The sequence below is a fragment of the Plecotus auritus genome (genome assembly GCF_963455305.1).
Source record: "Plecotus auritus genome assembly, chromosome: 1".
In the NCBI taxonomy this organism is placed as follows: Eukaryota; Metazoa; Chordata; class Mammalia; order Chiroptera; family Vespertilionidae; genus Plecotus; species Plecotus auritus.
This window is the reverse complement of record NC_137770.1, coordinates 62,887,517-63,002,050: the sequence shown is the minus strand read 5'-3', so window position 1 is coordinate 63,002,050 and position 114,534 is coordinate 62,887,517. Positions and strand designations below refer to the sequence as shown.

At 44.7% G+C, this 114,534-nt stretch overlaps 1 protein-coding gene across 1 annotated transcript; it reads left to right on the top strand.

Moving 5' to 3' along the window:
- Positions 1-48,577: 48,577 nt before the first annotated feature.
- Positions 48,578-111,552, top strand: GLDN (gliomedin). Its single transcript, XM_080672801.1, has 10 exons — positions 48,578-48,952; positions 76,782-76,833; positions 85,897-85,914; positions 86,279-86,386; positions 99,823-99,960; positions 102,281-102,418; positions 104,966-105,049; positions 105,147-105,272; positions 106,430-106,580; positions 108,040-111,552. The coding sequence occupies exons 1-10, from the start codon at positions 48,590-48,592 to the stop codon at positions 108,515-108,517; spliced, it is 1,656 nt and encodes a 551-aa protein (XP_080528927.1). The 5' UTR covers positions 48,578-48,589; the 3' UTR covers positions 108,518-111,552.
- Positions 111,553-114,534: the final 2,982 nt, after the last annotated feature.

Genomic DNA, 114,534 nt, shown 5'->3' with positions numbered 1-114,534 from the left:
ATGGTTTTCAGTGGGTGGTGAGATTATATGAAATGTTTATTTTCTTTACATTTTCTGCAGTTTACAAACAATACTTTCTTAGTTAAATTTTTTGTTTGCTTTTAAGAAAGAAAACTCAGTGATTGGAGTTATCATTTTAGAAATCTTCTCAGAGAATCCTCCTAAGTCCTGAAATTCCCAGTGACATGGCAACGTCTCTCATCATCTTTCAAGAGACAATTCCCAGAAAAATATTCAAAAAATTTTAATCCTCACCTGAAGATATTTTTTCCATTGCTTTTTAGAGAGAATAGAAGGGAGGGAGGGAGAGAAACACTAATGAGAGAGACACACAAATCAGTTGCCTCCCGTACGAGCCCCACCGAGGATCAAACATGCAACCCAACTTTATGTCCTTGACCGGGAATTGAACCCAAGACCCTTTGGTGTGTGGGCTGATGCTCTAATCACTTAGCCACACTGAGCAGGGCCAAATTTCTAAAATTTATTTATTTTTAAAGTTTTTTATTGTTTAAAATATTCCATATAGTATTATATATGTCTCCTTTTCCCCCCATTGACCTCTCCCAGGCTACCCCCACCTCCCAGCACATCCCCTAGTGTCCATGTCCATTGGTTATGCTTATCTGCATACATACAAGTCCTTTGGTTGATCTCTTACCTCACCCCTGCACCCTCCCCTTCTTTCCCTCTGAAGTTTGACCGTCTGTTCGATGCTTCTCTGTCTCTGTATCTATTTTTGTTCATTAGTTTATGTTGTTCATTATATTCCACAAATGAGTGAAATCATGTGATATTCTTTCTCTGACTGGCTAATTTCACTTAGCATAATGCTCTCCATGTCCATCCATGCTGTTGTGAATGGTAAGAGTTCTTTCTTTTTTATAGTAGTGTAGTATTCCATCGTGTAGATGTACCATAGTTTTTTAATCTGTTCATCTGCTGATGGGCACTTAGGCTGTTTCCAAATCTTAGCTATTGTAAATTGTGCTGCTATGAACATAGGGGTGCATATGTCCTTTCTGACTGGTGTATCTGATTTCTTGGGATATATTCCTAGAAGTGGCATTTACTGGGTCAAATGGCAGTTTCATTTTTAATTTTTCGAGGAAACTCCATACTGTTTTCCACAGTGGCTGCACCAGTCTGCATTCCCACCAGCAGTGCAATTCCTTTTTCTCCACATCCTCTCCAGCACTTGCCATTTGTTGATTTGTTGATGATAGCCATTTTTGACAGGTGTGAGATGGTATCTCATTGTCATTTTGATTTGCATCTCTTATATGATTAATGACTTTGAGCATGTTTTCATGTCTCTTGGCCTTCTGTATGCCCTCTTTAGAAAAGTGTCTATTTAGGGCCTTTGCCCATTTTTTGATTGGATTGTTTCTCTTCTTTTTGTTAAGATGTATGAGTTCCCTATAAATTTTGGAGATTAGGCCCTTATCAGATATAACATTGGCAAATATGTTCTCTCATGCAGTGGGCTTTTTTGTTGTTTTAGTGGTGGTTTCTTTTGCTGTACAGAAGCTTTTTATTTTGATGTAGTCCCATTTGTTTATTTTCTCCTTAGTTTCCATTGTCCTAGGAGCTGTATCGGTAAAGATATTGCTATGACATATGTCTGCTCTTTTGCTGTCTATGGATTCTTCTAAGATTTTTATGGTTTCCCGTCTTACGGTTAAGTCCTTTATCCATTTTGAGTTTGTTTTTGTGTATGGTGTAAGTTGGTGGTCTAGTTTCATTTTTTTGCATGTATCTGTTCAATTTTCCCAACACCATTTATTGAAGAGACTGTCTTGACTCCATTGTATGCTCTTGCCTCCTTTGTCAAATATTAATTGAGCATAATGGCTTGGGTCGATTTCTAGATTCTCTGTTCTGTTTCATTGGTCTCTATGTCTGTTCTTATGCCAGTACCAGGAAGTTTTGAGAACAGTGGCTTTGTAATATAGCTTGGTATCTGGTATTGTGATCCCTTCAACTTTGTTCTTCTTTCTCAAGATTGCTGCAGCTATTCAGGGTCTTTTTTTGGAGAGTTAGTTCTAGGTCTGTGAAATATGCTGTTGGTATCTTAATGGGGATTGCATTAAATCTATAGATTACTTTGGGTAGTATGGACATTTTAATGATGTTGATTCTACCAATCCATGAACACAGTATATTCTTCCATTTGTTTACGTCTTTATCTCTTTTTTCAATGTCCTGTAGTTTTCCGAGTACAGGTCTTTTACCTCCTTAGTTAAGTTTATTCCTAGGTATCTTAATTTTTTATTATTTTTTTTTTTTGGTGCAATGGTAAATGGGATTGTTTTTTTGGTTTCTCTTTCTGTGAATTTATTATTGGTGTATAAAAAAGCCATAGATTTCTGGGTGTTAATTTTGTACCCTGCTACATTGCCAAATTAATTTACTAAGTCTAGTAGTTTTTTGATGGAGTCTTTAGGGTTTTCTATGTACGATATAATGTTATCTGGGAATAGTGACAGTTTTACTTCTTTTCCAATTTGGATGCCTTCTATTTCTTCTTCTTGTCTAATCGCAATGGCTAGCACTCCCAGTACTATGTCGAACAGGAGTGGTGAGAGTGGGCATCCCTGTCTTGTTCCTGTTCTTAGGGGAAATGGTTTTAGTTTTTGCCCATTGAGTATGATCTTGGCTGTAGGTTTGTCATATAAGGCTTTTATTATGTTGAGGTATGATCCCTCTATTCCCAATTTGCTGAGAGTTTTTATCAAGAAAGGGTGTTGGATTTTGTCAAATGCTTTTTCTGTATCAATTGATGTGACTATATGATTTTTATCTCTCAGTTTGTTTATGTGATGTATCACGTGTATTGATTTGCGGATATTGTACTATCCTTGCATCCCTGGAATAAATCCCACTTGGTCATGGTGTATGATCTTTCTAATGTAATGCTGGATCCGATTTGTTAGGATTTCGTTGAGGATTTTAGCATCTATGTTCATCAGGGATATTGGCCTATAATTCTTTTTCTTTGTAGTGTCTTTATCTGGTTTTGGGATTAGGATAATGCTGGCTTCATAGAAAGAGCTTGGAAGTGTTCCTTCCTCTTGATTTTTTGGAATAGTCTGAGGAGGATAGGTTTTAGTTCTTCTTTGAATGTTTGGTAAAACTCCTCTGTGAAGCTGTGTGGTCCAGGGCATTTGTTTGCTGGAAGTTTTTTGATTACTTCTTCAATTTCTTCCATAGTTATAGGCCTATTCAGATTTTTTTATTCTTTCCAATTGAGTTTTGGAAGGTCATATTTTTCTAGGAACATGTCCACTTCTTCTAGGTTGACCAGTTTGTTGGAATAGAGTTGCTCTTGGCTTTTTTTTTTTTTTTTTACAATCCTTTGTATTTCGGTGGGGTCTGTTGTTATTTCGCCTCTATCATTTCTGATTTTGTTTATTTGGGTCCTCTCTCTTTGCTTCTTGGTGAGCCTGGCTAGCAGTTCATCAATCTTGTTTATCCTTTCAAAGAACCAGCTCTTGGTTTCATTGATCTTTTATATTGGTTTTTTTTTTGGTCTCTATGTTATTTATTTCCACTATGATCTTTATTATTTCCTTCCTTCTGCTCACTCTGGCCTTTTCTTGTTGCTTTCTAATTATTTAAGTTGTAGAGTTAGATAATTACTAATTTTTCTTGTTTTTTGAGGTAGGCCTGTAATGCTATGAACTTGCCTCTCAGGACTGCTTTCACTGTGTCCCATAGATTTTGGATTATTATGTTGTCATTGTCATTTTTTTTCCAAGATGTTTTTTATTTCTTCTTTGATCTCTTTGGTAACCCAATCATTGTTTAATAATATGCTATTTAGCTTCCAAGTGTTTGAATTTTTGGGATTGTTTTTATTGTAGTTTATTTCTAATATTATGCCATTGTGGTCTGAGAAGATGCTTGTTATGATTTCAATCTTCTTGAATTTGAAGAGACTTTGCCTGTGTCCCAAGATGTGGCCTATCTTTGAAAACATGCCATGTGCACTTGAGAAGAATGTATATTCTGTAGCTTTGGGGTGAAATGTTCTGAAGATGTCAATTAAATTCATCTGATCTAATGAGTCATTTATGATTGCTGGTTTTTTGCTGATTTTTTGCCTAGAGGATTTATCTAGTGATGTCAATGGGATATTAAAGTCCCCTTCTATGATTATATTTCTGTTCATCTCTGCCTTGATAACTTCCAGAAGTTTTTATTTTTATTTTTATGTATTTGGGTGCTCCTGTATTGAGTGCATATATGTTTACCAGAGTTATATCCTCTTGTTGTATCGATCCCTTTAGTATTATGAAGTGGCCTTCCTTATCTCTTGTTATGGCCTTTACTTTGAGGTCTATTTTGTGAGATGTAAGTATTGCCACCCCAGCTTTTTTTTTTTTTCATTTCCACTTGCCTGGAAAATACTTTTTCATCCTTTCACTTTCAGTCAGTGTGGGTCCCTTGTTTTGAGGTGGGGCTCTTGTAGACAGCATATATATGTGTCATGTTTTCTTATCCATTCAGCCACTCTATGTCTTTTGATTGGAGCATTTAGTCCATTTATGTTTAACATTATTATTGATAGGTACTTGTTTGTAGCAATTTTCATTCTTTATGCCTGTGTTCCTTCTTCTCTTTCTATTTCTTCTTTTTACAACAGCCCCTTTAGCATATTTTGCATTGCTGGCTTGGTAGTGATAAACTCCCTTAGCCTTTTTTTGTCTGCGAAGCTCCTGATTTCCCCTTCAATTTTGAATGATAACCTTGCTGGATAGAATATTCTTGAATTCCCTTGTGTTGTATCACTTTGTATACTTCATTCCATTCCCTTCTGGCCTGATGTGTTTCTGTTGAGAAATCATTTGATAATCTAATGGGAGATCCTTTATAGGTAACTCTCTGTCTCTTTCAGCCTTTAAGATTCTCTCTTTGTTGTTAATGTTTGCCATTGTAATTTCAATGTGTCTTGGTGTGGGTCTTTTTGGGTTCATCTTTTTTGGGACTCTTGGTGCTTGTGTGATTTTTTTCTTCCCCAAATCAGGGAAGTTTTCTGTCATTATTTCTTCAAATGGGTTTTCTAATCCTTGCTCCTCTTCTTGTTCTTCTGGCACCCCTATTATACATATGTTAATTTGTTTCATGTTGTCCCAAGTTCCCTTAGGCGCTCCTCCTGCTTTCTAACTTTTTTCTCCAATTGCTGTTCAGATTGGGTGTGTTTCTCTGCCCTATCTTCTAACTCACTAATTCGCTCCTCTGCTTCTGCTAGTCTAATGTTGAAACCTTCCATAGTGTTTTTTTTTTGTAGCTATATCATTATTGATTTCCTCTTGATTCTTACATAAGTTGTTGATTTTCTCACCCATCCAGTTTATGAATTGTATGACCATTATGCTGAATTTTTTCCTGACATATCACATGCCTCCATTTCATTTAGTTCCCTTTCTGGCGCTTCCTTCTTTTCTTTCCTTTGAGGGTTTGTAGCAATTTTCTTTGTCTCCCCATTTTTGCTATCACTGAAGGGTCCAGGTGCCAAGTTGCTCAGGGCAAGTGGCTGAAGTGAAGGGCTTTCTAGGAGGGTCACATACCCCGAGAGTCATGGGAAAACCCAGGTGCTGGGATGTGTGGGTCCTGGGGCCAAAGCAGCGAGTCAGTGGGGGAGGAGAGCATGCTCTGGAACTAACAGGAGCCTGAAGCTGAGGAGGCCAGAGTCTCGGTGTCCATGGGTCTGTAGCTGTAGTGGCAGGTCTTTGGCTGGAGTGCCTATAGAGTCCCAGGTGGTGTCTGAGGCCAGTCTGGGTGGTGGTGAGGCTGAGCTCCTAGTCACAGCATCTCTCCCCTTCAAGGTGATATGGTTTCTGTGCCTGTGCCAGCTTCCTGGGAATGCTTGCAGTGGTAGCAGGGGCTCTCCATCTAAGAGATCCTGGTCCACTAGCCCCCAAAAGTCCTGCAGGATCTAACTGTCCCTCCCCCCCATACACACACAACACACACATCCACACACTCCCCTTTCGCTCCCTCCCTACTTCCCACCCTCTCCCTCACTACTGTCCAGCCAGCCACCATCTTCTGATCTAAAATTTATTTTTTAAAAGATGCATGATCAGAAACTCTACAAGATGAGCTTTAGGATTGCATTTCAAAATAGTTTATGACCTCCCAAGTGGCTTCTCCTTTTCTTTTCAATGTAGGACATCATCCATGAGTATCAACTCTGTCTAGGGCATTACAGAAGAATGTGATTTGGGAAGATTCCTGAGAATATAATTGTAAGGGTAGGACCTTATCATGTGACTAGGAGAAACCTGGGAGCAGGGAAGAATGGAGAAAATAGTCATGCAGTTAGGATTGTCTCAAAATCAAATTCAGACAATACACGAAACACAAGGTGCTGCTCATGGCCCTATACTGCTGTCTTCACATTCCCACGCTGACAACTCTTCCCATGTTCCCCACATACTCTCTACTTGCTTGCTGCTGGGCTTTCATTCATTCATCGATCCAGCTTTTACTGAACACCTAGTGTGTGGTTTTCACTGTGCTTTGACTCTGAGTGACAGAAATGGATATGACAGGTCCCTGCCCTAAAAAGCCTATGAGCCAAGAGGAGAGGGAGCTATGCCACGGCTGGCAAAGAGGCCTGTGCAAAGTTTTAGGGAGCAGAGAGCCCTCCAATTCTGCCTGGGGGAAGAGGATGAGGAGGAAACAAGGCAAAGGGGTCACAAAGGAGGGGAACTTGCATTATTTTACCAGGTACACTGGGGAGGGAGCAATGAGAAAGGAGCTGGGGTGGGGAGCCAGAGAGGAAAGCGAGGAAGCCATATTGAGAGCAGGGCTCAGGAATGATGAAGGAAGTTACCAGGGACCTATTTTGCCACAGTGTTAAGTGGAAGATTGAGCCCCATTGACCTAGGTCATGAGGGGGGTTAAGGTGGTAGGCAAAATTCTAAGATGGACCCCAAGATTCCAGCCTTCTGCTGCACATGCCTATATAATTCCCTCCCCTCAAGAGTGAGCAGGAATATGATATAATTTCACTGCTGTGATTTTTACCTTGTATGGCACAAGGGAGTTGACTTTGAGTTAATTAAAAGGGATATTATACTGGGTGGGCCTGAACTAATCAGGTGAATCATATAAAAGGTTCCAGGCCTTCAAAATAATATTGAATATAAAATCTAATTGAAAAAAAATAAAATTTTTTAAAGGTTCCAGGCCTTCCCAGAAGGCATAATGCTTCCAAGCCACAGAGATGCTCTTCGTGCCCTTGAAGAAATAATCTGCCATGTTGTGGAGAGGGCCATGTGACAGGGAATGGCTGAATTATGTCAACCAGTGAGCTTGAAAGGAACCCCAAGACTCAGGTGAGTTTGAGGCCCTGGTCAACACCTTGATTTCAATCCACTGAGATCTTCTCTGGGCAGAGGTCCCAGGTAATTCATACCTGGACTCTGGTAATACATTTATGTTGTTTGAAGTCATTAAATTTGTGGTACTTTGTCACATGCAAAAGAAAACTGATACAGGGAGTAAAGAAGGGAATAAATACTAAAACAGAGGTGGAGGTCAGGTCTGAAGCCCTGTGAGAAGCTGGAGTCACTTGGTGAGAGGTGATGAAACACAAAGTCAAGCAGAGAAGTCCTACTTCCTTCTAAGATTCCCCATGGCAGATTTTAAGGATTTCCTGCGCAGGAGTGCTCAGGGGAGAGTGGTGCTGGCTGCAGCTCTGTGACTTCTCTTGTTCAATACATGATTGGTGGAGAGAACAGAATTCATACAGAGGTGAAATTTACACCTTTGGGAGGCATCAGCAATATCACAGACTTCGCTTTCTTCCCTGAAACTTGGCAAGATTTTTTTCCTGAAATTTATTTGTTTCCTAGAACTTTCTTTCATATTGTTACTCGCTACCAACAAGAGCACAGAAACAAACTCTCTCATTTTGTGGTGCATTCTTGATTCTTTCAGAATATTGAAAAAATAAAAGGGTAGTCAGTTTATTTTTCCTTCAAAAGGGCCAATATTTGGTTTTTCTTTCTTTTTTTTTTCTCTTTTAAATATTTTTGGAAGGGTCACACCAGTTTCTTTTGAACTGGTGAATAATTTCAACATTTGAATCATTTTTAAAGGGTTCAGACGGACAAGTTTCTTAACATTGGAAATAATTAAAGGTTATATAATATGCACAGGAAGGACAAATTGCTTTAAAAAGAAAACCCTCCATCTCTTTTTCTTCTACATTGTAAATCTCCACTAGAAATAATAAAACATTTTTAGCTAGCCTTCAGTTGGTTATTCAGGTTGATTTGCTCTGTATTTTAGTTGTAATTCCTGTTTGGTCCTCAGAGGAGGTGAGTGTAACATCTACCCACTCTGCCGGATCCCAATAAAACATTTTTAAAATTTTAATATGTTTTTATTGATTTTAGAGAGAGAGGAAGGAAGAGAAAAATAGAAACATCAATGGGAGACATCAATCTGCTGCCTCCCACATGCCCTCCACTGGGGATCAAGCCTGAAACCCAGGAATCAAACTGGTGAACTCTTGGTGCATGGGTCAATACTCAACCACTGAGCCACACTGGCCAGGCACCAATAAAACATTTTAAGAACAAAGTTATCTTTACATAAAATTTCAAAGAGCTAGTAGATTGTACAATAGAATATTGTGTCTATTTTGGGAGAAAAGCATGGCACAGTGCTACTGCCATGTCAGCATGTGGAAGCAATTACAGACATATAAAAGATAATTAACAATACAAGATGATTGGCATGAGGAGTCCAGACAATCAAAGATGTAATTGCAGCCAAAACTGGTTTGGCTCAGTGGATAGAGCGTCAGCCTGTGGACTGAGGGGTCCCAGGTTCGATTCGGTCAAGGGCACGTAACTTGGTTGCGGGCACATCCCCAGTAGGAGGTGTGCAGGGGGCAGCTGATCGATGTTTCTCTCTTATCGATGTTTCTAACTCTCTATCCCTCTTCCTTCATCTCTGTAAAAAATCAATAAAATAAAAAAAAAAAGATATAATTGCAGAGGAGGGAGAAGTTGCCTATAGCCCACAAGGCTTGAGCCCAATTTTGAAAGAAGAGTGATTTCCCATTAGTGGTTATGACTGAGAAGGGGATGGCTGACCTGGGGCAGGAAAACTTTGGGAAGGTTGAAAGAGTCTGGATGTATTTGTGGAGCAATAAGCAAACCAGTTGGGTTGAAGGTGGGATTCACAGCAGGAAGTAGGGGAGATATTTGGAAAAGCAAGCAGCTGTGAAAAGTTTTGTTACTGAGTCTAGACCTCTCCTATATGCGATGGAAAGCCACTGGAGTCTTTGGGATCCAGCAAAAGCAAAGGTTTCTTGAAGACCCGTGGTCAATTTTGTTTATTTGGATTGATGGGCATTTATGGCAAAAGTGATAAGGACCCAGCCAGAGCAGTGGCAGCGGGAAAGGAGAGAAGACGATGGCATTCAAAATATAATATGCAGAATACACAAAAGGATGTGGTGCTTTTCTATGGGATCTATTCACATCAAAATCTTCAAAGGTTTTTGGCTGGAACCTTGCTTGTTTAGTGGGAACAAGTCGTCTAGGTAAACTTCCTTTGCAGAGAAATAAGATCATATGTGGGCTTTGACATTTTTACTGAATTAGCTCATGATTAATTGAGAACTTCAGAAATTAAAAATTAGTCACATCTGGAACCAAGGAGCACCCTGAGAAATGTGTGTAATTAGCTCTAATGCTGGTCTCACTTTCTCCCTGCCATTTTGACATTGTTCTCGCCTTCACTCCTCAGCAGTCATGAATCCGAGCAGTCACCCTCTCACTGATACATGGAGCCTTGAAGTGAAAGAGTGAAGACAAGGTAAGAACTAGCATCTATTGAGCACCAACAATGTACCAGGAACTCTGCTAGAAACTAATAAATGTACCTGGTACAGACAGGTCTCAATAAATGTTCATTTTCCTTCTCCCTGCTATTAAATTAGAAAGATGGCATGAGATGGTGAGAGAAGATGAGCCATAAGGGAAGCTGGCAAGGAGAGTCAGTTTCTGTTTTTTTTTTGTTGTTGTTTTGTTTTTGTTTTTTTTTTTTGTTTGTTTGTTTGTTTTAACTTTTTAGAGAAGAGGATAAGCACTTGCTTGACTTATACTCCAAGGGGATGCAGATCTAGAGAACCTGGATCTGGCTTCCCAGTGAACTCCTTCCTCCTCTCCCAGGAGCCCCAGATGCCACTGTCCATGGTAGGGTTTCTCCTCGCAACACTCAGGAGGTCTGGGTTCTAGTGTGTGTTTAGCTTGTTAAGTCCTAGAGACAATTTTGGCACCCTTGAGTCTTAGTCTTTTTGTTTACCATACAGGAATCACAAAGCTTATCACTGAGGCTTGCTGGATTGGCATGGGGATGGTAGGACACAGAGCACCCTTGCTGGCGCCTGGCATCTACTTGTGCTAGCTAAATGTCTGACCCCTATACTTCCAATGTTTATCTGCTTTTCCAGATCCAACACTCCAGCATTACAGGATTATCTCCATGGCAGGTGGCCTCAGTGTCTGCTCCTGTGACTTTTCAAAAATATCACTTCCTGTCTTTTTCCACTTTAAGGGCTACTCTGGACACTCCCCATGACTTCATTTCCCTTTTGATTCTGGAGCTCTAAACCATACTGTTTACTAACACTATGTTTAATAGGTGAGAAGATTATTATATGGAATAATCTTGACATTTTGTAGAGTGTGAAAAACTAAAAGTAGCACTTCATATAATACTTTTTAGAAGTACTTTGCTGTTGGTTCTCCTCAGAGGAGAGAGAGAGGCAATTAAAAATGTTTTCTAGAAAGGCAAATCCCCAGAATCAGGCTGGGAAATGTTCTCTAACAACGCATTGTGGTTCTGGGGCACACGAGAGGCCTTGAGTATGCCTTCAAGCTTAGATCCTAAATTTCTAATCCAAATTTTTATTTCACTGAATTGTGAGCTCCTTCAGGGCAGGGACCATGTTTTAGCCATTTTTGTATCCCCAGGATATAGCACATGGGAGCATTCAATGCATCTTTGTTGAGTGAACATCTATATAGATATCTAACCAAAATAAGGCAGAAAACTTGGATCCATAGACCCCTGGAACCTGGCACCACCAGACCAGGAGATATGAGGTTCCAAAATATAGGTTCTATCAGTGGTCTTCTGGTAGTAAGGCCTAGGGTATCACCAGCCAAAATATATGGATTCCAAGTGTGTTGCTAGACTTTAAGCTCCAGCCAAATGGAGGAAGCACACTGTACTCTCTCTCCTACTGATTACAACTAAACACTGAACAAAATAGCTAAAAAAGGGGGGGACTAATTGAGGACTCTGAAAAATAAACAAAAGCAGGTGGATTGGGAAGAGAAATCAATCATATGAATGACCAATATGATGGCAGTGACTTTCCTAGAATTTTTCTCCTGGCTTTGATCCAAGGGCGAGCTGAGTCATGAAACTGCACACCAGTCATAGACACAACTGCAAGAAGCAGCCCATATTTCTGTGCAGATGACCTAGAGATGGTGCCCCTGTAAGCCAGGGAGTGTGGGTGGGGAAATCCTTCTTCTTTTTCCTCATTAATTTTTCTCTCAGTTCAGCTTCAAGGCCAGATGCAGCCCCAAGACTGTACTGCCACCACCATGGCAGCAGCTGGGACATCTTAAATCCCTGAGAGAAACCCATACCTCTGGATAGAGAAACCTAGAAAAGGCCTTCTGCTATGTGAAGAGTATGAAGAGAGGCATTTTTCCTCTTTCTCTTGCTAATTTTCCCTGAGGACCAGCTCAGTGTCATGGAACTTTGCAACATCATCAGTAATTATAACTCTGAGAGACCCCCATATTTCTAGCCAGGAGACAAGAGGAAGGGTATCCTAGGAGCCAAATAATATGAAGGGAACTGCAGAGGAAAGAATGGGAGAAAGGCATTCCATGTATGAACCAGTGTAATTTCTGGGCTGACCTCCAAGCCGTGCACATTCAGAACACATGCAAAGCTTTTGAAACTTGAACTGACAATGAAACAACTGCTTATAGAAAGTGAGACAGAACTAGCAGTCTGAACTTAACTGGTTTGCTTGCATGTTTAAACAAAACATGAATATGCTCTGATTTTCACAGGACCCAGTGTCTCCTAACATTTCATTAAAAATGCCCAGGATAGAATGTAAAATTATCTAACAGGACAAGAACCAAGAAAATCAGACCAATTCTCAAGAGGTAAGATAAGACAATATTGGGATTACTAGAAAAAAATATTTTAAAGCATCCATTATAACCATTCTTCAAGGTCAATACTCTTGAAATAAATGGAAAGATAGAAGGTCTCAGTAGAGGAGTAATAGAAACTACTTTTTAAAAAACAAATGGAAATTTTAGAACTGAGAAATTTTAAAATCAGTGAATGGTTTCAACAACAGAATTCACATGACAGAGGGAAGAATTAGTAGACTGGAGGACAGATCAATGGAAATTATGCTGTCTGAAGAACACAGAGAAAAATGTTTGAAAAAAAAAAAATGAAGAGAGCCCCAGGGATCTGTGGAACAATATCAAATGGTCTAACATTCACATCACAGTAGTTCATAATGGAGAGTAGAAAGATTTATATAGGAAAAAATAATTTGAAAAAAATAGTGGCTGAAGACTTCCTGAATTTGGTGAAAGACATAGATTTACAGATTCAAATAGCTTAGTAAACCTCAAGATAAACATAAAGAAAACTGAACTGAACATTCTACCATTTCCTATCATCTTATCCCCTAAGCTCTCCTTCGCTTACCTGCTTGGACCTGAAGACATCTAAGTTTTACCTGGTCATGACTCTCAACTAACTGATTCTAGTGTGACACCCAGGAAAAAACAGTTCCCTGCCTGGGCCTCAGTTCCTCATCTGGAAAAGCTCAGGATTGAATTAGATGGTCTTCTAATTCCTGTCTAGCTCTAAAATAGCACCTATTAGCAGTTACTATGTGGACTTTTTCTGTTCAAGGAGAACATTATTATTTTTTAAAAATATATTTTATTGATTTTTTACAGAGAGGAAGGGAGAGGGATAGAGAGTTAGAAACATCAATGAGAGAGAAGCATCAATGAGCTGCCTCCTGCACACCTTCCACTGGGGATGTGCCCGCAACCAGGATACATGCTCTTGACCGGAATCGAACCTGGGACCTTTCAGTCCGCAGGCTGATGCTCTATCCACTGAGCCAAACCGGTTAGGGCAAGGAGAACATTATTTATCAAAACTTAATGTTATGAGCCCTGACTGGTTTGGCTCAGTGGATAGAGCGTCGGCCTGCGGACTGAAGGGTCCCTGGTTCAATTCCGGTCAAGGGCATGTACCTTGGTTGTGGGCACATCCCCAGTGGGAGGTGTGCAGGAGGCAGCTGATTGATGTTTCTCTCTCATCAATGTTTCTAACTCTCTATCCCTCTCTCTTCCTCTGTGTAAAAAAATCAATAAAATATATTTAAAAATAAAACTTAATGCATATGAAACAAGAAACCACTTTTCTACCAAGAGTCAGAATACATTATTTCTCCTTTATTTGTAAACACAATAATAATTGCTACTTGTATAGCTCTTTACAATTAATAGAGCAGTTTTCATTGAATGCATTGTATCATTTTATCCTCCAATCATCATCCTCTCAGGTAGGTGATAGCTCCTGTTTCCTGAGAGGAAACAGTCTGAGAGAAGTTGAGAGTTTTACCACAGACCACCCAGCACTAAGCTGGAGAAAGCACCAACTCTTTGGACTTATAATTTTGTCCTCCTTTCCTTCCACCAAGATCCAGAGACCCTAGGCAGTGCCGGAGCCAAGCTCTGAGCAGCAGTTACTGGGCAAGGGACTCTATGTTCAAAGAGCAGGCTGCAGTAGATTAGATTCTCTCAACCCATTTGTCCCAAGAGGAACACAGTGTTGAGTTGCTACAAGATACTCTGTCCCTCTCCCATTCCCTTATTTGCCCCTAGCCAGTGTGCTTAGCATGGAGAGGCTCTCTGGTATTAGACACAGAAAGTTCTCCAGCCCCACACCCTGCATATGATAGATCTTTTGAAAATGTCTTTTCTCCCCGCCTCCAGCCACCTGTGAATGTACTTGGCTTCAAGTCAAGTAGGCTTGGAAATTGATGGTTGCTTCAGGTTTTGCCATTGAGGGGCCTTGAAGGGCTTTGCTGCTTGGCCCCACATCTGCTTCCACTTGGCTCTCTTTTCTGCCAAGGAATTGCTGTTCCCTCCTATTCTTGCACATTCATTCAGCCTCCACTCTGCGTTGATGTGTCCTGAGGTCATCCTTCCCTCCCTACATGAGCCATTTTCAGCTCTTTTATTCACACAATGTCTCTTCATTTTTAAGGAAAATACAAAGTAGTCTTTTTGAGTGTGATAATTCTGAATCATTGCATACTGTCATTAGAACAAAAAGAAGTCAAAAGGTGGGTGGGTTCATATTATCTAGCAAGGGAATAGGCCTGTTTTTCTCTTAATGACTCATTCAACTTGAATCAAAGCTGAGTATTCTTGGCCATGGAACAGGAGGCTGTGGGTGGAAGGAACAGAGTGTAGGCACCACCTAAGCTGTGGCCATGGGCTTGAACCCCAGGAGCCATGTCCATGTGGCAGGGAGTGTGTAGGATGGACTGAGTAAAGAGAGTGGTAGCATGGTGCCATGTGAAGCCACTGCTCATCTCTGGACCTGTTTTCCCCTCTGTAAAACCCTCCAAAGGATCCCACAAGAATGGGTTAGGATAGGGGTACACAATCTCACTATTTTTCTGAATTGTGCTTTCCTACTTGGGCATTGGAACTCTGATTCAGGAAATCAGGTTCAGCCCTTACCTGGTTTAGGTACCTAGAAAGGCATAGAAAAGAGGCTTAGGTGTCAGACACACCTAGGTTTGGATTCTGCTTATGCCACTTCCTGGCTATGTGACCTTGGAATAAGTGCTTAATCTCTCTGAGTCTGTTTTCTCATCTGTAAAAAGAAAATAGCAGTACTTATCCTGATAAGGTCATTATGAGAGTAATGTAACTTCTGCAAAGTGACTAGCACACCTGCCCCAATCGTATCCTGGACTTCCCTGACTCACAGGATGTGTAGGACAGTGGACAGGAAGGGTGGGTGGTCTTAGATAGTCATTTAGTCTCCTCAGTTTCTTCTTCCATAAAATAAGGATAATGTGCTTTGCAAGAGGGTTGTGAGAGCTACAGATGATGTAGTAAGGAGTCCAGTATAGCACCTGGGACACTGTGGGTCCTCTAGTGGTGCTGCTAGTCAATTTGAGGTTCTAATTACTTACTTTTGAGGTCACTGTCAGGGACCAGTGGCCCTAGAAAGGGGTCCTCAGATAAGAGAAAATGTTGAAGCCCGGAGGCTGGGCCAAAGCAGGAGACACCAGCAAATTTTGAGCCAGAGAAGGTGGGACTAGATCAGCTTGCAGGCTATGGCCAGTACCCAGAGGTGTGGGGCAGGGTTCTCAGGCAGGGCATGGTGCCTGGCAAGAGACTCACTCCCAGGGCCAAAGGGGCTGCTCCACACAACCATGGACTTGGGTTCAGGCAGTCTCCTGGATGGGTTCACAGGCCTCATTCACAGTGCTACCAGGCAGGGCTCTGCAGAGACCTAGAAATAATGAAGCAACACCCTGGACAGCAGCTCTCAGGGACCTCATCATTGTAGAGAATCCACAAGCATAAAAACATTTCTTTTAGGGAAGAAGGACCTTTTGTCTTTTTTCTAGTAGAAAAAAAGATCAGTTGGGAGCTGCATAGGGAGCTGAAGTGGAGGAGGTAAGAAGAGGGAGGGGTAAAGGAGAGTAAGTCCAGACAAGGAAGTAAAGGGTACAGCAGGGCAGTTGGAGAAGAGGGAAAAGTAGGGTGTTGCCATTGAGCAGCTTCAGGAGCCTTCCTTAGTTCAGAGACAGGCTCCACAAGTTCTTATTAACTTCCTGTAGAGATGAGAAGTTATCTGTGCTCCTCCCAGAAGCTTCTAATTTCCAATCAAGATGATTTTCCCATTCATTCAGTTTAGTTGTAAAGCTGGCATTTTCTAATTTTGCACACAAAAGAAATTAATGTAGGTGTCAAAAGAACTCCATTTTGGCCATCTTAAGTCCATATCACCTCTAGTTAAATCTTCCTATTTCTGTAAGTACTTGCAAGTGAAGGCTTCCTATTAATTGTATATCTGCAGAAGTATTAATGGGGACTGGAGCTGGGAGTTTTCAGCTTTGGAGGTATGAATTCCCATGTTAATATTAGTTTTATTTTGAGATCTGCAGAATTTAAATAGATTTCTAGGGATATTGTGTAGTGTGTTGAAATGTGCTGCTTATGAGTTGAGCTCCAAAGGGCTGTCACCTCCCAAGTCACTTCATCCCTCTTACATGTCTTGGTTTCCCTCCCAGCTATCTAATACAACTGCTTTACTTTTATGCTCTAGGACATATTAGACTCTCAAGAGAACATAATTTACTTATCACAACAGCTAGCCATAAAGGGGCATAGGGTCTCAAAGGATAAGCTTTGATTTTGTTTACCCCAGGTAATATACTTTGGTTATCCTAATATATAAAAACTCAGGGTCTGTAAGGACCGACCGAAGGCACGACCAAACACCGGAAGTCAGTCCTGCAGTCAGTGCTGGGTTGCCATTGTGACCCAGCACTGACTGCCAAGGGGGCTGTGGATCAGGCCTGGAGAAAGGCCAGGAGAGAGAGGCAGGGTCTGATCCACAGCCTCCATGGCAGCTATTGATCAGCCATTGCCTCTCTCTTTCTCTCTGGGCTTCACCAGCAGCTGCACCTGTCTTTCTCTCTGGGCCTCAAAGGGGGCTGCTGATCAGCCCCACCTTTCTGATCAGGCCTGGAGATAGGCCCAGAGATGCTGACTGGCATAGAAGTCGACCAGTCAGAACCAAATCTGGGTGAGCTGTAAGGAGCCAATGGCTGCCTATAGGAGGTGAAGCTTTTGATGCTGACTGGCATAGAAACAGACCAATCAGAACCAAATCTGGGTGAACTGTGAGGAGCCAATGGCTATCTAGAAGGCAGAGCTTTTGACGCTGACTGGCATAGAAACTGACCAATCAAAACCAAATTGACCAGCAGGGGAGGATAGTTGGGGGTGAGATCAGGCCAGCAGGGGAGAGCAGTTAGGGGTGATCAGACAGGCAGAGGCAATTAGGGGCAATCAGGCCAGTAGGGGAGGGCCATTGGGGGTGAGATAAGGCCAGCAGAGGAGGGAAGTTGGGGGTAAGATCAGGCCAGCAGGGGAGGGCAGTTGGGGGTGAGATCGGGCCGGCAGGGGAGGGCAGTTGGGGATGAGATCAGACTGGCAGGGGTGATTAGGCAGGCAGGCAGAGAGGTTAGGGGTGATCAGGTAGGCAGGCAGATGAGCAGTTAGGAGCCAGCAGTTCCAGATTGCGAGCGGGATGTCCAACTGCCAGTTTAGGCCCAATCCCTGTTGGACATCCCCCAAGTGGTCCCCAATTGGAGAGGGTGCAGGCTGGGCTGAGGGAACCCCCCCTCCATGCACGAATTTTGTGCACTGGGCCACTAGTCTAATATATAAAGATGGGATACTAATTTACCCTAAAAGACTCAGAGGAATAATATCCTTTCCTCTTAGAGAAACAAACAAACAAACAAAACAGCTTAGAGGGTTCCTGAGTCTGATAGCACACTGTCACAATTTGATTTGATATTTTTTATTAATGGCCCAGCCTCTGATGTCTTCTTAAAAAATCAAATTGACCCAATCCAATTTAGCAGAACCCAGAAGGGAAACAAACTGTAAAGTCTCTAAAGAATTATCTAAAGCTCCTGTTCTGGGACATCTTAATTATAAACTTTCTAATTTATTTTACATGAAAATGAAGGAAATACTTTAGCAGTTTCTACTCAGAAGCATAGAGTTCATTATAGGCCTACAGAATATTATAGTCAATAATTAGATTCAGTAGCCAAAGGGCTCCCTCTGTGGATGAGGGTCATCTTTGCTACAGCCACATTGTGTAAACCAACAGAAAAGATAGTTATGGGATCTCCTTTATGTTCCTCATTCTGTTGAATCTCCACCAAATTCTTATCATACTTCTATCAGCCAACTGGCTCTTGCCTTCTGTGTCTAATATTACTTTAACTTGGTGTAACATTCTTAAACCAGCAACTTTGCTACCTTCTTTGCAGATTGAAGACATCCACAATTGTGTGTTGCCTACTAACCACCTTCTTGTTCCTAGGAATGGTTTATAGGAAACTCCTATTGATAATGCTGACTTTATTTGGTTTACAGATGGCACTTTAGAGATGAACAGGAATATGACCAAGCTGGATATGCAATAACTTCCATGGTGGACATCATTGAAGGTTCATATTTACCTGAATAAAATCTGTCCAACATGCTGAATTAATTGTTTTAACTTGGGCTTGTCAATTGACCAAAAGTTAAATAGCCAATATTTGCACTGATAGTAGCTGTGTGGTTGCTGTAGTTCACAGACTTTCGAATAATGTGGAAGCAGCAAGGCTTCTTAATTTTCTCAGGGGAGCCCTTAAGAATGGAAAATAACTTGCAGAATTATTACATGTCGTACAACGTTTAAACAATTGGCAATTATCAAAATTCCAGAACATTCTAAAGCTGTCACCAAGAAAGCAGCAGGAAATTATTTAGCTGACACTGTAGCTAGACAGGCAACATTAAACAACCAAATTATCCAGACTTGAGAATGCTGCTTGCTTCCTGTTAAATCAATAAGACTCTCTTTATAGTTCCAATGGACAGTGCTGAAGAAAAGAGGATATGGCAACAAAAAGGGGGAAACTTTTTCCCAGACAAACATATATGGTTTGGACCCAATCAGAAAATAATTTTATCTATAGGGCTTAATTACCTATACTTTAACATGTACATGAGCTAGTATATTGGGGTCCTGAAAAGATTATTTCATGGAGTAAACAATATTACTGGAAACCTTCTACTCTAGGTCATAAAGTATATAGCAGATGTTCTAGCTTTCCAAAATATAACCATGGAAAATCATTGCACAGGTCCCAAGGACATTTCTACTTCCTTTAGATACATTTGAGGTATGGTAATTGGATTTTATCCAAATGCCACCATCTCAAGGATACAAATACAGGGTGTCCCCAAAACATGTATATGTACTTTAATAGCAGATAGCTCAATTGATGTTTCTTTCTTTTCAGCCAGACTAAGATTTGAACAAAGGAAATTCATCCTAAAATGCGACTGGAAATTTGAAAACACAGTTGAAGTACAAACGCTGCCTTTATAATTATTCAAAATGTGTATACCTGGCCAGCATGGCTCAGTGGTTGAGCATCAGCCTATGAACTGATTTCCAGTGAGGGCATATGCCAGGGTTGCAGGCTCAATCCCCAGTAGGGGACATGCAGGAGGCAGCTGATCAATGATTTTCTCTCATCATTGATGTTTCTATCTCTCTCTCACTCTTCCTTCCTCTCTGATATCAATTAAAAAATATACAACAAACAAAGTGTGTATACATTTGTGGGGGGGGACACCCTATATGTGTTAGTTATGATCGGTATATTTTCTTATTTGCAGGAGAGCAACAACTTGAACAATAGGTAAATTATTATTGGAAAAAAATAATTCCCAATTGGGGAATTCCCCCTGAGTTATAGTAACTGAGGAACTCATTTCACTGGGCAAATAATACAACCCATTTGTAATATTTGGCCTATTCTACAGTATTTTCATTGTGCCTATCACCCCAGTTCTCTGGATTGGTGGAACATACAAATGGTACAACTTAAAACACAACTCAATAAATTTTCAGAAGCTATTAATCTTCCCTGGCCAAAAGCTTGACCTGAGCTATAGTGTTCCTTAACCTGAAATCTACTTCTTTTGGTGAACATAGCCTTTCTCCACATGAAATAGTCACCAGCCACCCTATGAATCTGGATGGAGGAGCATATGAGGAGAAAATCAACTTTGTTAAAAGGAGACATTCTACATTATTGTCGAGGGCGTATTAACTAGCTTGAAGAGATTGATAAATTTATAACCAATTCGTTTCACGGTGTGCTCATGAGAAACAAAGATTTCAAAGACCATGACTTATAGCCAAGAGATTTGGTCTAATGGAAAAGACATAAATAAAAGACTCTCTCCAACCTTATTAGAGGGGACCTTCCCAGATATTACTAATCCATGTGCAGCCAAACTTAAAGGAGTTAACTCATGAATTCACATTTCTCATTTTTAAATGGCATCTAACTGCAAATGGACATCTACTCCTGATTCTGACACTTGCCTCTGTCTACAGTGGACATCAAAGACTTCTTGAAGAAGCCGCCCATATCAGAGATAGACAGTTCTCCCAAGAGAAGGCCTGTATACCTACAAATTGATGTTGAACTTTAAAAAATTGGTTTGATTGTCTTTACCTGCCTGCTAATTATATTGGTCATAATAATAGTAATACTTGTTCTTTGGGTTTTTCTCAAACTTTGTATATATAACCCAACTATTAATAATGGCTGAAGGTGTATAAGATAACTTTTGTATTATCAATAACACTCTTATGGTTTCTCTTTTGAAATTTAGAAGGAATATTATTGCAAAAGGAAGAAAGGAATGTGTGTGTTTTTAAGGGAAAGTAAAAGGGAGTAGTTTGTCCTAATAAGTTGGTTATTTCTGAATGAGTAAAAAGAGTAAGAGTAAGAAGAACAGGGAAGTTGTGGAAGGTTAGTGGGAAAGGAATATTGAGAAAGGAACTTTATGTATAAATGTTAGAACCCAGTTGTGGGAATGTGCTTATTCCCTAACCCAACTAACTATATTCAGATAGAAGCTGAAGTGCCTATAAAAATATGGTTCTCTATAACTGCTGCCAAGGCACAAGAAATTTACCTACAAAACTCTGGAATTTTAGATGGTAATTATACACCATCCTGTTCCAGCCTTGGCCCCAAATAAACCTTCAAGTTACAGCTTCCAATTGCACAACCAGCAGGAATCAGATTATAAATGGCATTTGAGTGCCACCAATGAGAAGTAGATGGGCCATAGAAAATGGGAACCCATCTCATAATTGTGAAAACTGAAGAGGTGTGTGTTGTGCCCTCAAACTATAAGTAAATGCTATACTAAATACAAAATACAGAAAAGTGAGACAAATAATAAAACTTGGATCATGATAGCTTATAGGTTAGAAATTATCCAGAGTGTTTTCCTTAATGAAGGCCTATAAGACCTGACTTCCTCCCATTTACCTGCTTTTCACTTTTGAGAAAAATTTGGCCTTGACTTCCATCTAAGGTTACAGTCTTGCCCTATCAGCAGTGGTCCATTGTTCAGCGGGACAAATGCTGACACTAAGATTTTCTAGGATTGAGCCTTCCTAGCACTGAATAAATCTTAAAGTTGCAGTTGTTTCCATCCTAAATCCAAAAGATCAGGACACACACACACACACACACACACACACACACACACACACTTATTTATTTATTTATTTGTTTGTTTGTTTGTTTTTTATTTTTGTTAATCCTTACCTGAGGATATTTTTCCCATTGATTGTTAGAGTAGAGGAGATGGAGGAAGAGGGAGAGAAAGAGAGAGAAGCATCGATGTGAGAGAGACACATGGATTGGTTGCCTTCCTGAACATGCCCTAACTGGCCGGAGATGGAACCTGCAACCCAGGTACGTGCCCTTGCCCAGGAATCAAACCCCCGACCCTTTGGTGCACAGGCCAATGCTCTAATCTCTGAGAAATGCCAGCCAGGGCTGGACACTCATGTATTTTTAAAATAGCTGTTTTGTAATAATCTCATACATTATATGGGGCTTTCAAGTTGGTGGTAAATTGTCATAATTTTTATTATTTTAAAATAATGGGTATGAGGATCAGAAAACTATGGTACATCTACACAATGGAATACTATGCTGCCATAAAAAAGAAGGAATTACTACCATTTGTAGACACCTGGATGGAATTAGAGAACATTATGCTAAGTGAAATAAGCCAGTCAATGAAAGAAAAATACCACATGATCTCACTCATTTAGGGATAATGAAAAACATTATAAACTGATGAACCAAAAGATAGTTACAGAGGCAGTAAAGCATCAAACAGAGTGTCTAATTACAGCGGTAAGGTTAGGGAGAGATGGGGGAAATAAGAGATCAACTGAAGGACTTGTATGCATGCATATAAGAGTAACCAACGGATGCAAAACATTGGGGGGTGAGGGCAAGTATGGGAGTGGGGTGGGGGGGGCAATGGTAAGATATGTACACATATAATACCTTAATAAAAAATTTGAAAAAAAAATAATAAAATAAAATAATGGGTATGAGGCAACTATATGGGAATGTCAATATTCATTCCCACCACCCTTTTATTAGAAACGGCCCAGTTTAAAGCTATATTCTCCAGCCTCTCTTGTAGCTCGGATGACCATGTGACTAAGTTCTAACCAATAAGATATGAGCAGAAGTGTCATATCATCCAGGCAGCCTTCCTAAAGAAACTAGATATTTTGCACCTTTTTCCTCTACTTTATGCTGGCTGAATGATGTAAGATGCTGGAAAGTTGGCAGCCATAGTGGACCATGAGGTGCTGTGCTAAGAAGGGTGGAGAAGCAAGAGAGAAGGAGCGTGGGTCCCTGATACCTGGAGTCAACTATGCTAGCCCTGGGCTATCTTGTGTTAGACTTTTTTGTCATGAGAGAGAAATAATTTCTTTTAAACTACTGTTATTTTAGTTTTTCTGCCATATGTAACCAAACCTAATTTTAATTGATAAAATATGCACCTATTTTATGTAAGACCCTGTGCTAGATGCTGCAGGAGATTCAAAGGTGTATACAATTTCGACACACAAAGACTTGGACAAAAAGGTTCTGTCTGGGTATGAAGGAAATGCTAAGAAAGGTTTGGGTTGGCAGGTACGTGTGGACATGAAGAGGAGTTATGAGAGATGAGGCCAGGGAATATGATGGAAGGAGCTTGAACACCAGGCTAACGAGGATGGACTTGATCCTGTGACAAACACAGAGCAGATAGCCTTGCCCCAAATTTACCAATGAAGAAACTTGGGCCTCAGCTGGTTACGGGACTTTTCCAAGGTCACCCAGCCAGGGAATGGCAGAGCCAATCTCAATTCTCCTAACACTTGGCCCAGTGCCATTCCATAATTTGGTACTGCCTTTGAGAGAATCTGGGTCAGAAAGAGTAAGAATGAATGTTTTGCACTTTGGCATAACCAGGAAACAAGACTGCACCCCCTGCCCCAACATTCCCCCATACCTCTAGGCTGAAGTTTCAAGGGGTTCTAGAAGTTGAGGATCCAGTTGTACCTTTAGGTTAGAAGATACTTCCTGGACCTCTGCTATAGTGGCCAGGATGCTGCTTTGCTATGTCATAAGGACCCATATGTGAGATACAGTACTGGCTACTCTGCATATCTAATTTACTTCCCTCAACAGCCTAACAGGAAAGTCATACACCACCCCTATTTTACAATTAAAATGAAGAAACTGAGGCTCTAAGAACTGAAGCCACCTACCCAAAGTCACTCAGTTGATGGCAAACTTGAGGCACAAAGCCATGTTTATTTGATCCATTCCAATGTCTTCCCAACCCTGCCAAAGCATGGAGCAGTCTCTTGCTCCTGCTCAGACTCCTAGGACTTACCTAGTTTGATGGGTTGACCAGTGTCAAGGATCTCCTGTGAGATGGCAGCTGTGTGCATCCCACATGCAGTCAGGAGACAGTGTCCCATCCAGGAATTACATCACCTGCACCCTCCACATGACCCCATGTGGGTGAGAATCTCCTGGGAACAGGGGGCCCACTGATGCCCAGACCTCTGTGGCCTTGGGCTGCCCAGAGTTCTTAGCCTTGGGTGGTCATGGAGCAGGAATATCAAAGTCCTCCCATGCTAGGTTCTGGAGTTCACAGATTCCAGTGAGTGGTTTCACAGGATTCAGGACACTCTGTTCTGTGTGTTCTTTCTGTGGCTGTCATGGTTAGAATGCATTTGTTATTATTTGCACTGACATTCATTCAATAAGCAACTGGTCACTGGAACTAAATCTCCTATCCTATCATTGCCAGTATTTAGAGAGTTGAGTTTCATTTTGTGGGTCATCCAGTGTACATCTTTCCAGTAATGTGGTATGTCCAGTTTTCAACATAAAACATGCATCCCCCTAAGCTAACCACACTGGTTTTCCTCTGGAATTTTCACAAGAAACACCCTGAGGTGTAGCCTGCAGAGCTGAAGATAAGATATGCTCTCTAGTCTCTCTCCATTTACTGCCCACCCGCCAGGGGCCAAGCACTTTTCCAGGCTTTTCCCTGGATGGTCTCCCTGGTCCACCCCATTCTTGTCTTGTGTAACCTTCCTTCACATTGTCAAAACTACTGCTGTTCCTTTCCAAGTTCAGCTTAAGACTCACCCTTACATCTTCTCCCTTAGGCTGAAGGTGGAATGTGCTCACCTTATCCAATCTAATAAAGAGGGAATATGCAAATTGACCATCACATCATCACAAAGGTGGTGGAGCTCATAGCCACAAGATGGCAGCGCCCAGTCCCCTCAACCCTGCCGGAAACCCCCAGTCCTTTCAGTCCCGCGGTGGGGCGGGGGCGGGGGGGAGGGTGGTGGCAGGTGTGTTGTCTGGCTGCTTCTTGTGCCTGCTGCCAGAGTCCCACAGTCCTTTCAACCCAGCTGGGGGGGCAGGGGGGCAGCAGGCACACGGCGCGGCTGGACCCGCCCTCAGCCCCCCAGCCACCCAGGGCCAGCCTGAGGCTTGCCTGCGCCTCGAATGTCAGCTGCCCAGCCACCTAGGGCCAGCCTGAGGCACAGGCAAGCCTTGGATGGTGGCTACCAAGCTGCCCAGGGCTGCCCAAGGCTCAGGTAACCAGGGCTGGCTGAGGCTTGCGCTGCCGACAGTGGCAGCAGCAGAGGTGTGATGGGGGTGTCACCTTCCTCTGATGGCCAGGTTGCCTCCCATCCCTGCAGGCTCCTGGACTGTGAGAGGGGGCAGGCCGGGCTGAGGGATGCCCCCACTCCAGTGCATGAATTTTCATGCACCGGGCCTCTGGTTTTATTATAACTAGATATATTAGGCTTAGTATAAATATAGCAGATCTTAATAATTATTAATAGAATGTTCATCCATTTCCTTATAAGCACTGTAATAAACATTCCTATTCTCAGATGTACCACTGAAGGCATCTGAAATTAGACATGGAAGAGTAATTTAAATTTGTTTATAAAGTTTTCTGAAGACACATGCAGATTCTATCAGATGCAGAACCGCATGCAACTCTTACAAACACTTTCATGCATTGTAACATGTCATTATATCTTGTATGTCTACAAGATTCTCTTATAAATGGTTCTCATGCAATCCTCATAACCTGTCATTGTCACCCATAAGTGATGGCCATTTAAGCAGTTGAGTCCACATGACTGCCATAGGCTGCTTCATTAGCTGCAGCCATCCCATGAAAATCATGCCCTACATGTTTCATATAAAGAACACTTGGCATTTATACACTCCTCCTAGGAAGAATAAGCACTTAGCCTGGTGTGGCTCAGTTGGTTGAGCATCATCCTGTGCACTAGAAGGTTGCCAATTCCATTCCCGGTCAAGGGTACATGCCCTGGTTGCCAGGACATCGTGCAGGAGGCAGCTAGTGGATGTTGCACTCTTGCATTGATGTTTCTCTCTCTCTCCCTCACTCTTCCTCTCTGAAAATCTATAAACTTTTAAAAAAAGAATAAGCAGTTGGTGGACAGGAAGGACTTTGAAGCACTGCACACCACTGTACATGTGCCAGCTGTCCTTTTCAGTAGACAGTAATGGACAGAGGCCAAAGTCAGGCCCCATTCTATCTCTTAGTTGTGTGGTCTCTAATAGGTCATTTACACTCTCTAAATCTCAGGTTTTTCATCTGTAAAATAGAAATGATAAGAATGCCTGCCTTACTGTGAGGTTCAAATGAGATCAAGGATGGGAAATCCCTTATAGGCCAGGAAGCAAAACTCAAACAGCCTTTTTTTTTTAAATTTTTTTTGTGTTCAAATGTTAACTTTTAACCATCACAACACAAGGAGGTAGACATCAATCCCCTCCCCCTTTTAAAGATGGGGAGGCTCAAGTGATAAGCACTGCAGGGCCTGAGGCCCAAACCCAGATCCCTCTCTCTAAGAAGGCACAGTCTGTAGCCCCCTCCCTGCTCACCACTGTGCCATCTGCACACCGTGAGCAGCACATCATTGAGTCTGGGAGCAAATCAATTGTCGAGAGTGACACACTGGGGAGAGAGGACCAAGGGAAGTGTGAACTAAAATGGAGTCACTAATATCCGGGGACTCTAAGTGGTCATTAGGGGCGTCAGACGTATGCACCTTTACACGAGTTGGGGTTTGGGTTTGGACTTATGTGCTTGCCTTAGAAGTGCATCCTGGAACTTGCTCCCCTGTTTCCTACTGTGGCTTTTGCCCTATAAGCTCTGGCTTTCTTCCTTCTCTCTGGAATAGAGCACAATTTGTGTTGCTACCTGAATCTGAGCCTCCCAGGTGGCAACTCCTTTTGCTCACATGAATGCTCCTTTATTACAGTGTAAACTTAATTATGGTTTACAGAAACCAGTCATGTCCTTGAGCCCTACCCCCACCTCCAGCTGCCTGACGTCCCCCACATGGTCAGGTGCCAGGTGATTGGGAAAAACAGAAATGCTCCCAGATGCTTCATTTGGGGGCGCTGGTAATGATTCCTGAAACTGTCTGTGGCCCCAACAAGCCCAAGAGCTACCTCAGTTTGGAGAGACATGGCATCTGCATCATCCTCCCTCTTTCATCAGCCCCACTTCTGAGGTTCCTCGTAGCCCTGTCCCCTCACTGGTCTATAGGCACCTCAAGGTCAGACAGCTGATGCTTCTGTAGCCACGGGCTCCAGGCCCAGCCCAGAGTCAGTTCTCAGTGAGCATCTACTGAGTTGACCAGACGGAAACAGAGCCAATAGACAGCACGAGGCCCATCCTCTGTTCCAGAACCCAGGAAAGATGTGCAGGCAGGTGAGGCCCTGTCCTTGTGGAGCAGGGAGGAGCCCAGAGGAGCTTCCTGGGAGCAAAGGAAGAGAACCCACTCACAGTCTGTGAACTAAATGAGAGAAATGCTATTTAGAAAAGAAACTGAATAAATGAAATTCCTGAGAGCAGGAGCTCAGTCAGGGAGCACGCTGAGACCCTGTATGAGGGACACATCCCTGTCTGGAGTGGCCTTCCCACCACCGCCAGTGCCAAAGCTGGCTGTAGAGGCAAAGGGGCTGCTTCTTGGACTTGCAGTACACTGAGACATACCCGTGATTGTCTCCCCCACCTCACTGGGAGGGGGACTCACTGCCACTAGGGAGGGTCCTGACCTCTTCAGAGACAGGCAGCTGAATGCTGGGACCAGTGTCTTCCCTGACGCCCTGCTGAGGAGTGGACACCAGGCAGAGGCTTTCTCTGACCTTCACAACCCTCACCTGATTTGGCAGCACAAAGGGAGAATTATTAGAGGGCTGCTTTATGCAACCCCTCTCTCTCTGTATACTATCTTTAGAGAAAGGCGCTGCTTTGGCATTTAGAGAGAAGTTGCATGTAAGAATTTGTTGCTGTTGCTGTTGTTAACCACCGAACAGTGAAAGCAAGTCAGAAATACTCCAACGTCAGCAGCAATACTGCCAAATTGCTTAACAGTATAGCCTAAGGCCCTAGCTGGTTGTCTAAATGGTTAGAGCTTTGGCCCAAGGACTGAAGAATCTCAGGTTTGATTCCAATCAAGGGTATATATCTCGGTTGCAAGCTCCATCCCTGGCACTGCTCAGGGAGCAAGCAAGAGGCAACCAATCAATGTGTCTCTCTCACACTGATTTTTCTCTCTCCCTTCCCTCCGTCCCTTCCACTCTCTCTAAAAAAACAAAAGGGAAAAAAATATTCTCGGGTGAGGATTCACTATACACTGAGTGGCCAGATTATTATGATCTCTGAACGCATAATAATCTGGCCACTCAGTGTATATCCTAAATAATAAAAGGCTAATATGCAAATTGTCCCCTTGACCAGCAGGCAGGCCGGCCAACCGCCCATCCCCTTCCTTCCCCAATGTCCCCCATTAGGGTTTTGCAGGCACATTTAATTGCAATAACTTTGGGTGAAGCTAAATCACTGTGTGGCCTTGGGCTAGTGACACTCTGGGTCTCAGGGGCAGAACCTCTGAGTCTTCTCCTTCCCCTCCCCCCACCAGGTGGAGCCCCTTTCAGGGTATGAGCCCACAGCCAGCGGTCCCCTTAGGAGCCAATGCAGGGACTGAAGTTAGAGGTCTGCAGGAAGCACGTCCGCTCTGGCTGAAATGCTCCTAAACTACTGCTAACACAGAGATTCCAGACTCGCAAGCTTCCAAGTGGCTCCACGGAATGCAGTGTTTTCTTCTGTACCAAATGATTGCCAGGACCACAGGCCCTGGCCAGGTCTTAGCTGGTGCAGTGGAAAAGAAGGAAATTGACTTTGTGTCCTCCTACTTTCACCTCCAGTGGCCTCCTGGGCCGCCCTCTCTGGCCCCTTCCCACACCCTTGCCACCGTGCCATCACCACCATGAGAGTCCAGGCCCTTGGACATCCCGTAGTGGCTCACCACGCCTGGCTTTGTGTGGCCCTCTCCTTCCCTGCTGCTGAGGCGCGTGTGCAGGAAGCCGCTCTCAGGTGGAGAGGAGCCAGTGATGGGCTCATGCTCAGCATAGTGCTTCCTAAAGAATTAAAATGCAGACGTCCTGTAGAAGAACAAATCTATCAGGTTCCCAAAGACATTAATTTTAAAAAGTAGAACTTGAGGCCTCAAAGATGAACCAAGAGAGGGAGATGTTTTGTGGCATGGGGGCCTTCCAACACCAAATTTTTGGATTTGGGTGTGGCTCTACCCTGTCTTTTAAAACTCTGTGCTCTTTGGAAATTTCTTCCACCACCCTGAAATCGAATCTCTGTGACTGTAAAATGGCTCTGGAGCCACTGACCTACCGCCACACCCAAGATCATGTGAACGTGCTCGCAAGCGGTAAATCTCAGCACAGAGCTCCATGCCCAGGGCCTCTCCCCCTCCTCCCTGCCTGTGTGTCTACCACCCCAGGCCCTAAATCCTCCCCATCTTAGCTCCACCTCTAAGAAGTCCTGTGGAGAAGAGGGAGGGAGAGAAAGATGCTGAAGTTTTCTGGTCCAACCTTCCCCACGTTCATCCCTTCCCCACCTCCTATCACCACAGGGACACCGAATGTTGTTTTGTGTGCGGATGCCCTCTCCCCCGAGGAAACACTCCAAATCTCCAAACCCACAGGCTGAATTTCCCCATGGGGTTTCTGACACCATCTGTGACAGGACGACAGGAGACCTGTGTGGAGGGGGCGGGGAGGATCTGTGTGGAGCTTCGAGGACAAAACCAGGAGACAGAGGGATAGCTTGCCTTTTTTTTTTTTTTTAACCTACACAAAAATGTGTTCCTTCTGACACTATTCACAGCCTCTCCTAGCCCCTGGAAGAGTGGGCAGTGCGGTGACATCAGGCAGCACGTGAATGGGGGCAATTCCCATACATTCCTCTCAGAGGACAGCCCGCAGTCCCCAGCAGCCTGGACACTTTCCCTTATGTAAGTGTAGACATTTCTTGTCATTTCCTAAGATTAACATTTATAAAGTCATAACCTGTTGGGAATTACTTTAGCTATTCCTAATTACCATTAAGCTCATATGATAACAGTGTGTCCCCAAATAAGTTGAGGAACTTTTCTGAAAGTGCTAACATAGAAATAAGAGCAAATAAAACAAAGCCAATTCATAGGACACCAGAACACTGTAAAGTGAGGGGCCATCGTGTTTACTAAGCCCCCGGCTGATGGACTGAAGTAAAGCGTGCTGGGTAAGAAGGCCCCACACTGATCAGAGCTGGGTTAGAGCCCACTTCTAATCCAGCTTGTGAGTAGTTGAGAATGTAACAGCAGTAAAATAATATAAACTGAAAGATAATAGTGATCCAAAAAGGGGGCAGATTTAAAGCTGGTTCAAAACTAAACACCAATTTAAATCAATATAACACATACATGGAAATTAAATTTAAATGAAAAAAAAACGTAAGTGGAAATGCAAATTTTCTTTTCTTTTCTTTATTTTTGTGTGAAAATGCAAATTTCAAATGGGAAGATCAAATGTAACTGGGAGCCCACTAAGCTGTCCACTGTTGGAGGGTCAACCATAGGGAGCCTAGTGGGCGGTGATTCTAAGGAGGAAGTGATGATGTATTGGGAAAATAAAGGCCAGAGGCAAAACAATCACAAAATGCTGGGGCTTGTGTTTCATACAAATTGAAGTCAGAAATGGAGCTGCAACCTCATTTTCTGTGAAAATGATGAGGAAGAACAAATAGAAAGAAAACAGGTTTTTCTTCCCTTCCCACAAAAGGGAATTAAATGTCAATAACGAGGAAAACAAGGTAATTAAGAGACGTTCTGAGCCCAGATAAACTTTCTGAGTTTCACTGGGGTGAGTGCCCAAACCAGATTGCTCCAGGACAAGGCCCTTATAGTGGCTCTGAGAAGCAAGCTGAGGACAGATGCTCTGTGGGCGCTTGTTGCTGGCAGGGTGAAGAGGTTGTGAGGACTGAGAAGGCTGAGAAGAAAGGTTCCATTGTAAGGACTTCTACTTTCAGCCTAAAGATATTCACCTCCTCCACCATCTGCTTTCTCTGCTGTATCATCTTGGGCTAGCAGTGTGACGCTAAGTCATGGGGCTGCTACCTCATACCGATCCAACAAACGATTAAGAGAATTCTTGCAACCCCACTCCCACCCCCATTTTCCCCATTTGATTAGAGTAGGTGTCCAAATCAGGTTGCTACAGGATAAGGACCTGTTTTCCTAAATACTGTCAGCTCATTGAGTAGTTTACCAATCACCTTCCAGCCGGGGCTCCCCAAAGGCCAGAGGCAAGGCTGTTCTTGGGAAATGAAGGAAGAGAAGTGCATCTACAATGTTTAATTCACGTGTCCAGAACTCCGGGACAACGAGAAATGAGAGTAGAGCAACATTAATAGAAACATGAGATGGACTGCACAGTAGAATTCTTACTGGTAGAATGCTCAACTACAATAAAGTGGACAATTGGCTTAAGTTTAAATATGATACTAGTAAATCCCATGGATCTAGATGTTTACTCAGGGGTGTTTTTTCTTCTTCTCCAGAATTGTCCAAAATAATGCTAAGTACCTAAAGAAAGAAACAATATGCATACAAACGACACAGCTTGACTTGAAACTCAAAAATAGTGAGTTGTAAAACAGGATAGAGTTGTATAATGAACATGCCCTTCCTCAAGCCCATTGGCCAGAAATATAGAATTTTGAACCTTGAAGAAACCTTAATAGGAAACCCAGGTTTAGGGTAATAAAACCATCTGACAAAATGAGGCACAGGGCCTTGGAAAGGGCCAGTGTGAGGAGGGGCTTTAAATCCTAAGCATCTTTGGCTTCATGGTATACCTACCTTGGCCAGTGATGGCTGTGTGATTCCTTTAAATAGCTGTTTACTGTATTCCATTGACTCAGACTTTTAAACCTGGAAATATGAACTGGCTTGTCCATGGCCATACAGCTAATTGCTGGAAAAGTCAGAGATCAAGCCCAGTCTTTCCAATCCAAATTCAGAACTGTGTGTCCCTACACTCATGACATCGCCCACTACTTTATATATGTACATCCTGAATCATCCAAAAGAAGGTCAAGCTTTTAGTTTCAGGCAGTCAATAAAAGTTCTTAATCATCTAGCATCTCAAAAGAAAAACCACTCTAACATTTAGAAGTAAAATAACTTAGGACTTAGTCCAGCCCTAAACGGAAGCTGGTGGGTGATACCAGGCGCCTTATGTCAGCCTGGTGACAGCCCAGATCTCTTCTGCTTGTGCTCAGCTCTGTTCTCCGTTTCTTCCAGAATCAGGTGCCAGAGCTAATTAAATTCCTGATTAAAGCTCAAGGCACCACTAGGGGTTCAGCTGGTGAGCTGGCTGGGTAGAAAGCACGAAACAGTTGCCTCTGTTTGATTTCCATAGACATTGAGATTAAATGAGTAGTTATCCAATATTCCTCCCAAACCATTCATTCATTCATTCATTCATTCATTCATTCATTCATTCACATTCTTAATGAGCACCTTAGGACATAGGACATATCAATCTCTCCCCTCGAGGAATTTACAGCCCATTTGAGGAGATAAAAAATAAACTCATGAGAAAGACAAGCACCATATGATTTCACTTACATGTGGAATCTAAAGAACAAAATAAATGAACAAGCAAAATAGAAACAGACTTATAGATACAAAGAACAGACTGATGGTTGCCAGAGAGGAGGGGGTTGGAGGACTTGGTGAAAAAGGTGAAGGAATTAAGAAGTACAAATTGGTAGTTACAAAATAGTCACCGGGATATGAAGTACAGCATAGGGAATGTAGTCAATAATATTATAATAACTATGTATGGTGCTAGGTGGGTACTAGAAATCTCAGGGGGATCACTTTGTAAAGTATATGATTATCTAACCACTATGCTGTATACCTGAAACTAATACAAAATAATATTTAATGTAAACTGTAATTGGAAAATAAAATTTAAAAAGTTTTTTAAAAATGAATTCATGAGAAGTCAAGGTAGAGCAAATTGTAGGCAGATCAGAAGAGCAAAGAGAAAGGTTCCTCGAGGTGGAGCTAATCCATGTGACATTTGTGGAGGAGGCAGAGCCTGTAAGCTCCTAGGAAGAACTAGACATAAAGCTTCTTGATCCTTCCATTCCTTGTTTGAGCAAAGAAATATCTTAGCGACACTGAAAAGTAGGACACATCATCCAGTTGCCTAGAGATTTGATAATTTCTGAAGTTTCCCCAAAGTGAAAGCTAAGGTTTTTGGGGATCCAGTCTCTTTACTGTACACAGGCCACTTGGGGCCATGCTTGGGATGACAGATAAATGAGCATTTTTTCAGAGGCACTGGCTCACTTAGAATATTATCTCTCAGCCACATTAGACCCAATGCCCCTTTTTATAACAAATAATTTATAACTCTCCCTTCATTATGTTCAAATGAAAACTACAGATAATATAATCTGCCTACACACAAAATTCCCCCTCCAAAATCCATAATTTCAAAACAATTAAAATAATGCACTCACTGTGTTATAATCAAGGAACAAAGAAAAGCAATTTTATAGTAAAATAATAAGTATTTCAATACCTAGAAAAAATGTGCACACAGCTACACTGGAAGACCAAATGAGCAGTTAGATGTTTGCACTTAGGTGCAGAATCCCCATGAACACAATACTTAATAATTGCACAGGTTCGTTGTGTGTTTTAAGGGCCACTCAAATACTGTAATTTGCACTGCCATTCATAGTATGATTTGCCAGAATAGTGAACAGTAAAGTTACTCCTCAGTAAAGTTACTCCTTCACTCGATTTTGTACCTTCAGTGTGTGCCTCCTTCATTCAATTTTTCATTCCTAAAAAATTCAATGTCTGCTAAAACTGCAAAAAATTCTTTGTGTAAAATCTCCTGATAACTATGAACAGGATTTTCACATACATCAACATATAGTGGGGCATTTGAAAGCATGCAGAACAGGCCCCTGTGTGCAGACTGTCCTGGCCACTGCAGGAACTCCGACATCTTTGCCCATCCACACAGTGCCAGAGGCACTCCCCACTCCCATCATTGTGACAATACCTCAGTAAGTTCTCAAAAATGCCTCTTACTGGTAGCAGGTAGAACCACCCTCACTGGGAAGCCTAAATTAGAGGATTAGAGGGCAGTGTGTGTGTGTGTGTGTGTGTGTGTGTGTGTGTGTGTGTGTGTGTGTGTGTCTGTGTGTAAGTCATATGTGTCTTCCAAAATCTGGAGTTAGGGATCACCTATTGTCACCCTATTGCCCCCTGTGATGGCTAATTTTATGTAGCAATTTGACAGGGCCATGGGGTGCCAAGTTATTTGGTCAAACAGTATTCTGGGAGTTGATGTGAGTGTTTTTGGGTGAGATTAACATTGAAATCAGTAGGCTGAGATGTCATATAAAAAGCCAATGTGGGTGGATCTCATCCAATCAGTTGCAGGCCTGAATAGAGAAAGGCTGACCCTTCCTCAAGTCAGGGAGAATTCTTTCTGCCTGATGGCCTCTGCCATCCAGGCATTTAGACTGGAGCCATACTGTCAGCATTCCTGGGTCTCCAGCTTAGCAACTCACCCTGCACATCTTGTCAGCCTCCATAATCACGTAAGCCAATTCCTTATAATACATCTCTGTGTATCTGTATAGTGAGAGACTGTTTCTATGTGCTGTCTATACTTATCTGCGCATACATGCTTTTGCTTCTGTTTCTCTAAACACTCCCATACAAGTCAGAGCCATGTCCTTGCTCTGGCCTGCCTCCTGCCTCTGGTCCCCCACTCCAGGTGCTGGGCTCTCAGTCCTCCCTATGACACCCTGAGGCTCTGTATTAGGAGGCTCCAGCTTCAATACACAGGACCCGCCTCAAACTCAGCATTAACCAGGCCATGGCAAACAAGAAGAAGAGGGATGCCAACAAGGCACCCTCTAGAGACGGCTGGCCCCTGGGGATTTGGCCCCTTTCAGTATCTGCTTGAACATTCAGGCTTGGAGCCTCTTGTGAAACAGGAAGCACCTTGAGGGGAAGATATCGGTATTAGTTGTACTCCCCCAAAAATGCAACAGGAAGGTCAATGGCCAGGCCAAAGGCAGGGAGATTTTATAGGGTAAGCAGATGTAGAGATCCCCCTCTAAACACCTGGGATGGAGAAAATTCCCAAGGGGGTACCTTCTCTCACTGCACAGAGGGCTGGTGGCATGAAACTTGGAGTACTCCCCCTTCAGTGAGTGAATCCTATGTTCAGGAAAGGAGGTCTCAGAAAGAAGCCATGGCAATGTTATTTCATCTATATATATAAAACCCTAATATGCAAATAGACCTAACGGCAGAACAACTGAAGAACCGGTCGCTATGACATGTGCTGACCACCAGGGGGCGCATGCAGAACATGGCGGGCATCGGCAGCAGGCGGCAGAGCATAGAACATGGTGGGTGGCGGCCTCAACGGGATGGTGGAGCAGGTGAGGGGGGGTGCCAGACCAAGGTGGGGCATCGGTAGCTGTCATTGGGCGAGCCTCTGGTGATTACTGAAAATTCTTTGCTCCTGCACACCGTGGTCCCACCCGGCCCTCACACCTACTTCCTACACCGGCCCCGCTCACATGCGCTGCCAGCGCCTGGCACCAGCCCCAATCGCTCAGTACAGTGGGTGCAAGTGGTGGCTGCCGGCTCTGATTGCCCCTCAGGGCTTCTCCACCTCCCCCTGCTCTTGAGGAGTGATTGGGGCAGCAGCTGCCACTCGCACCTGCTGACGACACCGACCCCGCTCACACCCGCTGCTGGCGCCGGCCCCAATCACTCCACACCATCAGTGGGTGAGAGCAGGGCTGGTACCGTCAGTTCGTGGGAGCAGTGATGGTGGGAGTGGGCTGCCGGCAGACAGGGGACTGAGGGCCGTGGCGGGAGGGCCTGGGCAGGGGCACAGAGGATGGGCCGAGATCCGCCCCTATGCCCACCGCAGCTTTGCAGCCCACAGTTCCTTTCAAGGTGCACAGATTTGTGCACTGGGCCCCTAGTTTTATCATATATTCAATCATTCAAAAATGTATTTCATTGAATGTCTACTGTATGCCTGGCATGCATTAAGTTCTGGGAATATAATGATGAATGATGTATTTTAAGGAGTTCACAACCTGGCAGGGAGATGTCATATAAAAAGGCAATGATAAAATGATGGGATATACACTGGGATAGGTATACAATTGTAGTGGGAGCACATAGTTGGGGCAGCTAACTCTCTCAAGGAGGTGGGGTCCGGATGGAGGAAGGCTCCCTAGAGGAAACACCAGAGGTTGGTTTTGAAGAATGATAAAGAAGGGAAAGGCACAAAAAAGGGATAGATGAGCACTGCAATGGCATGGAGTAAGGAAGGAGCAGGTTCCTCCCAGAAACTGGAAAAAGGAATATAAGGCACAAGTGTGGAATGGTGAGAAACAGGCTCGAGAGAGTAGGCAGGGGCCAGGTTATGGAGGGCACTGTGTGGGCCATGCCAGTGAGCTTGGTTTTCACTCTGAAGGCAATAGAAAGCCATGAAGTATTTTAAGCAAGGGAGTGACATGACCAAATTTGTGCAATAAACATATCATTCAGACTGAAGAATTTAGGAGCATAAGTTAGCAGACAGGGAACAAGAGGAGCACTTGGGAAAGTGTTGCAGTAATCTGGTTGAAGTGTGAGGGGGACCCAAATTAAGTCACAGGGCAGGGAGGAAGGAAAGGCTATAAGGAATGGCAAGTGAAGAAAGGATTTGCACACTTGCATGCGCACACACACACACACACACACACAAAATAGATCAATAAAATATTTTTAAAATTTTACCATCACTAATCCTATATAATAAAAGCCTAATATGCTAAGTGTTCAGTCATCTGGTCTTCCATTCAACCAATCAAAGCATAATATGCTAATGATATGCTAAAGCTGCTCAACCGCTCGCTATTATGTGCACTGACCACCAGGGAGCAGACAGTCAACCGGTCAACCAGTCTCTATGATGTGCATGACCACCAGGGGGCAGACGCTTCAACCGGTAGGTTAGCTTACTGCTGGGGTCTGGCCAATCAGGACTGAGTGAGATGGGCCGGACATGCCCTGGAGCCCTCCTATGGTCCCTCCCCGGCTGGCCAACCTTCTACGTCGCTCCCCGGCCCTGATTGTGCACTTGTGAAGTCCCTCAGCCTGGCCTACACCCTCGTGCAATTCGGGCAGAGGGACCCCCCCAAGTGCACGAATTTCATGCACTGAACCTCTAGTAAAGCAATAAAAAATAAAATGATATATTTTCTTCCATCAACTAATTAGAGTCTGTTTTGTTTTGTTTCTAGGGAATACAGGAGCAAAAGACGTGAGGACAGTTTGAACATGTTGTGTTTGAGGTCCCTGTGGGCCTCCAAGTGGAGCTGTATCATTGGTAGCTGGCCCTGCGTGTCTAGACCTCAGAAGGGAGGCCTAGGCTGCAAAGTTTGGGAATCGTCCATGGTAAGTGGTGCTCAGAAGCTTTGGAAATGGATGAAATCAACAAAGGAGGGTCTATAAAGAGGATGTAGGGTAAAACCTAGGAGAACACTGGCAATTGAGGTGAATAGAGGTTGCAGAGCAGTTGAAGAAGGCTGAGAAGGACGGTCACAGAAGTACCAGGAAAACTAGAAGAAAGTGATGTCATGAGAGCCAAGAGAGGAAGGAGTGTCAAGGAGGAAGTGATGAAGAGCACCAAAGGTTGCAGAGGGGTCAAAAACAGTTGACCTTCAGACTGAAAAGTATGCACTGTATTTAGCAAACAAGTCATCAGTGACGTGTTTCTTCTCTTTTACTTCATGTTTATTACTTACCTCACCCTTTCCCCCATTTCCTTTGTATTAATTAGTTAGCTCAAGTGGCTATTCCATTCTTTTATGTATTTCCCTTCTTAATTTGGGAGCTCTACTCTTCCATTCTACCAGCTGCCTCCTCCTTTTTTGTCACTCATAGTCGGATCCATACTTTTCTTCCGTCATATGAATATGAGAGTCCAACTATTTCCCCCAGATTCTCTATTCTCCTTCTGTTCTTCCTCCTCTGCAGGGTGAACACTTTAGAATGCTTTCACTTCCCCCTGTCACACACCAACATGAGACATAGCTATGGAACGCTTTTACTTCCCCTTTTTCCCTTGGTACTTTTAGTTCCAGGCTATTATTAATGTTTCCCTTGAGATATGTCTCTTCTATTTTGAGCACTTCTATTACACATTCCTAAATGATCTATTATTGTCCATCCAAATGTAACTAATTATATATTGTACTGATCCTTGCTCATCACTCTTTTCTCTTCCTTTTCATCTTTCCTCCATCATGAAGCCTTGAAGCTGATTCATTTATTATTTGGTAGATTTTTTTAACATCTTTTTCTCTGATGGAAGATGTGGGTGACATGCCCTTTGAATGCTTGCATCTCCTCAGCTACATTTCTTTCACTCTGACAGAAGAGTAAGGTCTTGCCACAGGATTCTTGGTATGCACTTGGTATGCAATATTTTTATCTCGGGGATCTTCAAATGATTCACCTCAATCGTCTCTGCTTCAAGTATTATAGAAGACCCTTCGTCCTCTGTAAATAACTTGTACTCTCTGAAAGATTGTTAAGAGTTTCTTTTTATCCTTAGCCTTCAGGAAATTACCAAGCTATGACTCATTTGTCTTGCCCAGAAATTGCCCAAACCTTTTAATCAGCAGACTCAGACCTTTCATTTAGTTTGGGAAATTAATTACCTCTCTCTTTTCAATCTACTTAGTCTGCAGATGTTGTCTTTGGTCCCTGAAAGATTTTTCATGTTCTACTGGAATCTTTATACTCCAATGTTATTATTTTTAAAGTTATCATTCTCTAGTGGTTTGGTTTCATGTGCACCTCTTCTAAGAGCATTGCTGGACTTCTTAGGTATTATGGTGCTGTTTTCTTTAGTCTGCTCTCTGGGCTCAACGCCAGCCACAAGTGGTGGGTGTTTATCCCTATATCAAAGCCCTACAAGGAAAACTCTCATTCTCCAGTATTCTCATATTTTCCCATCTCAGGGGTAGAGAAAGAACTCAGTGCACCTACACAACTTTCCTCCCTCTCATCCAACCAGGTTCCTGTGCCAGGATACCTACTGGTGCCCAGATATTGGTACCTTCTTAAGATCGCAGGAGGGGCAGTTTAGAGATCACATACTTTCATGCACAGCTTTAAGAAAACAGCACGAGCCCCATTCAAGAAGTCATCTCAGACTTCCCCCAACAGACACACTGATTCAGCAGCAATTCATGGACAGATTTCCTCTGTGATAAATCTAGAAACTAACTGAAAGGCTCGTGGACCCCAGGCAAACATGAAGCCAGTCTCACTGAAACCAGTAGGAAAGTTCAGAACACTCTTTTGCCAGAATTCCAACTTCCAGCCATCATAATCCTACAACAAAGAAAAGCCCAGGACTGGATGGCTTCCCTGGTCAATTCCACCAAACATTTAAAGTAGAATTAATGCCAATCCTCTTCAAAGTCTTTCAAAAGATTGAAAAGGAGGGAACACTTCCATACTCATTTTATGAGGCCAGCAAAGACACCACACAAAAAAAGACAACTGCAGGCCAATATCCCTGATAAACATAGATGCAGAAATTCTCAACAAAATACCAGCAAATTGAATTCAACTGCTCATTTAAAGGATCATACACCATGAACAAGTGAAGTTTATTCCTGGGATGCAAAGATGGCTCAACATATGAAAATCCATTAATGTGATACACCTCATTAGCAGAATAAAGGATAATACTCACTTGATCATCTCAAGAAATATAACAAAAAGTTCCACCCTGGCTGGCAGCTCAATGGTTAGAGCGGTGGCCTCACACTGTTCAATGCCCTGTCGGTCGGGAGCACATGCCTGGGTTGCAGGTTCAATCCCTGGCCCCGGTTGGGGTGCATGTGGGAGGCAACCAGTTAATGTCTCTCTCTCACACCAATGTTTCTTTCTCTCTCTCCCCTTCCTCCTTTCTCTTCCACTCTCTAAAAATCAATGGGAAAAATATCCTTGGGTGAGGATTAACAACAACAAAAAAAGTTTGACAAATTCAACAAATTTTATTCATGATTTAAAACAAAACAAAACACACCTCTTGCTGTGGCCAGTGTTTCTCAGTGGTTAGGCAGCATCCTGTGCACCAAAAGGTTGCACATGCCCAAGTTGTGGGCTTGATCCCCAGTAGGACTGAACTGATGGGTGATATGTTCTTACATTGATGATTCTCTCTCTCCCTCTCCCTTCCTCTCTCTAAAAATCAACAAGAATATATTTTTAAAAGACTCTCAACAAACTAGGAACAGTAGTAAAGTACCCCAGTATAATAAAAACACTGTATGATAAGCCCACAGCTAGCATCATACTCAGTGGTGAAGACCTACAAGCTTTTCCTTTACATCAGGAACAAGGTAAGGATTCCTACTTTTGCCATTTCTATTCAACATAGTGCTGGATGTCCTACCTAGAGCAAACAGATAAGAAAAATAAATATAAGGCATCTACATTGGAAAGAAAAAAAGTAAAATTGTCATTTTCAGACAACATAATCTTATATATAAAAAATCCTAAAGATTCCATAAAAATACTGTTAGAACTTGTCCAGCCAGCATGGCTTAGTGTTTGAGTGTTGACCCATGAACCAGGAGGTCACAGTTGGATTCCTGGCCAGGGCACATCCCCAGGTTGTGGGCTTGATCCCCAGTCGGGGGCACACAGGAGGCAGCCAATGAATGATTCTTTCATCATTGATGTTTCTCTCTCTCTTCCTCTCCCTTCCTCTCCTAAATCAATAAATTTTTTTTAAAAAATACTGTTAGAACTAATAAATGAATTCAGTAAAATTGTAGGATACAAAATCAACATACAAAAATCAGTTGTGTTTCTATACAGTAACAACAAACCATATAAAAAGGAAATTAGAAAAACAATCTCATTTACAGTAGCACTATAAAAATAAAATACTTAGGAATAAATTTAAAGTAGTGAAAGACATAAATAAAACATTGATTAAAGAAATCCATGAAAACACAAACAAAAGGAATGACTGTGGTCATGGGTTGCAAAATTTAATATTGTTAAAATGTCTATAGTACCCAAATTTATCTGCAGATTCAATTTCCAATCAAAATCCCAATGGCAGTTTTTACAGAAATAAAATAAAAACAATTCTAAAATTTATATGGACCAGCAAAAGACCAAATCAATGAATAGCCAAATCAATCTTGAGAAGAATGAAGCTGGAGACATTATACTTCCTGATTTCAACTTATAAAGATACAGTAATCAAAATAGTATAGTTCTGGCATAAAGACAGACATATAGACTGATGTAATAGAATAAAGAACCCAGAAATAAATCCATACATATACAATCAACTGATGTTTGACAAGGGTGCTAATAATACACAATGGGTAAAAGATAGTCTCTTCAACAGATAGTGTTGAGAAAACTGAATATAAATATGCAAAAGAAAGAAATTGGATCCTTACTTTTCACCACACACAAAAATAAATTCAAAATGGAAATAAATTCAAAATGGATTAAAGACTTAAACAGAAGATCTGAAACCATAAAACTCCTAGAAGAAACACAGTGGGAAAGCTTCATGACATTGGTCTTGGTGATAATTTCATGGATCTGACACCAACAGCACAGGCAACAGAAGCAAAAATGGACAAGTGGGACTACATCAAATTAAAAAGCTGCTTTACAGCAAAAGAAATAATCAACAGAGTGAAAAGGCCACATATGGAATGGGGAAAACTATATGAAAACCATATATGTGATAGTGATTTTTCCAAAATATGTAAGGAACTCCTATAACTCAGTAGCAAAAATAACTAATAACCCAGTTTTAAAATGGGCTAAGGATTTGAATAGACATTTCTCCAGTGAAGACATACAAATGGCCAACAGGCATATGAAAAGATGCTTAATATCACTAATTATCAGGGAAATGCAGATCTAAATGACAATGAGATATCACTTCATACTTGTCAGGATGCCTATTATAAAAAACACAAGACAACAAGTGTTGGTGAGAATGTGGAGAAATGGGAGCCTTGTACACCAATGGTAGGACCATAATGTGTTGCAGCTACTATGAGAAGCAGCACAAAGTTTCCTCAAACAATTAAAAATAGAACTATAATGTGACCCACCAATCCCACTTCTGGGTATTTATCCTAAAGAATGAAAATCAGGATCTCAAAGAGATATCTGCACTCCCATATTTACTGCAGTACTAGTCACAATAGTCAAGATGTGAAAACTCCCTAAATGTCCATTGACATGAATGGATAAAAAATATTCCACATAATGGAATATTATTTAGTCTTTAAAAAGAAAGAAATTCTGCAGTTTGAGATATACATAAGCCTTGAGGACATTATGCCAAGTGAAATAAGCCAGTCATAAAAAGACAAATAGTGCATGATTTCACTTATATGAGGTATCTAAAGTAGTCAAATTCATAGAATCAAAGAGTGGAATGGTGATTGCAGGGATTGGGGGAATGGGAGCTTATGGGGAGTTACTAATCAAAGGACACAATGTTTTAGTTAATCAAGATTAATATGGCCTGTCTAGTGTTGCTCAGTGGTAGAACGTTGACCCATAAACCAGGAGGTCACGGTTCTATTCTTAGTCAGGGCACCTACCTGGGTTGTGGGCTCGATCCCCAGTAGGGGGCATGTCAGAGGCAGCCAATCAATGATTCTCATCATTGATGGTTCTATCTCTCTCTCCCTCTCCCTTCCTCTCTCTCTAAAATCAAGAAATTTTTAAAGGAATATGTTCTAGAGATCTGTATGACATTGTGCCTATAAGTCAACAATACTGTATAATATACTTAAAATTTTGTAAAGGAGATAGATAAAATAAAATTTAGAAGAAAAAAGAAGTTTAAATGGCACATAAGAATAACTCATTTCTAATTGGTGGTTTTTTTTTGTGTTTTTTAGATAGAAAGAGAATAAGGAGGAAGGAAGGAAGGAAGGAAGAAAGGAAGGAAGGAAGGAAGGAAGGAAGGAAGGAAGGAAGGAAGGAAGGAAGGAAGGGCCCAATATCACAGCTGTGCACATCTCTTTAAAAGAAGAAGTCACCTCAGTTCAAGGTCTGTATCTGACCTGAGCTCCCCCTGTCCAGGGGCAGTCCTCCAGCACCTGGCTTCTATCCGCTGGCTCTGCAGATGGACATCCATCCTTTTCAGGCTTGATATTGGCAAGAATCCCTTTTGGTCCCTCCCACTTAGCCTCTGGAGAGGTGAAACGAATCTTATCTTGCTTGTCATTCTGGCTCCTAACCCCAGGAAGGAAAGGTCTTGGACTCTCAGGTCCCCAGTTCACCTTTCTTTCCAGTTCCCTATTCATCTCTGAGATGCAGAAATGATGGCTCCCCTACCTGGTCTCCAGGAAATCATGTTCTGGTCATTGCTCTCTCTGAACCCTCCATAAAATGCTAGACTGGGGACTGGATTCCTCTCTCATGAAGCTTGCACATTCTAGTATTCACTGCTTGCCCCGCCTTTGTTTTTAAACTTTGGAGCTGAGTGCCACTCTAAGTCATTTTCCATTTCATCAATTTGAATCCTTTCCCTGCCCTATTTTTTGACTTCCTGTACATCATCTTGAACATTCCTAACTGGCCCAAAATTTAGGATAAAAAGGTTCCCACTTAAAAAAATTTTTTTTAATTCATTGGTTGATTCTTGTATGTGCCCTGACCAAGGGTGGAACAAACACACAACCATGGCATATCTGGGTGACTCTCTAACAAACTGACCTATCTAGCCCGGGCAGCAGGTTCCCACTTTTGATGAAGAGGACATGGATGAATGCTAGCCAGATTTCAATAGTATGACCATCTTGGGCAAGTCACTTAGCCATCTTGAACTCTGCTTTCTCATCCATGAAATGGTTCTAAGACTTGCCCTGCTCACTTCACAGGCTTATTATGGGGCTCAAATGACATGAGAAAGTATGTTGAAAACTGAAGGCCTACACACGTATGCTTTGTTTTGTCCTTTCAAAAACAGTGGTTCAAGTTTCTTAAGTGAGGCTTTGCAGTATTAACTTACTTTCGTGGATTTAGCCATTTAAAGACACTCATAGAAGTTCTCTTCATATTTTCATTCAGTTTCTGAAAATCACTTTTTTATTTACTGAAAGGCCATAATTCCAGGTGAAAAAGAAGGCTCCTCTCTGCAGTCTGACAAGGTCACAATTTAAAGTCTTACTAATGTTGGCATTTGCAGACCTGTCTCTGACATTGAGCAGGTGATCGATGTGGTAGACAGAGATGTGCTCCTTCCCTTTTTAAGAAGGAATGGGGCCTTGACCTGTTTGGAGCATCATCCTATACACCGAAAGGTTATGGGTTTGATTTCCAGTCAGGTTGCGAGCTTAATCCCTAGTCGGGGCACGTATAGGAGGTAACTGATGGATCTCTCTCTCTCTTCCACTCTTTCTTTAAAAAAAATCAATAAACATATCCTGGGTGAGGATTAAAAATAACAATAATAATTTGGAAGTATTCCAATTGAAAAAAAAAAGAATTTGCTGCCCAGCAGCAGGGTGTGAAGTCAAGATGTGCCTCAGCTTCAAGAGCCACCTGGCTCAAGGTAACACCTTTCTGGGAACAACCCACATCTGCCCTGTGACTGAGTGAGACTAGAATGAAAGCCCAGCCACTCCGGCTGACACAGAACACTGATAGGCAATACTCAACCCAGAGCTCCCCAGTATTTGGGCTGAGGCTTTGCAGGACTGCACTGAATTGGACTTCTGCCTCTGCCTAGTCCTTCTTCCTCCTTTTTTCACAGGTGCTGATCCTAATAAACATCTTGCACCCCAAATTCTATCTCAGTATCTGTGGCAGAGAACCCAACCTGTGACAGTTGGCTATGAGGAGCTAGAAGGGCCGAATATGTGAGGTGAGTGGGGAGGGGTATGTTTATTGCAAACAAAGGAAACAGTATGGAAGGAGTAGTGGAAAATTGAAATAACACTACTCTACAACCTTGGACAGCTCCGTGTCTAACAATAACTATGATAGGTGGAAAGCTGTTGTTACATGCCCAACTTAGACCAACTCTCATAAGGGAAGCAATATCATTGTCTTATTCTCAACCCTAGAGATAACCTGATTTGAAGCTCTCACCTTGAAGCAAGGCTGCGCTCTCAGAAAATGCAATTACCTGCCCGGTATTACACAGAAACCCCTGCAGGTATCAGGATTTGCCAAATCATTTAAATGTTAGTCATGGTTCTATTTTTCAATTACCTTTAAATGTGCAGTGAAAGACAAGGTGGCATGTTCTAGAACTTAGAGTTTTCTAATTTCATTTGGAAAGGTGGGTTTAATGGCTGAAATTTAGCTTGGTGACAGTCAGAGATCATACAAAGTTTCTGTAGTGACAGAAGCCACTGGAAATCCTGGCAATAAAAGGTAATCTTTGAAAATGAAAGTCTGTCATCCACTAATCCAGTCCCCTTCTTACACTCCTGCCCCCCCCCACCCCCAACATACACATACACACACTTAAAACTGTTCACTGGCTTCCCGTTGACCTCACAATAAAGACTCCAATCCTATGAGGTCCCACCTACAGAGTCTGACCCCTAACTCTGTCTCCGGCCTCATTTCATTCCCTTCTCCTCTCTGATCCCCATTCTCTCTATGCTGCAACCACATTGGCTTTCTTATGGCCCCTAAAATAAGCCCTAGTGCATCCTGCCATAGGGCCTTGCACATGCTGTCCCCTCTGCCCACCACTCGTCCACCCACACCTCTGCCTCTTTGACAGCTACTCATCTTTTTCCAGCTCAAGCATCATTAGTTCCTCAGGAAAGCCTTCCTTGACCCCACACCTCACATCTAGGACAGGTTCTTCGGTGATGAGATCTCACAGAATCACACTTCTTTCCTTCAGGGCATTTATCTCATCTCATTTAGAATTATACCTCATGTCTGTGATTACTTGGTCACTTTCGTCTCCCACTTAGATTATAAGCTTCAGGAAGGCAGGAATGGTGTCTGGTTTTGCTCTCCATTCTATTCCTAGCTCCTAGCACAGTTCCTGGCAGACAGTAAGCACCCAATTTGTTGAATAAATGGATGGATGAATGAATGAGTTTGTAAACAAAGAAAAATAATTGCAGGCTTTGGCTGGTTGGCTTGAAATTTCTTGAGGTTAAAATGTAGAAATGGGGAGTTAAAACCAGAAGTAGTTGGGTAGAAGATGTACATGGTGGTGACCATTAGAGAGACTTTCTCCCTAACCACTGGCAAGAGGGAAGGGTGGGTGGGGAAGTAGCAAAGCACCATCAGAAGTCACAGCATAGCTGCGAACCTCATCACAGAGGACCAAATAAAAATACCAAGGACTGAGAGTAAATGAAAATTACTCACTTCACAATTAGGAAGAAATGTTGTAGAATTAAAGTTGGAATATATTATTGAATTGGACTTCATTCTCCAGGTCCCTAAAGTTAACCAGCTGGAATCATTTTTTAAGGCGCATCCTATTTAACTTTTGGAAATGGAGCATCTGCCTTTTAATGGAAAAACTACTTCTCATTGTAAAGATTGTACACAATGTTCTTGGCCTCTTTGGTCTCTAGAAAAGGGACATTATATATCTCCCCATGTCCTCACTGTATCTTGAACCCCCCTATGTCAACAAAACAGGCCAGATTAATAGCTAACTTTAAAAAAATAATAATAAGTAGAAAGTATCAGCCCATTCTGAGAAACACTAGGCAGGGCAGGCTAGGTAGATGTATCTGCCTCTCAAGAAGTGGTGGGGGACTTAAAAAGTTAGAGATTGAAGGGGCCACTGTATTCAGACAACAGTCCAAGTTTACCATGCAATCTGAAGTTCTGTTCCTGAATAAGCATCTGTTTCATTCAGTTTCTGAAAATCACTTTTTTATTTACTGAAAGGCCATAATTCCAGGTGAAAAAGAAGCTTTCTCTCTGCAGTCTGACAAGGCCACGATTTAAAGTCCATGGTGTTGGGATTTGCGTTGATCAGGTGGTCAATGTGGTAGACATGGATGTGCTCCCTCCCCTCTCTCGGCATCCTAAGCCTGGATGACACAAGGTAAGGGTAAATGGCAGTTCTCCATTAGGTCACAGTGAGCTAGAGTTGGGAGGAACTGGACAAAGTTGTCTATATCATCTCCCTCCCCTTCTAGTCATCATGTCCCTATAGTTGGGGTCCTTCATGATCCACTTGGACTTGCATGCTTTCCTAATTGCTCCTCATCCTGATGGTTTTCTAAGAATACTGAAGGTAGTCAGTGTCCCTATTAAAACTCAGGAATCCAGACCTTGACACAGAATTTCTGAGATATAATTTCAGTGTTCTTGTACTTCCTCAGAGGCTCTATCCTGAATCTCACTGGTGAGCAGTGGGCAAGAAGTGTGAGATGGCTCTTCTGTGCAAAATAAAAATAAAAATTAAAACCCACGTACAGGAATTGGAATGTACATCTTTGGGGAGGAGATGGTTACAGAGCCCTTGCCATTAAGTCGTAAGGTGTTTGCTTCCCCGTCATCCTACTGGTTCCCTCTGTGCTGCAACAGCTGTGACCCCCCTTTGCTAGAGAAAGTCTTCTCCTTGACAGCTCCAGCTGGCTCCATGGACCACCTCCTCCTCTGAGACAATGGGCTCTGGTGTGGGGGGCCTCCTGCAGGCCCTGGGGCCCTGGAGCACCAGAACCATTCTGGGGAAAGCTGAGAAAGAGAGCAAAGAGACTGAGAAGTGACTCTGCTTTTGGGGGATAGACGCCTTTGAGGCACAGCAGGCATCTGAGCTGACAGGAAAGGGAGGTTGTGCCCCCTCAAGCAAGGCAGGCTAAGTAAGGCTCAGAAAGGGCCTGGCTAGAGTCCCAGCCCTTCAGCCAGAAAGCACCTTGGAATCAGTCCAGAGCTGTTCTGGGACACGCGCATGCCCCCCACACCCTCTTCCCCAAGTGGCAGAATGGGATTAGAACCAGGTCTCTTGATTCCTCCCTTGATTGTTCTCTCATCATCCTGCCACCTCCCAGGTATGGGTTTCATGGGAGAGTTCTTGACCTGTCAAATCCTGGAAATCTCCCTGCACAGATGACTGGCCAGGCAAGGCTGGGTTTTCTTGTTTCTGACCGGTGGTCTTCTTAACCTTCTAATGTCAACTGTCTCAGTCTCTATGCATGCCCTTCACTGAAAAGATCTAGTGGGGTCATCAGGGGCTCTTCCCGGTCCTGTGATGGTGGGAGGAGTGACAGGCAGCCTGGACTCTGCCCAGCAACAGGTCTTTCAAGGACAGTGGACGTGTGCTTTGCGTCGGGGCATGCTGATCTTTTTCAAAGAGGGCAGTGTGGGGGGACAGAGGGAAGAATCCAGTGACTTCTTGGTCACAGAAATTCCTGCTCTCCCCCTCAGACTGACCCTAGCCTGCCCGTCTGGGCCACAGCAATATCGACAGCCTGGGCAGCTGGAAAAGGAGGGAGAGGCAGGTTTCCTGGTTTCCTTGGCCAGCGCCCGGTACACGAGCCCTTTCTACCCCTCCTTCGCGGGCTGTCCCCACTGGCTCCTCTCCCCCTCTGCACACCTCTGCCCGCCGGTCCCTCCGGGCTGCTCGGGCGCCACTGCTACTGTCCCCCGGCCCGCCCCACCAGCCAGGCCAAAGGGCGGCGTGACTCACTGCGCTGCCACCAGCCCACGGCTGGCCCGTGGCGTATAAAGGCTGCCCAGGCGCGAGGCCGCCCAGCCCTGTCCGCCCGCCCGAGGTGCGCAGAGCATGGCCCGGAGCGCGGAGCGAGGCTGCGGGGGCGCGGGCTGGGGGCTGCGCGGCGCCCTAGCCGCCGTGGCGCTGCTCTCAGCACTCAATGCCGCGGGCACGGTGTTTGCCCTGTGCCAGTGGCGCGGGCTGAGCGCGGCGCTGCGGGCGCTGGAGGCGCAGCGGGGCCGGGAGCAGCGCGAGGACGGCGTCCTGCGCGCCTTCCTGGAGGAGTTGAGTCGCGCGCCGCGCCGGGCGCCCCCGCCACCCCGGGACCCCGCGGGCGCCGCGCGCAACAAGCGCAGCCACAGCGGGGAGCCCGTGCCGCACCTCCGCGCCGAGAGCCAGGACATGTTGATGATGATGACCTACTCCATGGTGCCGGTAGGCGGGGCTCGGGCCCCGTGGCGCCCCTGGCAGGGTGGGCGGCGGGCAGTGTGGGAAAGAGCCCGGACGCCCTCTCCCTCGCTGGCCAGAGGGCGGGGCGCTGTGCAGCGAAGGCCCTGAGGATGTCTCTGGGTCAGTGTTAAATGGGGAAGGGTCGTCGTTGAGTCTGCAGATAAATGAGGGGTGTAGGAAGTGTTTGTAAGAGCCTACTTTCCTTTCTAACTTTGGACAAAAGTGTTCACCTTCCGGTGTGAAGGGAGCCACCTCAGTCCAGGGCTCTGCCTGTGCAACGCCCTGGGCCCCCTGAGAGCAGGGAGGCCCCGTTTCTGAGAGTGCAGACTTCAACCAAGGGATTCTTTTCCTGGCGTAATCTAGTGATCTGGTTTTTCACCTGCCTCGGCCCATCCCATGTCATGAAATTGCTGACCTAATTGTCTCTGTTTAAGTGAAAACAGCCTTAATTTTACCAACAACCTAGGACCTTGATGCTGACAAAGTTGCTCTAAGCATAAAACTATTTTCTTAAAATCAGTGCCAAAGCTGAGGCTCTAATATGGACTCCAGGGAGTCTCTAGAACTCCAGAAATTGCTTGCAGGTGGTGCATCAGGGGAGAGGCTGTAGCTTTTCATTCTTTCCAAAGCGGCTCCGTTACACTCCCTCTCAAAAGGTTTAAGACACACTGCTCTAAGGAGAGTCTTTAAAGCAAAGCCCCCATTTTTTCCAGTTTTAAGTTTCTTTGATTTTGCTGATTTTAACTCAGTAATTATCTAACAATTACAAGTAGATCACATTGCTGTTCCCCATTCCATTTTATTATCCATTACAACACCGAGGTCTTATTTCACTTTATAATTACAAAGATTTCAGTTCTGTCACCTCAAGTCAAGTGTGAGGAATAGTTTGGAATCCTAGGTATTTGAAGATCAGTCCACTTAATGCTTCTCTTATCATAGAAGCTTTTAAGCTTTTAAATATGTTATATGAACTGAAATGCTTTTAAACCACATGGAAGTACTACACACTACACACACGTCTTTTGAGAGGTCAGATTTTTCCATTCCTGGCTTCATTTTTTTTAAAAACCCATAAATATTTAAAAATCTGGGCCCAAGCAAGAAACTTCAAAAACAGACCTCTGTAAAATGAAGAACTACCATTAGGGGAATTTGCTCTTTCTCTTGTCTCTCTACTGTGAGTTTTGATGTGTTTTTTTATTTGAAACCCTCCAAGAGGATGCATCTGAGCATCATCATTTTATATTTTTCAGTCCTGCTTTTAAGGTAGAGACTTATATATCCAAATTGTAGCCTGTCCAATCACTAACTCAAGAACACATAGACTCATTTCTGTGTCAATCTGAAAGCTAAATTTAACTACCATCACCTGCTCTATTACAGGTCAGAGAGCAGGAACATCACATCCGTCAGGCTGAGAAATGGGCGTGCTTTGACCTTAGAGTCAATGAAGGAATTTCCATGCAGTCCAGGCAGCGATTGCCAACCAGTAGTCCGAAAGGTTGGCGACCGCTGGTCCAGGGAAGGCAACCATCATATTGCTGGCTTTCCTCTTGGGAGTAGTTCTCAAATAGTAGGCGCATTAAAAATGATTCCATGCCTCCACCCTCAGACATATCCTATCTAATAAAGAGGGAATATGCTAATTGACCATCACTCCATCACAAAGATGGCTGCACCCATAGCTGAGGCCAAGTTCCCATAAGGAGCCTTAATGAGCAATCAGCAGGGACCTGAGGCTACGCCCTCCCCTGCCCCTGTGGGGTTTGACGGGGGACCTCAGGCTGCGCCCCTCACCCTGGCATCAGGCTGGGGGACCTCAGACCACACCCCCCGACCCAGTGCCAGGCCAGGGGACCTCAGGCAGCAACCCCCAACCCAGTGCCAGGCCAGGGGACCTGAGGTCACACCCCCTGCCCAGCAGGGCTTGACTGGGGACCTCAAGGTGCACTTCCCATCCTGGTGCTGGGCTAGGGGACCTCAGGCTGCTCCCCCCGCCCCAGTACCAGGCCAGGGGACGTCAGGCTGTGCCCCCCACCCAGCGGAGCTTGATGGGGGACCTGAGGCTGTGCCCACTTCTAGTGCTGGGCTAGGGGACCTGAGGCTGCACCCCCCCCACCTGGCGGGGCTTGATGGGGGACCTCAGGCCATGTCCCCCACCCAGCAGGGCTTGACAGGGGATCTCAGGCCATGTCCCCCACCTGGCAGGGCTTGATGGAGGACCTCAAGGCACGCCCCCCGCCCCGGTCTGGGCTGGGGGACCTCAGGCCATGCCCCCTGCCCAGCAGGGCTTGACAAGGGTGGGACTGGCCATGTCTGGATCTAGCCCAGTGGGGGGGTGGGGAGGAGCGGCTAGGTCTGGGTCTTACACGATTTTGAGGTGCATGTGGGTGGGCAGGGACTTGATTCAGGGTCCCGTGATGTGCCCCAGACTGACAGGAGGAAGGTTTTCATATACATTTTACTAATTTTCTTTCATCTCTGACACTTCTATTATAGAGAAAGGGCAAATAGCAATATTAAATTATTTCCTCTAATTAATCCCCTTTTAATGTGCACGAATTTCGTGGACCGGGTCACTAGTAGAATTATAATTCCCCACCCTTCCACCCCCTCGGTGAGTTTGATGCAGGTGGCTCAGGTGCCACACTTTGAGAAACGCTTCTCTAGACCACGGCTTCTCTAAACTTCAATGTGCATATGAATGTCTTAGGGGTCTTGTTAAAATGCTGATTCTGATTCAAAAGGTCTAAGTTTGAACCTAAGATTCTGCAGGTCTAACAAACTGACACCAAGGCTGCCGCTCTGAGGACCACACTTGGAGTAGCTGGGTTCTAGAGCTGTGGTTGCACACTGAAGTCATATGGGGGGCTTTAAACATGACTGATGCATAGACTTCACCCCTAGAGATTCTGAACTAATTGTTAAGGGTGCCACCTGGGGGTGGGTGCCCACTCCCCAGCAGGAAGAACCTGGACATGCCTTCCTGATGGCAGAGCTGTCTTAGCATCTCACTCTCACTGGGTCTCCCTTGAGGCCTCTGCTTCAGGCAGAGGAACCAATTTTATTACTGAGAAGCCCTTTACTTTTTTTTCCCCCTAACATCTCCCTCTTCACCTTTACAAATTTTTCTCATCTTTATTTTTCTTAGAACAGAGAATTATTGAGATAAGGAAACAATTTTTTAAAAAGAACTGTCCTAGGGCACCTCTAATAGAAAAAGTTGCTAAGAGAACTCTTTAGTCCACAGCATGACAGAAGTGTACACACTTCTTAAGGTTGAAGTTTACACCTTCCCCGCCCTTTTGTACAGCACCAGTAGGTCTTCAATGAGGGGGAGATCAGAGGTCCCCTCATTGAGGTCACCACATGTCCTTAGAGATCTCAGAACAAAGAAGTAAGTTGTACGCAGATTAATATCATTTCAAAGTCCTCCAGAATGGCTCATTTATCCATGATGAGCCTCCTCAAGCTAACGGATAATTCAGAGTTCTGTGCTTTGGGCTGAAAGTACATGTATTCAGCATGGTGATTCTGGCTAGCACATTCTGACCAGAGACCGGTTGGCAGCTGTGAATGACTCTGTTACAAGGGCAACATAACTAATTATTAAGTACAGTTAATTTGGTATAGGCAAACACATTACATCTTTAAAAGTAAGTGGGTGCTTTGGAGGAAAGTAATAAAAGGGGCCCTGGGAACCACTCAGCTAGATGAGTAATGGGAACTCCTGTAGGAGATGCTGTTCTGCCTGGGCTCCACCCACCCACCTCTCTCTTGCTTCTCCTCCCATTAGCTGCTCTCTCTCATTCCATTCTCCAGGTCTCCTTACTGATGTTCTGGTAGCTTTATCATCCTGCCCAAAATCTAGGGTTGAGCACCCAGTAGGAAGAAAGTTTTATTCCTCACAGTGTGCACCTTAAGTTTTAAATGGATCAAAAATTTACGTTTAAAAATAATGAAACTCTATGCTCAAAGTCACTGATCATTAGAGAGATGCAAATTAAAACGACAATGAGGTATCACCTCATACCTGTCAGAATGGCTGCTATCAACAAATGACAAGTGCTGGCAAGGATATGGAGAAAAAGGAACCCTCGTGCACTGCTGGTGGGAATGCAGACTGGTGCAGCCACTGTGGAAAACAGTATGGAGTTTCATCAAAAAAGTAAATATGGAACTGCCATTTGACACAGTGATCCCACTTCTAGGAATATATCCTAAGAAACCTGAAACACTAATCAGAAAGAATGTATGCACCCCTATGTTCATAGCAGCACAATTTACAATAGCTAAGATCTGGAAACAGCCCAAGTGCCCATCAGTAGATGAGTGGATAAAAAGGCTGTGGTACATTTATACCATGGAATACTATGCAGCAGTAAAAAAGAATCTCTTACCCTTTGAGGGAGCATTGAGGGACCTGGAGGGTATCATGCTAAGTGAAATAAGTCAGTCAGAGAAAGACAAGTATCACATGATCTCACTCATATATGGAATCTAATGAACCAAATAAACTGATGAAGGGAGTGGATCCAGAGATTTGAAGCATGGAATAGAGTGCAGAATCTAGGAGAGAAGGCGGGGGAGGGTGAGTGGGTGGGAGGTAATCAACCAAGGACCTTATATGCATATATGCATGGCCCATGGACACAGACAGTGGGGCAGTGAGGTCCTGGGGTGGGGGCGATGGTGGGGAGAGGGTCAGTGCGGGGGGGGGGGGGAGGAGACCTATGTAATACTTTCAACAATAAATAATTATTGTTTAAATTAAAAAATAATGAAATTCTAAAATTACTAGAAGAAAAATGTGAGTAACTTCATTTTAAGTCTTGAAATGGGGAAGAGCTTTTTTTCAAAATATAACTTGAAAGCCAGAAGCAAATAATAAATAAATAAAACTTAACATTTAAAAAGCACACACCACAATAACAAAACTTCTGTGTAGCAAATAAGAAAAAGAAACAAGCATATGCCATAAGTAAAGGCAAAGATAAATGACAACCTGGAAAACATATTTGCAGTTCATATCATAGATGCAGGGCTAATCTTCTGATACATATAAGCACTCGTAGAAGATGATAAGAAAAAAAAAACAAGAATAAGTAAATCAGCAACAGAAATAGGAATCCAACAGGAAAATGAAATAGACAGTTCTCATGAAAAAAAATGCAAATGTCTCTTAAACACGTGAAAAAAGAACTCTTGATTTAAAAATGCAAATTATAAGTGCCCTGAATGTTTACCTGTCAGAATGACAAAACTACAAATGTTTGGCAACACATTCTATTGAGGAAATAGACATACTTTTGCATTGGGTTTGGGGTGCAAAATGGTGCAACCCTTCTGGAAGGCAATTTGTCAATACCTGGAAAAATTACAAATACATTTATCCTCTGACCCAGCATTTTCACTTATGAGAATTTATCATGCATGTCAGACTTTATCACCTATGAAATGACATAAGCATATAGTCGTTCACTGCACAATATTTGTAAAAGCAAGACTTTTAACAACCTGTGTCCACCAGTGCAGGACTAGTTGAATAAATTGACCTATATCCCCACTGGGATACTAGGTAGCTGTGAAACAAGGATGAGGAAATTCTCTCTGTATGGCTGTTGGAACAATCCCCAGGGCATACATAATTTAAGTGAAGAGAGCAAGGCAGAGAAAAGTATATGTTGTATTACTTTGGGTAAGGAAGAAGAGGAAAGATAAATGAAGAAATTAACAAAAGTGCTTACTTAGGGAGGGTGGGAATATGTGGGAATGAGCTTTCACTGTATAGTTTTGTGTATCATTTTGACTTTAGAACCATGTGATTGTGTTACTTTTTTGGAGTGAAAGGCCATAAGCACAAGGTTACATGGCAGCTGCCACCAGGCTGTGGGATAATAGTGTGTAGGCACTGCCACCTGAAGTCATGTGCTCTACCTTGCCCTTGCCGAGTGCCTCAGTTGGTTGGAGTGTTGTCCCATACACCAGAGGGTTGCAGGTTTGATTCCCAGTCAGGCACATACCTAAGTTGTAGGTTCAATCCTTGTGGTAGGCAACCAATCATTCTGTCTCCTCCCCTCCCCTCCCCTCCCCTCCCCTCCCCTCCCCTCCCCTCCCCTCCCCTCCCCTCCCCTCCCCTCCCCTCCCCTCCCCTCCCCTCCCCTCCCCTCCCCTCCCCTTCCCTCTCCTCTCCTCTCCCTTACTCTCTCTGGAATTAGTAAACAAAAAGCATACCCTCCTGTGAGGATTTTAAAAGAAAGTTTAAAAAAAAAAGAGAGAGAGAGAAGCTCTTGCTGATTGTTGCCATATAAGAACTAGAGCTCAGTGTGCCTGATCCTTTGATTTTTTTTTCAAAAGTAAAAAAAATAAAAAATAAAAAATCTTGACTTTTTATGTGAACTTGCTTGGCTTTTAAATATTGACAAAAATTTCCCCCAAAATGTTTTTAATTGGCTGACAGTGTTGGCTAAACAACACTCACATTGTTAGGGGCCATGTTAGGGCTTCCAAGCTTAGTTTGCAGCAGTCTCATCTTACAGTCTCATGAATGATTTTGAACAAAAATGGCTTCATTTAGCTCAAGCACAACTCCATGCCACCCAGTTATTCCCAACCTGATTCCAGTAGGACAGTAGTAGTGGTGCCATCGTTGTTGTTGTTGGTTGATGAGTGGAGAGGGCTTTTTTGCCTTTGGTTTGGTTTGGCTTTTGTGTGTGTGTGTTTTTGGCTTTTTCTAAAAATCAACTCCACCTTCAACGGATGGAGATTTCCCTTCACTGTGGTTTTTCAAAAGCATGTGCTCCAATGTGGTTCTCAAGGAGGAGATTCCAGTTGTGTTATGCAGTGACTCATGATTGTAATAAACAGCTTTTCACAATGACTGCTATGAGGTACACGTGTATGGATCTATACGTTATCTTGTTCAAAGTGGGGGGAGGGGAAATCATATTACCCATAGTCACAGCTCCTGTTTGCATGGATGCTATAGTTCCTTGAAGGCTGTGCCAGGGCTTACCTCCCCTTCCCACCCCTTGGACTGGGTCACTTCCAGATGGTGTAAAAGCTGAGGACTTAGAACTTGGGTCAGCACACTATGGCCTATGGGCCAAATCCAGCCTGCTGCTGGTTTTTTGTTCAGCCCACAAAGTTATGGTTTTCACATTTAATAGTTAGGGGGAAAATATCAAAAGAATAATATTTCATAACTTAACCATAAATGAAGTTTTATTGGCACACAACCATGCCCATGAGTTTACGTATTTATTGTCTGTGGCTACTTTCACACGAAACAGCAGAACTGAGTAATTGCAACAGAGACCATATGGCCCACAAAGCCTAAACTATTTTCTGTCTGGTCCGTTACAGTAAACTGTTGTCCATTAGAGCAGAGGGCACTAGGGGTCATTCCTTTGGAGAGCCCAGCTATTAAATCGGCACTGTTCTAGCATTGGTTAACCCTGGGTTTTAAGACCTCCCTGAAGGAGACAGAGCTGACCTGAGAGTGGGGCTACACTCTGGAGGGAGGCTGGCTTCCCCAGTCAGTTGCAGTCAATGTTAGGACAGCGTGAACCACCCATGAATCCCATAGCTAGGCCTTGTCTCAGACCTCATCTGTACTCTTCAGTTGAAGGGGAGAAATGTATAACCCATAGGTCCTACAGGATGGAGTGGCACTGATGAGAAATCAGGTACAGCAGGACAAAAAAAGACAGGACTGCCCAAGCCATAAACCCAAATGCAGAGCCTGGGAGGGGAAGCTCATAGCAGCCTTCCTCATAGCAGCATGTGCACATGGGCACTTGGGATGTCACACCTGTCACTGTGTGGGTGGTTTCCAAGTCAGAAGCTATTTTTGGTGTCAATTAGGGTGGGGGAAAACTGGAAGCTGCATCTCTGCTAAGATCCTGTCTCATCTTGGTACTGTGGACATACCATAAACCTAACTCGTGTATCAGGTCATGGCAGTATGTGAGGAAGACAGGAGAGAGCTGGCTCTTTAGCACTTGCTTCAGATACTTGCTTCATCAACACAAATTCTGCACACATGCCAATAAAACATTCAATGTAGATATATGGTTGTCATGACTCTCTAAGAACGTATGTAAGGAACAAGTGGGTCAAGACTGAGCATCTGGACCTATGAGAGCAGGGCAGTTGTACTGACCACATGGATGGCATTAAACCATTTGGACCTATTCCCAGATGCTGGAGCTGTTAACACACCCCTAGACTCTTTCTAGCCAAAACAGCAGGGGTGAGAGCAGTAGGAACAAGCCTTAAACGTGAGCAGGATGGATCTTCAAGGGCCTGATGAATCACCTCCTCTTTATCTGCTGGATCCCTACCTCTTCTCCAACCTTCATTGCCACTGTGCCAGGGATAAAAAGGGTTTTCCCCTTTGGAATCCAAAACAAATGCCCCACTGGAGAAGTGCCACTCCACTCTAGGAAGACAGCAGAACCCCGTAGATCAGCCCGTCACTTAGTGGCACTGGCCAGTAGACCACAGGCTGAGAGGTCCTTGGACAGAGGGCCCTTTCTGGGTGAGTTCCAGAACAACTCAGATCATGGCTCTTCCATTGCCAAGGGGTTGTTCATCTCCTGATTGCCCTTGTTTCAGGATCTCTCTCCGGCGGGTCCAGGGTTATCCCCATGTGGTGCTGCTGCTGCTGCTTCCTTCAGCCATTGTGTCCCTGCCCTTAACTTGAACAACCTGGGAGTCTTTCTTCACTGTGAGGTCCCAACCAAATTCTCTCTACCTGATGCTTCCCTGAGGTATGTTGTGGTAGTGAGCAGCGTGGCCCCGGGGAGGGGGCGGTCAGGCGAATTCACATTCTGGGCTCACAGCTCATTAGCTGGGTGACCTTTGCAAGTCTTTTAACTTCTCCAAGCCTCTATTTCCTCATCTCTAAGACTGAAATAATAGTGCACCTCATAGAGTTGTTAGGAGTTTTAAGGGAAATGCTGCTGGTAAAATACAAGAGCCTGGTCTAGTCAGGTTCCCAATAAGTGTTCATTGTTGCTGGAAAGATTAATCACACTTATCATTGGCCCTTCTTGCCCCATGTTCTCCGCATTTTATTTCTGGGTTTATTCTTTATCTGGAATCCCTCAGAATGCCAAGTTGTCTGTTCATATGTGCTTCTATCAGCTGCTGCTTCTTGATAATATTTGGCTTCTTCAAGCCTAGATCAGCATTACACCAACCTAAATTATCTTGTCATTGAAAACAAAAGAGTTAGCCTTGATATGGCAACAGGGCTTCTTCGTCTGTCCTGGATTTCCTGGGCAACCACCCCTGTGCATGGCCACTGGTGACGAAGGTTGACACCCACTAACAGAGTCATCTTGACCCCAATTCTGACTGGCTCCACTGTTGTTAAATTTTGTTCATTTCTATTTGATGGCAGTCCTAAAAAAAAAAAAAGTTTTGGATGCTTTTATTTGGAAAATTGACAAAATATAAGTGGGAGGTAGAGCAAAAACAATTTCTAAGAAAGGAGAACAATTTACTTTACAGGGCTGGAAGAGCAAAGAATCTCGTGTTCTCCAGGATATGGTTACTGTGTGGAAACCATCAACAGTCTTTAGATCTGATAAAACACAGTTATCTGTTGGGGGGGCGGTGGTCGGGGGGGGGGGGAGACATTTCTTTTTCAATGACATTCCTCAAACTCCCCTCCCCTTCCCCCAAAAAGAAATCCTTGTCCAAATCGAGTTGACATTCAAGCTTAATTTACATGCATTTTATCTACAGACTAAAGGTCATGTTGTGTGAAACAAGCTGAAGCTTTTAGGTTGTGATTCTGCTACAAAGGGAGCATTTTTCAGCCCATCAGTTGCTTTTATGTAGCTCTTTGTGTTTTAACAGCTCTGTATTTTAAGAAGATATAATTTACTTCTAGTTTAACTAAAGTTCAAGACACAATTTTCTTTACTGAAAGGTGAGGTTGAAACAACAAGGCCAACTAAAGATCATTTAAAATGCAATTTGTGGAGATTGTTCTGATTGCAGTAGATAAACTAACCACTTTGTCTGCCACTGAGAAAAAGTTTCTTGTGCTCACCCAGGTGCTGGGAACTTTGGAGACCCTGCCTGGGCTGTTTGTAAAAACGGTGAAGCACTTGGGAACGTGTTGTGGGTAACTGTACCCAGCCTAAAATGATGAGCTGGCAACTACAAAATCATTCCTGTTTTTCGGTAACACTAGTGGGTGAGTGTTGGAGTCTGGAATCCTTTTCACTCAAAGGCAAAAAAGAAAAAAAAAGTCCTTTTCATATATGCAGCACTTGAGGACCTTGGAACCAATCCCTCTGAACAGGAAGACCTATAGAGGAAAGTGGGATGTGTTATGAGTATGAGGGCAGTCAAGGAGAGAAAACCACTTCTTACTAAAGTGATGAAGGAAGATTACACAGAGGAGATAGAACTTGAAATGGGCAATGTTGGGTTGGTGAGATTTGAGCAGGCAAGGAGGGTGAATCATTCCGAGCACAAGTAATAACTTGAGCCAAGATCTAGAGACTGGAATGAAAATTGTACAGTGCTGGAAGAGCAAGAGGTCAAGCAGGCCTTTCTGCACTGGGAAGTGTGGTGGGGGGTGGGGTGGAACTAAGGTCCGCTGAGTGAGAGAGAGCCTTGAATTTCCACTTTTGAGAAATGAATGTGATGGACAATTAAGTATTGTAGACCCTTGCCAGGGGGGAGTCTTGAGAAAAGTGGTTTTATAGGAATGATTTGGTGATGTAATGGAGGAAAGAGTGGATAGGGGAGAGGCCAGAAGCAAGAAGAAAGTTAGAAAGCTATTGCATTAGTCCCGGCAATAAATAACTTTTGTCTGGCTAAGGTGGTGACATCAGAAATGGAGAAGAAGGTATATATCCTCAAAATATCAAGAGAGAAGAATGAATTGATCTGGGTAACTACAAATGTAATAAGAAGGAGAAATGGTCCATCTGGTCCAGACCCATCCAACACTGAGAAGGGTGGTGGCACCAGGGCCGAAATTGAGGAAACACAGAAGGGGGTTAATTTGGAAGTGAGGATGCTGAATTTGAGACTGAATATGAGATGAAAAGATAGAAAAAAGAGGGGAGGAAAGTTGAGGAATTAGAGTACTCAGGGAGAGGAGAACATTCTGCTTCTAAGAACTCTGTTTGCTTCATGAATGAGGTCTTTGCAAGTCTAAAAAGTAAAAGGCAGACCCCAAAGTCTTTATAATGAATGCTGGAATCATATGGTATATGTTAACTTGGGACCCCTCTATTAGCTGTGTGACCTTTAACAGGTCACTCAACCTCTCTGTGTCTCTCAGTTCCCTCATTCTTAAGAGAGCATTGATAGCAGTGTCTACCTTAGGTGTTATCATAAGGATTCAATTCAATAATCCATGAAAAGTCCTTAGCATGTTTCCTAGAACTCAGTATGTGTTAACTTATTATTACTGATATTTTAGTATTTCTCAAATGCATCCTTTCTGTGATTCAGGGAATTTTGGAGTCTTATAATAAAAACAATGGAGATGGGATCAACAGAACTTGCCAGAGAAAGGTAGATGCTAGGATGATGACTGTAAAGTTTGGTGACTGGGGAAATGCACAGACCTCTAAAAAGAATGTTGTTTCCCAGATAGTTGTTTTTCTGGTTGATGGGTCCAAAAGGAAATATATATATATTAGACATCAGATTTGAGGAAGTTATTTAGAGTAATCATAATTTGCAAATAGTTTTATGTATGCCCAATGTGAACTCATGCATTCATTCTTTCACTGACCAAATCTTTTGAGAGCCCATATGAATGGCATGTTTGCCAGACCAATGGTCCCATCCAGCCAGTGTAATGATGCTAACAGCATCAACAGTTATTTTGTGGGTGAGCAACTCACCCTAAGGACCTCCTCCAAATGTTTTCTGGAGTAACCACTCAGAGCTCTTACCTGTGCTGAGGGAGGAAGGGGCTGAGCAGGGAGTAGGTTGACAGGCATCTTCACAAATGTTTTTGCTATGTACAAAGAATGCCACAGGGCAGAGTTTGGGGATAATGGTTTAATTCTTTGTCCATTCCCCCAACATCAGACAACTTACTTAACTATGATTTATGTACACTTTTCTGACTATAAGGTGAGGATAAAAATGCTTAGATAAGAATCAGAAATTCTCTAAAGATGCTTGTTGAAGGGAACAGTGTGGGCACAAAATGTTGTTATTAGCAGTTAGTGAAAGATTATTCCAGGAACACTCCTGCTTCAGAAAACTGCATTAGAGGCCTGGGGGAGACAAGTGATTCTCAGCTCACTTCAAAACACTCATCTCTTTCTCCCCTAACTCCTTCTGCACTTACTTTTCTGTATTGCACAACTAAAACCCTGTCTCTGTACAGTTTGGGTCTCTAATTTGTCACTTTTAGTCACCTTGTGTCTTTAAATATAGCTCATCGTTCTTTGCTGTGCCCCTAGTGAGGTATTTGATGACAACCTCTTCACAAATGAATTCATCCACTACTCAACAAGTGCAAATATAAACTAAGCCCACTTTCTGAATCCGATTTCTTGACATGCTAAGAGTTTTTAACTTACTTCCTCAGAATTCATGCCACCCACCAAATGGGAGATGGTGTCAGGTATTGGAAAGACTGATTTAGGTGTCTTCTCTGTCAGAAATTCATTCATTCATTCAACACAGTTTAAGGCATTATTGTAGGTACAAGAGGCACAGTATGAATAATGCATACAAATCCCCATCCTCTTAGACTTTTTTAAAAAATACGTTTTTGTTGATTTTTAGAGAGAGAGGAAGGGAGAGGGAGAGAGAAGCAGAAACATCTATGAGAGCTAAACATTGACCTGCTGCCTCCTGCATGCCCCTACTGGTAATCGAACCGCAGCCTCTTGGTGCATGGGATGATGCTCAGCCAGCTGAGCCACACTGGGCACCGTCCTCTTAGACTTCATGTTTTTTCAAGGGGCGGGGGGAGGGCCAGACATAAACCAAAGTAAATTACCTATAATATTAGAAGGACGTAAGAGTTATGCAGAACAATGAGATAGGGATGAGGTTTAAAGAGGGGGAAGGGAAGATGCAATTATGTCATTTGGGTGGGGAAGGCCTCATGGAGAAAGTGACATTTGAGGAAAAACTTGGAGGAGGAAGTGAGCCAAGCAGATATCTGGGGAAGGGCCGTTCAGGTAGAGGGACTAGCAAATGCAAAGGCCCTGTCATGGGACTGTGTCTGGGGAGCTCAAGGAATAGCAAGGAGACTGGAACAGAGTGGGTGGGAGGGAGTAGTAGGAAGGGAGATCAGAAAGATAATTGGGGGGAGGAGGAACAAGGGAACCAGTTCATGTAGGACCTTGTAAGCTGTTGTAAAGATATTGGCCTTTATGGGGAGTCTTTAAAGGATTTCAGGCAGAGAAGTAACATGATCTGACGCGCCTTTTCAAAGAATCATTATGCTGAGACTAGACTGTGTGGGGCACTGGAAGCAGAAAGGCCATTAGCATAGCTATTGCATTAATCCAGGTGAAAGACGATAGTAGTTCAGACCAGGGTGGTAGCAGCAGAGATGGTAAGAAGTGGACAGTGTCTAGATATGTCTGATGGTGGAGTAGATGGGATTTGCTGACAGCTTTAACATGAGGTGTGAGGTGAGGGGGAGGAATTAAATGACTTCAAGGTTAGTGGCCAAGCAACGGGAAGACAGAATTGTCATTCATTGAGATGGCAGAACTGCAGGTGGAACAGGACTGAGGGGAGTGCCAGGAGTTCAGGGAGGGGCAACTTAACATTATTTCCATTAGATGTCCAAGGGAAGCTGTTGAAGAGGCAGCTGCATACCAGAGTCTGGGATCGGGTCCTGGTTGGAAGTGTACCAGGAAACAGGAGAGATGCTGAACTTGAGAATACTCATTCCCTGGACACAGGGAGGCTCTAACCAAGAGTCAGTCTACTCCTTATTAAACCCAAACTTTTTTTAAAAGCTCTTTTAAAAACAAATTAAATCAATTAACTGAATTGTGAGCCTTTGGTGCCAGAGATTTTGTCTTACTTTTATTTTTTTAAATATATTTTTATTGATTTCAGAGAGGAAGGGAGAGGGAGAGAGAGATAGAAATATCAATGAGAGAGAATCATTGATTGGCTGCCTCCTGCACCCTCCCTCCCCCCGCCCCCCAGCCTGGGGGATCAAGCCCCACAACCCGGGCCTGTGCCCTGACCGGGAATTGAATTGTGACCTTCTGGTTCATAGGTCAATGCTCAACCACTGAGTCACACCAGCCAGGCTATCCTACCTTTATAAGCACAGGGTCCGGCTTATGAAGTGTTTGCTGATGAATAAATAAATATTTCTAAATCAGTCAGAAATATCTTGTAAAGGAGTTCAAAGGAAACCTTTCACCAAATAAGCCACATATAAGTCAATATAACATGCTCAGTGCCTGTTCTGGGCAGTGTGGGTGCATCTGTGGGTGAGGAGGAGGAGCAACAGCCCCCAAGGAATGTATTGGCTAGTGGGAGGAAAAAGACAAATCCTCAAACATGTCCGACACAACGAAAAGGATAATAGGATCTTAAGAGAAGTAAGAATAAAACATCCAGTGGGCGATCAGGAAAGGTTTCAAGAAGGAGGCGGCATTTGAGCCATGCCTGGAAGGATGGGCAGGATTTTAGAAGCAAGGGCTGGAGCAGGAAAGAAGGCAGTTGAATGGCAGATGTTTCATTTTAACTGGAGCATGATACAAGTAGACATAAAAATATCTGAAAAGTCAGCCCTGGCCATGTGGCTAGTTGGTCCCATACACCGAAAGGTCACAGGTTTGATTCCTGGTTAGGGCACATAGCCAGGTTGCAGGCTTGATCCTGGTCAGGTGCATATGGGATACAGGAGGCAACCAATTGATGTTTCTCTCTCTCCCTCTTCCTTCCACTATCTCCAAAATCAATAAAAGCATGTCCTCAAGTGAGGATTTAAAAAAAAAAATGTCTGAAAAGTCTTTGCCTCCATTCTTGACATTTATTTTGAGTTTAGAATTGGAAATGTTTCCAGAAATGCCCCTAAGATTTCCCCTTTATTGCATGTCTGAAGCAGTTTTATTATGATATGCCTTAGCATCATTTTCTTCACGTTTCTTGTGCTTGGGTTTTATTGATCTTGTTGGAGATACAGGTTTATGGTTTTCATTAAATTATGAAAATATGCCTAGCTGGTGTTGCTCAGTGGTTGAGTGTTGACCCTGGAACCAAGAGGTCCCCGGATCAATTCCCCATCAAGACACATGCTTGGGTTGTGGGCCCGATTCCCAGTGGGGGGCATACAGGAGGCAGCTGATCAGTGATATTTCTCCCTCATCAATGTTTCTATCTTTCTATTCCTCTCCCTTTCCCTCTCTCTAAAAAAAAAAAAAAAAAAAAAAAAATTGGGGGGAAAGTTTGTATTGGACTTCTTGAAGCTGTCCCACAGCTCACGGATAATCTGTTTACTTGTTAATCTTTTTTTCTCCATGTGTTTCATTTTGGCTTAATGGCTGCAGTACAGCTCGCTAATCTGCAGGGCCCAAACTGTTCTTAGTCCCATTCAGTATCCTCTTCACCTCAGACACTGTAATCTTCATCTCTAGAAATTTAAGTTCAGTGTTTTTATATTTTTGATGTTTCTATTTAACATGTTCAATCTTGCCTCTAGCTTCTTGAACATTTGGAATACAGTTTGAATAGCTATTTTATTGTCTCTGTCTACAAATTCCTTTATATAGGTCATTTCTAGGTGGGTTTCAATTGTCTGATCTTTTTCCCCTCATTATGGGTTGTGTTTTCCTGCTTCTTTGCAGGCCTGGTAATTTTCTATTGGGTGCTAGACATTGTGAGTTTTACTTTGTCCGGTGCTATTGCTCAATTGAACACCTTCTAATTGCCAAGGGGAAGAAACATAGCCTGGGGTAAGTTCCACATGGCTGACCAACCTACCAATGGCACATCCCAAACTCATACCAAAAAGGTCCAACTGTCTAACACTGGAGTAATAAATCAAAGGAAATACAAAAAGAACAGAAGATAAATCCAGGAAGATTAGGAAGGGAGGGTAGCTATTTCTCCTGCCTGTCAACAGATGAAGAATTTACTCATTCACAGCTTATTATGTGGAAGGCTCTGGGCTATTTGATGCAGTTATAAAAATAACTAAATTGTATTCTTCCCTTGCCTTAAATCTTAGATTAGTGAGGAATAAACAAGTAATCAGGCAATGGCAGAAGTGCCCCAATGGGGAAGGCCCGGATGCTGTGGGACCACGTAGGACAACTCTAACCCGGGACAGGAGGAAACACTTCTGGGAAAGTGACACCTAAGCTACAACTAGGATGGCACATGATGTGAGAGAATGGCTAGGAGTTTTATAACTTTTTTTCTGATTGTGAGTGTGTCCTTTATAGTAAGTTAGAAAATACAGAAAAGTATAAACATTATGATTTTTAAATCATTTTGCAAATTAGTCGATGTGGCATGGTAACTTATGGAGAAGCTACCCTATGATCCTTTTTACTTTGTTATTTTAAACTTATAAAAAATAATCAGGGAAAGGACATAAGGATCCCCATCTCTTTAGTCAGGGCTCAGTTCTCAAGGTCTGAGCTTACAGGGAGCTTTCTGGGAAAGGAGGGGAAGGGGTGAGAGAGAAAATGCAGAACCTGGAAGATGCCAGAACAGGCTTTTATTTTGATGGCACAGGTAGAACTTGTCAAAGTGTGGGTAGGGCCATCTACATCAAGAAGACCTGGTTTAAAAAGCTGGTGTCTGGGCTCCATACTGGGTCTCCTGCATCAGAACTGACGGAGGCTGAGCCTGGGAATCTGTATGTAAATTGCTCCCTAGGCGATTCTAATACACCCTAACTTGGAGAATCACAAGCCTGGAATTTAGCCAGATTGGGTGGGAGAAGGGATTAGAGCAAGCATGTCAAACTCACGGCCTGCGGGCCGCATGCCTCGTTTATTTGGCCCATGTTAGTCTTGAGTTAGACATGCTTGGATTAGAGGGTTGGTAGTTCGAGGTTTAAAAGAGGGGGGCTGGAAACCCTGACAGTTGGACCCCTCACAGCAGAGAGGGGGCTGCAGGTGTTTGATTATGGCGAGGGTAAATTTCTTTTCATATTTATTGGTGATTTGAAATTTTTCATTGTGTGAGTTTGGTTCATTCATGTCTTAGCTTATTTTTTAATCTTTAAAAATATTTTTCTTACTAATTTATAAATAACCTTTTATAGGAAAGTTATTAGCTTTTTTTTGTGTATTACACATGTAGCCATATTTCCCCCTTAATGAAGTTTATAACATTTATTGAGAACTTACAACTCACCAGATGCTATGCTAAGACCTTTAGATATATATGTCAAAACTGTCTTTACCTCTGAGGTGGGCACCATTATCATCATTATTGTCATTCCCATTTTACAGACAGGTCACTGAGGCTTAGAGAGGTTAAGCATCCTGTTCAAGGTCCCAGAGCCAGTGAGTGAAGGGATTAGGAATCAGAGAGACAGAGCGCGTCTGACTCCAAAGCCCATGTTCTTCGGCCTTGGGTGTTATCTCCCTTTCACTTTTGTTTTTAGGCCTTTTCATGTTTACACATTTTCATGTCATCAAATCTATAAAGGCTTTCCTCTCTGGATTCTTCTTTTGCTTCCTTGCTTAGAATGTTCTTTCCTACCTCAAGATCTCAAGATCCAATAGTCTCCTCTGTTGTCTCATGGTTACACATCATTTCATTTGAAAGCTATTCCATTGCATTAGTATGTGTTTAAAATATATACACATACTAGTACTTTCCCCTTTAAGAGGCAATTGTCCAGAATAAGTTGTAAAATTGCTGGACTCAAAAATAGGCAATTTGCAACGTAACAACTTCTTAAAAGTAAAGTGCAGACAAGGATTTGAGATTAGTAACTTGATATTTGGCTGCTATTTTTCTTTTTTATGACGGGGGAGAACTGTCTCAGACGGACACAGCATGACCAAATAAAATACCACGCTGTCTCCGTGTTGTCTCCTGGAGGGAGAACGACCCCAGCACCAGAGGTGGTGGAGGCTGCGTCCCAAGCCTCCTCGGAGCGTGGCCCCGTGGGGTTGGTGCCTGAGCGGGGTCAGTTAGTCAGTGCCAGCAGGAGTCCTTGCTGCCCATGACTCCCATCAGGAGGAGCAGCGAAAGGACTGGCCATTCCCAAGGTGCAGCCCAGAGGTAGCTGCCTGCACTGCAGATGGAACCAGGCTAAGACCCTGGGGCTTGTTGGCACCTGAGGAGCTCCTGGTGGGAGAAGGGGAAGGTCAGGAAGGAGGTTACAGTGACCAACGGCAGTTTATATTTAGTGGGTGAGGACACTTACTGGTTTGTATCTGGTTATTTCTACAAATCCTACTCTGTGTTACATTTTTAATTCAGTTGATAACCTGATCTGGTAATTGGACTTTGGCTAAATGCCTCTATAAAATAGTGTGAATTGGTTTTCAAAGAGCAAAATTAGTTGATTTATATTCAAATCATGAAACAACATACGAAATGGTTTTTATAAGGACTCACTCCTTTACTCCTCACAGTCGTTGCTGGGGTATTGCCAAGGCTCCTATTTTGTCAAGGGCTGGGGCGCTCGTGCAGGGGGTCCTGGGCAGTGCAGTCGCAACACCGGGCACCTGCCTCCCCTCTTTGCCCCAGGTCAGGCCTGAAGCACACCTAGGGGAGAACATACTCATTCGGGGACTTCTGTCCTGCATTGTTGGATGTCCCCAGTGTTAATAAATGCCAGGCTGGGCGGTTCCTAATCCCAGCTGTAAGTAATTTTGCTGGAGACCTTGGGTGAGGGCATTTGCTGGATCTGCCCCCCTGCATCTGGGATTGTTGAGGAGTCCTGAGCCCAGACAGACGGGCTGCCTCAGTGTCTGTGACTTCCCAGCCTTTGCATGCAAGGCTCATGGGTGGACTCCAAACCAACCCTCGTTAATTATTTGCTCAGCACTTCATTAGTGAACCCAGGCCATGGCTGAGGCAGGGTGAGAAGGAGAGCACTGCAGGCTGCACTCAGCTCCAGCAATTCAGTTCAGCCCATGGAACCTACTCAGCCAACTCAGTGCCTTAGGGATCAATAGCCTGACCCCTGCTCCTTGCAGGGCAGGTTGGCCTCCACCCCCATCCTAACCCACTTGGCAGAGCAAGAGGAGCTAGTGACCACCATGTTTCCCCCGTGGCATGGCTTTTTCAGTGATGTGTGAGTCTCCTTTAGCCAGTCTTGGCCTGGCTGACCCCACCTGGCCAGTCCTGGGTCCAGAACTCCTGCAGGTGCCTCTCAAGAGAGCGTGGAAGGTGTGTGTTATTCCCCCACAGGCCAAGGGCAATCCATGGTTCTGGTTTTTATATTAATGTTGATGTGGGGCAGGCAGGAGGAGGACAGCCCTGTGTCAGGGGCCCTAATAGGAGAATCCTAGCATCTCCAAGCTCCTGTTTTCTAGGGATTAGTGGAGTGTCTGCCAAAGTGAAACTTTTGTAAGCAAACAGGCACAAAGAGAAACAGGTAACCAACCACCTGCTAGATACTCAGCTCCCACACACATTACTGCCGGTCAGAAGGGAACGTCGTTGATTGAGGAGCACATTTCCCACCCAGTGGAGTGAGTAATCAATAGTGAAGTATTTATTGAGTACCTACTGTGTGCTTTATGGCATTCTAATGGGGAAAAGGGAATGGATCAGTGAAAGGGGCAAACAGAAAAAGGATGAAACAGTCCCTACCGATAAAAGCCTATCTGGTTAGAAGTCAAAGTAATGCACTAAATGTGTGCCAACCCCCAGCCACACGGGGGTGCTGCTGGGCCCAGGAGGAGGCGGTCAGTGGGAATCAGGATCTTTGGGGTAGGCTGGGCAGGACTCAGCTGGGCTCTGAGGATCCCAAGGAGCATTCGGCCCCAGGCTGTTGAGGTGGGGTGACCAGGGCTGGCTCACTTGAGCTGACAAATGCCTGGACTTTGTTTGATCTTCCTGTCGGGCCCCAGAGCTTCACTAACATACAAGACAATCCCCATTTACTGTTGGGGTTTACAGGTTGTTGTCACCATGTCTTGGCCCCAGTGTGAATTCCTGCCTTTCCAAGGGATGAGCTGACCCCAGCCAGCTTCAGACCCTCGTGAGGAACTCCTCTAACACCTGTAGTCTAACCGTCAGGTACAGGCAGCGGGGGCCACCACATCTGTAGGCCTATCTCTGCAGTACAAGGAATCTCAGTCAATGGCAGGCTGATTATCAGCTCCCTAGGGCTGTTTCTAAAAGATCATTTGCATGCACATAATAATATTAATTTGCATAATTAAGGAGCGTCATCAAGACTATTCAACTGTCTCAGAAAAATGGAATTGAAGTTACAAAATAGGTCAGATCTGAAAGGTAACTTAGAATTGAAACTGTCCTGGCTAGCAGACAGCAGGGAGCCTATGCTTGGGAGCTTCAGAGGAGCCTGCGGGGCGGGCGCAGACCAGGCCAAGCTGGCGATAGCAGCAGGTTCGCTCCCTTACTTTCTCATGAAGCAGGCCTGAGAGTGAAATGCTACAGGAAGGGAGTTCTAGATGGCAACCAGCCTGTTACCAAGAGGTTTTATGTTCAGGTGAACAGTGGCAGCTCACTGCACTCAGCTCTATTCATTCTGATGAGAGAGAAATAAACATTTCACTTTTGCATGGAAAAGATTTCTCAAAACTGAGGTATTTTCAATTAGTAAAAATCTAATATTCCATTTATATTCAAATTAAACTAAAGCAAACATTAGTATCTCTCATTGAATTCAGGCTATTTGTTTTGCAAAGGCTGGACAGTCTGGAAAAGTAGATGTGGGGGGAAAGTAATACTCAGCTCTGGGGGCTGGGGATTGAGCCCAGGCGAGCTACTCCACTAGCTTTCTCTGGACCTCAGTTTTCTCATCCCTGTTCCCCCGACTCTGGGCGTTCCTCCCCATCTCCTCCCTCTCTCCCCAGTGGGAGCAACGTTTGAAATCATCTGTCTAGTCCAGTGGTCGGCAAACTGCGGCTCTGTTGACTAATGAGTTTGCCAACCACTGGTCTAGGCTAACCTTCTCATTTTACAGATAAGTAAGTAAGGCCAAGCCCCACCCCAGCTCACCCAGAGTAGCTCCATTTTTGTGTTTTATATTTTTGGGTTTGGCCATTTATGTGGGAAAAAGAAAACTCTCATGACTAATAATGAACAATTTGAAAATCACTGGACTAGACAACTGTTCTAGTTCTTTCCATATTTATTTGACTAGAAGCAACAGAGACCTAAGTTATTCTGAGTGATGGGGGTAATTGTGAAGGCGAGATATGTGGGTTCCCATGGAAAGCGGGGTCATTAGATTCACATAATGCTGTCGCTCTGAATTACTCAAAACACCACAAAGGAAAAATTACCAAAGTAAAACCCTAACCCATCTGTTAAAACTATATAAACTAAGAAGCAAAAATCTTCTTTGTATCCGTTGTCTCAGTCTCCAGGAGAAAAAAATCTCAGTGCATGGTTTGGTTCGTGACTCTTCCAACTTTTCTCTGCGATTATCCAGACATATCTAGATATTCTTTTCAATCAGAAAGTTGTGTTATGTGGCCTGGGCTGTACCTTGCTTTTATTACTTGACAGTATGTGAAGACTATTTTTCCAGATTAGTACATTTAGATCTACATCATTTATTTTTCTCCATTTAACAAGTATCTGTTGATGAACATTTAAGTTGTTTACATGCTTTTATATCATAACTAGAGGCCTAGTGCACGAAATTCATGCACTGCGGGGGAGGGGGTGTCCCTCAGCCCAGCCTGCACCCTCTCCAATCTGGGACCCTTTGGGCAGATGTCCAACTTTCTCATGAATCAGTTCTGAGAGTAAAATGCTACAGGAAGGAAGTTCTAGAGGGCAACCAGCCTGTTACCAAGAGGTTTTATGAGTGATGGGGGTAATTGTGAAGGCAAGATATGTGGGTTCCCAAAATGTACGCATTTGTTTTATTACTCATCTTTTTATTGAAAGCTGGGTCATTAGATTCACATAATGCTGTCGCTCTGAATTACTCAAAACACCACAAAGGAAAAATTACCAAAGTAAAACCCTAACCCATCTGTTAAAACTATATAAACTAAGAAGCAAAAATCTTCTTTGTATCCTTAGTCTCAGTTTCCAAGAGAAAAAAATCTCAGTGGGATCGGGCCTAAACTGGCAGTTAGACATCCCTCTCACAATCTGGTTCTGCTGGCTCCCAACTGCTCGCCTGCCTGCCAGCCTGATAACCCCCTAAACACTCCCCTGCCAGCCTGATCGATGCCTAGCTGCTCCCCTGCTGGCCCAATCACCTGCAACTGCCTTCCCCGGCCGGCCCAATCACCCCCAACTGCCCTCCCCTACTGGCCTGGTTCCCCCCAACTGCCCTCCCCTGCTGGCCTGGTCCCCCCCAACTGCCCTCCCCTGCTGTCCTGGTCCCCCCCAACTGCCCTCCCCTGCTAGCCTGATCGCCCACAACTACCTTCCCCTGCCAGCCATCTTGTGGTGGCCATCTTTGACCACATGGGGGTGGCCATCTTGTGCAAGGGCATGAGGGTCAATTTGCATATTACCTCTTTATTATATAGGATGTTGCCATGAGCATTCTTGTCCAGATATCTTCATATACTCTTCCTACAAAGGAAATTCCTAATTCATAGCATTTTCTTTCTAATAGAAACTGTCAAATTATGTCCAATGTCTTTTTAGTTAGATTTAAAGTCAGCTCATGCCATCTGATGCCAGATTAGCAGGAAGTCCATTATTTTTCTCTGGGGGCCCCTTCCTCCTGTGAATTGTCCATGAATCCCATGAGCGCTACTAATCCAGGGAGAGGAGTTCTATGTTCAGCGAGGAATCAGGAAGGTCTGGCCAGGCCATTGGCAGGACCCATTCTGGCTCTTTTCTCCCATCACTAGCATGCGTTGTCGATGCTGACAAGTCCCCTACAGTTTGGCGTGTCCTTGTCCACTGCTGCATTGACCTTTTCATTGGGAGGATGACTCTTACCCGCCACAGCCTTCCTTCCGAGGAGACAATGCCAGCTCCTCCGTGACATGCTGACCAAGGGTGCGCTAAGCCTGAGCTCTCGGGGGTGCTGTTCTTTCTGTTGCACTCAGGGGGCAGCTGTTGTTCCCATAGAATGTGTCCTCCAAGCTCATGTAGCTGGGTTGGGAGGGCTTCCCACCAGAGCTATGGACCGTTCCTCTGCCTCACCCACCCTCTTCCCAACACTGTCGGATTCTCATATCAGAAACCCAGGTTACAACTGGTCATCGCCTCCTCTCAAGGTAAGCTCTCCCTGGGAGACCACTGATGTGCTTTCTGACTTGAACCCTGTCTGCCCCATGAAGTTCTAGGCCTGGAATCAGGCACTGTTCTCTGCACAGGGGATACAGACAAAAGTTCTCCTGCTCTCTGAAGGCTTCCATTCTTTGGAGAGCAGGGATAGGTAATAAATGAATGTATACATAGGCAGGACAATATGGGATAATGGTAAGTGCCACAAAGAGAAAAGTCGGGTGAGCTGATGGGGCTACTTTCAGTTGGGGTGTCAGGGAAAGCCTCCTGGCGAACTGGCATTTATTTTAACTGAGGCCTCAGTAAAGATGTGGGCACAGCATATTGGGCACGGCAAAGACCGTCCCATGGGAATGGCCAATGTGACTTGTGTGGGGGAGGGGGATGGCCTCCCAGCAGGGCCACCTTACAAATGGATCATGCCAACACCCCCAGACAATGAGTCTAAAGCCTCTCCCAGCTTGCCCCATTCTCCAATCCTAAATCAAGATTCAGGAAGCCCTCTATGCCAACTGTGACTCCTTAATTTGACAATGCAGATTTTGTAACTTTCAATTTGGATTTTCTTCTTTTCATCCCAATTCTTAATCACTATTATCAGGAAAATAAATGTTTCTGACTTTTATGCATTCACCTCTTCATACCTATGTTTCCCCTTGATACACTCTTATACAGCCCACAATTGTTAAAAGAATATTCCCAAGTAATATTCTCCTGTGAAGAGTAACACAATTTCCTGGTAAATATCTAAATTGACATTCATCATATAAATGAAGTCAAAAGGTCAGGAAATGAAATCTTCATCTTTTTTTTTTTTTCTTTTTTAACAGAACCTGGGCCTACACCAGACCTGTATGAGTATAAAAGAGAAAGACTAATTTTCCCTATTGATTTTCCATTGTCTGACACCTCTCCTTCTGCTGTAATCCCCCAGGCAACAAATGAAGCATTGTAAAGTCTTTAATGTTCTTCTCAATGGGCAATTATACATTTTTTATAATAAATTTTGTCAGTGGTGCAGCTGATTACATTCATTTATGAAAATGACTAAAAACAATGAATCAAAATTTTTTCTGTCTGGTTCCTTTGAGATAATCATCAGAGCCATAATAAAAAGTGTAGACCGGGAGCTGAGCCCAGCTCTTCTGTGAGCCAGCGTGTGACCTTGAGTAAATGAGGCGACCTCTCTGAGCCTCTGTGTTCTTATCTGTATGAAAGGGAAAGTAGCAGGGCCCACTCTGCTTCAGCTGGAGTTGTTGGAGTGGGAGGGTGTGTTCTGTGCAGGGGCACCTGCATGTTCCCAGTCCTTAAGGTGGGGGCAGTATGTACGCATTTCTTTTATTGCTCATCTTTAAATTGTTCTTGCACATTCTATACATCTGTGATGTGTGTGATATATTTCACAGTAGATTTCTAAGGCAGTCAATAAATACTGTTGACAGACTACAAAAAGTTAACGCAGACTGAGTTTTCCCCTGGACCTCCTAGCAAACAGAATAAACCTAGATGGAAGACAAAACAATTTCCCCCTCAAATCAAAACATGTTCTTTCTAAAAAGTTTAATTGAAAAAGTGAAGATTTTGAATAAAACAACAGGGTGTGTCATGCTCAGGACAGCTCCCTCCCACCTGGCCCTCCCTCCTCCTCACTTAAGGTTTCTATATTTCTCTCCAGAAATAGCCTGGAAAGCCAAAGATAAAGAGAGAATCTTGAAAGCGGCAAGGAGCAGGAAGCATATAGAAATAAAAAGACTAACAGAGCACATGTCACCCAAGGATGTGTGCTTATTGGTTTTGAGAGAGAGAGAGAGAGAAAAAAACATCAATGTGAGAGAGAAATATTGATCGGTTGCCTCCTGTATGAGTGTAACTGGGAATCGAACCCACAACCTAGGTCTGTGCCCTGACTGGGAATCAAACCCACAACCTTTTGATGTACAGGACAACTCTCCAACCAACTGAACTACCTGGCCAGGGCTACATCGCTTTTTTATGTAAATGGAAGTACATTACATATGCTGCTCAGTACTTTGCATTTTTTATTTATCTTGGAGAGCTCACAATATCAGCCTTACGGAATGAAATTCTCCACCCCCCACCCCCGCAGTATTTCTTTGTGCAGCTATGCTACACTTTAACCAGAGCTCGCTGATAAATATTTAGGTTGTTTACAGTCTCTGCTCTTGCTCACATTTCTGCACCAACCATCTTTATGCTTACGTCTTCTCACACATATACTGTATGTGTGCATCTGTAGAGTAAATCCCAGAGTATATGGAGGGATCAAAAGGTAGACTCATGTAAATTTTGGTAGCTATTGCCCAAATCCCTCCAAAGAGGCAGAGTATCCCTTTACACTTCCGTGAACAGGACATGAGAGCGCTGCTTTCCTAACAAGCCTGCGACATGTGATCCTTAGTCTTTACTTACAAACCCAAAAGGCAAAAACAGAATTCCGTCGCTTGGATTTATTTCTTTAGCTCTAAGTGAAGATGAAGCTCTTTACTTTTTCTGAACTTCACGTTTGGGTCCATTGCCCATTTTCTTTTGGGTTCTTGTTCCTTTATGTGCTTCTTTGAAACAGCTCTTTATACACAAGCCCTTTGCAAGTGTTTTTCTAGGTTTGTGTTTCTCCTTTGTTATTGCTTGTAGTGTTTTACCTCTGGTAAAATTTTTAAGTATTACGTAGTCAAATGTATCAATTCAATCTCTATATGTAGTATGGGGGTTGTTTCGTTCTTAGAAAAGTCTTTCCTCTTCTAATGCTATTATAAATATTTTCCCTATGTTTCCTCTAGTAACTTTACTAGTTTCTTTTTTACTTTAAAATTTTTGATCAGTATCATTTAATTAACTTATTTAATGTAAGGAGTGAAGTAGGGATTCAGCTTCTATTTTCTCATGGAATGTCTATCCAGCTGTGTCAACTTTATTTCTTAACTAATAAGTTTTCTCCCCACAGCTTGAAAAGCCACATGATTTGGATCTAAAAAAAATGCTGTATCTAGATATTGAAAATTCTTGGATGATAAATTAACTGAGTTCTTAGTACATTCAATGAATCGTCAAAACAACAGTATAAACAGAGTGAGCTTGTCATGTGCTGGGTCTGTTCTAAATGAGTTGCATGTATTTGTTCATTTAATCCATGTAGCCATGCAATAAGGTAGGTGCTGTGAGCTTTATGTACAGACAAAGACACTGAAGCACAGAGAGGTTAAGTAACTTGTCTAAAGTCACACTGGTATGAATGGCAAAGTCGTGCTTTGAACACAGGCAGTTTGACTTTAGAATCCATGCTTCTCTCCACATGTTCTGCTGCCTTTGTGAAATGGAAAACACTTTTGTGCATGCTTCCTACATGCTAGGCTCTGTTCTAAGAACTTCACACATAACACTTTTATTTAGTCTTCACAACAGTCCTAAGAAGTAAGCACTAATGCTCTCCCCATTTTACAGACAAGCAAACCGAGGCAGAGTGTAACTGGAGGACAGACAAAAAGGGAGGGGGAGCAGCATGTGGTGAGTCCACAGAAGGAGCAGTTTTGCTCTATCTTTAGAGCAGCAAGGAACCACAGACCTGTTTGAATCAGGATGGACCCCATCAGATTGGGTTTTTGTGAAGTTCATTAGGAGCAGTGTGGAGAATGGACGAGGGAAGGGGCTGCACAGTGGGTGTGGGAGACCCAGACATCAGGCTAACACCTCGCTGCAATGGCCCCCCCCAACACCAGGTGCCATCCGGTGGTGAGTAGGCAGCATCCACATGGCCTGAGATAACTACCCTCTGGGGCTTATATTGTTTACATTTTCAGAGAAAACAAAAGTGTCCCTGCTCACCCAGCTTATAAGTGCTTGCTCCTAACCACTGAGCCTGTCGACCCTCTGTATTCAGGCCCGCAGATTGAGACCTTTAGAGGCTGGGGGGCCGGCTTAGTATAGCCTTGAAAATTGAATTTGACAATTCCTTCACCATCCTCTGTCTCTCCAATAGAAATTAAGAAAATTCTATTGACATCGTTGATAGATGAGCTTCCAATATCAAATATCTTCAGATCTTTTAAAGATTTCTTTTGTGGCCGAAACCGGTCTGGCTCAGTGGATAGAGCGTCAGCCTGCGGACTGAAAGGTCCCAGGTTCGATTCCGGTCAAGGGCATGTACCTTGGTTGCGGGCACGTCCCCAGTAGGGTGTGTGCAGGAGGCAGCTGATCGATGTTTCTCTCTCATTGATGTTTCTAACTCTCTATCTCTCTCCCTTCCTCTCTGTAACAAATCAATAAAATATATTTTAAAAAAAAAAAGATTTCTTTTGTGTCTTAGGTTAACTTTTCTTTGGACATCTATATATTCTCCCAAAGTGTATTTTTATAATTGCTTTCTTCTTGTGTGAATAAAGGGCAAGCTCATGGCCCCCTGCCTGCTGTGCTGCCACTAATCACAGCCTCTCTCCCCCCGCAGATCCGTGTGATGGTGGACCTGTGCAACAGCACCAAGGGCATCTGCCTGACAGGTAGGCCGACCGCGCTCACCCCCAGCTGCCACGGCGCACAGGCGTGCTAGCCAAGGGGCGGGAGGAGGGAGCACCTAGTAACACTGTAGGTTATAAAAATACATGTTGGTTTGCTTTTAGCAGATGTTTTTAATGGCGTGAAAATCAATTGTCACATAATTATGAAAAATAATATTTTCAGTATTGCCATAGAAATATAGCCATGAAAAATAATGAGGTCTCGGGTAATTAGAAACGTGTGGTATTTTGAACCAGAGCCATGGATGTTTTCCTGTTCCCGTTAGTTTTTTAAAAGGACGAGAAATAAAAAGACCTCGCTAAGTGGTAGAGTTCTCTTACCAGAGAATAATGTTCTCTTACCAGAAATCATTATTTCCCTACATCATACACATATGATACATATAGCATGCATGGGAAGCTCTAGAAGCAAACTGCTAATTAGTCGAGAAAGCACTTTTTCTGAAGTGTGGTCTGTGTGGTGCCTACCGTGTGCTGGGTGTGACTGGCAGGGTCACATGCTGACCCCCTGCACTCAGTGATTCAAGGATGAATAGACAGGAGAGGGAATGAACCTCTGGGCAGAGCAAGCCTTGCGACAAGGAGTGGCTGATGGATGGGGCAGAGGAGGAGGAGAGTGGTTTTGTTATGCTTATCTACACCTGAGTCAGACAGAGTCTTGCATCTCACCTGAGCGGGAGGGGTGCCTACCTCCTGCCTTCAGAAGCTGGGAGCAAGGAATACATGCACAACCCCACCCCAGGATGGGCCATAGAGCCTGATTTCAGACATTGCATTTCCAAAGGGAATACACTACACTCTGAGGAAACAGGAAGAATCCTTTTCGCATTAAAGTCTGTTATGGACTAAATGCATGCTCCCATGGACCTTACAGTATAACCAAGACTTGTAGCGCTCTGAAGCTTTGCTGGGCCCCTCAGACCATGGCCCAGGCTCTGGAAAGATCCCATTCACCCTTCACTTGCGCCCAGGGCTGCGCTGTGTCTACTGAGGAGTAAGAAACCTCACCCTTTTCGGCAGTATTCTCCCCAGTACCCACGTTACCTGTGTGCAGGAGGCGCTCACTGGGAGTTTGTCGAATGACCTGGGGTTTCTGTGAGTATTAAATGGGGGGGGGGGGGAGGTTGGGCTGCTAAGAAAGACACTTCCCCGAGGAACCCCAGTCCAGTCTGACTCTCATTTGCTTGGTTTGCCCTCAGAGAGAAAAGCTGTAATCCTGTGGCTTCTTGGGAAATGCTAATTGAATTACTCAAGTCACATTTCAGCCCTCACAGAAAGTTAAATATCTTCAGAACAGCTTGGTCCTTTATTCTGAAGCTCTTGTGGCTTAAGTATCTTCTTCCCTCTCCGGAAGTCCCTTTTCAGAGTTCCCTTGTGTGACCGTAATGAGCGCTGGGGAAATGCTTGGATGGATGGAATTACAGGCACAAAAGCCCTGTCGAGAGGCACAGGAAAAGCCTTTCTTTCTTATTTTTATAGTGACAGGAGGGCCATACTGTTCAGTGAATGTGTGAGGGGCTATTGAGACCACTTAGGGGAGATTGACGCGGCGGGAGAGCACATCTGTACATCCCTACGGGAGTGGTGCGGGAGGTTCTTTGGCACCTCAAAATGCTTTTCGAAGGCCACACCTTCCCTTTCACACCCGCTTGAAATTGGGCCTCCTTTTACACAGAAAGCTCGTCTATTAAAACTTTGGTGTAAAAGGTACAAGTTACAACGTGAGGTGGTGCCTTGGCAGAGGCCAGGCTGCCTGGGTTGGAGGTGGGAAGGACACAGGACACAGGACTGAATTGGCAACTTGAGGGGGAGGGGAGAGAGCCTTGGTGCCCCGGGGAGATGTGGGCAGGCAGACCCTGGGCTCACAGCCCGGGAACAAGATCTAGCTTTACACTGGGCTCATCTTTGATAAAGCAGGCACTTGTGAGGTGGGCCTCATCCGCTGTGACCATGGACCGCTCTCCTGTTCCTTGTCCTGGGCTCAGCTGAGGTTGGTATGGGGACAAGGACAGGTGCTGGGTTTTGTGCAGCCTGGACATCTCAGGTGAAGATGAAGGCAATTCAGTAGCTACAGTAGTAGGGGCTTTGCTGGTGCCGAGTGTGTCAAATAACATGGGCTTTTCAGGCTGCATCTTACCCTTGCACCCAGATTTCCTTGGAACCCCAGAAGCATCTCTTCTGGGAGAACAGGGGACTTAAAGAAGGCGGGTTCTTGGGTTATTCTTCACGTCCAGCGGTCTCCCCATAGGGTCTCGTTGGAAAAATCTCTAAGCCGTCACATTGCTGAACTGCTTGTTAGAACAGATGCACAGACACGCTTCGAATCCAGTGTTCATTCTCCTCACAGCCAGTGACTCCAACCCAGTGATGACACTTGTCACCACTCCGTATCCTATGTCCAGGCATACATCAGTAACGGATCACAGCTACTCTGAGCATGGCCTCCTATCGTTCCGTTCTGGTGCTCCGGAAAGCTGCTAATTGGTTAGAATAGGCACCTGAAATAAAACCCATTTGCCATCCCTATGCTAATTTATTAAGGTTGCCATAGTTTAAAGTTGAAATGCACCAAATAGATGGGATTGGACCAAAGCTGCAGTTTATTTTTCTTTCTTTTTATCGAATGTATTGGGGTGACATTGGTTAATAAAATCGTATAGGTTTCAAGTGTACAATTCTAGAATACAAAGCCGCAGTTTAATGGGGGCATGTGAGGAAAGATACCTTTCCATGTCAGGTGGCTCAGCACTGGCCCAGGAGCCGGTGGCGGGTGGCTGCAGAAGGTGTACCAGCACTCAGAGTGGGAGCTGAGGCCTCACAGCTGCAGCCAGCGCAGCCCTTGCTAAATGGAGGACAGGCCATTCCTAGCCAGTGCAGTGGATCATGTCTCCTTCCGCTGGCCTCCCTGAGCAGACAGCCGAGCCAGGTGAGAGCGTGGGCCTGCTCAGGCCACCCTTCAGGAGAACCATGCATGCGTGACTCCGGGAGGGAAGGGAGACCACACCTCCTTTGGCAGGGCTCCCGTCTGGCCCTGAAGTTGTGGCTGGCATGAATCCTGAGCCCCGGGGGAGGGGGGTGGTCCTTGCTGGGGTAAGAGTGAGAAAGGATCAGGACTCCAGACCTCAGCTCGCGGATGTTCTCCAGGCCTGGCAGCACCCGGATTATGAAGCTGCATCTTCCACTGGCTCTTCCGAAAGCAGGAGGAGAACCAGACCTCACTTTCTCAAATGTTTCCATTTGAGGGTTGTTGTTTTTTGCTTCTTGTTTCCCTTTATCAGCCAGACTTTGGGAAATGTGCAGCCACTTCCTTGGTCATTGCTGTGCTAAGCAGGTGCCTTGGGTCGTGCAACACCTGTTCTGACACCGTCCCAGGGTGGAAGGAGAGGCTACTAGAGGGAAATTAGAGACGGGCACCTTCCACTGTGATTTGGAAGGACCTTGGAGGGAGAAGCCAGGTGGGCGGGCTCTCCAGAGGCCCGTAGCTTTAGCCAGTGCCCGCCCTTGAAGACAGGAACTGAGCCGTATACTTCCTTATCATTCATTGCCCATAACTGTGGTGCCCGTATTTCCTTTTGCAATTAAGATTCTTTAGTTTTTAGTAGCAGGACCCCACTAGAGCATATTTGAGGGGAAACGAGTGCTGGTTACAAATTGATGTGTTTGCCCATGTTCTTGTAGCAAATTGTAAAATCTCAGTGGCTTAGCTTATTTCTCAGTCCACAAAGTCCAGCAAGGTTCAGCTGACTCAGGGTAGTTCTGGTGACTCGGGGATCCAAGCTGCTGCCATTCTGTGGCTCCATCATTTCAGCGCCAGGCACCTTGGTTTCCCCCTGGGACACCTTTGGTCCTCTAGTAGGCCAGGCCTGGAAGTATCTCACCACCTGCACCCTATGGGTCCCACCAGCCAGAACCCCACCATTCACATGGCCCCAGCCTCACCCCAGGAAGGCTGAGAAATGTGGTCTCTGTGGGTCTGGGAAGACAACAGTGACCCTGAGCTCGGTGAGCACAAAGCTGGCTTCCCACGAGGGTAACTTGCAGAGAGCCTGGAGGACGGGATGGCAGCCAGGCCCCAGAAGGGTGGGACCGGGAACCCACACAGCTCCTCTCTCACCTCTGCTTCTCTCCACTGCCTTCTTTTCTCTCTGACAATGGACATTTTTATTTACTGTGCATGGCCATTCACAGCCTCTGGTTTACAAACTGGGCTCACTGTGGGTCAGTTTTTGGTTTTAAGGAGAAAAAGAATCTAAGTGGCTCAGCTCCTATCAAGCATCTGGCCAGTTCGAATCCACTCTGCCTGGGAGTGCAGGTGGGGATGGTAGAGCAGCGGCGTCACTGCAGGGCCCAGCGCAGAATGAAAATGCAGGGGCCGTTGTTCAAAGGCAGGAAAAGGCTCCTCCTCTCTGGCAGCGTCTCACATGCAACCTGCTGTGGTGGGGCATTTGTTGTTTGCTACTTGATGTCGGACCCCCTGAGGCATGGGTACGCACCTAGTGAGACAGACTCACAGGCACAGGGGCCCACCCTGTGGCTCAGCCTCCCCTGACTCATGCCCAGGGCCCCACTGGGATGGAAGGCAGCAACAGTCGCTGCTGGGGGCTGGGGCGGAGAGTGGGGCGAACACACCACACCAGGGCAGGGAGCAGGCAGGAAACCGGTCCTGGGGATGCAGAGAGGCCAGGGAAGCAGCACCACATTCGAACCGAACCGAGGCCCCAAGTCCCTGGAACATGCATCACCGTCCCCTCAGACTTCATTTACAAACCACAGATTCAAAGATAAAGTTAGAATTTCTAGATGGCTACCACCGCGCATTATTCCCAAGCACAGGGCCCCTTCTGAGGTGGCAGGCCCAGGGGACCAGCCTATGCAGGATTCACAGGAAGGCCGCTGTCCACAGGTATTCCTAGAGGGTCTGGAACTCAGAGGAGAAAGGTCAGGAGCTGAGAAAACATCCTGAGAAACAGTATTCTAAATGCCATTTGGCACATATAAATAATGTGACGTTTGACATGATTATAATGCCGCATATTTGGGGCTGCTCCCAGGTGTACGGAGCCCTGGCAGCTAGCTGACTTGGCGTCCTGAGAAGACTGTGGCAGGGGCTTGCCATCACTGGAGCTCTCTGCTTCTGCGCTCTCTCTCCTCTCCAGCAGCTTCAGGGCAGGGGCCCTGCTGGATGGCCCCCTACGTCTTCTTTCCTGGTGCCTTTTCTGTCACTTGCCTCCCCACATATAGGGTGTGTCCCCCATCCCTCTGCACCCCAAAATTAGGCTGGCCCTAATTTTTACTCTTCCTCAAAACGAATAGCTCTCAACCTTTCTAGGATCAGGGACCCCTTCAAGGATCTGCTGATAATGATTGATTCTTTCCCAAGAAAATGTTCACATCAGGTGTGGGGTGGAGGGAGGAGACCCAGGACCATCTGCATCTCAGTCACCTGTCATGCTCGGTAAAATTCAGGTTCCTGGGCCTCTACACCCAAACTGGATTAGAATCTCCAGATGGGACCCAGGTCGCTGCATTGTAACAAGCATTCCAGGCAATTCTGTGGACTCAAATGACTAAGAACTGTAGCCATAGGGTGTCCATGGATCTTTTGTCAGGAAACCCTAATCTAAGCACTTCACTCTAGTGACACCCTTGGCCATGGCTAATGTGTCCTAAACATATAGTTCCAGCTAGGACCTCTCTCCAGTAGTCCCACTACCTGGAAATGGTATGACTGTCCTGGGAACTTTGAAGCCTATTATATACAACTAGAGGCCCAGTGCACGAAATTCGTGCATGGGGGAGAGGGGTGTCCCTCAGCCCAGCCTGCACCCTCTCTAATCTGGGACCCCTCAAGGGATGTCCGACTGCCCGTTTAGGCCCGATCCCGGTGGTATCTGGCCTAAACGGGCACTCGGACATGCCTCTCACAATCCAGGACTGCTGGCTCCCAACTGCTCACCTGCCTGCCTTCCTGATTGCCCCTAACCGCTTCTGCCTGCCAGCCTGATCACCCCCTTACTACTCCCCTGCCAGCCTGATTGATGCCTAACTGCTCCCCTGCCAGCCTGTTTGCCCCTAACTGCCCTCCCCTGCAGGCCCAGTCACCCCTAACTGCCCTCCCCTGCAGGCCTGGGCCCTCCCCCCCAACTGCCCTTCCCTGCAGGCCTGGTCACCCCTAACTGCCCTCCCCTGCAGGCCTGGTCCCCCCCAACTGCCCTCCCCTGCAGGCCTGGTCACCCCTAACTGCCCTCCCCTGCAGGCCTGGTCCCCCCCAACTGCTCTTCCCTGCAGGCCTGGGTCCCTCCCAACTGCCTTTCCCTGCAGGCCTGGTCGCCCCCAACTTCCCTCCCCTGCTGGCCTGATCGCCCCCAACTGCCCTCCCTTGCAGGCCTGGTCCCTCCCAACTGCCCTCCCTTGCTGGCCACCTTGTGGTGGCCATCTTGTGTCCACATGGGGGCAGGATCTTTGACCACATGGGGGCAGCCATCTTGTGTGTTGGAGTGATGGTCAATCTCCATATTACTCTTTTATTAGATAGGATAGAGGCCTGGTGCACGGGTGGGGGCCAGCTGGTTTGCCCTGAAGGGTGTCCCAGATCAGGGTGGGGGTTCCCTTGGGTCGTGAGGTGGCCTGGGTGAGGGGCCTGTGGTGGTTTGCAGGCTGGCCACTCCCCCTGGTGACCCAAGCGGAGGCCCTGGTATCTGGAGTTTATTTATCTTCTACAATTGAAACTTTGTAGCCTGGAGCGGAGCCAAGCCTTCTGCTTGCTCCATGGCGGCAGCCATTTTTTGGGGGGATTTATGTATCTTCTATAATTGAAACTTTGTAGCCTTAAGCGGAGGCCTGGGCTGGCCAGGGTGTGTGGAAAGCTTGGCTTCCTCCATCGCCGTGGGCAACCCTAGCCTCCTGCTCTTTCCAGCTCTGTGGCTGCTGCCATTTCTGTTTGGATTTATGTATCTTCTATCATTGAAACTTTGTAGCCTTAAGCGGAGGCCTGGGCCGGCCAGGGTGTGTGGAAAGCTTGGCTTCCTCCATTGCCGGGGAAACCCAAGCCTCCCTCCTGCTCTCTGTGGCCGTAGCCATCTTGGTTGGGTTTATTTGCATATTCGCTCCTGATTGGCTGATGGGCGTGGCTTGTGGGCATGGCTTGTGGGTGTAGCGGAGTGATGGTTAATTTGCATATTACTCTTTTATTATATAGGATTGGTCTTACTTGTTTACCTCCTTCCCCCACCCACCCCTTACCAATCTGCACATCTGAATTTGGCTCCATCTGCAGTCGGGAATTTGATTGATTGATTTCTTTGGACCTCTGTCAACTATCTAGTGTGTGTGTGTGTGTGTGTGTGTGTGTGTGTGTGTGTGCGCGCGTGCCATCTTGTGGCAAAGTCATGTAGCACAGGCTACACTAATCCTAAAAATGTGGTGCCATTTTCAGCAAATTGTTTTGGCCCGAGGTAGGACTATATGTATTGAAAGCATACCTTCAAACACGTGTTCTTCCATGAGTCCCCATGTATGTAAAATAGCCTCTCTCCATTAATATCCTAGGCCTTTTTTGGCCTCACACGGAACCTTGCTCATTCTACTGAAATACCTCTGGAATGTCTAGCTTTCTCCACAACTCTACAGTCACCAACCACATTTATCCATAACCTCACCCCTAATTTTAACTACAAAGACTTTCTGGGTATTTTCTCTCCATCCTTTTCTTTTCCCTCTTTCTTTCTCTCTCTCATCTTATTCCCAAGTTCTCTTCAACTTCCATCTATAGGGGAGATCTCAAATGCACTGACTTCATGGTATCACCCCTCTCCCCTGCTTAATAACCTACTGTAGCTCCCCACTGCCTCACAGATACTGTCCACACCTCTCTGCTTGGCACTCAAGTGCTGCTGCCCCACATCAGCCTCATCTTCACATACCAGCTTGATCTATCTCCTTCCTTTCTCACCTTGAGTCATGCAAATTCCCACCTCTGTACTTTTGCTCCTTCATGGGATGTCCAGCCCTCACCCCTGCAGCCATCCCAGGCCCATTGTTTCTTCGGTGCCCCAGCTCCAGGCTCACCCTCTCTGGAGGCCTCTCAGACAGTTGTGTGCCCAGGCTACCCCAGCACCCTTTTGGGGTTTTGCTTCTCTGCAGCTCCCTCACATTTCATTGTGATTGCAAAGTATCTACCTTCCCCTGGTAGGTTGTCAACACAATAGACACAGGGGCCAACCTTGCTGCTGCTTAGTGAATTTTGGTGCACATAGTAGGTGCTTAGTAAATGGTGACCTTTCTGAAAGGTCACAGCTTGGATTTATGGACGACATTTTCCCTGTAGTACTGGTGATCACATGCAGCCTAGAGAACGGAAGGACCTCAGCTGCTCCTGCTACAGCCTCACTAGCTTGTCTGAGTGCTCACATAGAATAACTGATGAGAAGACTCTCCTATTTGGGAATGCAAAATTCTTTTGTTAGATTATGTGTAAATGATCCATCTGAACACCCTTAGATTTTCTGGGTAATTACACACTAAGGAAACTATTTGCTACCTGATCTGGGCCCTCAATTCGTCCTGGGCTATTTCGTGCAACAAAATAGAGACCTGGAAGGTGAATCAGCTTCTGCTCTCAGCCCCCCTCAGTGGCCTAGCGGAGACACACTGGCTGGCTGGGAGCACTTGGGACTGCTCTCGTGACAGCCAGACCTCAGTCCTGCAGTGCCAGCACTTACCTGTGCCAGGGCTGTAGTGCCTACCTATATTGTCACCCAACCTCACTGAATTAAGTTGATTGCTTGAGAGATGACTGATTTCTGAATCAATACAATTATTCTTGGTCCACTGAAACTTAAACAGAAGTGGTTTTGGTTGGCAAATGTGTCTGTGCTGACTTGATCTTAAGAATCTTTTGGGTAAATATACTGAATTCTAAGTAAAAGGAATGGGGTGGTTCCTCGCCAGTACATTCTAAGAGGGGGGAAATAATTTTGGGGTGTGGAGCTGGCTTTGTTTTCTTCCACCTATAGTTCACCATTTAAATTTCTTTTCCTATTCTAGGACCACCTGGCCCACCAGGTAAGAGCCCATGGCTTATCCTAGTTCATAGGGGGGGAATATGGGTGGCTAACTCCCCAGGATCACTCAGAGGGACTAAGGTGGGGAAAGGGGAAGATTCTAGAGCCAACCCCGACTATCACTGTGTCCCCGCTTCTCTCTGCCCCAATCTTGAACTCTTCTGCCCCTCCCACTTGAGAACCTGCCTTCACCATCCCCCACCTGTCCCTGCTCCAGGCCAGGGTAGCAAAGGAGGCAAAGGAAGGGAAGAAGTGGGAAGGATCTTGGAAAGGTGTTGATGCTGCCCAGTTTCACTGGCTACAGGGAATGACCTGAACTTCAGTGAAGAGATGTTTTTAATGTTTGTTTCCCGTGTTTGATGCAGGACCGCCAGGAGTTGGTGGGCTACCAGGACACAATGGGTCGGATGGACAGCCTGGTCCCCAGGGCCCAAAGGGCGAAAAAGGAGCAAATGGAAAAAGAGGAAAAATTGGTATTTTGGCAACTCTTTCATTATTTACCTCGTTCATTTCTGTTACTGCATTTTGAATGGGCTAATATGTGTGCAGTGGCTAGAAAGTGTTGTATCTTTGCAGGCAAGGCTGGTTCGACTCTTGCCTGGAAGTTGCTGTGTTTGGGGGGCCAAGGGCATTCTTGTTGGTACTGACAATAGTTTATCTCCCTGGGAACTGCTTGCTCTGATGCAGACTGACAGATGGAAGGGGCGGGAGCCGGAGCCCAGGGCGGGGCACGCCATGGGCTGTGTGCTGGCTGCATGTGTCACGCCCCAAGCCTTTCCAGGGTCAGTTCCTGCCTTGCCCTCTCACTGCCTTCTTCTGCCTAGAAACGTTGTGTTTGATTGAAAATCAGTTGTGTGATGTCAGCCTCTGAGTTTTCCTAGTAGAGGAACAGCTGGAATGATTTGAACGGACTAGTGGCATCCCAGCCTCCCTGAGCCTGCACTCGGGTTGTGGGGTCCCAGCTGTCAGGGCCTCCTGTCCAGGGGCCACAGGGTGGTTGCAGAGAGGTGGTGGCCTCTCCGAGAGACTGCCTGTGCCCCTGTGAGCAGCAGTGCTGCCATCACCCGAGCCGAGGCCCGAAGCACCGAGGTGTCAGGTATGTCCAGGGGTCAGTGAAAGGCAGGGCTCCTGCGGGGCCTGGCAGGAGGCAGGGGGTGGGCAGGCGGGTTCTGAGGGGCTCTGAGTACCAATTCTGGGGGGCCGGGGAAAGGCCTGCTAGGCAGATTCACTGAAGAAAGCTGTCATGTGGCATGTGGAAGCTCGAGTGCCAGGGGCAGGGCTGCTCAGGAGGCCTGGCTCTCAGCCTCTGGGCCGGTGGAGGCTCCATCACACCCTCTAGTTTATTTCCAACTTCGGGGCTCTGCTACTCCCGCTCACGTGGCTCTGGGCTAGAAGAGCTACTGGGAGATTCTTCCAGACAGCACAGTCCCCCTCCCAGCACTCTGCTCTTATTCCCATAACAATGTAAGTGAGAGCCTGTGGAGAGGGAGAGTCGTGGAGGGGCTTTGCCACTTGGCCAGACCTGCATGCTCACGTTCCCAGGGGGCAGCCCCTCTGACAATGGGCAACACAGTCCCCAGAAGGCCAGTAATTACAGCCCGTGCTACAGAGCAGTAATGGATTGTTCCGTGTTGGATAGTAATTATAAATGAACATCAGCATTGAATAATGATGACCAGCAGTGTACAGACATTTGGTTTATCCTGGGAAGCCCCCAGAAATGTGACCCAGTCCTAAGGATTGAGCAACGAGTGTATGAGGGGCAGCCGAGGGGAGGCAGCCACTGTGCTGGCATGGGCGTGGTCAGGGGGAAGGGTGTGGGTTTCCAGAAGGGCTCTGGCTTTGCAGAGGTGAGCTCAGCATGCGGCCCACAACCCAGTGAGGGCAAAGCAAAGGTCCGTCCACGCAGGTAACGCATGTTTATGTGGCAGGTACTGTTGTAGATGCTGGAGATCCAGAAGTGAAAACGCTCACAACATCCCTGCCTTCATAACGCTTAAATTCTAAGCTGGGAGAAGGAACAGTCGACAAGATCCACAAGTAGAGTAGATTGTTACACGGTGGTAAGGGGGAATATAGAGCCAGGAGAGGGAATGGGGCGTGTCGGGGGTGACCGGGGAGTGGGAAGCCATGTAAGATCCCTGGGAAGGGAGCTTTGAGCAAACACCTGGAGGAGGTGAGAGCAGGGGCCTTGGGAGAGAGTTCCAGCAGAACCTGGGAGGGCAGCTTGCCCCCCGTGAGTCTGAGAAGCCACAAGGAAGCCAGGGTGGCCGGACAGAGAAGGAGAGGTAACCGTGGTCAAGTTAAGACCAGAAAGGAAAGAAGACAAATCAGGTTGGCCCTGGGCATTTGAAGAACTGTGGTTTGTGCTTAGAGCGAGATGGGCAGGATTTACAGCAGAGCAGAGACCTGCCCTGCCCCACTGGGGAACCCACCACCCTGGCAGCTGTGCCGGGGAGGCTGCAGGGCAGGAGAGAGGAGGCTTGGAGAGGGCTGGCAGTGGGTGGGTGGGAAGGTGCTGGATTCTGTTTCTCTGGGGGTTGACCAAGTCCTCATTTCTTGGAGATTCCATAGAAAGGGCAGCAAAGACACAGGCCTTCCCAGTGAGGGAGGCCTCCAGGGTCGGCAACGTTAGAACTTAGAACAAGAAGTTCCCACTAAGGTGGACGTTAGAACTGGAGTCACCAAGGGCCCAACAGGGGGTCCTCGCCCTGGGCTAGGGGAAGTGGAGACTAACCACCCTTCTAATGCATAGAGACCAAGGCCATTGGGAGAGCCTGGCTCTATGGAAAGAGGTTGTTGAAAGCTTTGCTCAGCCCTGGGCCAGCTCAGACTCCAGAGCAAGGGCTGTGCTGTCCCCAGTCACCCTGCTAAGGGCCCTGGACTGTGCTTTCCCTCCTGCTCCCAGCCTGAGCCTAGAATGCATGTCCATACCACCCCGCAGTCAGCTTTCTTGCAGGGCACCCAGGATGGCACAGCCATGGAGGGGAAATGTCTTTATCCTGAGAGCAGGAGAAGCCACAGAGGGGTTCCAGCAGGAGAGAGTGACGTGATCAGATCTGCCTTTATAAGAACCGGTGTGCATGGAACACATTGAAATAAGCACAGGAGACAAGCAAGCGTGGAGGCAGGGAGACGTTCAGAAGCTTCTCAAAGAGCAGGCGGAAGGGATGGCGGGAATGGGTATGGAGAGACAAATGGAGTGGGTATTTGGGGGTGAAATCTGCAGTCGGTGATGGCAGGTGGATAAACAGAGGTGGAGGAGGGAGGCCCTCAGGCAGACTCCAGGTCTCTGCACTGCCTGACTGCTCTGCCCCCAGGTGGGAGCCCTGCACTGACTCAGGTTCAGGGAGACTGTCAGGAGCTCAGCGTGGGATGTGCTGAGATTGCGATACCAGGGGAGGAGATGTCGGGGGGCCTTGGGGATGCAGGTCTGCAGTCAGAGGAGACCAGTGGGCTAGAGGTCTACATGGCAGAGTATCAGAGACCACGGGCATGTGGGCGTGGCTGTGGGAGAGCCTGGGTGGAGCCCTGAGGATCAGTAGCATCTGACCACGTAGAAGTGAGCCTCCAGGTGAGCCGACCATGGAGGCTGGGGACAGCAGAAGCGGGTGGGAGTGTTTGTCAGCTAATATTTATTGGACAGATTGAGAATACTGCTGGGGAAACAAAGCTGACGTATCTCCCACTCTGGACCCCTTTCCATCTGATTGTTCATAGTCAGCAGTCTAGTACATCGGTAATCACATTAGATACACATTTGAAGGAAAGAACAGAGTGCTTTGAGATACACCGGTCTGATGAAATCAGAATTTCAGAGCTCTAGCCTAACCATTGTTTCCAAGAGATTGAAACATCAAAGATAACCCTCAGTTTCTGACCTTAGGAATGCTAAGTACGATGCAGGACTAGCATGGAGCAAGAGCCGATGGCTCAGGTCGAGTTCTGGCTCTTCCACTTGGTAGCTGTGTGCCCTGGGGAAAGTTACTTAATCACTCTGTGCTATGGTTTCCTCATCTGTATAACGGGGACAATAATAGTATCAACCTCATAGCATTGTTAGGAAGAGTGAGTGAATTAATATATACAGAAGTAAGTGCTATTTATATTAGTGTTAGCTGTTGTTACCAAAAATGGGAAGGAGGAATTTCGTTTTATACCTAAAGGAAATCTAAGTGAAAATACTGTATTCATTTGAAAACACTGACTTAGATTTGGAGAGAAGAATTGAACTAAAAGAGACTTAAATGTTGTCATTTTGCAACTAGCATCTTTATGAAGTTTGACATTCTGTTGCCTCAAAACCAAACATTTACTTTCTCTCTCCATGTGTCTTACTGTCTCACTTAAGAGTTAATGCTGCAGTGTCTTCTCTAAAAATCAAATTCTCATAAAAACAGAAACACCCTCCTCCTTATTCATCTCCGTCTTGGGAATGGGTATTGTGGACACCCTCCAGTACCCTTCCCTCCACCCTCAGTCTGTGACAGATGGTCCTGCCAAAAATAAGCCATCCTCCCTCACCCCCTACTGAGAAGATGTTGGAGTTGACCCTTGCAGCATCGCAGAACCCCCAACTCTAACGCTAGTGAGATGGTTTGTTTTGAGTGGGCACCACGGAGGAAGGAAAATAGCAGAGAGGCCCTTGTAGCACAGGACCTAGGCAAGCAGATCTGGCCTGTCTTCCCTGGCAGAATGTGCTGACTCGAAGCCTGCCAGGGCCCAGGCGACACAGCGATAGTATCACCAAGTACATCTGAGTGGGGCGGGGGAGAGTACCCTCCATGGGTCTTCTGATGGTGCGTGTGATTAGGTCGCAGGGTGCTTCTGACACCAGCGCATGGCCAGCACGCGGACAAGGAGGTTTTATCTACAGACAAAGGGAACTGTGTCACAGGCAATAGTCATAAGAGGGCAAAGACAAAACATTTTGTATGTTGACAAAATGTCCATGACCCTTTTCTATTTTTCTTTTTTTCTTTTTATTGAATGTATTGGGGTGACATTGGTTAAATAAAATACATAGGTTTCAGGTGTACAAGTCTATATAATACATCATCTGTAGATTGTGCTGTGTGTTCACCACCCAAAGTCCTCTCCTTCTGTCACCACGTACGTATCCAGCCTGTACCCTCTTCATCCTCTCCCAACCCCCTTTCCCTTTGGAAATCACCATACCACTGTCTGTGTCTATGAGGGTTTTGGTGTGGGTTTTTTTTTTTTTTTGCTAGATTACTTCATCTTTTTCACCCAGCGCCTTACCCACCTCCCCTCTAACAATTGTCAGTCTGTTCTCTATCTATAAGTCTATTTCTATTTTGTTTGTTAGTTTATTTTTTTCCATTAGATTCCACATATAAGTAAAATTATATGGTACTTGTCTTTCTCTGACTGGCTTATTTCACTTAGCATAATCCTCTCCAGGTCCATCCATGCTGTCACAAAGGTAAGGTTTCCTTCTTTTTTTACGGCCGAGTAGTATTCCACTGTGTAAATGTACCAGTTCTTTTATCCACCTATTGATGGGCACTTGGGCTGCTCCCAAGTCTTGGCTACTGCAAACAACACTACAATGAAATAGGGATTGGGCCTAAATTGGCAGTCGGACATCCCCCGAGGGCACAGGCCGGGCTGAGGGACACCCCCTCCGTGCATGAATTTTGTGCACTGGGCCTCTAGTTGACTATAAAGGCATGGGTATATTTCTGGGCTCTCTATTCTGTTCCATTGATCTATATGTTTTTATGCCAGTACCATGCTGTTCTTATTAATATGGCCTTGTAGTATACTTTGATATCAGGTAACATGATTCCTCCAATGTTGTTCTTTCTTGAGATTGCTGAGGCTATTTGTGGTTCCATATAAATTTTTGAAATATTTGTTCTAGTTCTGTGGAATACGACGTTGGTATTGAATCTACATATTGCTTTAGGTAGTATGGACATTTTAATGATGTTAATTCTTCCTATCCATGAACACAATATTTGCTTCCACTTATTTGCATCTTTTTCAATGTCTTATGATTTTCTGAGTACAGGACTTTTACATCCTTGGTTCAATTTATTCCTGGGTATTTTATTTCTTTTTGATACATTAGTAAATAGCATTATTTCTTAGTTTTCACTTATGATAGTTCATTATTGGTATATCAAATGAAACTGATTTCTGGATATTTATTTTGTATCCTGCTACTTTACTGAATTCATTTATCAGTTCTAGTAGTCTTTTGATTGAATCTTTAGGATTCTCTATATAGTATCATGTCATCTGCAAATAATGACAATTTTACTTCTTCCTTTCCAATTTGAATGCCTTTTATTTCTTCTTTTTGTCTGATTGCTGTGGCTAGGACTTCCAGTACTATCCTATGTAATAAAAGCCTAATATGCTAAGTGTCCGGTCATCCGATTGTCTGTTCAACCAATCAAAGCGTAATATGCTAATGATATGCTAAGGCCACTCAACTGCTCACTATGATGTGCACTGATCACTAGGGGGCAGACGCTCAATGCAGGAGCCAGGCTCATGGCTGGAGTCAGGCTCACTGCTGGAGAGCGCAGCAGTGGTGGCGGGCCTAAGCCGTCAGTCAGACATCCCCTGAGCGCTCCCAGACTGCGAAAGGATGCAGGCCAGGCTGATGGACTCCCCCTGAGTGCACAAATTTCATGCACCAGGCCTCTAGTACTGAATAAGAGTGGAAAAGGTGGACCCCTGCTTTGTTGCTAATCTTAAGAAAAATGCTTTTAGTTTTTGCCCATTGAATGTGATGGTGACTATGGGTTTGTCATATATGGCCTTTATTATGTTGAGATATGATCCCTCTATTCCCACTTTGCTGAGCTTTTTTTAATTATAAATGGGGGCTGGATTTTATCAAAAGTTTTTTCTGCATCTTTTGATATGATCATGTGATATTTATCTTAATTTTGTTTACTAGTATGTGGTGTATCATGTTTATTGATTTGTAGATTTTGTACCAACCTTGCATCCCTGGAGTAAATCCCACTTAAGCATAGTGTATTATCCTTTTAATGTATTGCTGGATCTGGTTTGCTAATATTTTGTTGATGATTTTAGCATTTATATTCATCAAAGATATTGGCCTATAATTTTCTTTGCTTCCAGTGTCTTTATCTATCTGGTTTTAAAATTATGATAATCTGGCTTTGTAAAATGAACTTAGTAGTCTTCCCTCCTTTTGAATTTTTTGGAATAATTTGAGAAGGATAGGTATTAGTTCTTATTTGAATATTTGGTAAAATTCACCTGTGAAGCCATCTGGCCTGGGACTTTTGTTTGTTGGAGTTTGTGTTGATGATTTTTTTTTTTTTAATTACTGCTTCCATTTCATTAGTTGTAATCTGTCTATTCAGATTTTCTGATTCTTCCTGATTCAGTTTTGGAAGATTTTATGTTTCTAAGCATTTATCTAATTTGTCCAGATTGTCCAATTAGTTGGCATATAGTTGTTTATAATATTTTCTTACAATCCTTTGTATTTATTTGGTGTCAGTTGTTATTTCTCTTTCATTTTATATTTTATTTATTTGGGTCTTCCCTCTTTTTTTAAAAAATATGTTTTATTGATTTCAGAGAGAGGAATAGAGAGATAGAAACATCAATGATGAGAGAATCATCTATCAGCTGCCTCCTGCACTCCCCACACTGGGGATCGAGACTGCCAACTGGGCATATGCCCTGACCAGGAATCAAACCATGACCTCCTGGTTCATAGGTCAGTGCTCAACCATTGAGCCACTCTGGCTGGGCAGAGGTCCTTCCTCTTTTTTTCTTGATGAATCTGGCTAAAGGTTTGTTAATCTTATTTATCTTTTCAAAGAGCCAGCTCTTCATGTCTTGATATTTTGTATTGCTTTTTAGACTGTTTTATTTAATTCTGATACTATCTTTATTATTTTGTGCCTTCTACTCACTTTGAACTTTGTTTGTTATTCTTTCTCTAGTTCGTTTAAGTGTAAAGTTAGATTGTTTATTTGAGGTTTTCTTGTTTCTTTTTTTTTAATATATTTTATTGATATTTTACAGAGAGGAAGGGAAAGGGATAGAGAGCTAGAAACATCGATGAGAGAGAAACATCTATCAGCTGCCTCCTGCACACCTCCCACTGGGGATGTGCCCGCAACCAAGGTACATGCCCTTGACCGGAATCGAACCTGGGACCCTTGAGTCCGCAGGCCGACGCTCTATCCACTGAGCCAAACCAGTTTTGGCGAAGTTTTCTTGTTTCTTGATGTAGGCTTTAATGCTATGAATTTCCATCTTAAAACTGCTTTTGCTGTGTCCCATAGATTTTTGTGTTCTCATTTTCATTTGTTTAAAGGTATCTTTTGATTGCTTCCTTGATGTCATTGTTAACTCATTCATTGTTTAGTAACATGTTATTTACCTTCTGGGTCTTTGCATGTTTTTCAGTTTTTTTCTTGTGATTGATTTCTAATTTCATATTATAATGGTCAGAGAAGATGCATAAAACTATTGAAACTTCTTTTGTGTCCTAATATGTGGATTGTCCTAGAAAATGTTCCATGTGCACTTGAAAAGAATGTATATGCTGCTTTGGGGTGAATTGCTCTGAAGATAGCAATTAAATTCTTGTGATATTGTGTGTCATTTAAGGCCACCATTTTCTTATCAATTTTCTGTCTGGATGATCTACCCATTGATGTCCATGTGGTGTTTTAATCCCCTATTATGACTTTAGTACTATCAATCTCTCCCTTTATATCCATCAAGATTTACTTTACATATTTAGGTGCACCTATGTTGGATGCATAAATGTTTACAAGGGTGACATCCTCTTGTTGGATCAATCCCTTCAGCAATATGTAATGTCCTTCTTTGTCTCTCATTATGGTCTTTGTTTTGAAGTCTATATTGTCTGATATAAGTTTTTCTACCCCAGCTGTTTTTCCATTTCCATTTGCATGAAATATCTTTTTCCATCCGTTTACTTTTAGTCTGTGTGTATTCTCTTCTTTCCTAAGTTGGTTCTCTTGTAGACAACATATACGTAAGTCTTGTTTTCTTTTCCATTCTGCTATCCTATGTCTTTTGAAGCATTTAAGCCATTTACATTTAAAAGGATTATTAATAGGTATATGTATATTTCTATTTTATTCTTTAAGAACTATGTTCTTCTTCATTTCTCATAGTACTGGTTTGGTGGTGATGAACTCTTTTAAGCTTCTTCTTATCTGAAAAGCTCTTTCTTTCTTCTTCAATTTTAACTGATAGCCTTGCTGGAAAAAGTAGTCTTGGTTATAAAAGTTTCTTGCTTTTCATAACTTTGAATATTTCATACCAATATTTTCTGGCTGAAAATGTTTCTGTTGAGAAATCATCTGACAGTCTTATGCAGCTGTCTTTCTCTTGCTTTTAAGATTCTCTCTTTGTCTTTAGCCATTGCCATTTTAATTATGATGTATCTTGTTGTGGGCCTCTTTGAGTTCATCTTGTTTGGGACTCTCTGTGCTTCCTGAATTTGTGTGACTTTTTCCGTCACCAGATTAGGGAAGTTTTCAGTCATTATTTCTTCAAATAGGTTCTTGATCCCTGCTGTCTGTCTTCTCCTTCTGGTACCCATGTGATGCACATGGGTTACAATTCATGTTACCCCAAAGGTCTCTTAAACTATCCTCATTTTTTAAAAATTATTTTTGCTGTTCTCATTGGGTGTTTTCTGCTACCTTGTCTTCCAAATTGCTTATTCAGTTATCTGCTTTATCTAATCTACTGTTTATTCTTTCTAGTGTAGTCTTCATTTAGGTATTGTATTCTTCATTTCTGATTTGTTGTTTTTTTTATTGTTTCTATGTCCTTTGAATGCTTGATAACTCTTTATTGAAGTTTTTACTAAGTTCCTTGAGCATCCTTATAACCATTTTTTGAACTCTATATCTAGTAAATTGTTTGCCTCCATTTCAGTTAGCTCTTTTTCTGGAGATTTCCCTGGTCTTCTATTTGGGGTATGTTTCTTTGTCTCCCTATTTTTGCTACTTCTTTATGTTTGTTTCTATGTATTAGGTGGATCTGCTATGACTCCCAGTCTTGGTAGGGCAACCTTATGTAGTTGGTGTCCTGTGGGGACCCAATGGTGCAGTCTCCTTAATCACCTGAGCTGGGTGCTCCAGGAATGTCTTATGTGCCCCCACCCTTTCTTAACAAATGCTTAAAAATGATCATGCACGCCATGGCTGGTGTCGTTCAGTGTTTAGAGCGTTGGCCTCTGCACAAGATCACAGGTTGAATTCCTGGCCAAGGGAATGTACCTGAATTGCAGGTTCAATCCCTGGCCCCGGTCTGGGTGAGTGTGGGAGGCAATCAATCAATGTCTCTCTCTCTCTCTCTCTCTCTCTCTCTCCCATCCCTCCCTCCCACTCTCTCTAAAAAAAAACAATGGGAAAAATATCCTCATGGGAGGACTAACAACAACAAAAAGAAAGATCATGCACATCCAGATAAGTATCAAAATACACCTTTAAGCAAAGGTCTTTAATATCTTTAGCTTTAAACACCTGCCCCTGTAGGGGCTGCCTTACAACAGCTGCATTACAGCATGAATATTTTCCTGTTTCACACATGACCTTTTTGAGAAAGAAAATAAAAGGCATATGAGGAAAGAATAAAAGAAAAGAAGGGAAAATAGGATGATGATGCAGAAAGGCTTTTTGTGACTGGAATAAATGCCTGAAAAAAAAAAAAAAACTCTGAGGTACCGAGAAGATACCATTTCCCTGAGCTTTGCTAAATCTGGGCATGTGAAACCTTTAGACAGTATCAGTTATACTTGGTGCATTGTGCTGACTGGACTCTATGGCAACGGACTCATCTTTTGTGTCCTGCAGATAATGTGCCAAATTGCCTATTTAAAATACTGACAAAAGAAAGTCTTCTCATGAAGAGATTCCCGATTAAGGGCTCCTTTAAGTGAGCAAACCACTTTCCAGCAAGATGTCCTGATGACCTGGGCAGGGATGACCCAGACTGATGGATTTCCAATGCTGTTGTGAGAGATGTATCATGAGCCATGAACCACCCAAGAGGCATGATTTGCCTCATACTGAATCCATGGCAGAGCAAATGCTGACAATGGGGTGGGGGGCTTCCGCTCTTCTTCACATTCTCTCTATTGTGTAACAGCTCCCCCTTCAGTGCATAGCACCTGCCTGGGATCCCTGCTGGCAGGGAACCCAAGGCCTCCGACTCCCAGCTACAGCTGAATTTCATGGTTTTCACTAGGTGTTTTTTTCATAGTTGGCTGAAATGTAGCAAATGTTTCTTTGTTCACTACATTTACTAATAGTGATCAACATCTTAAGGTTCTTTCATACACTGTCTTCTTTGGGATGGTTTGTGTAGGGTCCCTTGAGTATCAAAGAGCAGAAACCATTTTGAATAGGCATTACTCATCCGGCATAAAGGAAAAGGTGTTAAGAGATTCAGATTTATGTTTTAGAGAATAACTGCCTTCCATGGCTGTGCAGTGTATTTGGGTACGATCTGTGATGTGATGTGATGTGATGTGATGTGATGTGATGTGATGTGATGTGAATGCAGTTATCTCCCCATTGTTGAAAATATGTGAGGAGATGCTTTCAGGATTTGGGAGGTTGATCTAATTGACCTTTTAGGTACCTTCCAATCTGGAATTCTATGATTCCCTTGGGACAGTTATGTTGAATCCTGTGGTGCTAGCAGGCAGTGAGGGTGGGGTCAGTCCAGATTTGATTTTTCATCTGGAGAGAGGATAATTGTAATGCCAGAAAATAACCATTAGAGAGTGGGGATTGTGGGATTGTCCCAGATTATGGCACTTAGGAGAGGGGTGAAAGGGCAGTCACTTGACCAGAGCCTATAAGAAGGGGAATAGAGACTGACATGGAAGTTAGAAAAGGTCCTAAGCCCTCTTGGTTATAGACTTTGAGAGGAATCAAAGTTTTTCCTGCAGTAAGACATGCTTCCGGGTCTTTCCTGTTGCCTGAAATCTCTACCACTCTGAATAATATCTCTATTGAGCAATACCTCTAGGAGGCTGTCATCAAAATGAACAGGGGGTTCTCTGCAATAGTAGATCATGTAAATTTATCCATACCTGGCAATACCTTTGAACAATATTAGGCAATTCCTTCCCCTCTCAGGACCCCAGTGTCCCTGGGTGCTCGTGAGGTTGAGTAGCTCTTTTATAGATTTCATGAAAATTTCTACATAAATAATCATGTCATCTGAATTAAAAAAAATTTTAATTCATCCTTTCCAATCTGCTTGCCTTTATTCCTTTTTGCTTGCTTTTTTGCACTAGCTAGAACCTCCAGCGGAGTGTGAAATAAAAGTGATAAGCGTAGATACCTTGTCTTATTCCTGATCTTAGGGGAAAGCATTTAGTCTTCCACCATTAAGGATGATGGCAGCTGTAGGTATTTCATAGGTGACCTTTTCCATATTGAGAAAGTTTCCTCTATTCCTAGTTTGATGAGAGTTTTTATTAAGTGTTGAATTTTATGAAATTCCTTTTCTGCATTCGCTGAGATGATCATATGATTTTCTCGTAAATTGTTAAGTTGCTGCATCACCTTGACTGAATGATACAAATTTTGGACTCTATTTGGGCATGCAGTTAAACTATTTGCAAATTAGTGTAATCCTTTCAAAGCTTATTTTTTAAGCATTGTTATGATGGACCCATGGCAGCCTTGTCTCTTGGGCTTATTTAGCCCCATTACTAAGACAAGACTTTTCCAAGGACTCTACCCAGTATCCTATCATTGTCTGAGATCTCTCCGCCTTGACTGGTGGGAATGAGAACTTGCCCTGTGCAAGCTCTGAGAGTTCTGTAGTGACGTGCTTTCTGTCCATTCTTTCCCCTGCTTAGCATCCTGCACAGATCATTTCTCAGCCAAAGACTCCAAGTTCTGAAGTTCTCCAGCTCTTTCTACACAACAACCTCCTTTCACATATTCTACCCCACAAGTTCTAGCCACCTCTAGTCCCAAATTCTTGTTTTAGTTTCTTCACTATAGCAAAATGGCCAGGCTCTATTTGGGTCCCCCTCCCTGTGCTGCTGTGTGGGAACTACCCACCAGCAGTGAGCTGTAACAATCGTATGAACCTATTTGCTTCCTTTGTCTCAGGGGTCAAATCCTGTGCTGCCCATAGAGCGGTGCTGAGAGGTCATGGCACACATCTCGACTGTTGCTGTGTGTGGCGGGGCTGCAGTTCCTGGAGTGATGGCTCCTCGAGAGAGGAGGCAGACGCTTCACCCACTGCAGTTTGTTCACACTGTAACCATCCGTCTTCATGCCTGTCCTACAGCAGCTTCACTTGTTTTGCTATTTTGAGTAAAAAGCATTTTGCATTGGAATGCCACAGAGGGGGCCTTGGTGATAGAATTGGATCTCTTTCTGCTACTCTCTTAGCAGCATCAGTTATAACCACTGTAGCGCTTAGTTCTAATTTCTGAAAATGAAAGTATGGATAAGTGCCTAGCCTCCACTCCAATATGTTGTGAGGAATCAAGCAAATAATGCAGATGACAGCTCCACTGTTACAGCACCAAGTCAGCCCCGCACAGTGCTCCATCCAACCTGTATGGGTGGATCAGACTTCTGATCAGGCCTCACCTTCTTTCTACTCTTCCTGAGACTATCCTTCTTGTGGTTCGGTACTCTGTTCAGCCTGTTGTTCCAATCAAATGTCTCTAAAAATATCCCATCAGAGCCACCTGCAAATACTATTCTTCAGTGATGGCCACGCTGCTGTCCTAAAGTGGTTGTGTGTGTTAGGTATTTGGTGTTTGAAGCTGCTTCACCTTTAAAGTGCACAGTATAATATCACAATGCAGTGTGTCAGAATTTCTTGTACAACAGGCTAATATATCTTTTTCCCCCCTCAGGGCTACCTGGAGCCACCGGAATTCCAGGGGAAAAGGGAGACCCTGGTGAACTGGGCTTGACTGGAAATGAGGGCCCAGCAGGGCAGAAGGGTGAAAAGGGGGACAAAGGGGACGTGTCCAACGACGTGCTCCCTGCAGGTGAGAGGCTGCGCTCGGGCCCTCGCCCAGGGGGAATAGGCCCGAGACCTGTCTGGATTTCAATGCAAGGGCTGCTCTGGGTCTTCTCTCCTCATCTGCCTTATGAGGCCATCTGTTCTATGCTTTCAAAAAGGAGATGACTGTGCATGTTACCCCACTGTTGGCAAGACCAAATCTGGGATCTAAGCAGAAGTAGGCTAAATAATTCAGGTCTAAACATCATGGCTGGATTAAATTAGGATGAATGAAACTTCCTTTTTCCAAATATCCATTAAATCCAGCACAATCCAGAATAATACATGTCAGCAAGCGTGTTTCAGATACCCCAGAGAACAACTGACAGGAAGTGCAGACGTTTCCTTTGCAATAGAGATAGGGCCATCCCTCACGAGCCGCGGTTTGCCGACCACTGTCCTAAGCCTTTGACATAGAGAATGGGTGCAACCATGGATGCTGGTCTTCTTTTCCCAGTTTTCAGCCCAGATTAAAAGCAGATAATTGGTGTCTATGGGGGAGGTGCAGGAGGTGCAGGAAGCCACAGAAAGACAATCACCTGGTGGAAAAAGTAGGTGACAGTTGATGGTCATGGAAGAGGAGGAGGCAGAAGAATTTTAAAAGCACAGGACTTTGGAGACCATTTATATCATAAAAACATAACTATCCTATTAATGTATTCAGTAAACTTCTATTGAACATCAGAGAGCCTTATTTATGAATTGGACACTTTGCTAAGAGCTGAGACTATGAATGTGAAAATGAGCAAGATATGGCATCTGTCCTCAAGAAGCTAAGATGATAGACGTTCAGAATAATGACCCTAATCATTCATTTGCCCATCTGTCCACTGAAAATTAACTGAGCACCTGCTATTTGCCAGACACTGTGCTAAGACCAAAGCATCAAGGAAAGATCAAGTTATATTTAGCATGCTTTGTTTCATAAACGGGAGGGTGCTATGCAAAATGCATAAAATTTAAGAAGTGTTTTCACAGAGTAATATACATGAATATACTTTTAAAACTTAAGACCATGTTACACTTCAGTTATATGGGAAGTCTATACATCCAGAATACTGCATGGTCTCTATACTGCTGAACAAGTGAAGGGTGATGACACACCATGCTGAGTGGACCCCAATTCAGGAGCCCAGGCCAGAGCTGAGGGTGTCCTCTGGTCAGAGAGTAAAGGAGGTGTAGTAGGGTTGGATCATGCCTGCCCTGCCCTGGGCACAGACCTGCCTCTGGCCTCTTAAAGAGACTGACTTGGAAGAGGCAGCTAAAGAGACCTTAGAATGGGACTGGCCAGGTGAATGGAACCGAAGGGCTGAGCGGCCCGGCCTAATGGCACCTTTATGAGAGCTCCAGAACCAGCCCCTGCAGAGCGCTACACCCATATTGGCACCTGAGGCTAGAGGAATGGCTGCCTTCAAGTGTGTAGGGGCCCCAGTGACCTCAATCATTCTCAAGAGGCAGGGTCGGGAGTAGGAGATTGATTTGGAGATGAAACAGGCTCAGCAGGGTTGAGCTGCCTGCTCAAGGTCACAGAGCTGGACAGGAGCGCCTTATTTCTACCACACAGAGCAGTGCTTCTTGTGGTTGGCTGCATAGTAGGAAACTTAAAAAAAATATAGATGAATAAAAATAGTCACAGGGATATAAAGTACAGCATAGGGAATATAGTCAATAATATTTTAATAACTGTGGGTGGTGTCTGATGGGTCCTCAACTTATCAGGGTGATTATTTAGTAAGTTCCATACATCTAATACTCTGTTGTACTTCTGAAACTAATATGTCAACTGTAATTGAAAATTTTTTAAAATATATTTTTTTAAAAGTACAGATGACCCATCTTCCCCCAATTCTGATCTAATTGGTCTAGGAGGGAGCCCAAGATTAGAATTGTATTAAAGCTCCTTGCATGATCCTGATGAACAGTCAGGTTTGGGACCCACTGACATGGCCAGTGACAAAAGGATGAGCTTTGAAGTGAGACACCGCTGGGCCTGAGTTCCAGCCTATTCACGTGACCTCGGGCAAAGCACTGGACTTCCCTGAGACTGAAGTCGTTTAGAGTCTGCTTCATAGAGTGGTTGGGTGGAGCCATGAGGAGATTTATAAATTCTAGCTCAGTTCCTGGCTCACAGTGGGAGCTCAGCCTGGCTATGGGGGCTTCCTCGGCTCCATGTGGACAAGTGCATGAGCAGTCACCTGTGGCGAGCCCCTGGCAGGTACTCATTCTCTTTATCTTCTGTTTGAAACCCAACTCTGATTATGGCTCCTTAACCAATCTCCCCCCACCTTCTTTCTCTCTCTCTCCAGGTGCCAAAGGTGACCCAGGCCAACCAGGCCCTCCTGGCCCACCTGGGCCCCCAGGCCCTCCAGGTCCCCCAGGGCCCCCGGGAAACAGAAGATCCAAAGGCCCGCGGCAGCCAAACATGTTCAACGGCCAGTGCCCAGGTCACCAACCTTGCCCCGGGGAACCTGCCTCTTCCACTGCCGGTCCCAACTCGGGCTTCCTTCAGGCTTTGTGACTGGGTTTTTTAAACAGAGGGAGGAGATCTTATCCAAGGAGTTCCCCCCTTGTAACATGTTTGTGGGAGGCCTGAACAGTCTATCCTGGGGTGAGGAGTGGTGGCAAGTTTAGAATTGGGCCTCCCTCCCCTTTCCTCATCTCCCTCCCTTCGCTTGTCACTGGACTATTTCTCTTTCTGCCGAATGCACCATCCCTCTCCCCACAATAGTCTGGAAGGCTAAGCTGCTCACTCTTGGAGCTTGAAGGGCTTGGCTGATGCTGGAGGAGACGATGGGGAAGGTCAAACTGGTTAATCCCCACTGACACTACAACACTAGCGCTGCCACCATCAAGCTCTGAGTGCTAAGAGTGTGCCAGGCACGGTGCCAACTGCTAAGTTCATTTCATTCTCACAGCAGTCCTAGGACATCGGAATTGTTATTGTCACCAACTTACAGACACAAAACTGAAACACTCAGTAGTAAGTGGCAGAACTAGGATTCAAGCCCAGCCCTGTAGGGTTTGAATCCTGTACTTAACTGTAAGGCTCCCATCGGAGGTGGAAATTCACACTTTAAGACTAAGCAGATCAAGGGCGAGGAAGCCAAGAGGCCTTGTTCTGCGGCCATTTTGTGGTAGGTGTGGCCACAGGATTGACAGCTGCTTACAAACAAGATCCACACTAATGGAGAATCCTTGTAGGGCTAGGACTTCTTCCCCAAGGTGAGACCTGGGATCTGCCCACCTACTTAGCCACAGGGAGGCTCGAGTTGCTGCTGCTGCTTCAGTGGCAGACAGGAGGCCCTGCCTGGGGTGTCTGCCTCACTCACTGGATTGCACAGCCGCCTTCCTGAGCAGTCTGTAGTTCTCTCTGGTGAACTGCTTTTTCTGGAGGGTGTTTTGGGGCCATGCACTCTGTTATCAGAGTGGGCACATCTGCGCTTTCAAAGATGTCACACGTGATACCCCCGTTCTCCCCATAAATGGAGCCTGATTAGGATTCTCCCTGGAAGTTTGGTTCCATCACTGGCATTCAGCACCACCCTCTCCATTAGCATCAGCCCTTTGTTCAGCTTCCCTTGGAGAGTGAGCTGAATGGGACCTTTGAACTTCATCTGAGAGGAGGGGAGGTCTGACTTGAGCGTGTGGAACTCTGACTTGCCAAGGCTCCGCCAGGCAGTGACAGTGGTGCCCAGAGAAGCACTCCCGCGGCCTCGCTGCTGAGAGGCAGGCTAGGCCCCAGAGTTGGGAAGACTGAGTTGTGAAGGTTTCAGTGAGAGGCCATCGTCTCCCACTCCGCCCTCTAGAGCTGAGTCCTCAGCCGCCAGGCTTCCTGTGCCTGAACGTGGCCCTCTCCCCTGCTCCAGTTCCATTTCTCTCCCTTCCGCCCCAAGGCATCAGAAGCAGGTTGGTACTGAGGACCTAATGAGAGCCTTTTCTCCAGACGAAGAACAGGAGGGCCTCCCTGTCCCTTTCTTGTACAAAGCCCAGGCTCCTGAGGGGAACTGCATGTGGGGGAGTCAGCACCGACCAGGGACAAGGGGACTTCATCCAGCTGGCACGGAGCTTGGAGATCACGGAGGGCCCCGCCCCCTGGTGGCTGCTAAGGAAACCGCTCCAGGTTGCTCTGAGCTTCCTCACTGAGCACCCAGGAGCTGCTTTGAGTCTAGCAGCCACGGGGTGGTGTGAACCCATCAGAATGGCCTGGCCTTTCCCAGAAAGTCCCATTTGCCCCAACCTGCCCCAGACCGGGGCCCTCTCACTGAAACCTCCCATCTTCACAGTGGCATGTCCCTCCCCTTCTCCTGTCCTGCTTCTGTGCCCTGAGCCACCTCTTCACCGAAGGTCTGAGTTAAGCCCATTTGATACAGGAACAGTGACAGACTGAGGAGGGTGGATTCTAGCTCAGGCGTAGCCTCAAACCGAGTGTGAGTCAGGTGCCCATCAAGGACCTGAGAGTGGAGGCCTCTGAGCAGGGGCAGTGGTGAATGATGGTGAGGGGCTCAGACGGTCTGGGCCAGGCTGCCTCCTCTTCCTCTGTGATCCCTGCCCTGGGCGGTTCAGTCTCTCCTGAGGCTGCTGCCTCCCACCTCTCCATCGGCCCCCTGAGAGTGAAAACCCTCCCAGAAAGTTGCAATCTCGATAAGTAATCCTCCTGCCCCTGGAGGCCAGGAGAGAGTCAGTAAGCCTCTTCCCCAAGGATTGCTGAGGGCCGGACCACACTGGCTCAGGCCTCCGTTTCCCCTCTCATTGACATCTTGGGATGGTTCCATCTTAGCAGCTGAGGTCACAGAAAGCTTGCTGGGAACTCACCAATGAAGGGGGGAAATTTGGAAGTGTATGACTTGGTGGTGCTTAGAAGCAAGCAACCAGAACACTTGGTGGGCCTGTTGTAAGGGATGCCTATGGGCCTAGAGTCTGGACTTAGGCGGGGAGTGATGTGCTCACTGTGCTGACTGCACTTGCCCTGATCACTGTTGTTATTGTTTTAGGTGAGACATGTGCTGTCCCCAATGACGATACCTTGGTGGGAAAAGCCGATGAGAAAGTCAATGAACACCATTCCCCACAAGCGGGTACAGAAACAAAGCATCCTATTTCGAAATTCAGAAATTGGATGCCTTAAAGTCATAATTGGGAGGTGAGCAACTTTTTTCTCTCCTCCTTTGGTAGAATCCATGATCACTTCCATTGGAAACGCAACACAAGTGCTGAAGGTCACGGAGACATTTGGGACTTGGATACGAGAGTCTGCGAACAAGAGTGATGAGCGGGTCTGGGTGACGGAACATTTTTCAGGTACCTTCACGTGGCAGGTGATCTGTACCTGTGTTGTGTCTTCTATCTGCTGCCCGCCGGCAGGCTGGTCCTCTTTGTGTCTGTCTGAAATCCCTGCTATTTGGTGTAACAATGACTCTTTATTTTAGGAAACACAAATGAGTGGGCAGAATACTTTCCTCCTTTGAGGACACTGATGGCGAACCTTGCTATTCAGGTCACAGGGACATCATGAGCAGGGCACCCCCAGTGTAGCTTTAGGCAAAGTATCCAAACGAAACCATATAGTGTTATGACTGATGGCCTCAGAAAGCCCAAACACACAATGGGGATGAATGTCAGAGATGAAGGCTTCTGCACTGTCCACCTGTCTGAGGTTGGCTCTGCCCAGGGGAGAGCACTTTTGGTCATCGGTCTAAGGTGTCTGTTGGACAGAGCCCCCGGGAGAAGGTGAAGTGCCTCCTCCCAGAGACACTGCTCCTGCATGTGACCCTAGTCACGCTGCCTCAAAGGGATGTGGTCAAGAACTGCTGGTTATGGTAGCAGTGTCCTCATTCCAGAAGGGGTCTAGCCACGCTCACTGGTCAGAGCAATAGCTGAGATATGCGGCTTCATTTCATCCAGGCTAACTGTCTAGCCAGTGGCGACTGCCCAGATGACCAGCCGAGAAGCATTCTGGGCTCAAAAGGAAAGAGCAATAATGTGGATGAGCAGTAGCTGCTGTGGAGGGCAGGAGAAGGCAGGAAGGGACTGAACAACTGTTTCTGGGTTAGGCCTATGTCCGTGTGATAGGAAAGTTTATAAATAATCGAGAGCGGGTTGGGGAGGGGTGACAGTTTTCCTGGAGCAAAGCTGACTCTGTGGAGACTGCGTTCAAAAGACAAATCGGAATCTGTAGAAGAGAACTGGACTTTGAGTTTGGTCAGGTCACAGGGACATGACCAGGGCACCCCGAGTGTAGCTTATCCAATTTTAGGCAAAGTATCCAGAGGGAAACCATAGCATTGTGAGTTTGAGAGTCTGAGACTCTTCAAGCTGGACAAGGACCCTCCTTACGGGACACCTTGCTCCAATTCCCTCCATTTACCTCCCCCTCTTCCCCCACTAGACTCCTTCCCCAGCTGTGATTGTCAGGCCAAAGGGCAGGTAACAGCCTGTCCTGGGCTTCTCTCCTGCAGGCATCAGGGTGAAGGAGTTCAAAGACCAGCCCTCCCTGCTGAATGGCAGTTACTCGCTCATCCACCTCCCATATTATTTCCACGGCTGTGGGCATGCCGTTTACAACAACTCTCTCTACTACCACAAAGGAGGATCCAACACCATAGTGAGGTGAGTCATGTGGGCCCCGCAGCACGTTCTCCCACATCCCAGACAGCACCTACTATGTGCTTTAGTTACCTGATCCCATCACTTTGTGCCCTCATGGCCTGGCACACACTCAGAAGTCAGTCAGGACAGCGTGAGCCCCTGGCCCAGCCCCTGCCTGGGTCTGCATTCATTGCTGGTCTGGACACCGGGAGTAAGGTTGGAGCCCAAGAGAAGGAGGCCCGGAGTGGTCAGAGGGGCAGTTTTCTCATCCTCTGAGACAGGAAGCAGCCAGAACCCAGGGCTCCCTCTGGCAGGAAGTTGTCACACCCCGAAGTCGGTCCCTGCCAGGACCAGACAGGGACCAAAAGGCAGTCCTGCATTCCAGGCGTTCGGAGGAAGCTGAGGTGGGCAGCCAGGCCTCTCAAGTCCCCTCCTCTCTGGTTCTTTCCAAACTCCAGTATTTCTTCACGGGAATCACGTTTGTTAGGCTCAGAGCACATCCCCAGACTCACAGGCTGCACATTTCTTCTGCTGCTCAATGGCACCCTCTGGTGTTTTTCTTTTCTTGTAACCTAATGTCCGAACTTTCATTCCTGCAGGCGACTGAAATCATAAATTCCCTTTATGATTCAGTCTAGATTTGGAGCTGGTCACATCAGACAGCCTCCAGGAGCTGAGGGCATGGGACGCCACGCACAGCTCCCTCTGTCCAGTCACCCACCAGTCATGACATTGCTGCTTCTCTTCCAGCTGGTGACCTTCTTCTTAACTTAGCCTGCTGTGAACATTTTTTAAAATATATTTTTATTGATTTCAGAGAGGAAGGGAGAGAGATAGAAACATCTATGATGGGAGAGAATCATTGATCAACTCCCCTCCACCACCACCGCCACCACTGGGGAGCAATCCTGTAACCCAGGCATGTGCCCTGACTGGGAATCCAACCGTGACCTCCTGTTTCATAGGTCAATGCTCAACCACTGAGCCACGCCGGCAGGGCTGCTGTGAAATTTTTTACTTAAAATTTCAGCATGGGGTGGAAGAAGAACCTACATGTGCAGGTTTCCCAGTAAAACAGCCCCAAACTTGGAGTTGGCTCTGTGAGTTACTTGTATCCTGGGCCTGTCACTTCTCCTTTTTCACTTGCAAAATGAAAGGACTGAACTAGATCATCTTTGGAGCCCCCTGTAGCTCCAGGAACCTTCGAGAAGGCATTTCAGGAGGTCAGACAACACGAGAACTCTTGAGGTGAAGGACTTTTCCTGGGCTCACATGGCTGGGAGGTGGACACTTAGAGGTCGTCACCATCCTTCACACCCCACTGCTCATAGCGCCGGGATGGACCAGTAGGACGGGCATGACCTGGGAGCTTACTAGAAATGCAGAGGCTCAGGCCCCGCCCCAGTTTAATAGGGGAGCCTAGAAAACCACCCTTGTCGGAAAAAGTGGTGACTCATATCTACTTTTTTATACATTTCAGATTTGAATTTGGCAAAGAAACATCCCGAACTCTGAAGCTTGAAAATGCCTTGTATTTTGATCGAAAATACCTCTTTGCCAATTCCAAGACTTACTTCAAGTTAGCTGTGGATGAAAAGGGCCTTTGGATTATCTATGCTTCCAGTGTGGATGGTTCGAGCATTCTGGTAGCCCAGCTGGATGAGAGGACATTCTCTGTGGTGCAGCACATCAACACCACGTACCCCAAATCCAAGGCCGGCAACGCCTTCATTGCCCGAGGGATCCTCTATGTCACAGACACCAAAGACATGAGGATAACATTTGCCTTTGATTTGTTAGCAGGGAAACAGATCAATGTAAACTTTGATTTAAGAACTACTCAGTCTGTTCTTGCCATGTTATCATACAATATGAGAGACCAGCATTTATATTCGTGGGAAGATGGCCATTTAATGGTTTATCCTGTGCAGTTTTTGTCAGCTGCATTGAGCCAGTGATGCAATGCAGTCTGTTCCCCTCCGTAAACTTCCGATGTCCTCAGGCACCATTTCTATCCCAACAGAAAACTGTCTTTAAGGGGAACCAGGGACTTTGCTGTCATAACCTCATGACATGAGTCCTTATATAGTTGGTAAATGCCCTTTAAATTCAGGTTCTTTAGAGGAAAATAACAGATTGGAAACCAAATGGCTGAGATTTGGTGATTCCTCCACAAACCAGCTGGGCAAGTTACCTCTCCCTTCCATAGGTAATATGAGAGAGCTGGCTAACATGATGGGTAAGATTTTCTCTACGTGTAGGAAATTCAGTGTTTCTTGGCTATTGCTGCTCTACATCTTTTATATATTTCGATGTTGTTTTTGTTTGTTTGTTTTTAGCCACGTGCTGAGCAAATTGACCTCTGAGTTGATCAGCCCAATTGCTTGAGCAATGAATTCCTTAGTGCCAACTTATATTTGGCACCTTGAAGCTGCCCTGGCCCTTTAAGGCTGCTGAAGTAGCACATTACCCATAGTTTATTACCTTTCTCTGCATCTGCACCTGCCACCACAGCACCAGAACGGCCAGTATCCTCTGCTCCTGATCGCTGATCCAAGATTAGCAAAAGCAGCATAGCTACATGTGCGGGTTTCCCAGTAAAACAGCCACAGGCCCCTCCAGGTTCCTATCAGCTTCTGATCCTGCTGGTTGGCAGCAGTGGGTCATAAACTGAATCCTTGGGTCTCATGGGCTCCCACCACAGCTGTGTCTCTGCTGTCGGAGTACTAAATATTGTGCGGGCATTAACTGGCTACACTATGGGAAGCACTCCGCAGTTTTCAAAAGAGAAGCACCATTTGTGGTTAACTGGAACAGGGGCAGGCAAACTATGGCCCTTGGGCCAAAGCCATCCCCTCAACTGTGTTTGTAAATAAAGTTTTATTGTAACAGTTAGTTACATGCATTCTTATAATTAGTCTGTGGCTACTTTTGCTCTATAATGACGGAGTTGAGTCACTACAAGAAAGTTGAGTAGTGGCCACAAAGCCTAAAACATGGGCCATCTGGCCCTTGGCCCTCCTTTGATTTAGAATATAGAGAGAGCCTGTTTTTGGAAGGGCATATTCACCAGAGCTGTTTGTTATGTTTTGGTTTATTCCAGACCAAGAAGTGGTCATTTATATGGTTTGAGTTTTTGATAGAGGGGAAGGGTGAGGCCAGCATAAAACTAAGTGGCCTTCCAAAAAGCAGTAGTGAGCTGTCCCTTCTCTCATATCGTTTTATAGGATGTGCTCTGGTCCTCTTAAAAGAAGGAGAAAATCCAGTTTAACTTACTCCTAAACGCCCTTGAATACGTCTATTTCTGCCAGCTTCGTTTTTCACACATGCTTCAGCCAGGCCGGGCCACTGAGAGCAGAGAGGAATCTAGACAGGTACCAGGGTCCTGCAGCCAGGAGGGCACCTAAGGAAAATCTGATGTAGAGATTTTCCAGCAATTTGCCCTCATCAAATACATGTGTGTGTTTGGGGGAAAGCTTCTGCAGCTTTTTGACTGGGGCCAACTCCATCCTCATTGACTCTGAGCCCTGGTTTTATACCTTACTAATAGAAGCATTTTCATACTCGGGGTGTACAGATTTAAATTTTAAATCTCTCCACCCCTGAAAATACCCAGGCAGTTATGAGGGAATTTTTTGTTGTATTCTCAAAATAAGGGTTTCTACAATTCCCACCCTTTCCCCCCCCCCCACCACACACACACACTTATTAATTACATTGGTTGTGTTGTGTCATCACAGCTTTTAAAAATACTCTTTTCAGATTCATGTTTGTAGAAAAGTAAGTAGAGTTGCATGTTCAAGATCAATGTGTCTAATGAATGCCAGTCTGCTTTTAAAGTATTTAAATACGTGTGTTGCTGTTTCTGGACATAGGGGGCCTGGATATGAATATAACTTCATAGTAACAGCCATGTTAGTAATAATAGTAATTAATCGTATGTGTGGTAGCAACCAAAATGGTTAGTTATTAAACTAGCATATATTCCGTTTAGGAAAAAGTTTTAGAAACCCCAGTCTTGCTTGATATCTGAGCTATCTTGGTTCCCTTAATTGTGGGTAAGAAATTATATATTCACTACCAGAGAAGGTTGTACTGGAATGTGTGTTTTGTTTTTGCTATGGCAGAGTAATATGAGGACAGCTGAGTTTGATCAAGGTCTAATGGGTAATTTTATATGGTTGAAAGTTTGTTTTTACAGAGGGAAAAGAATAAAGATTTGACTCATTCTTTTCTGCAAGCAGCACTTGATTAAAGACAAAAAGGTGTGGGCTCACTGCTAAAATAGAATGTACAACCAAATGCTTTTAAGTCAAGATATCATTTTGGCAGTTTCCATTCTCACTCATTACCAAGTTGCTTTAAAGCACTTTCCAAATATCTGCTCTTCTGATGTCAGAATCAAACCAGATAATTCTCTAGTTCCTCTTTAATCTATAGTAGATAGCTTCCCACCGGAAAGTAAATAAAACCACCCGTCCCGACCTCAGAGGTAGGTTGGACCCTATTTCAAAGCATTTTCTTTCCACTGATAACGTGCCCTCTTGAAGCCACGCAGGTGGTTACAGTCTCAGCGTATCGCGCAGCACAGGTGTTATGACAGAGAAAGAGTTCTGGCGTGAATGTTTTAAGATGAGGAGTTCTGATCGTAGGCATTTTGACAATCTTATTCCCCTCAAGGTCGCAAGGTGAAAAGTCAAGTGAGAGACCACAGTTCCTCAGGAGCCAGGTGTCATTTTCCAGCTGCACATTCTGGCCTGTTTGATGCTGAAGCATCTGAAGGAGAAGTGTGTGATAGGGCTTTTCCCTTTTCATCCAGCTGCTGTGACCTTGGGGATCATGTTATTAAAAGCCACGATTTCCCATCTGTAACCACAGATTCTGAATAATTCTGAACAACAAAAGAATAACTGGGACTGTCTCTTTTTTTGTTGTAATTTATTTAACTTCAATCTACCTAGTCAATAAAATAATCACTGCTGAACACAACCACATATTGGAACAAGTGTATTTTATTTTGACCTCTTGCTAATTTAGATGCAACATTTAAAAGAAAAAACAACCCAAAACACTATTGTGGTGGAATTTTATTGGGTTGTTCCTATGTCAAAACTTCTGCAATTTACTAGCTCCTCCAAATACTGAAAACTCACTGAAATGGACTGTTTTCTCTATAGAAAGACATCATAACTAGAACTAGATATACACAGCCGTAAATGCAATGGAGATTTGCTCATTTATTGGCATAGGCAAGGCACCTGAAGAGAACAACATTTGAGGCTAAATATAAAAAGAAACAAATGTTAAAAACTGGATTTGTGTGAATTTGGACAAGTCTCTTGATCCTCAGAACCTCTGTTTCTTTTGTAAAATGTTGATAACAGCATTACTTAACCTCCTTTGATTTTTCTGTATGAAATGAGAAATGCTCTGAAATAATACAAGTCTTGATAAATTATAGCTGTTACTTTTATATTCATTCCTACGGGAAACCAGAATGACCCTGTTGTTCTTATGGCTTTATTCAGGGGCTGGTTAGGTACATAGCATCAACTATTTCTATCTGCTGGTCTGTTTGATTAGCTAGTTAATACTTCACAGCACCAAAAAAAAAGGTCCCTTAGTTATACAACAAATTTACAATAAAACTGCCCCAAATTAAAAAAAGTTTAAGAACATGCTGCTTTGCCCTATAGAGCTTCTTTATAACCTCCTCTAGAAGTGTCTCTGTTAGTGGGTGGCCCAGGCATGCACTGCTGATGACTTTTGTCATTAAAATATAAAGCAAAAAGAGAAAACCCACAAAGGAAATAGTAGTCTTGCATGTGATGTTAAGATATCTGTTCTTACATTCACTGCAAGACATAAAATAAGAATGAATTTAATCTGCCTCACTATTTCCCCTCCAAGCAATCTACTATGATCAGGCCCCAAAGCTGAGCTACTTAAGAAACTGTGGTTAAAGTACTTCTAACATCTATTAAAAACGTAATTCTAAAATTGCTAGGTTCTTGTGTCCAGCCATCTGGCATTGTCAGTGTCCCAAACTCATTGCCAAGAGGCCGCATGCGTAATCACAGGATTACAAGAGGCCGACACTAGAGGGGTCTTCACAGAACACCCAACCCAACCCTCTCACCTTAACAGCTGAGAACTGAAGCCAGAGAAGGTAACACCACAGCGTAAGTGCCAGCGTGCGTCCACAGGAGACACTGTATCCTGACCCTGTGATCATGTTTTCCACCACCTTCTGCCGCTTCCAGAGTAAGGATCTGGTCCTTGTAATTGGAAAATGAAAATAATTAAATTCGAATATTTTTTAAAAGACATTCCTTTTTAAAAAACCGGACTTAGAGGAATAAGCCAAACCCAGCCCAGTCAGGCAGAGACACTCCCTGCAAAGATGCCAGCCATCACCCTGGGAGGTAGATGCACGTGCCCAAGTCCAGCACCTGGTTATTCCCAAACTGCCACCCCACTGGGATGACCCTCCCGGGGTTCTAGAGACGCCAGAGTAGCCACTACTTGGTGCTCACATCTGTATGCCATGTCTCTCCTAGGCACCTTCCCTTTGTACATATTTATCATTTAATCATAGATGCGCAAGTGGGACTGTCCTTAAATACCATCTATTCTCTCATCCTGTCTGCAAATGCGGTGGGCACTGTGCTGCACCCGCTGCTCCTTGGATTCCACATCAGGAAAGACCGTTTGCCTATAGCTCTCAGCTGTCTGCCACTTTGGAACTGCCTGGGCTGCAGACACCACTCCCCCAGGGCACGTCCCCTCATCCAGTGGCTGCTCTGTGCGTGAGTATAAAGGCCTGGAAGCTCAGCCCACCTTAGAATGACTCTATAGGGCCACCGTAGTGCCAGAGCTCCCCTGGGTCAGCTTCGTGTGTCACTGAGTCTTCCCTCCATCTGTCTTGCTTCTGTTGCCTCCTTCCACAGGTGTTGAACTAAAGCCCTCTTTAGTGACACCCCCTACTGGCTAAAGTCCACCTCACACTTGCTTCTTGGGGAACCCAACCTGTTGTAGGTTTGCCCAGCTAAATTTTAATTTCAGATAAAGAACAACAACATTATGTCCCAACCATAATATTTCTACTAAAAATTACATATTTGAAATCCATTTTTAACCATGAGTCCTGTATTTATATTTGTTAAACTTGGTAACCCTAACCAGGTAGAGTCCCAGAAAGAAGCCTTGGAGATGGGGGTTTGTGGTTGGACCATTCACCACGCTGTTTGCAGTGAGGACCCATTGCTGGGAGTAGATGGGCCACAAATAGCCACCAGGACAAGGAGGTGGTCCCACGTTAAAACTCCCACCGGTGATCATCTGGAATGGAATACGTTAGCAAATGTGATGTATCAAGTGATGGAGATTCATGGAAAAAAGCATAGTGGAATCAGGTGGTTCTTGCTAAGCCTGATTGAACCTCTGGAAAAACATAGGAGAAAGCTGAGAGTAATTAATTACTAGCTGAAAGCTACAGGGGGAGGCCCAGGGCCTCCCTAGCAGCACACAGAGGTTCTCTGCTCCAGCAGCAGAGGGAGGACCAGACGCTGGACTTAAAGTTGCTCCCAGGAAGGTTGACCGCCCAGCAAAAGAAGGTCGCTAAACCAAGGCAATGACCTGGACAAGGTGGGGAGGCTTGGATATCTGGATTGCTGCTTCCAAGGTGTAGTTTGTATGTTGTTTGTGGTCATTTGGAAATAAAGGGGAAATTTAATGCTGGGTTAAATCAAGCTTGTTGGCAATGTTTTTTCTCTAAAAGGCCTGATAATAAATATTTTAGCCACTGGGTCCCTGTTGCAACTACTTAACTCTTGTTGTAGCTAGAAACAATATATAAACGAGTGAGCATGGCCATATTCCAATAAAACTTTCGGACACTGAAATTTGAATTTTATAATTTTCATGGGTCACACAATGTTTTTATTTTGATTTTTTTAACTGTATAGAAATGTAA

What these genes read in the sequence shown, in the direction of transcription:
- GLDN (XM_080672801.1), top strand. Translation starts at nt 48,590, where the DNA reads ATGGCCCGGAGCGCGGAGCGAGGCTGCGGGGGCGCGGGCTGGGGGCTG. An exon ending in GGTGACGGAACATTTTTCAG is followed by an intron (nt 105,273 to 106,429) that starts GTACCTTCACGT and finishes TCTCTCCTGCAG; the next exon opens with GCATCAGGGTGAAGGAGTTC. An exon ending in GGATCCAACACCATAGTGAG is followed by an intron (nt 106,581 to 108,039) that starts GTGAGTCATGTG and finishes TATACATTTCAG; the next exon opens with ATTTGAATTTGGCAAAGAAA.